General features: G+C 49.8%; 5 protein-coding genes and 1 long non-coding RNA gene across 9 annotated transcripts; 3 read left to right on the plus strand and 3 right to left on the minus strand.

Moving 5' to 3' along the window:
- Positions 1-33,011: 33,011 nt before the first annotated feature.
- LOC102693428 (syntaxin-1A-like) lies at positions 33,012-33,905 on the minus strand. Its single transcript, XM_006632971.3, has one exon. The coding sequence runs from the start codon at positions 33,903-33,905 to the stop codon at positions 33,012-33,014; it is 894 nt and encodes a 297-aa protein (XP_006633034.1).
- Positions 33,906-37,182: 3,277 nt separating this feature from the next.
- brwd3 (bromodomain and WD repeat domain containing 3) lies at positions 37,183-72,893 on the minus strand. Its single transcript, XM_015351675.2, is given in 42 exon segments — positions 37,183-44,082; positions 44,085-44,116; positions 44,118-44,496; positions 45,913-46,062; positions 46,773-46,870; positions 47,838-48,007; positions 48,956-49,108; positions 49,462-49,605; positions 50,888-50,941; positions 51,238-51,319; positions 52,520-52,645; positions 53,020-53,140; positions 53,820-53,975; positions 54,776-54,837; positions 55,124-55,235; positions 55,472-55,554; positions 56,008-56,132; positions 56,231-56,338; positions 57,177-57,293; positions 58,596-58,818; positions 59,918-59,997; positions 60,458-60,607; positions 61,122-61,215; positions 61,849-62,056; positions 62,170-62,331; positions 63,235-63,460; positions 64,424-64,552; positions 64,892-65,026; positions 65,296-65,449; positions 65,656-65,760; positions 65,856-65,896; positions 66,305-66,405; positions 67,101-67,171; positions 67,863-67,963; positions 68,880-69,101; positions 69,414-69,574; positions 69,825-69,923; positions 70,383-70,533; positions 72,204-72,263; positions 72,475-72,504; positions 72,603-72,661; positions 72,809-72,893. Coding segments are annotated over 42 exon segments (5,433 nt in total). The 5' UTR covers positions 72,843-72,893; the 3' UTR covers positions 37,183-43,717.
- On the plus strand, positions 72,282-79,195 carry LOC107077921 (uncharacterized). Of its 3 annotated transcripts, none has more exons than XR_001478898.2 (5): positions 72,282-72,650; positions 75,553-75,794; positions 76,359-76,556; positions 77,882-78,058; positions 79,019-79,195. It is a non-coding gene; the product is annotated as an uncharacterized lncRNA (long non-coding RNA). The 3 variants fall into 3 exon arrangements; XR_011190272.1 differs by lacking the exon at positions 72,282-72,650 and adding an exon at positions 73,233-73,735; XR_011190273.1 differs by lacking the exon at positions 72,282-72,650 and adding an exon at positions 73,233-73,735 and having other exon boundaries at positions 76,459-76,556.
- Positions 79,196-83,136: 3,941 nt separating this feature from the next.
- hmgn7 (high mobility group nucleosomal binding domain 7) lies at positions 83,137-88,423 on the minus strand. The gene is made up of 6 exons (XM_015351508.2): positions 88,246-88,423; positions 86,479-86,511; positions 85,795-85,824; positions 85,495-85,542; positions 84,849-84,971; positions 83,137-83,909 (listed from the first exon to the last, which is right to left on the minus strand). Exons 1-6 carry the CDS (start codon positions 88,258-88,260, stop codon positions 83,862-83,864), a joined length of 297 nt encoding a protein of 98 aa, XP_015206994.1. The 5' UTR covers positions 88,261-88,423; the 3' UTR covers positions 83,137-83,861.
- A 5,129-nt stretch (positions 88,424-93,552) lies between these two features.
- On the plus strand, positions 93,553-108,457 carry sh3bgrl (SH3 domain binding glutamate-rich protein like). 2 transcript variants are annotated; one of them, XM_015351766.2, is made up of 4 exons: positions 93,553-93,905; positions 104,219-104,404; positions 105,697-105,777; positions 107,087-108,457. In XM_015351766.2, exons 1-4 carry the CDS (start codon positions 93,861-93,863, stop codon positions 107,129-107,131), a joined length of 357 nt encoding a protein of 118 aa, XP_015207252.1. In that variant the 5' UTR covers positions 93,553-93,860; the 3' UTR covers positions 107,132-108,457. The 2 variants fall into 2 exon arrangements, with proteins under 2 accessions (XP_015207252.1, XP_069049759.1); XM_069193658.1 differs by lacking the exon at positions 93,553-93,905 and adding an exon at positions 95,487-95,566.
- A 4,744-nt stretch (positions 108,458-113,201) lies between these two features.
- Positions 113,202-116,494, plus strand: LOC102694020 (TLR adapter interacting with SLC15A4 on the lysosome). The gene is made up of 3 exons (XM_006632974.3): positions 113,202-113,669; positions 114,614-114,810; positions 115,303-116,494. The coding sequence occupies exons 2-3, from the start codon at positions 114,657-114,659 to the stop codon at positions 116,106-116,108; spliced, it is 960 nt and encodes a 319-aa protein (XP_006633037.2). The 5' UTR covers positions 113,202-113,669; positions 114,614-114,656; the 3' UTR covers positions 116,109-116,494.
- The last annotated feature ends 962 nt before the right edge of the window (positions 116,495-117,456 follow it).

Below are 117,456 nucleotides of genomic sequence, written 5' to 3' on the forward strand. Positions count from 1 at the left end.
GAAAATTAAAAACAGTATTTGAACCCCTTTTGCCAACACCAGATAACAGCCATTAAAGCAATGGCTGTGTTTTATTTAGTTTTTTTTTTACACATCTTCCTAGCATTGCAGCTATTACTCCTGACACCAGGTCACTATGCCAGAAACGACTCTGAAATTCCAAATGAGATAAAAACCTGCCAAGGCAATGGAATATTGCACTGAGGTAGACAGTGAATTAAGCACATCACCTCCTGAGCAATCTTTAACACCAGCGTTAAATCTCCCTGCTGTCACCTGCTCTGGAGCTCTTTAACTGCTGTTTCTAAGGACTTCAGCTACAGTTACCTCTTGCTGCAGATCCTCCTGGCATGAATTGCTCGCCGTGTTGGAGTCCACATAATTCATGCAATAATGCCTATTACACACTGTCTCTCATTCTTGAAGAGGACTTTGCACAGTTAGTCTAAGCACAGGGCTGTTTTCCCAGTCCAGTTACCAGACCAAAGCTGGGTTTGAAATAACGTCTGCACCATCAGGGGTATTACTGCGCTGTCATTCTGACAGTGCCAGCAGGTGCGGTGATACTGTATCGTTGTTTTAAATTTCTTACATATTTCCATACAGTCGTTAGTAATTAGGCATTTAGCCAACACTTTAATCCAAAGTGACTCACAGGGAGCAGAGGGTAATGTATCTATTATTGAACAGATCGCAGGGATGTTCAGAAACTCGCTCAGTTTGACTCGCAGGGAACCAGTGTCAGAATCCATTCCGTGTCAGCATTAGGACACCGCTGGTAACAAGCTCTTGGCCTCTACCACAGGACTGGCTGTGACTCACACGCTGTGTCCCTCAGCCCCTGCATTCCCAACCTGAACAGCAACTATATCAAACTGTTCCAGGGCTTCTGAAATGGAAACAAAATGTAGGGGAAAAAAGTGTTGAAAGACACCCTGTGTGTGTATACAGTAGCCCAGACTTAACAGCCCTACACTCTCCCCTTGCAATTAAATTATAAAATGAAGTGACTGAAACCTGATGAAGATTAATTAGCGTCAGGCTGGGCCTCGATGAAGCTGGCTGGACTTCTGAAGTAATACACAGTTCCTATTTCAAAACACGGCTTCTTCTCGTAAAATGCGATGGGAATAGAGGAAAACAGACGCGTATCCCTGCTGTTCTGATTTGGCAGTTCAAAACACCTGTGCCTCCCTATAAATTTTAATACATTAAAATATGATTCATCCCTTTTATTTTGCTGAATTTATCCATAGTTTATCCATCTGGGCAGCTCCATGTCTGATCAGACGGGCCTCCTCGTGTTAAGGCTGAGAAAGAGGAAGTGTCCAGCCCTGTGCTGTCCTGTCAGTAACACCCGGTGGGCTGAGGGCTCTGCAGCACCAGCCTGGACAGGGCCACGGTCTCTGGACACCTTGCTCAACGGGGACACTAAACAAGTTCAGCCATGTCAAAACAGAGGCTTCTCTCTCTCTCTCTGTGTCCTAATGTTTCACTCTCCCTTGTCTTTCTCTCTTGCTGTGTCCCCTCCCCAGGCATGCTGGTTTCACAGCGCTGGTCGGAGACTGAAACACGACATCACGTTCTATTCAGCTCCTTGTTCAGCGGGTGTCTTCTCAACCTGGTTTCTAGGTAAATAAATACCTAAAAAAGTACACTAAAAAAATGCAACCACCCACCCCAAAGATGCTTATGCTGATATTAGCAATCTTAGCTCAAACATTTAACTCCACAGTCCTGCATTGGGGTGTCCACACCTGCTGGTCCCTCTCCCAGCCCAGCTCGCAGTTATACAACCAAAGCCTTCATTGAGACCGACCTGACCTGCGGGTCTGGATTCAGCTCTTAAACAAGGTGGGGATCGCCTTGGAACTATTGCATTTCATAAGGGACATCAAATTCCAAAAGGTTCAGAGTCGGGGGGAAAAAAAACTTCCAGTCAAGCACCTTGTTAGTTCAGTTAATGCTCCAGGTAAGTCTCTAAGATCAGCTGGAATGAAAGCCATCAGGTGTGTGGGCCTCCATTACCAGGACTGGGAACCTCCGAAGGAGGAGACGCTGAAGAGCTCCTTCATCAATAAACATCAATAAAGAGCATCATCCTTTCGGCGTCACATCAGACTGGCCGCTGTGAAAGTCGTTACGTGATTCGAGGAGAACTAATGGTTTTTTCAGTCTCTAACCCTGATCCTGGAGGGACTCAGAAATCAATCTCTGGCTAAAGATCACATTTAACCCTACTAATTAAGCCAATAATTGGTTAAATCAAGTGACTCAGAGCTCCACTGCAATGAATGTTTGAAGAGCCTGTGGCTCCTTGGGAGCAGGGTTAAAAATCTCAGCCCTACGATATCTCCCGTTCATCAGGAACAAAGGGGATCGTAGCAATGCCACTCTCGCAATCCCAGGAATCCTTCTCCTGGAAACCGGAAAGACTCACAGTAAAGAATTCACAGACGCGCAGAACCAGCTGAGAGTTTCTCAGCTGGGTATACAGTACTCAGGCCTGCCCTCCCAGAGTCAGACAGTGATATCAGTGCGACTACAGACAGCAGGCAAAAGCGACACCAGTCCTCCGTTAACACCCCCCTATTTCCAAAAGAAAGAGGCTAACCAGGATGTGTAGCGCTTGCTCAGGGTGCTCAGGAGACATGGCCCATAAAGAAAGCAAAACTTGAATTGCTCAAACATCTCTAATAGCTGTTGAGCACAGCATTAAGCAAACACTGCAGATGGGTGATTCGTGGAGCCGGCTCTTTTTATGACGGTAATGACCTTTTAAACACACAGTAGCAGGCTGCTGGTGCTGTACTGTCGACATGGACAAGGGGATCCCTGCTCATCTCAGACTGTGTGTGACACCGCCAGCTCCGGGGTCTGGGAGAGCCGAGCCGAGCCGAGCCAAGCCAGGCTGAGCTGGTGTCTTTCTTCCTCTCTTCCAGCTCTGGTGAACCCGCACATTTCTTTTCTGGGGGGGTTGCTAGTGAGGGAGTCTCTTTTAAAAACCTTCGAGAGTGCACTGACCTCCCCATCAGCCACAGTGAGGAAAAAAGCAATAAGAATCACTTACAGAAAGAGCAAAGCGCAGCTCGGGAAAGCAGGTGCTTTTTAACAATTTTATCTCCGAGATTAAACCGCGGCAGAAAAATCACTTTTCAGACGCGGTTAGAAAATGTCAGGAGGAGCGAGCACCAAGAGGCTCTTTTACAGCATTATAGGATCATTTATTCAGCTGCAGCACCCTGGCGATTTTCTTCCAAGTCATCTTAGACCTATCAAGAGTCATTTCTTTTCAGCAGAATTCTACTTTTCATTACCCGCTGAACTAATTTCGCAAGCGGTTTCCCCCACTGTGAGTTATATACTAAACAGACTTCGTGTTGAATTAACTATAATGTATCTGCCTGCTGCGCCTGTGGCGGGGTCTGGCAGTCAGAGCAGAGGGACTGTGGCTCGGCTGTTGTTGTCTGTTTTAATGCACATTGTCTTTCTCGCGCTCTCTCGTACTCCGTGCCTGGTTGGTGTGAGAACATTTTCCCTGAATACAGGCCAACGGATTCCGGGAAAGGCTTTGTGGCGACATTTTCGCAATCATTCTGCAAAAGGATTGAAAAAAAAAGGCGAAAATAGTCTTCTTAGAAGCTTATTGTTTACGACATACCCATTGTGTCTTTTACTGTAGGTTAATCTATATCCTGCGTCATCCGCTATATGAACTGTATTGCTCTTCATATCACCGTTTTACAGCGATAATGCAGCCGCCTCATCGCTCTGCTTGCAAATGAGTCTTCCGAAATCATTTCCTTCTATTGATTGGCCACTAATTAGCTCCCTCGGTTTAACAAAAGTCCATCTCTCCAGCTGATCCCGACGCGGAGATTTGAATGGTAAACTGTAACGCGTGTTTTCACGAGAAGGGGGCTGACCTGTTGCTACGCACGGTGGTTGTTCACGGCGGTAGAGCCCCGCCTTTTTACCTGCTTCTTCGGGCAGAGCGGCAGGGGACCGGGTGATCTCTGGGATGTGCGGTCCGGTTAAGCAACACGATGGTAAATTCGGCACAAATGTTATGAGGGGGCGAACACAGTGGCCTGATTAACAAGCCGCCGGTCTTCCGCAGCATCTGGTGAACAGTATTTCGTTATTTTGGGAAAACAGTCACCGAACAGCACGATGACATTTTTTTTTACGCGTATAGTAGAATTGTAAATATTTGGGTTTGTTCCGATGCTTTCGCGCACCACAATTGACAACGCGTCCTGAGCGGCCTTCCCAGCGGTTCATAATCAAAGGGTTCGTCACAGGCTGTTGTTGTTCGTCTACCTCTGCCTACAGCTCAGAGGCATTATAAATCTCGCTCCGACGCGAGGCTGAGAGAGAGGAAGGTGATTGCAGTTCCGACCGCAACACATACCTCAAGTATTAATCAGCGGTTTTAATTAAATATAAATGAGAAAGAATCCTGCGCGCACGGGCGTGTGAATAGTGCTCAGAGAGAACGCAATTGAATTAATCTTTCTCGCTCGATCCCTCTCGCATTTTCTTGCGCCCGGTGATTGTTGGGGCCACAAAAGGCATTAATCACGACACGTGAATCGCTCAGCTCACCTTCACGAGGTTTGGCTCTATGCGAGAACACCTCATTGCTTTGTTTGTTGTTTTGGTCTCTCTTGCGCGTGATTTTTACGTAATTGGTACCCCCACCACAGGCGGACTCCTGTAATTTTCATACATCATTCATCATTATAAATATGAAGTGTGTATCGATATACATCATCGTGCGTATGTCATTGTAAATGCGCCCGACTGTTATCAGTTATCGTGTCGTTATAGAAAGGCACGTAATTAAGGTGTGTAAGTGGTGCTGCACCAGGGGTGGCAGGGGCTTCAAAAACAAGCCTCTCTTCAAAAAAACCTTCACCCTCTCTGAAGTTTCCAAAGCGCTGATACTGCCCAGATACACCAGTGCTTAAGTACTGTAGGTGCTTATTCACTCTGCAGCTCAATGGAAGAAACAGGGCTGGTAAAACTTGTAGAGCTGCAAGAGGCCACACAGAGGTGGAGAAGATTGTCCTCTACAACCAGGGGGGGCTCTATTCCTGGTCTGGTAGAGTCCCAGGCCGGTTATATTCATAGGTCACCACTTATTAAAATATTCATAACACTTGTGTAGGCAGGTGATCAAAAACGCAAGGACAGTGTCCATGAGGGGATCACTGGTCCTTGAGGGCTAATGGATATTCTGATTTTTGCTTCAGATGATTTATAAATGACTGAATTGAATAACAACTGTTTAACTGACCTGTTAAGTTGTCCCACGCCATAGAAACCACTAAAGCCTGCTTAAATTGGACTCTTTGGGTCCAGGACTGGAGATCCCTGGCCTGAGACACAGCCTCGTGTTTTTGCCTTTGTAGATCCGAAACCAGACAAAAAGCATGAACTCCAAATGAATGTAATACTCAAAACCCCAGATACCCTGAAGCACAAACTATGGCTTTCTTTTTCTCCCATTCAAGGCAGGTACCCTCGCCCTGCACTGCCTGCCAGCAGGCTGATGTTTCGGATTTCATGATACAGCCCAGACTAGGTAAAGAGTCAGATTGTGAGATCGACATTAGACACTTGGTAGGGAGGCTGAACAGGCAGGTTTAATTCCAAGGATTTGACCTCAATGCCCTCTCTAAGCCCTCATTGGCACTCATTCCTCTGTCTTCACTGAACTGCAGGTCCACCTTCTTGTTCAGTATCGGGAACGGGTCTCCATTCTGTACAGTACTAACACAGCCCTGAGGTACTGTTACTTCACTTAGTGTGACAGACCCCACAATTCGACAAGCAGGCTTCAGGGGTCTGAGCTCATAACTCGCAATGGCAATGATGGTAGGTGTAGGAGGCCTTATTACAGAGAATTGAAAAGACTGCAAAGACTCTGAAAAGAGTCCCCCCTTTCTCAGACCCTACAGTATATAGTGCTCTCTAACTACTTCCCAACCCCTGAATAATTCCATAAAACTCCATTTATTGTCCGCCCACCACTAATTAACTCCATGTGTGGATGTGGATATTAACCATCACCAAGAATCTAATTAATGACATAATTACCACCCAGGGATCGTATTTGCAGGTGCCCTTGACAGCCTCTCGTGACGGGAGAGTTGATAGTAGTCTCCTTCCAGACTCCAAAACAAATTCAGACAATCTGAACCCCCAGCTCTCCTACAGCAGCTACAGCCCCGGTGTATTTGCAGAGGAATTTCAAAGAAGAAGTGACAAAAGCTGCCATTCATCTCACATCACCTAATAAGTGATACCAGCCTGTAAAATGTTACCAGATGAGCGAGGTTACAGAGCAGATAAAAAAAAAAATACATACCAATCAGACGTAAATTACTCAGCCCCAATACGTGGAATTCTACGATCGGATGTTTTAAGAAACAGGGCAGCAATTCACTAGAGCAAAATGTGTTCAAAATCTCTTCCGTGAAAACTGTTTAGAGAATCTTTAAATATTCTTTGCTAACAGAAATTAAAAAGAAAACAGTGACATCAGAACATGCAATTAGCCTTTTTAATCAAGCCCCAGATTCTTGTTGTATCTGCAATTAAAATATTATTACATGTAATTACAGCCTGTTGCATAGAATATGCAATTATTGGGCTAGCAGAAATGGCTTTGTGGTTCTTTAGACAAACCACTGGACAACTTCGGGTTGCTGCAGTTAAAAATACCACCAAAGATCTGCCTGCCTTCATTTCAGTCACCTGGCATTTATCTACATCTGAAATCATTCTGCACAAGTGCCAGTCAAATTGTAGTTTCAATGTGTTTTGACTGACAGGCTTGCGTGCTGCCCTGTCACTCTCCGTGCTGACTCAAGTTCCCAGGCTTCTGCGCATTAGCAAATTGGCTTGAACATGGCAGAGCTCCAGCTCCCTGGGAGATTAGTCACCCACAGCAAAACTGACAACGTGGCACCCTCCCAGTCCCCTGCAGTTCGCTCCCGGCTTCTCTGCTGTTAAAGCAGGAGCCCAAAGGTGCCACGGATTACAGTTAATTGATTGCTTTGTCACTTCGTAATAAAAAAAGCTTAAGGAAAGTCATGTATTAAAAGCATGGGTGGCATACCAATTTGTCTCTTAATGCAATCTTAATGCATTCATTGTAATGAGCTAATGCAGTTTTCTAATGAAGATGTTATGCTGTGAAAAGCTACTTATGACAGTGGTATTGTACACCGTACGCATTCGGCCCAAGAAGAAGCTTGCACACACCCAAAATGGGGGGAACAAGATTGTATTTTTTTCTACTGCTTAATAGCAGATAGCAGATGCGCTTTACAGAGTAAATATCACCAAATGCCATTTGCGCTGTACCAATTGCTGACAGGCCCAGCTCAGCAATAGTACCAAAACTATATTAAAACCATAAAATACCTACTGTATATGGAGTGTTTTATGGTGTTCTTGCGACATTCATCCTCATGTCTCAGCTCAAACATGCTATCTGTGAAGAGATTTATTGTGCATTCGAGCAGTAGAAATTACTAGAAACAGGACTCTGATTTTTAGTGCTTCGGTATCTAACAGCTAACAAGGCATACTTAAACTTGTCTTTTTTCAGTCTCATCTCCCCGATTACTGCCAGGGCTTGGCTTTTTCCTATCCAATTTTGTATATAAACTTTCCATCAGGCAAGAAGAAGATAAAAAATGGACGAGCCAGAGGACAGCATGTAGACCAATCAATTGCTTGGCTAAACACACGGCTGATACAGAATTTTAAACCTCTTGGTAGGTTCCTGTCTTCGCTGGGGAAGGGAGCAGGATTCCTGTGGCACAGCAGTTTCCATTGGATCAGGATCTGAAATTAGAAGGATCTTCTATCTGGGACACAACTGCCGGATAAACAACGAGGAAGCGTCAGATAACCTTCCGTTTCGAGACATGCAGTCAGAATGACATTGGAAACTCCGCTCTGCCGTGTTAGTTCCAGTTCCAATTGGGGAGAGCTTGTAGCCCTTCAAACCTGGCATGACCTGCTCAGCTGTGGAATGGAGGGCTCTGAGAATCTGTTTACAGCAGCGTAGTGTTTGTACACAACGTGTCCCACACCGCTGTTCCTGAGCCGAGTGGACATAGCACCCAGGTCATTTAGCAACAGCAACCCAGCAAATCCCACAAGCTGACAGAGGACACACTCCCTATCACTGCAGCTTCTAGGTGTGGCTAAACACAGTCCTGCGGTTCCATCCTTCTGATGCAGTGACGATTGGCCAGACCATGTTTTATCCGAATGTGTGAGTGTTAGGAATGTATTTCCACCAGCTGAAGGAGTCATAAAACAAAACTAGAAGTCAGTGGAGAATAAGAACAGAAGAAAGATAATAAACAACAGGAGGCTATTCTGCCCATTTAATTCATCTTGTTACTAGAGATCCGAGGGTTTCATCCAGTTGTTTCTTGAAAGAAGCCAGGACATCGGCTTTAACAACATGGTTGGGCGGCTTGTTCCAGACTCCCACAGTGTTGTGGGGAAGTGTCTACTGTTCTCAGTTTTAAATGCTTTTCCCTTTAATTTCCGATCACGTCCAATCAATATACTGTACTGTTGATCCAGCAGAAGATCATTGGGTTGACTTTTGTCAGGGCCTTTGATGATTTGAGTCCTTGAATCAGGTCCCATCTCCAGAATAGATAAGTGCAGTTCTTCTAGCTGTCAGTGTAGGACTTTCTCTCAAGCCCAGGGATATGTCTGGTTGCTCTTCACGGGACTGATTCCATTTTTCTAATGTGGTGATCAAAATTCTTTGCAACATGTCTTACTGATGCAATGTACAATTCTAACAGAACATCCACAAATTACAATTCTATATTTCTAACCACATATCCTATTACTTTGCTAGAAAATATAAATGATGTGTCAACATACTAAAGTGAGCAAGCTCACAGCAGTGAGCATGAAAGATCTCTCCAAATCATAGTTTCCCATTTCACCTCTAATGGCCATGATCATGCTGATCTCTCCGTCTGCGTCCTCACAGAGGGGTTTCAGAACTCCTGTTACAGAAAGACATCCAGAACCAAAATTATCCTGAAACTAGGATCATACCTTCACCTTTCCCTGAAAATCAGACTCGTCTCCTTCTAATCCTCTCTATTCATTTGCAGGTTTTAACTTCACAGTTCTCCCAGAGTGTTGATACTCCTTCTCCCCACTCCCCACTCTCAGTTCCCCTGTCTTGTGTTCTCCCATGCTTCATTAACTGCCAGTTTTCCTCTTCCTCACACCTGAAGAAGGCTCCACAGCCGAAACATTATGACTCTTTTCTTTTCCTTTCAGCATGGAATAAACCTTTACTTGTTCCTTTGCGGCCTGCGCATACTGACACAACCACCTACTTGAACTACACCAGAATCTAGCCTCACTGGTCTACTAACGACACCAGAATCAAAACTCACTGGCCTATTAACTACTGTACCAGAATCAAGCCTGGCTGGTCTACTAACTACCAGAATTAGGTCTGACTAGTCTACTACACAAGAATCAAGCCTGACTAGGCTACTAACTTCCAGATTCGGGTCTGACTAGGCTGCTCACTACCAGAATTAAGTCAGGCTAGTCTACTAATTACCAGAATTAAGTCTGACTAGTCAAATAACTACACCAGCATAAAGCCTGATTAGTCTATTAGGTCACTGACATAAATCAGGAAGAGCAATGGTCCTTATATACTGTAGATCGTTGTGGAAAGCAATAAACAGTTGAAAATCAGAACTGCCCCAGTGCCGACAACTTCAGAAACATGTACCTCAGAAAGTCAGGAAGGATTCTGTGCATCTAATGTTTCAGACAATATTGAGCAATATCCCTGACAGCTTGGGTCGACTAGTAGTTCACCATCTAGAACAGGACCAACAGAACGCAACACGGTCTCCCCATCTGGTTCCCATCCGGAATGAGAAGCAGGGTCTCTGACAGTCCTCTCTCTAAGACGTGAATCCCACTGGGACACGTCCCCGCTGTGAATTCGTGGACGCTCGTGCCAGTGCAGACAGCAGGCTTCTACAGCTGACAGTTTTGCTTCCTCAACAGCTTGTGCTACGTGCAGTGTTTTACATGGGGGGGGAGCTCACGGACACAGAGATAAGGTTAAAGGTGAATCCTCATCGGGCGGGCAGGAAGCTGTGCCTCACTATTGTACGTCACGTCAATTGTTCACAACATGATATGTCAGCCCTCCAGATCCCACGTGGGCTGCCTATAGCCTGTGCAGGATGGAAACGTGGGGCCGTTCACCCAGGGATACTACATGTCACTTCTTGTCATCTGTCTTCCCACCTGCATTGTTCTAACACTGAGCCACTGCAGGTAGGAGGAATGAGGAGGCACAGTTATCCCCTGACTGTAACAATCACAAACCCGAACTTCCAAATGGAAAGATGCTGCATATTGTGTAGAATAAAAAAAAACACAAGGCAAGGTTAAAGAATTATACAAAGCACTGCCACTTCATCGCTGTGGCCAGGCCATCCTCCAGTTTGTAACCACAATGAGCCTTTGTGTTTTACTGCGCACTCCAGTTGATGTGTCTGCCCTAACTCTCGCATTGCAACAGCTCGGCACAGTGTTCATTCTCTTTTCGAACCCCTGGCACAAAGGTGCTCGGTTTTCCTGTCACCGTGTTTTTGAGGGCTGTGTAGCTCAGCAAGAATGTTGTGGCATCTAACTAGGTCACCAGTTTGGCTGCACACCTGCGCAGAATGAGGGCTTCCCTGTCGTCTTGCAGCTCACAGTGGAATGTTTAATAATGTTAATAATGTTTCTTATCTCCATTGGGCTGTTCTTAAGTAAAGAAAATAATAACTCCAGGAGGTCTGCTTGCTTGATGTTAAATTGCTTCCCTGCTGCGGGCACATTGTCATCATACCTAGACCCACTTCACGCTGTGTATAACACTCGACTCCTACACCAGTACATGCGCATCAAGGACAGAGGTTTGACAGTCAAAAACATTAAACACTCGATCTGAGATTTTTTTTCTTCTAGAAATTCCCAAATACTGCAGCCTTGTGTTTTGCATGTGTTCTATTCTGCAAGGGACTTAAATTTAAACTTTTGTCCTTATAAAAGAATGGGATAAGTAAGACACAAATTGAAGGAGAAGAAATTAGGTCTACAGTGTGATATACTGCAGTGGTTAGGCTGCTTGACTTGGAAATTGAAGGCAGAAGGCAGTCGGTTCAAATCCTAGGAGAAGTAATGTTATTGTCCCTGGGGTAACATGGTGTGTCACACAGATTTCTCCAGTAAAATGGCCTGGTAGTTACATGGGTAAGTTGCTTTCGACAGAACCATCAGCCACAGAAATACATGAGAAGATAAACTTACCAGCTGTGTGTTTCTGGTAGTCTTTTCTTAAATTGCCATTACTAGCTGCCGTAATGGGGAACGGATGTTGAGTTTCATCCTCAAGCTACAGAAACCCCCGGTGCCTGAAACGGCACTGGGAATGCACTTTAGCACACACTAGTGTGTCTTGCACGTTTTAAGTCAAGATTCTGTCAGAGTTTTCCACAATAAAACAGCAACCTTGAGATTGCAGAGTTGAGGATAAGGGGGTGGTTTCACAGTCTTCACATTAGGTAAGATCCTAATTACACCAACCCAGTTAGGCGCTAAATTGCTCCAATTTAATCTCCACACCTGTTTTAAACAGACGACCATTCAGTAATACAGCTCAGTGTGTTGTGACACTTGAGACCGAGTGTTAGGAACCTCTGTGCTTCTATGTTATACAGTTTTCAAACATCTCACTGTATTGTGGCTCCAGCTTTAGCCCAGGGAGGCCAGTTTGCGCAAAACACCATAAATATTGCACAGCTTCAGGGTTGTATCATGTACGTTTCCCAAACGTACTAACATGTTTTTCAGGCACCTTAACACTTGAGGGAAAGCTAATGGGAAGATCTATTTCTGGTATGTTGTTTACATTTTTGAGTCCAGTTGTCTTTAACCATTATGTTGCTGTTCTGTATAAAAGCTCAACGCAGCCAGGTCTGCCTGTGTCCAGTTTCTATGGCCAGGCAGTGGTCACTGAGCCAGTCCTCTCTGGGCAGCCAGGTCTGCCTGTGTCCAGTTTCTATGGCCAGGCTGTGGTCACTGAGCCTGTCCTCTCTGGGCAGCCAGGTCTGCCTGTGTCCAGTTTCTATGGCCAGGCTGTGGTCACTGAGCCAGTCCTCTCTGGGCAGCCAGGTCTGCCTGTGTCCAGTTTCTATGGCCAGGCTGTGGTCACTGAGCCTGCCCTCTCTGGGCAGCCAGGTCTGCCTGTGTCGCCCAGTTTCTATGGCCAGGCTGTGGTCACTGAGCCTGTCCTCTCTGGGCAGCCAGGTCTGCCTGTGTCGCCCAGTTTCTATGGCCAGGCTGTGGTCACTGAGCCTGTCCTCTCTGGGCAGCCAGGTCTGCCTGTGTCGCCCAGTTTCTATGGCCAGGCTGTGGTCACTGAGCCTGTCCTCTCTGGGCAGCCAGGTCTGCCTGTGTCGTCCAGTTTCTATGGCCAGGCTGTGAGCCATAATACCTCGAGGATCAGGGAGATAAGGGGACTGGAAGAAAAGTCACGTGTCAGCCACTTAGCAATCCAACCTACCGATCAGCCGCAGGTGAACGAGAGAAGCCTCTCGCCTCTGAATGGCTCAATGGCATTTCCTGCGAGTCTTCAACTCCTGTTTCTCCCGAGTGTCCTGGGGGTGCACTGAGGATTCCTTGTTCCATAAAACGTGTTACAGAGAATGGACACCACGTTTCGCCATCAATTTAATTGGTTATGAATACCAATTGAAAAGAAAATGAATACGCAAAAGCGAAGAGTTGCGTTTAACGCTGTTCCAAACAAAGCTCAATTGAGGGACATTGGGTGAATGCATGACCATGTTCTGTTCGATCTTAAATAACAAAACACAGATAATCTCTAGAAAGCGTACGTTTTCATTTCCTATAACCGAAAGAGCGGGGTAGGTGAAATGTAACGCACGGATTTCTACGACAGTGGAAGACAGATTTTTTTTTAAAAAAATTGTCATTTTAAACTCCAAGAACGCTGAAGTGCTCGTTGATTTTCCTCCAGTGCGGCTCAGTCAGTCGAGGTGCGCGCGATGTTCCGCTCTCAGAACTGGGAACCTTTTGTAAACAAGATGCTTCATCGCAGCGAGACTAAAATTATCTTCCGATTAATGAATTCACATGCAGCCACTTTCTGAAGTCCCACCTGTTCCACATGAATATACACCATTGTACCGCGGCTCTGAGAAATCAGTTCGCTATGACTAATCGAGGACCCAGATGGTGCCAACGTTTATAATTTACTTTCTGCTAAAAATAAAGATGTTTACTAGTTTGCAGAGCCGGGCGCGCGCGTGTGTGTGTTATGCCACAAGTATCTGCGCGTGAGGACACACGCCACTACAAAGCCGCAGCTCCCGAGCAGAGCCGGGGGGGCGCGCGACCCGGCCGCGAGGGGAGGAGAGCGCTCGTCGCCGTTTCGTTGGAACAGATCAAAAACTGAAAACTTTGCATTTCTATTTAGAGGGACAACGTGTGCACTGTAGCAGTTCCACTCTCCTGCTTTATGAAAAAAAAAATCACCAAAGGACAGGTTTTGTTTGGGTGATAGAGACTAAAAGGCAGCAACTGATCATTTTAAAAATACCTTTTTTATCTTCATTCAAACACGTTGCGCTCTAAAGTATATTAGGCACTCTAGGTGTGTGTATATATAGAGAGAGATTAACAACTGAACTTCTTAATTCCGCAGATGAACAGAAGTCTGAAACATATTCACAACATCCATTAACGACTAGTGTAAAACATGTCACTATTCACCGGCCACTTTCCCTCTCATATTCTGTCGGAGAAAGGCTCCGTTTCACCGTCATTCGGGTGGAAGCACTGCAGAATTCACCCATTCCTTCAGATTAAGGCAACACAGCACGGGGAGCGAATCCAGCAGTTTAGACCCCTCCAGTCTCAGTCGAACCTGGAGTCTTCGCTACCGATTTTTTAAGAACTTTATTTTCTTTTCACCAAAAAATACAGGGCATCACATATTAGAAAGCTTCACATTAATATACATACTTAAAACAGTATACACGATTACATTACATTTTGACACGGTACCAGTTACATAGCAACAATTTCTTTTGTTCTGGTGCAAATCACATTCTTTACTTAAACATGATAATGTTTTTCACAGCATCTTGAGATACTATCCTCTGCCCTCTATTTCCCACATGTTTTCTGCTTCCTCCCTCCCTCCTCTCCACAGAGCTCTGAGGTAGTAGTTCTCTCGGGTGATGAACAGGGCCAGGCTACCTGTTGACGGATTTTGTTGCGCTTTTGCGTTTTAAACTTGGCTCGTCTCGGAGTTTCACTCTACCTGACCCGGAGCTCTTTGCTCCCGGGTCAGGTTAGAGTTAAAAGACAGCGTGGCCTCAGAGCTGATCGTCTTAATTTGGGGGGTAACGGGCGGAACGGTGGAGTAGCGGGGCGGGTGTTTAGTGGACAGGGGCGCGGGCGAAGACACGCCATCCACGCGCCGTTCTGCTCTTCGGGGGCTCAAAGCCGAGCGGCGCGCGGGAGCGACTCCTAAGCGCATCAAGACCGCCCCCGAGGACGATAACGAGCTTGTGAGGTGAACTTCGGAGACCGGAGCTCCGGCAGCCGCTCTGCAGTCAAGTCGTCGTTTATCCCATCAGCGTCCGTGTAAAAGCTCCCAAAGAGGAGCAGAAGCACTCTCCTGTTTCTCTGCGTCAGCCTATTAACAGCAAAAATAAATAGGTCTCTGTCTTTTTAATTAAAAACCTCTTTCGACTCGGAGGCGCACAGCAGCGCTCAGTGACTGCCCTTTCTTCAGCTATCAAGGTTTTTGTCTTCCAATTACACGTTATTAATATTTCCCGCATTGACAGACCCGAGGAGCTGACGAAATGCATCCTTTCAATTTGAACAATTATGTTGTAGTCTGACGCAGGCAGTGTCATTTATACGCATGTTTTTTTTCCACATTTTCCCTTACATACGCGACGTATTAATTTAGTGGCAAACGTGGCAAAGACTTTTGCTTAAAACAGCGCAGAGTAAATGATATATGATCAGGTTTGCACAAATGATTGGCTGATTGATTTACTGCGGTGCACGCAGCGCTGGAGACCGCTGACCCGTGTTAAAACGCGCCCCTGCCGCGTCATCTGGAGCTACAGACTGTCACCTTCCAGCCCAGCTCCGAGATCAAGGTCCACACGAGCTGTCTGCCACATGTTTCTCTAATGAGGAGCAACGAGCAGCCTGCATGTTAAAAGACACACAAAACAGGGAAATCAATGATTATTGAACAATAGGTCTTAAAGAACAGGTCATCTTCAAATACATACATTATATTTCCTTCTCCATCGCGTTGTATACAGTATATACATGACCATTCTCACCGAGACAGCTGTGGATGCATTCTTAATGTGTCTTACCTTCGAGCGTATGCATAAGATCCCACCATTTCTGGAATAATAATAGGTAGGCCCCTTTTCAGGCCATAAAGGCCCATGGGGAATGGGGGGGCAAGGGCCACAATTTTTCTCACCCATCCGACACTGGAGGTGGAGGTGATGTGGTCAGCATCACGGTCCAGCCAGTCTATTACCCCCAGAAGAATTAATAATGTAATAATAATAATATTTCTTTATTAGCCCTATACAATTTCTTGCATTAGGAATTCATCTTTTCACATACCCCAGCTTTTCTCCATGGAGACACAGACAGGGAGAGAAGCTTGGGGTCAGAGCGCAGGGTCAGCCATTGTACGGCGCCCCTGGAGCAGTTGGGGTTAAGGGCCTTGCTCAGGGGCCCAATGGAGTAGGATTCCTCTGCCAGCCGTGGGATTTGAACTGGCAACCTTCCAGTCACAGGCGTGGATCCTGAGCTACAGAACCCCCAGTACTCACTTGGAAAGCAGGCTGAGTGGACCTGGGAGCTGCCTGGAAGGAATTAGAGCTATATCGCTGGCCCCTACCTGGGATTGAACCCAGGACTTTCCAGTCAGGAGCTCGATACCCTTGCCGTCTGAGCTACCATGGCTCCAATAATAATAATAATAATTATAATAATAATAACATAAGGCCTTATATACAGGATAAGATTGGCTGAAAGAAAACGGTGATGTGGGGATTCAGCACATTTCTCAATTGGTCCTTATACTGTTCAGAGAGGTCTGCAAATTTTCAGAATATTGGTCACTTGTTAAAACTGCACGTGTTCCACTCAGGCCAGTGGGGAGTGCGGATATTGGGGAAAACCAGCATCAGGTCTAAACTATCAAGAAAGCACAAAACATCTCCTGCACCACCGCCCGGCACCCTGGAGGGGGCGCTGTGCATGCAGGCTTTCACTCCAGCTCAGCTCTGCACTACCCCCATCAGATCATTATCGGATTAACGGGACCAATTATTCAACAGCTTCCCGCAGCTCTTCAGGTGCTGCTGCTTTGGAGAGACCTGGCAAACCTGCAGACACAGTGCCCCCCCCCCCCATATACACACACACACACCCCAATCAGAGGGTTCTTGACCTGCTACACTGGGACATGAACAGGAGACCAGAGTCAGACAAGTGAAGATTGCGAGGTGGGGTGAAGATGGTAAATCAGACAGGTACCGAGGTGCCAAGCCAAGGAGAGCCTTATAGGTGAGCATGAGGGTTCTGAAGTGGACACAAAACCTGATGGAAGCCAGTGCAAGGACTCCAGGACAGGAGTAACGAGAGCACCTGCACTAATTGGAGCTGATGAGAAACGGACTTTAAGTAACAATGCGTGCATGGGATACTCATCCATCTTCCCCTGGCTCCTTGTAGATTAATCCTAAACACTTATTGGGAAGGGTTACCCAAAAAAGATCGCAGATATTCCCAAGCAAGCAAGCGGTTCGTTTAATTCACGAAGCTCGTTAGGAGCCTGAGCTGGAAGAAGCAGACGGTCTCCTGGAGCTCTCAGGGCTGCAGGGAGGGAGTGTGTGTGGGCGCTGGTGTCTCTGTGCTGCCCACCTTGCAGAGGGTCTGACACAGAGCTGTCACTCCTCCAGGAGGAGAGATCCCCACACACACACAGAGCCCAGTACACTTCCCTGACCATCAGGGAGAGAGACGAGCAGGCGGGTAGGAGCGAGAGACAGGGAACGAGACAACAGAAGCTGGGGAGTGAAGGAGATGAGACGAAAGAGAGGATGAGAAAAGACAGGGAAATAGGCCCAGACACCCAGGGCACAGCAAAGGAGGCAAAAAGACCGAAAATGAAAAGGAAAGGCAAGAAAGAAACAGGAAAACAGAAATGCGATGAGGCGAGGATGAAAGTAAGAAAGAGGGGTGAAAAAATAAGAGTGAGGGAGAGAGGTGGAGAGACCCGGAGCAGGAGATAGGAAAGGAGACTCGACTGAAAACTGAAAAGAGAGAGAGAGAGCAGGAGAGAGCACACAGCTGGGCCACAGCGGGCCGTCTCCTGCCCCTCCTCACACAGGCGGCCACTGCAGGGAGATCGATCAATTTTCTCATTTCAGACAGGAGGCTTCAGAACGAGAAGCTGCTTTGGAGTAAGTGATGAGGACCCAGGGCTCCCATCACAGGGCTGGGGCTTTTAACTGAAGTTAGAGCTGAGCATCATGCGCCGCTGACACAGCCTCAGTGAGCCATCATGCAAGCGAATAGACCTCGGAGGAGGTGCATCACTCCTTTCAGACAGGCTGAAGGGCTGTGTCTGATGTGAGTCCGTAAAAATCAATGCGCTGGCAGGCACGGCAGTAACTTTTCAAGAATATCTTCCACAATTCTGGCGCCGGCCTAAACTGATCTGAATGCTTCTCTTTTCAGAACTGGCTCCTTATTCCAATTTTTCTCCCTCCATGAAATTTCGCAGGATTTCCATTTTCATGCACACTGTTGTTCAGGAGTGGTGGTTCACTGTTATTGTGCTGATTTTCTCTAAACACGGGACCTATGGAAGTAAATCAGACTGCCCCCAAAAGTTTCCTATCTTTTTGAAATGGTTTAAGATCAATACAAACCCCAAATGTCCAATATCAGCCTGTTGTCTTTCTTAATGGCATGCAGTACATGCAACGAAATGTGGCTTAAATAACAGCACTTCCTGAGAATACTTATACAGTATAGGCTTTTAACCTCCAGTTCACTGCATTGAGAAACAGCACTGAGAACGGCAGGTCAGATCATCTAGAAAAAGAATAAAAGCAAGTAGAAACACACCACAGATCACAGACACACTACTGACTTTCTTCAGGCTTGCCTGTCAACAGCCCATTGCTCATCAAGACAGAACAAATCAGGAGCTAAAGAGTCACTAATTGCTAACGCTTTCCCTCTCATGACTGAAGGCAGACAGAATAGGAAGGACACTCGGGCCGTGTTCCAGAGACTCTACACCACATCCACTGCCGGAGACGAGAAACCAGCTGAAGAAGGGCGCTGATTATGCATTCCAGGTCTGGAGGCGGGTGTCGTTTTTAGCTGCCACTCTGTCTGCGGGGGGTGGGGGGGGGATGCCTGGAGTTTCTACCTCATAACAGCCGCACCTGTGCAATCACACATTCCAGCAGATTGTGACAGGATGGGCACAGGCAAGCAGCTCGCCCTGGAGGACGGGGGTGGGGGCTCTGGGGAGGTGGGGGAGACTAAGACGGGGGGGGGGACCCCAAAGCCCAGGCTCGTGTTCAAAGAGGATCCCTCCTCCGTGCCATCCGGGATTCCCGCTCCCCGCCCCCCCCGCCAGCGTGGCGCGAACAGGCAGTGGGCTGACGGAGTCTGACGGAGCCCTGGAGGCTGCCAGCACGCCTGAGGAAGCCTGCTGCAGCTGCCTCCGTGTGGGCAAGACAGGCTGAGCCCGCTCTCGGCAGCGCGCGAGCTCACACCAGTCGCACCCAGACAGCCTCTGGGGTAATCAAAGCTGACACGGTTTCCAGACAAAAATATTCATGAGCATAAGAACAGCAGTTGCCAAATGAATACGGTGTCTGATTCTCGCCACTTTGTAACTGAGACAGCATCACGAGATCTGCAGAATCAATTCATATCTACACACAGATTGAATCATTTTATAGCATCTACCTCGCGTAGGGGTTTTGTCTTCTTCATTAGTTTGCCATGAGCAAAAAGTTTTATTCCAAATTATGCACTTTCTCCCAAAGGAGCAATGCCGACCCACCACTCCGGTGAATCCTGTCACTGTCATGGTATTATATGACACTCTGCCTCTGCCTGATCTTATTTTTCTTCTTAAAAGTTTCGTTAGGTTAGCCCCAGCATGCCAGACCAGCTTAGAGGCTGAATCTGTTCCATCGATTTTCAAAGTCAAGTTGGAAACATAAACCAGGTGACACAGGTGGAAACCACATGGAAGTGCATTTAAAACCGAGAAGAGGAGACACTTCTTTACACAAAGAGTGGCCGGAGTGTGCAGCAAGCTACCAGTCATGGTGCTGAAGCTGACACCCGGGGGTCTTCCAAGAAACAACTGGAGGGGATCCTTGGATCAATAACCTATCAAATGGGCCAAATGGCCTCTCTTTTGTAACTGTTCTTAACTTCTTAAGTCGGCAGTGAGGCACATACACTGGAGCTGAGGCGCTCAGCTTGCGTGGGAGAGCAGGGGTGACCTGGCCCAGCCTGGGCAGCAGACGGAGGGGGAGGTTGCCTGCCTCCCTGGAGGGGTGTTTGTGCATGTCTTAGGAGCCCCTCCAGGGAGCGACACGAGCAGAATGTCTGCCGGGCAAGGAACGGCGTTAATTACTCGAGCAGAGGACGCAGCTAACCTCCGCCAGAGAAATCCTAATTAACAAACTCACTTAGCCGAAGTTGGCGAAACAAATTAAGTTCTGATTTTTTTTTCCCTTCTATTTTTTAATTGCATGCTTGTCTCCGCGTGGGCGTGTTCAGTTATCTTTTTTTGTTTCTTAATTGCAGGGTTGTTGCGGACGTGTGGGGAGATGTCGATAAACAGCAGAGGTCTTCATTTTGATTTGTCTTAAACAGAACGCCCCCCCCCACCCATGCATTGACAAACCACCACCTTGCCCACACAACAGCACTTCGCAGAGGATGCTGGCAGAGCCTGAGGAAGGAATTAACCTGCAAACTCCGGGATTCTTCCCATGCATCAGACTCGCCCATCCTCAGCTCCGATTCCGAGTGCAGCTCTCCTGCTCAAGCCTATTTATCACGAAGAGGAGGCAATGATAGGAGACAGGGAAGTAATGAGAGAATAAGCGATGACACTGCCTTTTAGGTTTTTTTTCAGTCTATCTTTAGAAAGATAGGTTGTTTGGCACTTTAAAATTGCACCAGATGCGGAGCTTATTTGCATGCACTAAACCAAACATACAGAGCTGCTTTGAATAAATATTTTAAATGGTTATACAATTGCTTTCATAGGCTCTGCAACCTTTCACTTACAGATGATACTACATGCTCCGCTAGGTACAGTAACCTGCATTTCACAATTTAAGCACAAAATAAAGGCACACAATGCATTCTTGATGCTTTATTCAACCAGGCAGAACCAGGTAGATAAGACTTCAATCTAATGCAGCCTACTGTATCACAACAGATGGGATTGATGTTAACATTTACCGTAAATAATCGGGAAAACAACAGTGAGGTGATGTACACAGGATTCTGAGTGGCAGATCCCTGGTGTGTTTAACTCCGAGGTTCAGGAGGAAGTCTGTGGTATATGTTTAATTTCTCGTGCGCTTCACAAATGTATTCAGATGCATGTCGGCTCACAGAAAAGTGACTTGTGAATTCCACTAAATGGAAGTGCATTTATATCTGAGAACAGGATGCACTTCTTTGCACAAAGGGTTGTGGGAGTATGGAACAAGCTAAAAGCCTTTTTTTTTAATTTGTTGGATTTTCTTGATACCCTGGATTCTTTCAAGAACCGGCTGCATTAGATATTGACCCATCAACTGTCAAGCTTTCTAGATGGCCTCAGTGCCTTTATGGTTTGTAATCATAATTGCTCGACTCAGAAGCCTGGCACTAATAACACATTGCCACAAATTCAGGAGTGTCTGCTGGCGATGCCAGAACGGAACAAAGCTGAACAGTGCACCGATGCAAGGTTTTGCGTTCTTCGCAGACACACAGTCTGTGGCAAACCCGGGAGCGACTGGACTGGGATGAATGAGCAACGGCCCCTCTTGCATTAGCATGAGGTCTGACAATGAACAATGCAGTGATTCCGCAGAAGGCATGGAGTGATGTTTGATGAGGACGGCTCAGAGCGTGATGAGATCCTCACGGCTGTAAATCATAGGTTGAATGGAGGCTCAGTGCTGGAGGAGATCATATGTTACCTGTCTACAGTATGTCACTCATATCCCTCTCCCTCTTTTTCATCCTCCCTGTAAAAGAAGGACAACTGGCGCTATTAGCAAACAAGTGCCAAGTCCAGATATTTCTTTTTGTGTTCCGGAAAAAATATCGGGCTCCATATAATGCAAAACTAAAGGCCTTGGATATCTGCCAATGTAGATGATGGAGGTTTAAAAAAGGGTGCTGAAGAAAACAGCATTCGCCAGAGCATTGCTCTGTCTGTACAGAAGAACCAGCTTATCCAATTTTGGACTCATGCAAAAGAAATGTCAGAGGTAACGCATCTGGCTCATGGAAATATTCGGTGATATTGCAGTAAATAATAATTGAATAAGCATATAATGATAAAGATGGCATAATAGTATTTCAGTCTGACCCATCTTGCAGAGGCAAGAGCACCAGCAGCTATCTGCAGAAGAGCAGCTGCCACGGTCTTATCAGCCCTGCTACGCACACTGATAAGCCCAGAGCACCCAGTGCACGCAGAATGAGTCTGCCGGCAATGCAGATATACAGCTCCCAAAGGTCAGGGCCCCTTCCCGGGAAACAAACACCTGAAACAGAAATCCATACGTCTAACGAAATAAATAAAGGAGCAGATTTCTGAATTAAAGGAGCAGCATGAAAGGTCAAGCCGAAGTGCGTGAGAGAAGGAAGTCGTGCCATTTGGAAACAATGGTGTTCTGTCATCATCCAATTAGTAATCGCTGGGCCCATCGCTCTTGTCTCATTCGCTTAGCGTGCTGCCCTGCTGTGCAGGCACGGTCCCTCCGGGAGAGGAGGGAGAATGCGGAGTCACAGTTGGCACTGGCACTGCGTCTGCCAGGGCGAGGGCCTTGGGGTGCCTCGCTCCGAAACCAGCCTCCGCCCTTGGCGCAGGCCAGCTCTCCCTCTCCAGTGGGCGTGGAGGGGAGGGAGGTTTAAAAATGAAAACCACCGGGGACCTGCAGAGATTTCCCAAGCCTGACCAGCTCTTCTCTCCCTGCACAGGTCTCACTTGCCCTTGCGATAGCCTCACTGCACAATATGGAGACAAAGGTGATGGCAGTGTGCTGCCCCAAGCACGGCTCACGCACAAGAGCGAGCTCATACAAAGCTTTTGTTTGCAGGGCATGCAGGGAAAGACGCTGCTGTGCAACCTTAGGCATCTAGCACATCTAGCACATGAGTCACCAGCACAATGGGAAGAAGCCATTAAGAGAGTCAAATGCCAGACTAGTATTAAGCCACAGTCATTCCTGCTTTCACAACATAAACGTTTAAGGGCAGGACCTTCCAAAAATTGGGCACACTCAAAGTGTTCCTCAGGCCATAGGAAACTGAAGACAACTTACCAGTAATAATTACTATTAGTGTTGCACATTGGAAATGCTGACTGAGGACAGTTCTAATCACCCTCTGATACCATTGGCAGAATGTCTTGGCCTAGAGGAAACAGCCCCTCAGGGCTTTTCGATGAGCACAAAATCCATTGAGGCAGACTAATAAAAAGACTGGGCCGGGGAAGCAGAGATGAAGTGAGTAACACATGAGATGTCACCACCTGGAGTGTAATCACCCTGTCTCTATTCGGCAAAATTACAGCCTGTCGGGGGCGATCTATTGATCGGCGCGGCTACTTCACACATTCCGATGGACGAGCAGAAAGGAAAAACGCGCCGCCATCGCGATCGTTTCAGGTGCGGCCTGGGGGGTGGGAGTGATTGATATCCCTGTTTTCGTGGAGGCCTGGTGGAAGCTGGCCAGGACCCCCTGGCACACAGAGCTACTGATTATTCAGACACAGGATCTCCTTTCTCCTCTCCAGGAGTCCAAGCTGCTGGGCACAACCCGCACTGACGTCATCACCCCCTCCCCCAGCAACGCTGGAGACAGGTTTCCCGGAGGTCTTTCCTATGTACCGTGAAAGAAAAATCTGCAGATTCACCTCAGGGCTCATTGTAATCTGGCAGGACAGCATGGCGATGAATTGGTCAAGACTGGAGAGGCTGTCGATGGAGTACTCGGATTGGGTACTTTACCAATCCACCGGACATGAGGAGGCCCTGATCTGTAATTCTCTCGGGGAAAAAGGTTTTCGAATGAAACGGCAGGAAGTGCACCTGGCTCCTCCTGGCTCCTCTTTCTTTCCTGCTCCCAATTCCCTGGAAACAGGCCCCCGCTGCCAGGCTGGGGGGGTCTGTCAGCCGTAATCAGGGCGTATTGGTCTTTGTGGTTGTGTGGCAGCAGTTACAATCCTGCACGCACCATGACCTTTGAAAAGACTTTCTCAGACTTACAGTATTCTCCCCCAGCTGCACGATCTTGGTGCCTGTCACCTCCAACCAGTGTCAGTAATAAAACTGGTGCTGCCTGCCCAGGGAGGGTGCATGCTGAAATATGGGCAAGAACGACCTTTTCACCTGAAGGAGGACAGGCGGCTTTCTCAGATTTCAGTTTCCCAGCCAATACCGTTTGCATGGATGTCAAACCCTGGAAATTCCAGATGCCAACAGGATCTCTCCCTTCTGTTTTTATTTTATTCCGGGCCCAAACAATCTGTACAACCTCAGTTCAGTCCAGTTTATTTCTCAGACGCACAAGTGCAATGAAGTGCTTATTTGCACGTGGGCTCCCATACAGAGACGTTACAGGAATCCCCAAAAACATAAACACAGAACAGCGGCAGCAACACGTTGTTAAATAACACCCAACTTAAAAAAAGGTCAGCTAAGCAGCGTGAGAGAAAACAAACATCCGTGTGAGTCAATGGTAGGGGTGGAGCTCAGTTATCTGACGGCTTGTGGGAAGAAACTGAATCTGGAAGTTCTTGCCTTTATGCCCCTTTAACGCTTACCAGAGGGCAGGGGGGAGAAAAGTGAAATCTGATTCCATTCCTGCCATACAATTCTGCCCCATGAGCCTCTGCAGCAGGCAGGTTTGGGGAGGGTGTAACTCTCTGTTGCTGCAGTTGATTACAGAGGCTGGGCACTGGCTTGTTGAGCATCATACAAACCCCAAGCTGAGGGTCCTGAATTTTACCACTAAGCTGCCTTGCACAGTCCCTGACCCAACCCTCCCGCGCTCGTTCCCTGATGTCCAAAAGAAATCTGCAGGAAATGCTTTTCACCAGCACTGGCAGCTACGCAAGTAGGAAAAACTCAAGGCAGGCACCATGCCACCCCCGGCTGGTTAGAAAAAACCTATCAGTGCCAGTATCTCCCCTCCTCCCCTGGGTTCTGCTCACTCCCCCACAAGAGTCACAGGCAGAGAAGGACCCACGCACCATGAGGGCAGGCTGGCAGTGCAGAGAGAATTTCCTATTTCCTGGGCTGGTGCTGCCACAGGAAAGGCATGACAATGTTGCTTTTCTGTGCCGTATTTAAGCAAGATTCTCTGGGAAGTCCAGCTCCAGTTTAGTGTCATACGTACTTGAGTACAATGAAATGCTAACTTGTGTGCTTTCCCCACATGACAGATGACATAGGACGTAAAAGATGGCGCAACAATGACATCACAAATGACATCACAATTCTTGGAGACAGGTACAGGGTAGCAGCAATAATTTAACCAGCATCTAGATAGCAGCTGTGCGCAAAACTCAGCGGTGGCAGGATTTTGAGTTCAGTGTAAAACAGAGGGTGTAAGAGGGGATAGGAGGATTTAAGAGGTGGAGTTTAGGAGTCTGCTGGCTGTGAGGTAGAAGCTTTCTTTGAACCTAGAGGTCTGGGCTTTTGTACTCCTAAATCTTCTGCCAGAAGGGAGAAGTGAGAAATGTGCGTTCCCAGGGAGGTTTTGATCTTTGGCTGTATTATTCGCCGCCCTGAGGCAGCCCGTGGTGAAGACGGTCTGGGTGGAAGGGAGCTCTGCACCAGTGATGGCTTTAGTTGTCCCCACCTGTTCTGTTGTTTTTTACGTCCATGAGCTGAGCAATTGCCAGACCAAACACTAATACATCCATCGAGAATACTGTCTACAGCACAGCTGTAGACATTTGTGAGTGTTTGTGCAGATCATGGGTCATGTACTAGTCCTTTGCCAGCACAAGGCCTGACTGGGTGACGTCTCCTCAGCTTTCTGCAGCTCTTCCCTCATTTTCACTCCAAAGCAGCAGTAGCCCGAGGAATACACCTTTCTCCCACAGCGCCGCACTGAGCTGGGAGTTTCCTTGGCCTGCTTCTATATATAGACTAAAGGAAGCCTTTTCTTTTCCATTTCCATATTGATTGGATGGATGAGCTGACATTATTGACCAGGCATGGCTCTAGTTGTCTTTTGAGCTTTCCAGGTCAATGTGCATTTCAATACAATGATTGTATTGAGTCCCTATAGCAGTGGATATCAAATCCACCAGTGTCAATACCACAGATCAATCAGCGTACAGCACCAGAATAAATCTAGTCTTGTGAGGCACAGGGATCAATAACTTCCAAACCAGTCAGCAGAGCATGATAGGAAATCAACCAAACATAACCGGGCATCAGCAGCTGTCTTTGCTTTTCAGAAAGAGAACATCAGAACCTGCACCTTTCAAAAAAGTTTTAAAAAAATAATAGCTACATCTTAGAAGAGACAGAACTCACAAGTCGAGACCTGTGGAGCTTCTGAGTGTAAGCAGGCCCCAGTACAGTGAACATCTTCACAGACAGCTGACCTAGTTCATTCACACCCACTTATCTCGTCTGTAGTGACACCTGGACTGAAAACCGTTTATTCATTGAAAAAGTTGAGTTATAGGTATGAATTATCTCTCCGTCCAGTCACAACACTAGCCGAAATTGAACAGACCGGGCAGCTAAGTTTGACAAGTAAAAGGAAAAAAGAAATAGCAATACATTTACTTCTTCCGTAGTAATTGGACAAAGTTCTAATTAATTTTCATACCCATGATGCCCTCCAGCTGACAAAGCCTAATGCAGAAGTCCATTCTAAGGCAGATGCGTAGCCAGCAGACCCTTTAAGTCTTCTTACATAAGTCTTCTAATTTAGGTGAGAGGCAGAGCTTAAAAGGATTCATTGAAATAAAATAATTAACTCAATTACATAATTAAGAGCTCAAGTGGACTGAAATGTCGAAGCTCCTAGAGTTCACGCAGACCTTAGCTGAGACACTGTGCTGTTCGTGTTCTAAGGTTCTAATTATGAGACCAAAAAATCAAAGAGGAGAGGTAATTATCAGGTAAGGCTGTTAGCAGAGCACCAGACAGCTGCAGTACCCAGCTCTGAAGATGTGATGATTCACCTAATGGACAGGAAGCAGGGAGACAGGCAGCGGATCAGTGGGGTACATGTGACATGGCTGGATACAGGCACAGCCTCAGCTGCTCCCTGAGCCCTGTGCTGCGTGTAGGTCCTGCAGAAAGCCACACCAGTGCAGGGAGACTGGAAGACTGAGCTTGAAGCTTGAAGAGCAGCACTGGGGAAACAGAAGCCTGTTCTGACAGCAGATCTTTAAACTCGATTCTTCTTTCAAGAAAAGTATTCCCTGTCCTTTTTTTTTTCTCTAATGTGGACCTTCTGTTAAATGTGGGGTGTCCATCCCTGATCCCAGAGAGCCCCAATGCTGTTTGTCTTATAGTTTACAGGTTTGTATAGATTGGGAACACCTGTAAATTATTAAGGAATTAAGCATGTATTCAATTAGGCGAATGCTGGTTCTTAAGGGGCACAAAGACTTTGGGCCTACATGATATAAAAGTTACTTAGTGATCTTGAACTGAAGAAATCACACAATTAAATTGTTTCATGCCTTTGAAAAATGGTGACTTAATGGTGATCTATAAAAGCTGCTGGATCAGGGCTCTCCAGGGCAAGAATTGGACACCCATGTGCTAAATTTCCTCCTCTCTTTCCTTAGGTGGCTGATGTGAAGTTCTGAGTGTCAGACCGTCAGGTTAGGGAGAGGGGTGTCCTCTGAGAGTCCAGAAGTATCAGCCTTTTTGTTTCCGTTTCATATGAGCTCTCTGTTTCTTTGTTAATCTACTTACTTGCTTAATCAGAATTTTCTGTTTTCATCCCTTAAAGAGTTGGGGTTTTCAAGTTATCATTGCATTTTATAAAGATATTTTGAAAAATCTGTCTCTTTCCAGGATCTTAATTAAAAGCATTCAAAAGATTATTTTTTTCCAGTGAAGGGTCTGAATGAAGTGATTAAGAGCTCAGTGTGAATGCAGCATGTCCTCAGGACTTGGTTACAATACAGCTGGGGCTTCTGAAGTTCACCCCAAGCAGTGCCTGTTTTAGGCGGCTGATGGTACTGCTGTGCTGGCCCCCGAGATGACAGCCCATTCATAAACTGCACACACTGAGCTCAGCTCTGTGAAATTCTGTGCCTTCAAAGCATGACATCACAACAGAATCCCCTAGTCTTCCCACACCGCTGGCAAAAATCTCAGCCTATTGAGTGAGATGGCTGTGTCAGGCCCTGCGTCATTCAATTCCAAACTGCTGGGTACTGTTGTTTGTGTGTGCTCCTTTGTGTGCTTGGTGTTGTGCCACAGTAGTGTTATCTCTACATGGGATGTGATCGCATTAATGTCACAGGAACTACATTGAAGTTTGACATTAACATCATCGAAACCTCGTAAGATGGGAAAGACTGGCCTTAAAGTCCAAATCCGTTCAGAGCTGGGTGGATGCACAGCCTCTCAAATTTCAGCTCTCCCTCCACTGCCACCTCCTCCGCTTTCTCTATCACACTTTCCTGGAAACACAAACACTACGATTCAATAGAAAGTTCGCAAAATGAAATTTCAATTATGAGCGCGCAGCACAGTCATGGCGCATTAGGGACTGGGCATGCCGCGTAGTGGGAGAATGAATGAAAAAGAGTTCTGGCGAATTCAGTTTTAATTGGATTTTAAGGGGGCGCCTTGGAACAAGACTGAAAGGAGAGGGATCTGATGGTTTGTGCTTGGCCATCTGTTGTCCTTTGGTATAAAACCCTCACAGCGAAAAGGACACCAGGGGCCGGTGGTCCCTGTGGGGGAGAGCCAGGATACAGGTGCAGCAGGGCACTATGATGCCGTGGAGAGAGGCTGTTGAGGGGGGCATTCAGGTCCGCCTCTGTTTTGCTCTTAGGGGAGGTACCCCCTTGAGGAGCAACTAGGGCCAGGGGCAGAACAGCCAAGCCGAAACAGCAGCTCAGACTTTTGTACCCACTGTAGGCACTCCTTTACACAAAGGGTTGTGGGGGTGTGGAACGCCCATCCCAGCCATGTCCTCGAAGACAATACCCTAACTTCCTTCGAGAAACAGCTGGAAGAGATCCTCAGAGATCCAGCAAGAGCCCCAGGGGTACAGCCTGTACTACTTCCAGCAGAAGTAGCCTGTGGCTTTCCCAGCTGACTCCCTGTTAATCAGCATAATGAATCTACTTACTGTATTAATAATTGCTTACACTTCTATAGCGCTTTTCTGGACACTCCACTCAAAGTGCTGTACAGGTAATGAGGATCCCCTCCACCACCACCAGTGTAGCTTCACCTCAATGATACAAAAGCAGCCATAGTGCGCCGGTACACTCCCCACACACCAGCTCTCAGTGGGGAGGAGAACAGAGTGATGAAGCCAGTTCAGAGATGGGGATTATTAGGAGGCCATGATGGGTAAGGGCCAATGGGAAATTTGGCCAGGACGCAAAATTGGCCATAGGTTACACCCCTAATCTTTTTGAGAAACACCCTGGGATTTTTAATGACCACAGAGAGTCAGGACCACAGCTTTTACAGTCTAGTGTCCCCTTCACCATACTGGGGCATTAGGACCCACACAGGCTGCGGGGTGAGCGCCCCCTGCTGGCCCCACTAACACCTCTTCCAGCAGCCGCCTCAGCTTTCCCAGGAGTCTCCCCTCCAGGTGCTGAGCAGGCTCCCACCTGCTGAGGGACACGGCTGCAGACAAGTCATCTTTAACCGTCTGTTCAACACAATGTCAGCGCCACTGCTGCAAAAACGTCACTCCCCCGAAAATGAATTTGCTACAGTTATAACCGCTCCATTTCTTCTGAAGCTTGGTAAAGAGCCGATTCATTTTTAACTACAAAAATAATAAAAATCATCTAGAAAAGGTGCCAGGCAACAATCATCTGTGTGCGGCGGTGCCCCTCATTTCCCACTTTTCCGCAAGCGCACCACTCACGGCAGATTGAAAATTAAATCTCTTTTTGACATTTTATCCCCTCCAGCGCGTCTGAAAAATGATGTTCTCTTTTTTTTTTTTTCAAAAACTAGATTTCTTTTGGCATCACCCCACACCTACTTACATTGCTTTCAGGAGCACAGTCATTCTGTTTCATGACTAACTGAACCCAGGATGTAACAGCAGAACGCCGGGTTTTTATCATCTGTCTTATCCATCCTGGTAATCTCAGCGCCACAGCACTCGAATTACAGCGGGCGATGACACGGTGGCGCACGAGGAGTGAAACATCGCCGGGGTGGGCAGTATCAACACCTCGCACGGCGCTCTCCCGCCTGCTGGCTACAGCAGAGGAGTCACGTCTGCGTTTGGCATCCGGGCTCGGAAAACTCATTTTCTGGGCTAGCTTATTAAATTAAAACTCTCTCATCACGGGTTCAAGAGCACGACCTCCTTCCGACCCCAAACCAAGTACTGACAAGCTTTTGCGTGTTAAGGTTCAAGCCAGCCATGAGGGGGTTTGAAATATCAGCCTCAGGAGGGGGCCGGAGGGGCACCAGTCTGATGTCACTGTAGGGTCCCGACTCTGAAATCTTGCAGCTGAAACTGATGACAGACAGCAGCTCCCAGAACACATTTGGGCCCACCGTGCACAAGCTAAGATCTTGAAAGTGAGGGACAAGCAACTGATGATGACTCGGTGCCAGTCCTATTTCAAGACCATGTGGCAGGACCTGGGAAGTAGTGACTCCAATTCCAGTTTTCTTCAAACAAATACAAAAAAAAGTATTATCACCATACTACTACTCATAACAACAACAACAACAACAACAACAACATTTGCCAGGATATTCAACTTGCATTTCAATGGGCATATAAAACAAATTGCAAAAAAGGAAATGTATTTATTAGGTTGGTCACGCTGAAAGAAGTAAAAAAGAAGTAGGCAGGTCCAGGAAGGAGGCATTTTTAACACAAATACATCCCTTTAAAACAGGCCAGTTAAAAGAGAACGTGGCAGACTAGTGAGCACATAACCCTACTAGGAAACACGGGGAGCTAGTGCTGCCCCCTTCTGTAAAACTGGTGCTACTGCAGAAGATTAAAAGGCATTTTGTTCATAAATCTGTGACTGAACAAACTAGAAACACAATCACTAACCACTGATAACTATCACATTTTAAAAAAACTATGATTTAAATTACTAAATGGAATCAGTTTTGTGCCCAATAGATTGTTAGGAAGAAACTATTAACCATTTTGAAAGAGCCTCTAATTTCTCAAGAATATTGGATATGTACAGCTTATCATATAAATTATATTTTACACATGCTAGTCTGCATGGACGGAGGTGGAGAAAAAAGCCTATAACACGATCACGAAGAATTAGAAGACAGACAGGTGTGTGTTATTTCCTGGGTACTGTCACATTGTCCATAACTTACAGATTTGGTAAAATCCCAGAGTTTTACAGAAGAAATGAAATCTGTACCTGCCCCAGGCATAGCCTGAACAGCACAGGGAACACCTTAGACAAACAGACATGTGGCGTAAAGAGCAGAGAGGTGTGCACACAGGAGACAGGGCGGTTAAGACACAAACGCTCCGCTCAGCACAGCTCTGCAGGAATAAAACAAATATAAATTAAAGGCAAAACAAACAACACCCTGTTGTAGACACAGAAGACACAGAAGACGCTTGGCAATTTCCAAAACAATCTTATCCTGGAAAGATAAATATTTTCATAATGTGAAACTGAAAACCTGTTTCTAATTCTCGAACACTGTTCCAAATTCACAGACTCGTAAAACATGCAAAGCAGTAACAGAAGGTTAGACCAGAGAGGCTCCACAAGCCTCCTGCTACAGACAAACACAGTCGGCACCAGATTGCACAAGGCTGCAGTTTAAAGGCTTTCAGCAAAAATTAAGCTTATAATGCAGAATTACAGAAAGATCATGAGGAGCTTTAAGATCTTCTGTACTCCGGAGAAGGAGGCCAGTCAGCATTACCTAAAAAAAGAACCTGACTTTTACCAAAATCATTTGCTCCTGCTGTTCAATGTCATAATCATGCCTTTAGGGTACTGCATTGGCTACCGTTTTTAACAACCTCATCAGCACCATGTTTCAGTAATGTGTGCTTCCTAGCTGATTCATAATATTTATTCATTAGGCTGTTCGCCCATAGTCATATAATTCCCCCGAAATGATTCCTGATTTGAAGAATAAGGAGGAAAATTACAAGAAGGTAAAAAACATCATGTTGCCTGTATTAAGTCAGACGTTGCATATTCTGCAGGGAGCAGAAATGGGTATTTAAACACAGTGCACATTTATTCATGCAGAAACCAGGAGGGACTGGTGACTCATCATTACTAACCAGGAGGACAAACAGGAGTGCAAAAAAACAAAAAACAAAAACATGCAAAACATCTCCAGGTCAGCCTGAATGCTGAACATCACAGAGAATCAAAACGGAAATACAGAAAGAGGATCAATGCAAGAGCAGACCTGGAGGAAATCTGCATCCTGTTTTGGTTAGGGACCATACCGCTGAAGGTGGATCTTTTTCCCCGGTCCAGGCTCGTAAACATGAGGCACAGCGCTCCTCGGCACACTCAGCTGGTGACCTTTCAAAGCGGCTGCACAGTGCAACACACATGACACTCACCCTGCTGCCAGACCCCTCTCCAGACGATCCCTGACCTTGGTTAGCCCTCTGCTGCTCAGGGTGAGCTCCCCCAGCTCCTTTTCTGGGCTAGAAGAAATTGCGTAGCTCCAGTCCTGGCAGATGTGCACAGATCCCCTTGCTTAACTGCTTTAAGGAGCTCAGTCCAGAAATGGGGGCTCTAGTCACCCCAGTGTGGACACACAGCATGGAACATCTGAGAGACCCGTGTTTGATCCCCTCCGTATTCATTGTCCTGCAGCCATTCTTTGTAGCAGGTCTACAGAACGGGGGATTTGAATCTCCTTTTACCTACAGCGGGACTTCATTACAGTGAAGAGGAAGACCCTGACAGAGACAGCAGCTCCCTGCCTACTCCCAAGAAGAGGGCAGCTCCCCATAAACCTGTCCGGTCAGATTTGCCAACTGCTCGCAGTTTCCTGGGATGAGATGGAAACAACCGCCCGAAAAAACACAGACAAGGCATCCAAAACAAGCCGGCTGTGGCGAAAGACATCTCCTCCGCAGAGAAAACAACCCAGACAAGAAGTGCTGTGCATACAAGATTTTATAATAAATAAGTTCCTGATTCTTACAATGAAACTCAAGTCCGGTTGGGTACATGTGCTGTGAAGCGGCGCAACACTGCAAGACTTACGCCACGTATACACAGTCATTTTGCAATCGCAGACAAGTCACGCACACACACTTGCAACCACGCACACACACACAGACGCTGAAAGTGCAGTAAAAGGCAGGTCTGAGCTCTGCTCCTCGGCTGGTCCTGCAGGGGGGGGTCAGGGCGCGTGCCGGGCAGCGCAGGACAGGCAGGCGCAGCAGGCGCACAGCCCCAGCACAGCGGACACCAGGGCAGCCAGGCGGGACTGCCGCTTGTACTGCAGGGCCTTCTTGACCTCCTGGCCGGACTCGCAGACGTAGTCCACCGCGCGCAGGACGTTGTACTCGATGCAGTCCAGCCGCGCCTGCTGCTCGGCCACGGCCGCCTCCAGGCTGAGGAAGAGGCCGTGCAGCTCGGCGATCTGCTGCTCCAGCGCCAGCAGCTGGTGGTGCCGCTCCTGGGCCAGGGCCAGGTGCTGGCGGGCCTGCAGCACCTGGATGTCGGAGCCCACGAGCTGCGGGGCCTGGGGGCTCTCCACCAGCCTCTGCACCTCCTGCTCCGGCAGCTGCAGCCCCGCCAGTTGGGTCTGGCGCACGATCTGCTCCTTCAGCCGGCCCACGTACTCCGTCTCGCGGGCGTAGTGCCGCGCAACCACCTCCCTGTGCCGCCGGGCCAGCGTGTGGCAGTGGCACTGGTGGATGCGGCGCTCGGCGCTCATGCCCTGCCAGCCCGCCTCCTCCTCCCTCATCCTGGACAGCTGGGCCTGGATGCCCCTGGCCTGGGCGGCGAACTGGCCCTTCAGCTCCGCCAGGAGCTGCTTCTCCGCACACACCTGCTCCTTCGTCGTGCTGCACAGCACCTGGGCCTGCTTGACGGCAATGTCGTCCGACAGCGCCTGCAGCCCGTCCAGCTCTCCGCAAATCCCGGTGACGACCCTGAAGAACTCCGCGATCCCTGTGGCGGGCTCCTCCTCGAAAGCTGGATTTTTGTACCCCGGGGATTCGCAGCCCCCCTCGGCGTCCTCTTCCTCCTCCTCCCTGTAACCCCTCAGCTCCTCCAGCCTGTCCTTCATCTCCAGCCCCTCGGCACACCAGCGGTGGCCAGCATTCCCCGAGACTCACCGAGGAAATTCCGGATCACCGGCCCAGATTCCTGGCGATCAGGATGTGAGTGCGTGCGTTTCTCGGCTCCTCCCCTCCCTGTCCAAGGCCCTGGCAAATATTGACAGAGGCCACAAACACATAGGCAGCCTGCTTCATGCGTCATATGATAAAGCCCCTTTTTTTTCCACACAAGGGCTGGGAACAAGCTATAAGCCAGGAGAGGGAAGCTGCCTCTAGTACGGAAGCACAAGAAACACTCGTCCAAGCACAGGCCCACTGCAGGTTGAATGCGTCCCTCTGCCTTCTCAGGTAGATCTCTCCTGTTGCAAAGTCAGTGTAAATATCGCAATCACTTCATGTTTTACCAGCAGTACAAACAATCTCGTTAGGGCTGGGACCAAACCCGGTGCGTTTCCAATACTGACCTGTTCAACCGACAGCGTCGGTAACGCCAAGGTGCACCATGGAGCAACACCTTCACAAACTTACTGATGGAACCATGTAAACACTTTTGCATGGACAAGGGCAGTAAAAAGGGGACTGTGGTCACAGGTGTCCAAAGACAAATACTCGCAATCCATCACACACAGCAACACTAGAAAACAAAATAGCCCTGCTGTTTGCATCTGTCTGGGCACCACTTTTTGTTGCGTCACAGTGCAGGGATTTAACAACACAGCTGTTTGAACAGGTAGGCCCAAGCAGCCTGAACAGCCTCATCACATCTAGCTCTCTGAGGTATCAGCTAGCTTCTGACACCCAGCGTGGTTGAAACAGAGTATGCACTGCACTGCATCCCTTGTGGACCAAACAATCCCATTCAAATCACCAGTGCACCCGTAATCTTTAAAATTATTACAGTTTAAGACGACAAACAGATTTATCTTATCTTTTAAAGAACACTTATCAGCTTCCCCAAAGAGCAGCCTTTTCAATTCTCAGCCACAGCTAATACTGTGAGGTTATCAACAAGAGAAGTGCTGTTGCTCTTAAAAGGAGCAAGATGGAATGTGTTCTTAGTGTATTTTTTCCCCATAATAAAAGGGCAATGTTTGCCTTCCTCTAACCACAGTGCCCTCAATTAATAGCCTGCACTTGACAAGCTCTTCTTGCAGAGAAAGGCTAACACTGCCTTCAGTGCACGGGGTAGGATTGAAACCAAATGTAATGGCAAGGCAAATATTTCTCACCAGATAGAGGGCAGCTGGAACGGCCCAGGATTCCAACAGAGCGGGCGGAGAAGTTTTCTTTTCGTAACGCGAGAGTCCGTCACATGGGAACGGTCTTAACCCGCAGTGGACTGAGATTAACGAAAAATAAAAACCATTTCCCGGGCAAATTGGCGCCGCACAGCTCAGTCACTCTTAAAGGGTGCCGAGACTGACTTCTGCATGTGGGGGGTGGTGGTGGGGGTGGGTTGGGGCGGCCCTAGATGACATCACCTGTTTGTTTGCAAAGCAGTTCATGCAGGATCGTCTGAGGCCTCCCCCCCGTCACACAACTGACAGAAGCAGACAAGACGAGGGCACGCCCACCCACACAGCCCTGCAGGAAGGCAAGCTTGTCAAACCCCTGGCCCACAGAAAGGGAATTCAGTTTTGGAAGCGGAATTTAATTAGCTCAAACGTTTGGCAGAATTTTTACACCCCACCAGTTGCTGCACAATGCCGTTTGCGAGCAAACTCCAGCCCATTCAAAACCTCGCCGGTTTCCCATTCGATATTCCTGTATTGGGAATCTACCCCTCTCTTCTTTGATTGAGGACCAGAAGCCAGGGTTCTGTCACAGTTTTGAAAAACACATGCAATGGCACTCAATACTGGAGAAGAAAGAAGAACGCTGAGAGGAAAAGCAGCTAGTTTGTTTCATTAACCTCCGTCTACTTCAATCCTCTACAAGATGTCGATCTCCAGCAGGGCTGCCTTTGAAATTGCGACCGATTCTCTGAAAGATCTAAGTGCTGTTGTTGCTGTGTGTGCCAGTTTGACATCTGGGAGAAAATCCATCCTAAATATTTTGAAAAGGCAAAGATTTATTTAAGAGTGCGGTCTTGCGTAGCCATCACTAATTTAAGCGGCAACATAACCACACTAAGAAAAACATTCAAAACCATTATACGCCAAAACACATAAGCCTTAAACATTTCGTCTAACTGCAGGCCATTACCTCAGCTGACAAATGCAACTTAATGTGTATAGTTAAGCAGACGTGAGGTCTTCTGGAACAAAAGTTACAAAGAACTGAGTCCTATTTCTCTGAAAAGTTATGATAGCTAGGGCAGACCACACTCAAATTGTGTCTGAAGGAATTCATTTTTCTGTCCAGCAGTATTTAAAGTACTCTGAACCGATTGCTAGTAAATGCAAGATGAAGTTTATTACGCAGAGCTAAAACCTCCTGCCAGCCAGTTTATTCCACAGCCTCTTCCCTGGTCTTGGGACGCGGCTCTGTCGTCGTGGTGCCCTGGTCAGGGTCTGGTCAGTGTGCGGTGTTTTCCAGCACCAGTCTTCATCAAGCTGGAGTTTCTCCAGCTTGCTCAGGAACTCCCAGACCTTCTGTGGCAGCTTATTAGTGTTAGAGAAACGGGTGACCACTTAAATTAGGGAGAGCAGCACAGGTTTTACCAGGAAAAAGGGCCAAAGTGAGCAAAGGCCGGAGACCATTTTTAGGGGTCTGGATTTCACACCCAGCAGTGTAGCTTTCACTGTATTAGCAGCACAAGAGGAGTTTAAACTGCACGGTAACAATGTTCTTCTCAAAGGAGAGGAGGTCTGGGCCTCATTCAGACATTTCATAAAGGATCCTGGGAAATCTGCCTCAGCAGGCGGCTGGGAGCCTTTTCCCTTAAATCTCGGATTCTGTGCGTGATGAAGTGTTTCTTCTTTTTTTTTTTTTAATTCCCAGAAGAACTTCCTCGTCCCTTCCGCTTCGCCAAAAGAACCCCCCTCAGCGCTAAAGTGGAAACGACAAGGAAGCCGACGTGGGACTGAAAAGCCTTCCTGTGTGCGCTTATGCCCAGAAACACTCTATAATTTACATTCCTCCACGCTCACTCCTCACAACTCGCACCGGAAACCACTGGAGCTGCACAGGGGTCTCCTCCAGCACAGCTCAGTGACAGGTAGTTAAGACTTTAGTCCGGGGCTGATGGAGAAACTGGCTTCTTGATGTGCAAGTGGGTGAGGACGCTGGAGCCAGGTGTTACTACAGGAGGTCAGCCAAGGAAGACAGAGCTGCACAGCGGTGTAAAACAGATTAAAACTTTTATTCGCCTACCAGTGAAAATGGAAACCAGCTACAAAGCACATAATACACTCAATTAGAATCAGAATCTCTATCAAAAAATGAAAACTTTACAAAAATGTACAGGTTTGTTGTTTTTTTTTTTACAATAAAAAAAAAATCAAAAACTAAAAGCCACAGCTATCTCATTGCATATAAATTATTACATTTGGTCTGCCTTGTTGGCAATGTAGAAGATTCCCTGAACGTTTCTAGAGAGGGTCCTGAGCGGTGGGGCGGGGAAGATGGATTTGGCGATCGTGGGGATGGAGGGAGGGGGGGGAGGGGGGGGTTAGTTTTGTGAAGCCCTTCCAGGCAACAGTGTTGGAGAAAGCTCAACGCCAAAACAAGAATTTCATCGTTTCAGGCTGTTCAGCTGCTGAGCTATTTTTCCCCCATCTCCCCGGCTCTCAAACGCACACCATTCCACCCGCGAAGAGACTCGTTTTAGAACAAAGCCCGCAATTAAGACTTTTGTGAGCCAGAAACCCGCAAAGTTGTGGAAGGACTGCGACAAAACCGGCGCCCCTCCCCAACACAGCTGCCTAGCGGGCTGAACGCTGCCAACAGAGAGAAGGGGCCCACGTGGAGAAGAACACCAGCAGAACCAGCAGGAGGGGCCCACTCTTTCGAAATGGGCAGTTTATTGCTCTCCTACGTATGGTGTGGAATAAAAGAGATCACTGGTCAGAAGCACTATTGCTCCTTCCTGTTCATCTGCGACACAGCACCCTGGCACCATTATGGATTGAAACAAGTTCTGAACAAATGAGATTCAGAACAAATAGCATTTTCATGCGTGTCGGCAGGATATTTGCAAACTAGATTCAGAGCATACACTGCTGGGTTTGCCAGTAATATGGAGGCATTCTTAAAAAAAAAAAACTTTTGCACTCACTTTAAATCAGAACCTCTCTTGAGTTGCGCAGAAGTGTGGTGGCAACAATGAAAGCTCACTGGCTCCCCCTTCTGGACTGACTCTGACCTGCATTTCTGTTGCTGCAGGTCACATTGAAACACTGGGCTCCTCTGGAACTTCTCAGTTTCCTCCTACCAGACGGAGAGGAGGAACGAATGCTGGTCAGCCCTTCAGAAGAAATGAGGGCTCTGAGCTTTTCCGTTTCCGGCAGGACTGCGCATTAAGACGTGGAAAATCCCTCCCACGATCTGCAGAACGGATTTTCGGCCCTTTTCCTTCACGTTGGAAAAGTGGTATTCCGCGCGAAAAGGAGAACAAAAATAAGTCTTCTGGGATGCTCGGCTGGAGCCAGTGCCAGAGCTCAGGGAACATTCGGAGGAACTCTGCATGGCATAAAAGCAGGGGCTGAAGGCAAATCACCCTTCCACCGTAAAAATAGCACCTGTGCGGAGACTGAAAAGGATTCCCCCTTCACAGTCTCCTTATAATTAGCACAACTCCCGCACACAAGTGTAATCGCTACTGTCCTGACTGCTACAACAAGTGGGGGAGAAAGAGGCTGTGTGGGTTACCCTGTCCTCACTAACACACCTTCAGCACGGTCCAGGAGCTTCATCTCGAGTTCAGAATCGGCTTCTCGTCTTAGTGCAACAGCAGATTCACTTCATAGCAAACTACAACAAGCACAGGAAACTCGGGGCACAACTGAAGAACATAAGACAGCCTGTAAACGAGAGGGGACCCTTCATTCGTTCTTCCAGCACGTTGAGTTGCCAAAACGGAAGCTATCTAACCCAAAAATCATCCCCTCTTGTGATAAGTCAGTAGCTTGTTCCAGACTCTCGCCACCCTTTGCGTGAAGGCAAGGCTCAACGCACCACATGACATTTTAGTAACAAAAACCTTGCAGGCCTGAACTGTGATTTGATGTCAAAGCTGCCTGAAAATGTCTTCAGTTACAGACACATCTTAGGCCCTCCACCTTAGCCACCACTGTCACAACATGATCAAAAGGTTCATTTAAAAGCGACAACGCCCGACTTGGAACGCAGAGGCACGCAACACTATTCCTCCGAGCGGTCTCCCGGCTGATTAGTTCAACACACTGGTGGTGTGAGCCGAGCGTTTTCTCGAGAACAAATCAGGGAGAGACGTCCCCGGAGACGAGCTAAAAAAAGTTCAAGAAGGACTTGAGAATCAAGCAACGCTGTAATTCCGGTGTAAAAAAATCATTTTTTACTGCTTTCCAAACCACAACCGAATTATAAACCAGTTTTTTTTGCACGGTTTTCATAACCAAAGATCTGTCATGTTTTTGGTAATGCACAAGGGAACCCTGCAGGAAGTAAGGCTGATATAACCAGCATCAATACTGTTGGTTTACCTCTGCAGATTAAGGCATTACAAGAAACAACTGTGAGGCCACAGCTGGGCTTCTCTAAAGGAGCTACTGCTCCTCTCTGCTACATGCCAGCATTATTAAGACCACTTACACCCAGCAAAGCTCCACTATATTTCAACTTCACATGAAGGGTCAGGGTGACCTGCTAATTCACAACTCCTGCAACATCCAGCCTCTGATCAGCCAGGAGATCTTGACTTCTCTGGTCCTTTTAAGATTTTATTTTCACCAAAGAAGACCAGAGGTCCTCGACGCAAAACCACCAATCACAGCCCACACCGTGCGACGCGGACTCTTGACATGGGGAGAGGTTTAGACATGTATGGCCAATAACGAAAAAGTTGAAGGCGAAATTGAATCGCTGCTACAGCTACTCTGACAGCCAAAACCCCTGCAAAAATCCATCATGGCCTCCTACCTCAACATCTTCCCTGATTCACAGCATACTGAATAATAAGAGTTGCTATACATTTAAAAACCAATCACATTAGCCAACATAACAGTAAGGAGTATATATATAATTACGAGCACACAGGTCTTCTAAGGTCTTCTTAGGAGAAATGCATACATACTAATGCAATCAGACAAAAAGTAATGTAAACAATGTGACTGCTAAAATGTTAATACAAAAACACCGAGATTGTTCAAGCACACCCTGCTCTGCAGAGACGCGCCTCCTCCTAACAGCTGCATCATCTGGACTTCTGCTGAATCATAGCAAGATATTAGCCATCATCTCCCCATTTAAAACGCTGATTCATAAATAACTACAAATCCTTTGATAAATCTATTGCCAGCAGCCATCTGAGGGGACAACAGACTAACTCACTCAGTTATGTCATACACTTTTTGTAAAACTGTCACCCTCTAACCAGATGAAAAAAGCACAGAGCACTACTCTAATTTGCTTTAATTTTGGCCTGTTCAGCCTAATACTCCCCCTATTAAACTAGATCTTATTATGCTAGATACTAGGGAACATAAATCCACTCCGAGCACAAACTCCAGTCAAAAGCAAATCACTGAAGGCAAAAGGGCTACACATGATGCCAGTTCAAGAACACCCCTGCAAACCTCTGTATTTTACAATGTATTTTACAAGGCCCAGCCCAAAAGTTGTGATGCAAGAACAAAAGTTTAAAAAAAATACAAAAATGTACAGGGTTTTTGACTTAAAGTAAAAAACAGCACCAAAGACAAATTCAAATGTACTCGTTCACCCCCCTCGAAACCAGCAGCACTGAGGGGAAAGATACATGATGTACTACCTGTATGTAAAAAAAAAAAAAGCAGCTTACTCTTGAGAAAAATGTTTGCAACATTATAAAATTCAACCAAGCATGAGCACATGCTGGTAGTCTGCAATAAAACCTCCCATGTGTATCCGCTGCTAATAAAGCCATCAGCCCAGAGAACACCACTCCAGCAGCAGAAACGCCAGACTTCGCCGGGGGGCTGGAGGATCTCCGGGATTTCAATCCAGTGCGTCCTTCAGCTTTCTCACTTGGCCAAACGTGGTATTCGTTTCCCCAAGATCTCTCGACGACATCCAATTCAAAAGATGCTCTTCTTTCAAGGTGCAGTGCCCCTTATTCGGCTAGGAAAAAGACTCTTCCCACTGGGACAATGCAACTACTTTCGGGACCAAGAGAGGAACGTCCCGCTTCCAGCTGGTTGCGTGGCGACCGTCTCCAGGACCCGAGACAGGACCCGGGCCGACACCAGGGACGCGCAGAGCTGCGGGTGGGATCCGTTCAGCACCTGCGGAGCTCCGAGCTTCGGGTGATTTCTCACTGCCCCCTTCCACCCATGGACACATCACAGTACAATCAGTACTGGAATACCGATTCCAACCCCAGGGGCTGGAATCGCCGGGAAACGCAAGTCCGGAGGTCTTCTCTGCTGTTAGAAAGAAGATGATGGAAAAAAGAAATCCTGCTTTGGTTTTGTGCCGAGGTCCAACAGCGGGCCCACTGCATGGCGCTGTGGAGGCCGATGCCCGACGGAACCCTGCCTGCCACCTGTCCGCAGGAGCAGGCTGGGGGCGTGTGCGTGGGCAGAGGGGTAACTCTTCAGGGCACCAGAACCCCCGCCGTGCTCCAGACACGCAGCTCTGGCAGGTGAAAGCCGTGAGCCGGCGCGCAGGGGCTGCTCTGGGAAGGAGGTCTCGGCTGGAACGACAGACGCACTCGGCTGGTGATCCGCAGGGATGCAAGAGGTGTTCCCGCGGGACAGGGGGACGGAGGCGGGTTGCCTGCGACCGCGAGACGAAAGGTCCTCGACGTCTGGAGCCGCGGGCGCCGGAGAGAGACTCCTGTGTGGGCTGTGCCGGTCTCAGGAGTCCTCCTCCCAGCTTGCGAGAGCACCAGCTGGGCTGCCCTCTCCACCCCTGCTGCAGACGTCTGAAGAAACGCACTGCTCAGACCCAAGTAACTGCCATAGGACACGGCTGAAGTCGGATCAGTAATTGGTCATTTAATGCTTGTAAAAAAAACGTAAACTGCTGTCTATAAAAAAAGCCCTGACCACACATGTAAGCTCTGTAGGTTGGCACCATAGTTTTGTTGTTTTGGTTTGTTTTTTTTGAGTTCATAGTCATGGAAATGAGACAATTTGGGGAAAAAAAAAAACTGCTACCAAAAAAAAATCCATTTACTCATCGAGACAAACTGTGCAGATATTTGTCACAAAGGCACCTGCCAGAACGAGCTGCTCTTTCTCCCTCCTGAGGAACTGGCCCCCAGAAGCTAACCTCACCTGTCACACAGCTGCGCCCCCGCGCTGAGCAGGTCTCCCCGTTACTGCCATGCCCTTTCACCTCTCACCCAAGAGCTAGCTCTCGCTATGTGTTACAGCTGCCTTGTACAATTCATAATGCTGTGTAAACGTCATCATGACTAGAAAAACAATGGCAATGTCTAGAATACAATAGTGTAAAAAACGTATTCCTAGTCTGAAGTGTTGGTTTATTCTAAGCAGCGGAAGCAAAGTTTGTGCAGCTGCCTGAATTACTCACGATGCACCATGTTGCCACAGCTGAGGTTCTCATTTCTCATCTCATTTTCCAATGGGTCCAGAATTCCACTGATGACAGCCCAGCTGCAAGGCTTGAAAGTGAACTTGGTCGGGTCTCTCCTTAACTGAACTGTGCTCGAAAATTAATGTTCTGCAAAGCTTGACCAGGCAGGGAAAATGCATGCATAGCCCAGAATAAAACAATAAGCCGAACCTCTATGAGCAATGGATGTTCTGATGCCCCCGTTGAAAACTTTGCAAGGGTCTAGACCATTGGTGTTCAGATCTGGCCTCAGGGAGCCCCAGTCCAGAAGGTTTAATGAGTCTTTAAATCATCATCATGTCAAAAGGCCCGGAACAATCTCACTATGATTAAACAGGTGTTGCTCAATTAAGTAATTCAAGGATCGTCTGGAGCAAAATTCAGAATGGCCATCAGCCCTCAAGGACAAGTGTTCAACTTCATCAACGTATTACTTCTTAATGGATCTATTGTTTAAACAAGCGGTGCTCCTTTTTAAACAGCGGGCGATTTCGCGTGACCTGTGAGAATACCTGGATTGGGGCTCTCCAGCACCAGGGTTCGACCTTAAAAGCTCGAGGCTGAAACCCACAGGACAGTCCCCAACACCACCACGGTGACCCCAGACGCAGGGGGCTCCCCAGAGACTGCACTGACTCTGGCCCGGCGGCAGAGAGCACGGAGCGCCCTGGGAAGGATGCTCTGTGACCCACAACGCACCGCTTCGTGGATGACCGGCACGGCCCTGCCTGTCTGGGAGAGGAAGTACGGCGATGTCCCCCGATCCCCGGTTCGAGTACCGGAGCCGGGATGCAGAGCCGGGGGGGACAGGAGGTCCGGCGCGCTGTAAGGCGGAGGGGGGGGATAAGGCTGGCAGCTGCTGTCGCTGGGCAGCGCGGAGACGAGGAGGAGAATCACTGGCAAGGAACATGAGGGTGCCAGCGGGCGGAGCAGGAGCAGTCTCTCACGCAAGCATGCATCGGAGACCAACAGAACCGAAACTAGGAGGAAAAAAAAATCCCTGCAGTATAAAATGTAGTAAATCCTTTTCCAAACTCCTTTAAATAAAGTGTCGTTTTGTACTGGTTTCAGGTATAAAAACGTCCGGTCCGCCAGTGGTGGAGGAGAAGCCCGGCGCCGGTCAGTGGTTCCACCCCATCAGGTGGCTGACGCGCGCCTTCTCCGTCATCCGCCGCACCCTTCCCGAGCGCGACATGCCCAGGTTGAGGGGGTCCTCGGGGGGCGCCAGGGCGTCGTCCTCCGAGTCGTCGTTGTACAGCACCGTCCTGCGGCCCTGGTTCCGGGTGTTGATGCGGGACGCCTTGCCGGGCGCGGGGCGCCTGGCCCCCTGGCCCTGCGTCCTGCCCGGCCCCTCCTGCTGCTGCGGCCGCTGCACCTGCGCCCCCTCTTCCTCCTCCTCCTCCTCCTCCTCCTCTTCCTCGAGCCTGGCACGCTTCGGCCGCCCCCTCTTCGGCGGGCGCCCGACCTTCCTGCGCCGGCGTTTCCTGGGGCCGGCGGCGGCGGCGGCGGCTGTCCTGGCCTTGCCCTTGCCCTTGCGGGGCGGGCACAAGCGGGCCGCCTTGCTGTAGTCGTGATCCCCCCCGTCCACGAAATCCCGCTCCGACTCGGACCCGGAGCCGGAGCCCGAGCTGCTGCCGCCGCCACTGCCACTGCTGCTGCTGCTGCTGCTGTTGTTATTGTTTTTGTGGTTGTTGCTGCTGCTGTTCCGGGTGCCCTCGCTGTCCGAGGAAGAGGAGGACGGCGAGGAGGAAGAGGACGAGGAGGAAGAGGAGGAGCTGGAGCCCCGTCTCTCGCTATCCGACGCCTCGCCCTCCTCTGGCCCCAGGCCCAGCCTCCTCCTGGCCGCCGCGCTCAGAGAGCGCCCCCCGCCGTTGGTGAGCGGCCCGTTGGCCAAGGCGTCTGGAACAGAGGGCACAACGGAAACCAGCTGAGACATCTCTCTCGGCCCCGATCCTCGACTCCGAGCTGAGGGAACGCCTTGCTCTAATATCATGATACAGGGGTTTTAAATTATCCCAGTCTAGCCCGAGCTCAGCTTGCTATGTTAAAATTCCCAACTTCAAGGTTCTTGTTCGATTGGTTGAATTTATAATCCCTCCTCTTACCCCGGCCCCGTCGCCCCTGACCCCCCCCTCTTACCCCGGCCCCGTCGCCCCTGACCCCTCCTCTTACCCCGTCGCCCCTGACCCCTCCTCTTACCCCGGCCCCTTCACCCCTGACCCCCCCTCTTACCCCGGCCCCTTCACCCCTGACCCCCCCTCTTACCCCGGCCCCGTCGCCCCTGACCCCCCCTCTTACCCCGGCCCCGTCGCCCCTGACCCCCCCCTCTTACCCCGGCCCCTTCGCCCCTGACCCCTCCTCTTACCCCGTCGCCCCTGACCCCTCCTCTTACCCCGGCCCCGTCGCCCCTGACCCCTCCTCTTACCCCGGCCTCTTCACCCCTGACCCCCCCCCCTCTTACCCCGTCGCCCCTGACCCCCCCTCTCACCCCGGCCCCGTCGCCCCTGACCCCTCCTCTTACCCCGGCCTCTTCACCCCTGACCCCCCCCCCCTCTTACCCCGTCGCCCCTGACCCCCCCTCTTACCCCGGCCCCGTCGCCCCTGACCCCCTCCTCTTACCCCGGCCCCTTCACCCCTGACCCCTCCTCTTACCCCGTCGCCCCTGACCCCTCCTCTTACCCCGGCACCTTCATCCCTGACCCCCCCCTCTCACCCCGGCCCCTTCGCCCCTGACCCCTCCTCTTACCCCGTCGCCCCTGACCCCTCCTCTTACCCCGGCCCCTTCACCCATGACCCCCCCTCTTACCCCGGCCCCTTCACCCCTGACCCCCCCTCTTACCCCGGCCCCGTCGCCCCTGACCCCCCCTCTTACCCCGGCCCCGTCGCCCCTGACCCCCCCCTCTTACCCCGGCCCCTTCGCCCCTGACCCCTCCTCTTACCCCGTCGCCCCTGACCCCTCCTCTTACCCCGGCCTCTTCACCCCTGACCCCCCCCCCTCTTACCCCGTCGCCCCTGACCCCCCCTCTCACCCCGGCCCCGTCGCCCCTGACCCCTCCTCTTACCCCGGCCTCTTCACCCCTGACCCCCCCCCCCTCTTACCCCGTCGCCCCTGACCCCCCCTCTTACCCCGGCCCCGTCGCCCCTGACCCCCTCCTCTTACCCCGGCCCCTTCACCCCTGACCCCTCCTCTTACCCCGTCGCCCCTGACCCCTCCTCTTACCCCGGCCCCTTCACCCCTGACCCCTCCTCTTACCCCGGCCCCGTCACCCCTGACCCTGATGCCTGTGCAGCAGCAGGCGTCCCGGAGAGAGGTACCTGTCTTGGCTGGCGTGACTCGGCTCCGGGTCACCCTGTCGGCCCCGGGGGCTGTCCGCCGGCCCCCCGCGACGGAGCCCGAGGAGGAAGGCTGGCTGTCTCCCTCGTCCTCCTCCACCACGGACGCGGTGCCTTCCGTCAGCTCCGAGGCTGCGGAGAGACGGGTCACAGCCCCGTGAGCCAGCCCCTACGCCACGGGCCGCCCCGACACGGGCAGAGTCCGCCAGAAGCACGTTTGTTTATTCCCCCCCAGCTCTAGTTCCTGGGAGGCTGCTGACTGGGCAAACACTCGCCTGTCAGAAACAAAAACCGCAACCAATTCTCCCAGCTGTCTGCCAGGCTCCTGAGCACACCTGCTCCTGCTCGCCCCCGGGCTCCCCGGTTCTGGGCCGGCGAATTTCCATGAGGCTCGGCTCCCTCAAGGGGGGCTCGGGAGTCCGAGGAATTGGTTGCAAATTGCCCAGAACGAGCGCAGACGGCTTTTCCTTTCATCCCAGACAGGGCTCCCATACTGACGCACTTCAGTACGGCCCCTTGATCTGATGGGAGCGAGCCTTTGTACTTCATGAAGAGGCACTAAATGCAACGGCACAGCTCATAGGGAAGGCAAGACAGCCTCTTCTTCTACCGCTTCTGATCAGGGACCAGAGCTCAGCACTTAATTTGAGTGACCTTTCGAGCTTATCTGTGTGCATGTGCTCTCCAGCATACCGACAACACAAAGAGAACAAGTAAGGAGGAAGTGTCCCACATTCGCTGGAGAGGTTAAAAACCACATGGAAAAACTACGGTCAGCACACGCGTTACCCTGCTAGGCGTCACCCGGTAGATTACGGATATACAGCGGTCTCAAACCTCACCTTGAGATGACCTTCGAGAGCTGACCCTGGTCAGACACAATGAGGTATTCGGGGTTGATTTAGGCTGAGACTTTCCTTGCTTGTGCTTCCCTTTCGGGCTGAACGCAGAGGAGAGAGAAGGGGAGAGAGAGAACAGAGAACGGTGAATTCTGGGAAAGGGCGGTCCGCTGCACCTCCGATCCACTGTTGCCCCCTCCTGTCATCTGCACGGGAGTGTCAGCCACTACCTCTGCTGCGCTCCACACGGAAGAGGGACAGAAATGCGGCTTTAAAATGTGGCAGTATAGTCAACGGCACTCTTCCAAATAAAGACAAGAGGCAACTCCACTGTGGTGCTTTTTACTAGACCACACCACACACTACAACTGTTGAATTCCCACTGCCTTGCGATCCTGGCCCATGAATGGATACACCAGTGCTCCATGACATCACAATAATTTTACCGCTGTCTTTTGACAGCTGCACTGCCTCACACGACTAAACCTTTTAGCCGATATAATAAAAATCACCAATGTATTAACAGATCTCCAGGATGACAACCTGAAGTTCATTTGACAAGTGAATCCCTTTAGCTGGTAAAATCAAGAACAAATTCTCATGCACAACAACAACCGGGAAGACCCATTTATACAGCAGGAGAGCTTCCGGAGCAAGCAGAATGAAATCCATCGCTCAAGGAGAAAAGCAGCAGCGTTCTCCCTGGGATCTGAACTTGCGACGCTGTAAGCAATTTCTTCAAAATCCTCAAAGGCACTGGCCCTGTGGATTTCTTCAGAGAAACATGAGCCAAAAGACACAAACGGAAACAACAGGGAAGTGCATGCAAAACCGACACAGAGAAGCCCATCTTTACACAAAGGGTGGTAGGGGTGTGGAACAAGAACCCCCCCCCAGCCATGCCACATGGCCTTGTCCTTTTTGCCCGTTTGACCTCCCAATGTGCTTACGAGTCCAGAGCCTGAAAGACGACACTGCCCAGCTTCCTTTAAACAAACGGGATTGCTGGGACACTGGGGAAGGTCACCCATCTCCCCCCCTGGCCGATCGATCACAGGGATTGATTACCTGGAGGCGCGGCTGGTGGAGGGGGAGCTGCTGGTGCTGCGCAGCCGCTTGCGGTAGCTCAGCCGCTGCCGACTGCGCCGCTGGTTCTGCACCGCGGACTTGTAGTCCGAGATGATGGACAGGATCTGAGCTTCAAAGAAGGCCGACAGGCTGAGCGTCATGCTGTAGATCTGAGGCAGAGTGAAGGGGGAATGGAAACAAACAGACAAACATGGCTTTAATGACCAGAGCGGGAGAGCTCCGAACCTCCGCAGGGGCCTGCATGAGTACTCTCCTGGCGTTTGAAGGGTGGCCGCCGGTAATTTTCTGCCTCCTTCTCACTCTCTTAGCCCTCCAAAGGTACTTTAAAAAAGAGAGGCAAGAGCTTTTAGCTTTGATTCCGCAGAGAAGGCAGTGGCTAGAGCAGTGTCCATCACCAGCCCTTCAGAGCTGAGAAGAAACTAAAACACATCTCCACGGGCCTTTGATCCACGCGCAGGCCGATTTTCAGATGTAAAAACCAAGCGCCCATGACAGACCGCAGCGGAGAGAAAAAAAACTATATGAAAAGCACGGTACCAGCAACAATGAGGCTCGAGTGCATTGAAATAAAAAGTTTGCAAAAAGATTGAACTTCTTAAGAGTCAGCATACAATGGAGTCTGAACCATTACTGCAAAGCAGGTGTCCGCCCTGGTCATCCTTTTCCACCAGAAATGAGGGCTATTTGGCTACTGTAGTAAATCACAGTCCTAGTTTTCAAATCCTAATGACAGCAGCTATCAGCGAGGCTGATTAAGATAATGGAAGTGCACTGCAAACAAACTGCACTGTAATTCGTTTCGGGGGAAAAAAAAAAAGATCCTAAAGTATATAGAAACCATCAAAATAAACTTAAACCAAAGGGCGGTTTGTAGTTCGCATGACTCAGCTTTCACATCCAGGCGGCCAGCCAACAGGGCAACAATCCCGCACAAAATTAGCGTTTTGCACTGCTCAAAGAAAATGAGTGAGGATTAACATGTCGCCCTCTCCATTACTTATCCCCAGAAATGTGCCAGTATTGTTCCTTATATAAACTCCCAGCCCAGCGTCTCCTTCCCACGTATCCAGTGCAGTGGGATAGCAGGGGATGCTCACCCGGGATTTCTTGTTGGGGGTGTAAGCCTTGGAGTTGCTGAAGATCAGTCGGACATCCTTGGAAAACTCCATGGGGTTCTCGTAATTTCCAGCATGCAGGGTCTCGGAAACCGTTCCCAGATCCATCGGCGTATCGATGATATCCCGGTAATCCTACCGGAAAAGGAGGAACAACTAGACACATGCCACACAAGCTGAGTACACACTTTGTATTTTTCTTCTTCTGATGACTAAATGTTACAACACAAAAGTCTTTCCCCACTGAGACAGACATTGAAAGAAGGTATACTAACAGTATGCTGCTCCCACAATATCACTCCTGGTTAGCAGGAGGTACTGTGAAATGCAGATTAGGATAGCAACTGTTCATATTTGAAGAAGTAATCCCTATTTTAAGATCAAGAAATCCATTTGCAAGTTCGTTATAATCTACGTGTTGTATTCTAGCCTCGGCAGGGACAGACTGCAGTGCCAAAGGGGCAGACTGGCAAGAGGCGGTTCTTTACCGGATAAGCGAAGAGGTCAACGGGCTGGCGGAACGGCTCGGAGTCCTCGCACTCCAGCATGCGGGTCACTAGATCCCGGCACTGCTGGCGCCACGCCCCCACGTCCAGGGGCACGCCGCGCCGCTTTGGAGAGGGCTGGGCCCGCTGAGGCAGGAGGAAGAGAGGAAGACGGGATCAGCACTCTGGTAGGGCACGACTGCAGCTCTTGGGACAGGGGGGTGGGACGCCCGTTCGGCTTCTCTTGGGACAGGGGGGTGGGACACCCGTTCGGCAGCTCTTGGGACAGGGGGGGTGGGACACCCGTTCGGCAGCTCTTGGGACAGGGGGGGTGGGACGCCCATTCGGCAGCTCTTGGGACGCCAGGTAGGCGCCTCCCGAGACTAGGGAGGCTCTTGAGACAAGAGGGTGGGACACTTGGTCAGCAGCTCCAAAGGTGAGAGGGTGGGACTGACGGCTCCAGAGACGTAGGACGTGTAAATCCCCTCCTGGAGAGCTGCAGGGCCCACTGGTGTTCGTTTCACTGCTAAGCTGCTTGCTTAGCTGAAGTCATTATTCAGATCAGAAGCCAAAGCACCCACTTATTTGGGTAATGATCGCTTCCGAATTAAAGGTACCCTGTAAAGATGGCAGGGCTCCAATGCTTCAGAACTCTAGCCACCCATACCTACTCTTAACAGAGGGAGAGACATAGTGCCTGTTCTCATCACAAGCTCTCTAATCCTTCAGAGCACGGATATGCATGCCCAACATATTTCTTCCACTTGGTCCCCGAGTGCTACAGATTTTTCTAGTTCCTACTCTTACTCCTGCAGCTGTGAAAGATCTAACTAATCAAGAGCAAAACCAAAACTGTGACACTGAGGGACTGGATTTTAGGCACCCCTGCTTAAAGGAGACATTCAACTCTTCAATCAGTGCAGCTAGCCCAGCTTGCGAGGTGCCTTAGTCTAAACTGTTTGGGGAAATGAATATTTTACTTCAGATGCCCTTGCACCATCAGAAACTCGTGGACATTAGCTAGAGCAGGGGTCTCAGACTTCCCGATTTTCAGAAAAGTTGGTGTCTTCTGGTTTTAGGGCTGGCATGAGCAGTCAATTCAACAGTTAACCTAATTGTTCTTAAACAAACCATTTTGCAACTGGTTGCACAAAATGCTCACATTGATTAAAAAAGTACAGGTACCTTTAAAACACCTGAAAGTCAACTCTGAAGTTTCACCATTTTGCAGTTAATTAAATAATTAAACCAGAAGACTGAGCAGATGTCCAATATCCTCGTTCTCGGTTTTAACGGCGGCTAAGCTCTCAGTATCCTAAGGGAGGTTATAATCTACTTAGAAGGGTTTCAGTTTGTGCCTGTACAATTTAAAACATGGACTAACTGCATAGGTAAAAGCATGTTAATGGCCGAGTGGTGATGTACTCACCCGGCGCCCAGTGGAGGTCCCAGGGGTGTCCGAGTCCACGTCCACCTCTGCCTCCTGCAAGGACAAGACGGTCTCACACCACGGCCAGCGCTATCGCCAGGGACGGCACACGACCGGCGGTGCATGGCCCCTTTCGGAAAACAGGATTCAAATTCCAGGACCACCCCTCCACTCCCAAATAGCATCTTGCATCCCCTCTGTCGAACCAGTCTCCCCATTCAGCAGACGTTTTACCCAGAGGAGGCTTTCCCCACAAAGAAACGGCAAGAGAGCTGTATCTCGGTCACAGCAACCTGCTGTTCCGTATGCACATACATAAGGTCCTATCCTTCCTCCTCCTCCTCCCTCACCTCCTCTTCCTCCACTGCGCTGCTCATCTCCTCCGTCTTCACCTTGTTGTAGAGATCCAGGATGTCGGTGCAGCTCTGGTCCCTGTGGCAAATAAGTAGTGAGGCAGGTTTAGATCAAGACCACCCCTGGAAGGGTTAGTCAGGAGAAACATCTGCTGGACAACAGCATTTGTGGATTTAGAAGTATACGCATACGCTGGAACATAAACAATTCTCGCCCTCCCCAAAGTTGATCTAAAACATCTCCGATTTCCCGAGCTTCGTGCTCTTGCAGTTAAGGCAACCGCGGTTGTTATCCCCAGCCAGCCTGCTTGAGCTGGGGTGCCGAGCTGTGAATTACAGATAATAATAATAATAATTGCTTACACTTATATAGCGCTTTTCTGGACACTCCACTCAAAGCGCTTTACAGATAATGGGGATCCCCTTCACCACCACCACTGTGCAGCCCCACCTGGGTGATGTGACGGCAGCCATAGTGCGCCAGAACACTCACCACACACCAGCTCTCAGTGGGGAGGAGAGCAGAGTAATGAAGCCAATTCATAGAGGGGGATTATTAGGAGGCCATGATTGGTAAGGGCCAATGGGAAATTTGGCCAGGACGCCGGGGTTACACCCCTACTCTTTTCGAGAAACGCCCTGGGATTTTTAATGACCACAGAGAGTCAGGACCTCCGTTTTACGTCTCATCCGAAGGACGGATACACTTGGCACTTCCACTGGTACACTCTGATAAGGAGCCAGCGGCTGATCTGCCTACATATCGGGGTCACCACATTTCAGAAAAGATTCTGCTGCCCTGGAGTCAGTCCAGAGCAAAGCAACCACACGCATTCCAGAGCGCCGGGGAGCGTCCTGCACTGAGAGACTGAAGGAAGTAAACCCGTGCAGTCCCAAGGCAGAAGTCTACAAGGTGACCCAACACAAGTATGCAAAGTCCTCGGACATCGACAAAATCCAGGTCCCAGATGAGTCCTTCAGAATGAAGGGTGAAACACGCACTAGAAGGAACAGGAAGTACACTTCAAACCATTGTGAGTGTACGGAATAAGCTGCCAGCAATGCTGTTGAAGCCAATCCAGCCTTTCTTTTTCCCCAAAGAAGCTCGGGTACGAGACCCTTGCATCGGTTATCATCTAACTACCAAACAGGCCAGATGGGCCTCTCCTCCGTAAGTTATTCGCACAAGGTACACAATCCTTACGGATGCCGAACAGCCTGGATCCACCCCGGTTCTCCAGCCTCCCGGCTCGGGCTGGCTCCCCCATCGCAAACGTACCCGATGAAGCGCAGCAGCACATCGGTCACGATCTTGGCGGCGGCGACGATGGGGCTCTCCGGCTCGTTGAAGGTGCGGGCGTTGTGCTCGATGTAGCGCACCTCCCACATCAGGGCCGAGATCCGCCTGCGGGCACACACAAATACACACAGCTCGAACATCAGTAGTCTCCCAGCGCTCTGCAGCTCGAGCACAAGACATACTGGAGCAAAAGGGCATTTCTGCTTTCAGTCTACAGTGACGCACAACGATATCAGAGCTGCTCAGACTTTCCAATTACAACACCCTCCATTACTGCCAGCACCTTGTTGCACTGGCCATGCTAATTATGACATAATTAAGGACCTGGTCAATCAACGTCACTGCCTAGTGTCCCATCACAGCTCAGACTGGGATGGCAGCTACATTAAGCCTAAGTGACCGGAACCCAGCCGCCTGCAGGTGATACCCATTGACAGAAAACCCGTTCACAGAGAAGGGACAGCAGCAGCAGCACTAGCCTGTAGAAGTGGTTCTCCAGTCTCTTGCGGACGGTGCTGAGGTCCGTGGGGTAGGCCACCACTGTGCAGTACAGGGGGTAGTCCCGCAGGTCCACAGGAGAGCAGAAGGCCTTGGCGATGTCTGGGAAGGAAGAGGGAGAGAGATCGATCGATCAAGGAATCAGTCTGGTGGAGCGGGGAAGCAGACACACGTTGTGGTGCTCGAGAGGAGCGGCAGAGTGTGAAGAGAACTTATTAGGCATCACCCACCATCCAGCACCAGCAGGCGTATCACCCTGCAACTGGCAGCCCACTGAAGCTCAGCAGGTGTGAGCCTGGTCAGTACCTGGATGAGAGGCCTCCTGGGAAAAACTAAGGCTGCTGCTGGAAGAGGTGTGAGTGGGGCCAGCAGGGGGCGCTCACCCTGCGGTCTGTGTGGGTCCTAATGCCCCAGTATAGTGACGGGGTCACTACACTGTAAAAAGGCGCCGTCCTTCGGGTGAAACTGATGTTCTGACTCTCTGTGGTCACCAAACATCCCAGGGCATTTCTTGAAAAGAGTAGGGATGTACTCTCCCCCCCTGGCCTTTACCAGTCATGGCCTCCTAATAATCCCCATCTTCATCAGCTGCTCACCTACACTACTGGCGCCGGGGCAGTTCAGGAGCCACCTCGGAAAATTCCAGGCCGCTGCAGAAACTCCCAGAACACTGCGTGGGAACGTGACTCGTCCCCTCCAGCACCAAGAGAGTACCGAGTCTAACCTGGGTTACAGGCCCGACGGGGCCGGGCGGACAGGTAGGCACGGGGCGCGGGCATACCCAGAGTGAGCAGCTCGTCGATGCCCTGGATGACCCTCTCGCACTCCTCGTCCCGTGTGTGAGCTCCCCACTCCCCTTCCTGGGGCTTGTAGAGCAGGGACTTCAGCTCCTCCTCCGTCACCGGCACCCCGTCGCCGACCTCCTCTGGGAACGAGGCTGCCGGGGCAGGAGAGAGAGAGAGAGACGCATGATCGCTTGCTACACCTCCGGGATCACTACTGCGAGGTGGAGTCCAGAGATTCCAGATCAGATAAGATCACTTTATCTGCCCTATAACAATCTCTTGCAGTAGGGATTTGTCTTTTCGCAGACCCCAGCTTGCTCTCCATATAGGGAGAGAGAAGCCTGGGGTCAGAGCGCCTGGAGCAGTTGGGGTTAAGGGCCCAGCGGATTCCTCTGCCGGCCGCGGGATTTGAACCAGCAACCTTCCAGCCACAGGCGCAGATCCTGAGCCACAGAGCCACCACTCCGCCCCTAATGATGGTCACCCTGCAGGTTACAGAGCTCCTCGGCACACAGGACACTCGGAGGGCTGCAGAACTAGTGCCTACAGCGTCGGGCTACAGGCTAACAAGGAATCGCTCACGGCTCTGATGGCTGCTACTGCGAAATGAGAGAGGGGATGGGGCAGACCAACAGGGCACAAGATGAGCCGTTAATCCTTTCTGGATTCATTAGGTGCAGAACTGTGTTTTTTGACATGTGTTTCAAGAGATGGATAGGGAGGGAGGTTTGGGAGAAAAAGAGAAAGAAAAAGGAGTGAAGTCAAAGAGGAGAGCAAAACCAGTCGGAGAGGACGACAGCAAGGAAACAGGAAAAGAGAGACACAGGCTGAGAGTTAGACACCCCATATCCTCACAGGGCCTGTGAGGTTAATCCCCTGCCTGTGTTCAGTGTACATCATGAAGGGATATGTACTGAACAGCCCTGGAAGAGCCCTACTCATCGGGACTGACCTTGATCGGGAATGGGTTCCATATCCCAGGGGCTCATCTTCTCCCTTTCTCCATTATCCCACCTGGAATCAAGGCAGGAAGGCACGCCGTTATTCTGCAAGTGACCCTCACCACTTCAGAAACGAAAAAGAACGCCTTCACTCGGGAGCACGCAGAAAACCCTTTGCATCCCAGGCGGGCCTCGGACATAGCAGGTGAGGCGAAGGGGTCATATTTCTCACCAATCCAGATCAGAGGCACGTATCAGGGCTGAGCCCTGGTACTGCACGGGGCACGGGGGGTGGGGGGTGACGTGTAGCAGGACTCGTGCAGCGTTTCCTGCTGGGACACGGCTGCAGGAGTTCTTACCGTACAGCGTAGCACTGGAACAGGCTGTCCGGATACTCCGGCTGGAAGGGCTGCTGGCTCTCCACTGACCCGAACCACCAGGCATCATCAATAATACTGCGGAACCCCACGCCTGCCGACAGCAGCACACACACTGTTAACAACAGCTGGCTTTTCTCCGAGCTGCGAGACTTAAGCGGTGTCTTGGTGGTCTGATAACCCCCCCTCGTGTCTTGCCAATGACCTTCTGGCGCGCTCTTCCGAGCTCTCTGTGTGTCAGCATTTGGTTCTCGCGCACAACCCACCCTCGGTGAGGTGTGACGAACGGTGCCAACGGTGTGTGGGGAGGAGGGGGGCGGGGGGGCTCACCAGGCTGCCAGTTTCGCTCCTTGGCCTCGTTATAAAACTGCTGCAGGACCAGGAAGTCGATGACATCCGGCATGTCGTGATACCTGAGGACCAAACACAGAGAAAGGTCAGAGCAAAGGGCCGCTGCTCTGCGTGGGCCGGGGACCACAGGACAAATTCTAAAGTACCTTCAAGAGAAAATGGAACATAAAACGGAAAATGTTGCACTTAAACTTTTCTGTTTTCGGCATGCGCCCTAAGAAGCATTTATTCAAAAAGGTTCCTTTAAAAAAAAAAAAAAAAAGGTCACCAACAGAAAAGCAAATAATCACTCTCAAATCCACAATCTCGGCTATTAACTAAAAGGCAAACTTCAGGAAACCTTCCACAGTGCCATTAAGATACCAGCCAGGGTCTCGCTCGTACTCGGAGCTCCTAGCAAGCCGACGAGGCTCCTTTGCAGCCTCTCTCGTATTTTCACATCAACACCCAGACCCCTCCTGCCCTCCTTCTGCAGCCCGATAGCCCAGTAGATGGTGCACCCCAAGCGTGCTCACTTCAGAGAGAAGGACTCCCCGGTCATCTTCCCAGAAATGGGGTCCAGGAAGGCCAGCTTCAGGCAGCACAGCGTGGGCGGCCCAACCTCGTACTTGATCCCCACCACCTTCACGGACTCCTGGTCCTGGGAGCAAGCGGGAGGAGAAGGTGAGCAAGGCAAAGGGTCTGTCGGGAAAGCGCAGGCTGCGCACCGGCCGGCGTGCATCGCCACCCCCCACTCACCCTCAGCTCCAGCTTGTTCCAGGGCTGTTTCTGCGGGTTGATGCTGTAGGACTTGGCCTTGCGGACAGCTCTCACATAGGCCTCGTGGCCCTGGCGAAAATATATGAGCTAGGAGGGAGAGAGAAAGAGAGAGAGAGCATGCTTTCAGCGGTAAGAACCAACGCTTGTTCCAGGACACCAAAGCAAAGGCGGACAAACAAACTAAAAGATAAAACTGGTTTAAGATGGAAACGCTGCTTTACACAATGAGCTGCAGAACGGGCTCTCGGCCAGCGCGGGCTGAGGCTCAAAAGCTTGGCTCCTTCAAGAAGCTCATGAAAGACATTTCAGGTCTAACCAGTACACTGCCAAATGATCTCCTCTCGTCTACAACCTTTTGCTAAGTTCTGATGCGGTTCGTGGACCCTGCTGGTAACGATCACTTGGTTACAGGGGGGTCTGAAGGGAACGGGGACCGAAAAGGCAAGGCTGCCCAGTCGCATCCTGACTTCATGCAGTCCGTCTTTGCCAGCAGAACTAAAACACTGGAAAACGATCATATTTCATTCACGGCTCAGGACGGTTCTATCAGGCTCTATTAAGGGAGCAGAACTTCTTTCAGCCCCTTACAGGAAATACAGTGGACCAGTGCTTCCCGGTAGCCTGGGCCCAATAAGAGGATTGTGCCAAAGGTTGTCTAGTCAGTTATCCGTCATCGGAATAATTGCTCGTCCCGGGGACCCAGAGCCTTTCCCGGAAACACGGAACACAGGTCGGGACAAGGAGGGCTGGGATCCCAGGCTTGCTGCAGAGCCGTGAAGAAACGGATATTCAAGGACAGACAATTGAACCCGACACTTAGGAGGAGTCAAGAAACCGGAGCACCAGACAGAAAAAGAATAGAATGCAGGCGGCTAATGTGTCTCAGGCTAAGAAACCTGGAGCATTCCCCCCCCAGCAGCCTCACCTCATCCCCCATCTGCGGCACGAAGGGCGAGCGGCGTGGGATGGTGTCCATGATCCAGGGTGGAGGCAGCCACTCCTCTGCGGCCTCCCCTGCCACCGCCAGCGACGAGTGGGGCTTCTGTGGGGGGGGGGGGGGGAGACACACTCAACACGCGGGCCCTGCGCTCAGCACTGGGGTGCAGGTTCCCCCACGCGAGCGGTGAGCCCGCTCGGGCACGTCCGCGGGTCCGCGGGTCCCACCGCAGCACGAAATCGGCGCCCTGACGAAGCGGCCGGCCCCAGGGCTCAGGCGGCCCAACGGGTGACTCGCCTGCGCCTCTTTCAAAGCCTTTCGCCGCCGCCGACTGAGCAGGAGCTGGCGTCAGGGTGAAACGAGTGAAACGCTAAGCAAACCAACTTTAGAGGGAAGGATCTGCTGGGAATTGGGGGCAAGAAAAATGTCAGCAACTACAGACCTACAGACTGACATTCCACATGTGGTTCAAGACGAAAGGCCCATCTCTCAATCACAGAGACATAAGGTGTAAAGCAGCTTGGCACCTGTAAACCGCATAAAGAAAAAACTTTATAACTGAATAAGGTTACACCTTTCTCCTTTCACCCAGCTAGAAACCCCTAGGAAGTGTTACTGAATTCGGTGGCACAACACAGAAAGAAGACCGAAGGCGCTCTGGGAGACTGGTTCTGCCCTCCACAAGGCATCAGTGAGTACAAGTTGAGCTTACCCGAGCTCAACAGGCTGCTATACATGCAGATGAGCAACCACACACTGCTCTAGACCTGCGGGCGCACCAGCATCCTGAGTAGGGCCTTGTGCTGTTCCACATTTACCTTCGAAGGGAGGTAAGCAGAACAGCACCGGTCTGGTCAGCTAAGGATTCTGGGAATGGAGGAAGCGTCAAGGCAGTCACTGCCTTGGAGGTCAACCAGGACAGGAAAGGGGGCCAGCAGAAGGGCAGGTGCAGAAAACACCTGCTGCCGTTGCGATCCAGGAAGACGCCCCCCCTTGTGCTACACTACACACGCAGGGCGCACAAGGGCGAGGCTCGTGCGCGACGCACGTCGTGCTCGGGGGGAGCGTGCTCAGACCGTGGTGGGAACAGCTCCAGTGTTGAGCGGAACACGGCGTGGAAATAAGAGCACCGATTTATCGGCATTGGCAGCTGTGCACAGTTTCAGATGTTGACAATAGACCAACACAAATTAAAAGGAGATTATTAGATCAATAACGGGAACGCTGATCTCGGACAACTTGCTCTCAGACGGTTTGCTAACATGAAGTATTGCTCTCCGACCACGGAGCATAAAGCACGAAAAAAAAACCCTGTAATGTCCTGTAGAACCTTGCTTATTGCTCTCACTCCCAACACCAGTCTCCTCCTCCTATCCCGTCATCAACAGGTCTCTGTCAGAAGCCCACCTTCCGTTTCGTCTGTTTGAGCTGCTTTCGTTTCTCGGCCTGCCTCCTCCTCCTCCTCCTCCTCCTCTCGTCGGTGGCCCCGCCCTCCTCGGTGGCCCCCCCCGCCTCGTCCTCGGAGGAGCTGCTTCCCAGGTGCCTCACGGGCCGACGGGTGAGCCGCTTCGGGGGCTGGAGGTTGATCCCCGCATCCGCCGTCCAATCGGAGTACTCGCTGGAGGACTCGCTAAAACGAAAGGTCAAAGGTTGGCGCCGGGGAGGGGGGGGGAGGCGTTGTAGGTCGGGGATTCAAGCAAAGATGAAGAGACCTCAGCCTGAGAGGTAAGAGTAGGCCTTCCTGCCATATTAGCACTGCACTTAGACAAGACCTTAAAACTGGTGATGAGCAACTGCAGCTATAAAAGCTATACAAACACTGTTACAGTAACTAATGTAAAACCTTCCCTTATAGACTGATAAGAGATTTCTTTAGGATGGAAAGATCTGATAGAAGGATGGGTTACCTGTGAGAACAATGGCCTACAAAATCTCTGAGGTACCGCCTATGGGGAAAGGATGCTTGACTTTTCAGTGACGTAATTAAGCCCCCCACATACAGGCACTACCAGCAAAACTGCATTAATAATAATAATAATAATAATAATAATAATAATAATAATAATTGCTTACACTTATATAGCGCTTTTCTGGGATTATTAGGAGGCCATGATTGGTAAGGGCCAATTGGAAATTTGGCCAGGACACCGGGGTTACACCCCTACTCTTTTCGAGAAGCGCCCTGGGATTTTTAATGACCACAGAGAGTCAGGACCTCGGTTTTTTACGTACGCATTACAGTTTGAACCAGGGCTCTTGCTTGGAAAGAGGAGCCAGTCCTCCCCCAGCTGGAACCTGCTCAAGGTTCCAGATGGGAGGGACATAAATCTTTATTTAGAGGGAAAGAACGACGAAAAGTCACCCTTGCTAACAATGACAGGAGATACATTCACTGAAGCCCCCTGCGATCATTAACCATTAAGCAGGTGTGATCTTGGCCAGTACCTGGATGGGATGCCTCCTGGGAATGTTAAGGGTGCTGCTGGAAAAGATGTCAGTAGGGCCAGTAGGGGGTGCTCACCCTGCTCAACACAACTAGAACACAGGTGGCTAATCTGGGCTCCTTGCTTAACATTCCAGGTCTTTAAGGTTACTGATAGTTACATATTGAAGAGCCTTTTGCCAGAAGTCAATTAAGCCAATTAAGAAATTAGAGCATTGGTGGGACTAAAGGCCTTTTCGCTTTCCGAGCAACGTCCAGCTGCACCAGATGTGATGGAGAGACTCACCTGGAGCTGCTATCGGTCTGCCACTCTGCCTCTCCCTCTCCCGAGGACGGCTCGCTGGGGTCAGGCTGCTCCTCCTCCTGCTGAACACACCCACCCAGACAGAACGAGTCAAAGGCCTGCAGAAACTCCCCAAGTCAAGATCAAAAACAAGCAAAAAACAGTCTGAGATCTGCCTTTAACAATAAAAAAAAAATCCATGTACCTTCGATGGTGCGTCACAAAAAATCACCCTGACAAACAAAGACCAACGTTTTTCTGTTCCCAATACTGGTGCACTGCAGCAAGGGAACAATTTTACCCTGTTTCTGACCCAGGGGAGTCTACTAAAGGTTAACACTGTAATTGGGCAGATTAAAGGAGAGGGGACAAAAGCTATAAGTAACATCACAGGCTGTAGATCTTTGATCTATAAACCGAGCCAGAATGCCAATTTTGTGAAAGGAAATTTGAGTGCTGGGGCAGCAGCAGGAGACCCTGGACCTCCCTCGCGATGCTTTCATGACAGGGCGTCCGGTTTCTCCGTCAGCCAGACGGCCATACCTCGTCCTCAAGGTCGGACTCCTCCTCGCTCTGCGCGCCGCGTGCGCGGTCCTGCTGGGGGCGCTCTCTGGCCGAGCGGGTCTGGTAAGCATGCTGCTGCTTCCGCCTCGTCCTGCGCAGGGAGCGCGTGCCGGACTCCTGCTGCTCGCTCTGCTGGGCCAGACCGCACAAGAGACGTCAAGGGCCAACCAGGACGCAGCAGACCCCTCCCGCACACATACACACACCCAGAAACACCAACATTGATATTTCCATGACAATATCACACAAAGATTCCACTCAAAACACAAACGAGAGGAGGCCATCTGGTGCTTTTCACACATATGGTAGCTAGCAATTACTTTCCCTGAGGAAAGCCACAGCACAGGCTTTAACCATGGCTGTCGCTTGTTCCACTCTCCCACAACCCTTTGTGTAAAGAAGTAAGTCGTCCAGCCGCCACGAGAGCAGCCAAGCTGGCTGGCACTCATCTCATCACAATTTTAAAACAGCAAAGCTCACCAAGCTCACTGTGTGGTGCCTTTTCACAAGGGTTCAAAATTCTGCTCTCCCCTCGACTCCAAGCCCCCAGACGCCAGTGCAGTCTGGAGCACTTGGCACCCAACGGGGCTGCAGAGAACTCTGGGGAGGAAACGGCCAGCGGGCCCGCAGACAGAGCACTCACCCTCTGTGCGGCGTGGGCGGGTTTCTTCCTCCTCTCCGCGTTGTACAGCGCGCACTCCACCTCGCCCTTCGCCAGCCTGCACTCCTCCATCACCCTGCGACACACATTCACGCCGTTTCAGCCTCCATCATCCAGAGGGCGGGCCGGTGGAGGGTGCGGGCCAAAATGAGTTCTCCCCCCCACCACCACCCTCCCCGTTTGCTGACAACAAAACTGTTTTTGATCAAGCTGATGATCATTCACGACAGACGGCCTTCCCAAACGAGAGACGAGAGCACAGCTCGCCCTGGCCCTGCTGGGATTCGAACCCGGGCGCCCGCAGGGTCCGGGTATGCACAGCGTCGCTCCACGGGCTCCGCCACGCCCAGAGACTGCGCCCTCCAGCCTCAGCCCAGCTCTACACCGCCTAGTGGGGGGGAGGGGGTGCCATCAATTCTACCTCTTTCTCGGCGCATGAGGCGAGATACCCACAGAGGATTTCGTGAAAAGACGCAAGCTGTTGAGCAGCTATTTCCCACCCTGCCCTGCAGTGGCCTGTGCTCTGTTTTTTACTCCAGCATAACTCAAACCCCAAACCGTTAACCAGATTACTTTTCCCCTTGCTGCTGGGGGAACCCAAGATGTCGGACTGTAGACATTTCATCATTAGGGACTTTGCTGAAGATGTGCAACGCTTTCTATAACGGGAGGTAAAACTCCTCAGTACATTTCGGTCCGGGGGGCACACCTTGGTCTGTCCAGGGGGGGCCGGTCGTACCTGCCGACGCCAGGCTGGATCTCGTTGACCACGACGCGCCGGCTCCAGGCCATCAGGTCTCGCTCGGTGGCCATCTGGCTGCGCGGCGCGTTGTGGTGCATCTGCCGCACTCCCTCCACCTGCCCGCTGCGGCGCAGACCCACGTTCGGGGGGGAGCCCAGGCCCTCCGCGGCACGCACTGCGAAGAGCACACGGGGGGGGGGGGGGGGGGCCGAAGTCAGGAGACGTGATAAACGTCCACGAAGCGTGCAGACACACCCTCTGACCCGTCCGGCTCCCCCACCCCCATACCTCCGGGCTGGCTGTCCTGCTGCTCTCCGCCCTCCTCCGCCGAGTTCAGGTTCTGATCCTGCTGGCGCTGCAGCTGCCTGATCAGCCCGTCCAGGGGGCTCTCCTCCAGCTCCTCCCCCAGAGTCTGCTGGCCAATCACCTGCTCCACCACCTCCCCGTCTCCTGTAGCAACCACAGCAGCGGCGTGACATCACGGGTCAGAACCATTGCTGTGCATCGGTGTCGTACAGAACACTCTAATTTGTGCTCAGAACCTGGTATCTCACAAGGCACAACTACTGCCACAGCCTGACAATCAAGAAGGCAGGCATAACATAGCCAACAAACAGCTGATGCACATCATTAAGCACATACACTACAGTAAAAAATACAAAGCCACACACCAGGCCCTACTAGAATACTAATTCAGACTGTATCAAGATGCTAACATGTTTTCAACACACTTAATTCCTTCATAGTATCAGCCTTTTAAAGGCGCCAAAGCTTCTGATGCACTTGACTAGATCAGCTGCTCCCCGTCCTGTCCTGGGGGAGCCCTGGTCTCCCCTAGCTTTTGTTCCAGCCGCCTTATTAATTACAGGGTTATCTGGTTTCATTTGTTTTCTAATTCGAGGCATATTTTAATGGGCTTTCAGCTCCTAAAAAGCTGAATGGGATTTTTTTTTTTTTTTTTTTATCGCTATCAACCCTGCATTCGTTTGAGGTTTGGGTGGGGTAGCTGCGCTGTCACCAACTGGTCCTCCAGAGTGGGGGAAAAAAACAGCAGCCCACTACCGTCAAATCTCACATCGTCATCTCATCACAAAGTGATCACCTTTTAAGAGCTGTTGAGACAGATTAGGCCAGTAGAGAAGAGACTGTATACCGAGATACATGCTGAATTCAGGATGAAACACCTTAATGCCACTGATTTTTAAACCCGAGAACCGACTGCAGAATCCACTAAACCACAGTCTCAACAAACAGACCAGTTAAACGCCAGCAATGAAGAGGTCAAGCAGAGTGCACAAGAACAGAGGGGCTCCAGGACCAGGGCTGGGGACCACCTCAGTGTGATCCTCGTACCGTTGGCCAGGTAGCCCAGCTGTGGGATCAGCTGCTCCTCCTTGCAGCTCTCCCTCCCAGGCACTAGGCGCTGATAGCGGGGGGGGTGGGGGTTCCCGTCCACATCCACCAGGAAGGGGGGAGGCATGAGGTGGGGTGCCTGTTGCGTCTGCTCGTCCAGCACGTAATTGTTGGAGTCCCGGATCAGCGGGCGGAAATCCGTGTGGAAAAACATCTGATCAGGAATCTGTTGGGGGGGGGGGGGGGGGGGGAGAAGGAAAAGGATCAAAGCTACTGTAGCCTGCAGACACCAGAATCCTTAACAGAAATTATGGGAACGCGTTTCCATACACGTCTTCACTGAGCACTGGACTGAAAACCAGTTTTAATTGAAGTACACTCAAAGGTTAAGGGCAGGACAGTGGTGAGCACTCATGCCTCGCGGTGCCCTGGGCTCAATTCCAGACTCAGGGTGCTGTCTGTGTGGAGTTTGCATGTTGTCTCCATTTTTGTGTGGGTTTCCTCCGGGTGCTCCGGTTTCCCCTCACAGTCCAAAGCCACGCATAAAGGTTAAATGTGAAAAAAGGGCCGCATGTGCACTGCGATGGACTAGCGTCCCATCCAGAGTGTACCCTGTCCTGTGCTTGTAGACATAGGCTCCAGTTTCTCAACAACCCCAAGACTGGAAGAAGCAGTCAGAAAATCAATGGACATATACCCAGAGGTACCTAAATAAAGTAAGGCAACTTACCTTTATTTTTGACTAAATTAATAAATTGAATATTTTCTACATACACTACAGCTTTTCAGTGTTTTTTTTTTTACCCAATGTGTTAAAAGAGAACATTGTTATATTTATATCACTCCCATAATTCCTTATTTACACATCCCACTATTGCGTCTAACAAGCAAAGAACACGGACACTTGACGGCACCAATTTACTCTGAAACAAGAACTGGCACGAAAACACAGTAGCATTGGTACAAGATAAAAAGAACTTTACAGTCTTTAAAAGTCATACAGATACACGTTTACAAGATGTTATTGGAGCCACTGTGCACTGGAATATTAAAGAAGGGGTTTAAAATTCTGCATGGATACTGAACAGCGCTGCCCGGGTCTGGTCCAGACCAGCCCCAGTCCTGAGACTGCGTGAGAATCACTGCTAGTACAGAACTCCCCCTATTCTTCTTGTAGACGAGCTCTCACCTTCTCATAGGGTCTGCTGCACCCAAACCCGAAGATGAGCAGGTGTCCGTGAGAGTCCGTGCAGGCGAAGTGCTGCCCGTCTGGAGAGAACTTGCAGTCGAACACCGCGCCGTGCCCCTGACCCTCGATCTGGACAGGACAGCCACACGCCCGGAAGCAAACGGGGGGGAGTCACAAGCCAACGAGCCGAGCACGCAGGAAGAGACAGAAAGAAATCCATTAGAAGGCATTCAATAGCACCAGTAATATCACACTGATTAGCAGAGCTGCTAATGGACTGAGTGAATTAAAGCAGGGAAGAACTTCAGGTGTGAATCCAAGGGTGTGATACGCCTTCTATATTTACTCCTCAGACACTCACTCAAAAGAAGAATTCCTTGCTACTTGTTGACAAATATAGGATCAGGCTGGTTACAGCTGTGTGCCTGCAGGCAGGGAAGGCGATGGAGAGTAGAGGAGGGGACGCACCATATTGAAGTAGTTGCGGATCTTGAGGCCCTTCGTCAGGTCCCAGACGTAGATGTTGCCGTCGTGCCCGGCCGACAGCATGATCCTGGAGTCGAAGGGGTGGGGCTCCAGCACATACACCTCGTCATCGTGACCCTGTCGGTGGGGGACAGAGAGTCGGTCACCTGGCCACCCCAAAATCGCACACGCTACACCGGGGTTACAGTCTACTCCAGGGTACGGAGAACCTGGGAATTCCCACTGCACCGCAAGGGATCTCTGGGAGGCGGATCCATGTGGTGGACAACGGGGCTGGAGGGAATACAGGCGTCAATCCTGACCCCTCTCATGTCCCCTCGGGGGCAGCAGCTCCTCGCCGAGGAAGAGGGAGAGCACTCAGCAGCTGGAGAGGGAAGGTTTCTCACCGAGAGGACGTGCAGCAGCTGGCCAGTGGTGGAGCGCCACACTTTGAGCAGGTAGTTGTTGACGGCCGTGATGACCGTGCTGTCCCCTCGGTCCCAGGCCACCATGGTCACGTTCAGCTTGGTCACCTTGTCCTCCCCGGGGACCGCGCTGCTCCTGCACCGGGGTGACACGCGGGTCAGCCTGCGGCCATGCATCCGACGCACATCCAACACGACTCCCACAACACACTCGTGCGTGCGTGCGCCGCACTGCAGCGACGAGGTCCTGCGCTCACTGATCCCGTGCAACTTCACAGCGCGAGACACGCGAGGCATGGTGCCTCAGGCTGCAGACAATACAGGCACAGATATCTGCCCTACCCTGGCAGCTTGGCCGTCATGTCCAGGGTGATGCTCTTCCACTCCTGCTGCTGGTAATGCCAGACTCTGGCCGTGCCGTCCCGGCTCCCGCTGACGAACCGCAGGCTGCGAGCAAGGGGAGCAGGTCAGTGAGCAACACGTACAGAACAGGCCAGCGGCAGCGACCGGTGATCTCGAACACACAAAGACAAAGCCCTCACCTGTCGCTGTTGTTGCAAAACTGAACTGCAACGACTTTATCCTGGAATTAAAGAGAAAAGTTATGGTGACGCCGAGAAAGAGATAAGGCTGCACCGTGTACTGAAGTCATTTAGGGCCATACTCGATCACTACTTGAACAATTACTTTACAAATTCACATTTAATCATGTAAGACTCACAGAACATGACTCCAGTGCTGGCTACCGACACTGGAAACTTTCAGGTCTTACAGGTTAAAAATATCTCACTTACTTAGAGAGCTATCAGCACAGACAAAATTAAGAGTACAAATACATTTGCTTCTATGAATTGACAGCAAAGGGTACAACCTGGAATGGATCAAACCACTATGCATGATGGTTTTGGCATAGTGACTTCTGCCCCTTTCATGGGTTACACCTGTAAAAGTCAGCAGGGACAGTGCTGGGCAGCGACAGGCTCTCCCTTACCGTGTGCGACTCCAGCTCGGCCATCTTTATGGGTGGGTCCAAGCCCAGGTAGTACACCCTGATCACGTGATCGGTGCTGCCAGTGGCCAGAAACATCCCACCTGAGACGCAGACAGACACACGGGTCAGGGGTCAAGAGCTGACTGCGGTTTCAAGCGGGCACTCAACCATCAAAACAGCTAGTCGGCCAGGGGCATCGCGCATTCAAAAAAAGGGTGAAATCTTTTAAGAAACTGAGAAGTTAGATCTCAAAAAGCATTTCAGGCTTTGCACGTTCTAACGTTGCAATGGGTTTTTAAAGGCACCTAAGAGATTGCCATTATTGTTGCTATGGGACAAGAAACCGAGAAGTACAATTTTGGAATAGCACTCACTATTAAAAAAAGTGTGAAAGAACAAGGAACAAAAGCTTAGCAAACTCCAGTGTTGCAGGAACACCTGGAAGACACTGCCAGGGTGTCATGAAAAGGAGGCTACAAGAGAGCACCCCCTCTTTTTCCACTGCACAGCGAAATAGCTGTTGTCAAGGGCAATAACTCCCAGGATTCCTCCTCGCCTGCATTTTTAAACCTTTTGATCTTTTCGCCTGTCCAACAGTCCTCCCTGCCGAGATCAGAGCAACAGGCCTTTTGAGTTTAATGAAGCACTTCGGGACCCTCAGCGGTAAATGGCGGAGATGCAATTAAAACAATCGAGTCCATTAAGTTAGCATACCGGGCTCCCTGCCCGGTCGCTGGGGCAACCCGCCAGACGTGCCCTCTGCGCCGCGGACAGGGCTGGGATCTGGGATACTCACCGCAGCTGAAGGAAGAGCAGGAGATCTGCGCCCCCGGCCGCGAGCGCTCCGTGAATTTGAAGGGCCGTTCCCTGCAGGGGAAACGGAGATGGTCAGTTTCATCGCGGAGGAGGAAGCCAGCGTCCTGCAAGCGCAGCGTTTCGGAGGGGAAGCACTGCACATTCTCCAAGCAGGACGGCAAGTGAAAAAGTGGCGAGATACACGTGCATCAACTCCTTGGTCTACAGAAGGGATGCATGCCTACTAACGTATTTCTCAAGCAAAAACTCACTACATCTTCAGATCAGTTTAAAAACGAGCCTAGATGACCTGAGATAAAACCTAATATCTGAATCGCAGGTAAAGGTGTATGGTAAGTAAATATATTTATAAATGATGTAACAATTCTTACTATACTAAAAGCGCAGCAGTCTAACAATACAAATGCACTGACAAGCACTTTCTCAATATCAGAATAGAAATCCACTTGTACCTTAACACACACAGCCACATTAAACGCTTCCTATATACGACCTTCTGAATAAGATGACTATATTACCACACGATGCACGTTACAGAATTCGAGCTTCAGATTAATCAAGGCTAGCTCGGGTATTCGGGATGATTATTGGAGTGACGCAAGCCCGCCGCAGTAAGCGCAGTAAGGCGATGCCCCTGCCCCTTCTCCTCTTTTGCAGCCGCTGCACAGCTGGGCTGGAAGGCGGAGCCGCGGGAGGGGAGGGTCCTGGGCGCCAGTGTCCCCGCGGAGCCGGCCACACTCACGCGAACTTCATCGTCACGGAGTGCCACTGCCAGAAGCACACCGTGCCGTCGGCGCCGGTGGAGGTGAGGTACCGCGCCGTGCCCCTCGCGGCCGGAGAGAACTGCGGGGGGAGAGGAGACGGGGCCGTTGAGTCTCGTCACGAACCGCGCTTCCGAAAACCCGCCGGCAGCACCCCAGGCGGGGAGCCGAAACGCGCGCCCCCCCCCCCCCCCGGGCGGGTGGGTGCACTCGGCCCTTTCCGGTGGGCAGCGCAGGAGGGGCATCAGCGCGCTGCAGCTGCAGTCCTCACAGGGTCAGCGGGGGACCTGGAGACGGCCAGGGAGCAGCTCCCGCTGTCCGATCGAGGGGCGCGCCCGCAGGGCTTCAGGGGGATGTGCCAGTGTTGGAATCTACCCCAGATCACCACCCGATTCCCGAACCTCTTCCGGGTAGGTGAGGTCAGAGGAGAGAGCACCTGAGTGCACCTGCGTGGGGCGGTCTGCCGTCTTTAAACCCCCACCCCTCCTGCCGCACCCCATAATCACGAAACAAATAGTTTTACCCTTCTACGGCGCCCACAACGCCTCTCGGCGCTCCACAAAGCCAACAAGCCCACAGTCACAACTGAGAGAGAATTCCTCAATTCCCCTGAGCCTCCTTCCTTGTCCCGTTATAGATTACATGTACTTCACTTCTGCAAAGAATGGAGCACAGGAAAATCTTCCAAGACGGTTTGCTTCTAAAACAATCTCCCGACTCTGCAAGCCTGACACCGATTGTGGGGGAGTTTTGAAAACAGGGGGCAGGGCAGCAAAGGACCCCCGCCCCACTGACTGAACACGTGACGTGGAAAGTTTCTGTGACGTTTTCAGACGTACAAATGCGCCGTGTGTCCAGAAACTTTCCCCCCCAGGGGACGAGAAAAGCTGGTCTCATCTTAAAACTGTGGTCATCAAGGTAGCCGATGCCCTGTCACCGTGAAGGGCCGCTGGCAGCCTGTGCACCGGCCCCAGCGCGGGGGTTACGCTGGCACGCACCTGTATGGAGGTGATGGAGGCGGCGTGGCCCTGCAGCACGGTGACGGGCGCGCAGGTCCGCAGGCACCACACCCGGATCACCTTGTCGCAGCTGGCCGAGGCGATCATGGTGTTCTCGTAGTTGACGGCCATGTCCGAGATCTCGGCCGAGTGGCCCCGCAGGGTGGAGAGGAGCCGCCCGTTGTCCGTCGCCCAGACCTTCACCAGGCAGTCGTCCGAGCCCTGCGGGCACAGCACACGCACGCCGCTGAGCCAGACCCCCGCAGCGCGCCCAAGCTGCTCGCTCGCCACCCGCGGGCGTGACCTCCAATTCACACAGCTCAGGACAGGGGAAGCACGCCCGCCTCTTCTCAAAATAAAAACCGCCGCAGAAAGAGCCTGTCGCTCACAAGTAAAGGCTTCGGATGCAGAGTGTGCACAGCTGTCACGCACGCGGCCACTTAACGAAACTAATATTCGTATCAAACACAATCACCCCCCCCCCCCCGCCTCATCAAAGCACACGGCCAGTCAGCCCGAGCCCCCCGGTCGTACCGTGAAGATGCGGCGCCCGGTACGGTCAAAGGCCACGCAGTACACCGACGACAGGTGCCCCAGGATGCGGCGGTGCATCTTCATGTGCTGATAGGTGGAGAAGGGGAGGGTGTGGCTGAACCGGGCGGAGCCGGTGGTCCGCCGGGCGCCCATGATGGTGACTGGCGAGAGAGAGAGAGAGAGACGAGCAGACCGCTTGAGTAGGAGGCATGGCGAGGACACCGAGACCGATTATAGTCAGGAACTATAGTCGGGCCCTCAGCTCACAATGCGGCTTTTTACCGTCATCCGCAAGCCCCAAAGTCGTGACCTGAGAGTTTCAACGAAGGAGCAAAGGGACAAGTTAAGTGCCGGGAAACACTCGGAGCGGTGCCAGTCAGCCGGGAAGGCGAAGGCGAAGGCAGGGCTCACCGATGCTGGGCGGTCTCCCATAAATCAGGGGGGGTTCTGGGGGTCTCCCCCGGTGCAGAGCAGCAAAGGCTGAACCACTCCATACTGTGTGACTGCACCCTAAAAGGAAAGGGACAGACGGGATTACTGCCAGCAGGCCCCACGACACTACTTAACCACCAGCAGAGAAACCTGTCGCACTCCAAGGCTGAGCAAGGCCCGCATTTAACAACGCTACCCATGTTCTCCCCGAAAAGCATTCAAAATCCTCAAAGGCACCGGCGGATTTTATTTGTACCAAACAGGGAAACGCAGAACCAGTGGGCACAAGTGGAAATGCATTGGAAACGGAGAACTGGAGGCACTTCTCTACGCAAAGGGTGGTGGGAGAGTGGAACGCGTGAACCAGACATGCTGTTGAAGCCGACACCAGGGCTTGAGTCAGGGGAGAACTGGACAAGACCCTGGGATTGATTAACCAGTAAAGACCGAACAGCCTCCCCTCGATTGTAACTGCTGTGTTCCTAAAAGGAGTTTTTCCCTGGCTTTCGGCAGGGCAGCCCACGAGTGGAAATGTACCTTTGGCAGTGCGCAGAAGGGACTGTCTGCCGACCCCCAGCAGGGTGTGCACCCCCGGGACGCTGGGGGGTACCTCCTTGTCCAGGAGTGGCCCAAACCGCTGGCAGATGCGCAGCAGGTAGTCCGTGGGGATGTGCCGATTGAGCTTCACCTGCGCGGGGAAACAGGAGGGACAGGACACGGGCGCGAGTGAGCGGGGAGGCCGAGGAGGCGACCTGTCCTGTCCGCGCGCTTCTGAAAGACAAGCCCCCCCCCGACGGCTCACGAAACCCCACACGGAGCCACTTGCAATAAAAAAAAAAGTCAAATGAAATGACCTCAGTAACAAACTCACTATTCTTCATGAAGGCACATAATAATAATTAATAATAATTGCTTACACTTATATAGCGCTTTTCTGGACACTCCACTCAAAGCGCTTTTACAGGTAATGGGGATCCCCTCCACCACCACCAATTGCACATGCAAGGAGCAATTAAAAAGACAAAGCAACAAACAATAAACTACACCCCTGAGGTCTGAACAGAGCCAGGTAGTTTAATGGTAAACATGTCGAGCAGCTCCAGGGGACTCACACCTCAAAAACAAAAACACAAGAATGCAAAAATACCCCCTCAAAAAAAAAAACAACCTGAAGCAAGTTAGACCACAGGGGTAAAGTCTCATTCACAAGGGCCGTTTTCACAAAGCCTGACAGGACTGGTCCTGAATCCCTGCATCTGGAGCTAATTCAGGTAATCTAGCCCAACAGGTACAGGAGCCCCCCAAAGCAGAAACGGAAACAGGCAACGTTTCTCAGACTGAGCTACAACGTTACACTTTTCCACTGGTGTAGCTCATCAGGCTCAACTCCTACACATCCAGACACCTCATCTATATAACCCAGCAACAAGTAATCACCTGCACTACACCGAGACAACCCACTGAAAGGATGCATAAGACACAGGCTGACTATAGGCGATGCAGATTACGACAATACACAAGATTATTGAAATTTGGTTACGACTTCAGTCTGTTTCGTAAACACTAACTTTTCACAAACACGAACGCATTCGGGATGAGGGCGGGAGACTCATCGCATCGGCGCAGCATACAAATGCCAGGGAAACGCGTTTCTAAATGTCGGATCTGTAGAATTTAACCGGCCACGAACTTTATACCAGGGCTGAGGCTGAGGCAGTAGCTATAGTGTGTGGTCCGAATCGATCGCACGGGGTTTTAGAAGGAGCAGGTCAGAGTACTTGAAGCTACAGGCTCTGTCCCCCCCAGCACCAAATTGGTCAAATTACGTGTTTACATGCACGCAACAGGGCGGGCTGGCTGCCTTTTGTGTCTGACCGGTTGTGCCATGCACTCGCACACGACAGTCACAGGCGAGCCTCCCTCGCCGCCTCCTAGCGTCCGCTGACCAGCTGCACGCGCACCCGCTGCGCGACTCCGGCGTCTCGCCGCCGCCGGCCAATCAGGGCGAGGCTCCGATCCCCCCGCACCGGCTCGCCACAGTGGTAACTGGCTTCCGATTGGCTGGCGGCGGAGGCCGACGTCACTCTCTGCCCTCCCCCGTCGGAGCTACGTGCCCTGGGATAACCCCCTCCCCCTCCTGAGCCAACACAATAAGGCGTTCATTTCAATACAAAATATCCGCTTCTACACACGGAATTTCTCCAAACCCCGAAAGCTCACAGGTGCTTAAAACCTGCCCCCCAGCACCTCGCCTGAAATTATATTTCGGTTTAAAAAAAAAAAGATCAAAGTTAACTCCACAAACACACAACCGTGAGCACAACTTTCTCGTTCAAAAAAAAATAAATAAAAACTCACCCAGTCTTCAAAGTTTCTTTTATATTGCTTCCCGTCCCAGCTCCATCGTCTGGGAATGAGCTAAAAGACGAGGGGGGGGGGGAACGAGTTTTTGTTTTAAAAGCAGGACCGACGCTCGACTCCGAACAGCCCGCAGATCTGTTTCCCGTCTCCAAAAAAAAACCCCCCTCCCCCGCCAACAGGACTGAAAATGATATAATATTAAGTAAGAAAAGCGATATCGCGGAAACGAGACGTGAGAGGGGAGTCGAGAGAGAGCGGCGCTGCCTACCTCGAACTCTTCCAGTTCCTCCACCAGGACCTGGAGGAGAAACACACAGGACTTTCTCAGCACCGCAGACCCGAGAGAAAAGGCAGAGAGATGTGTCGGCGGATCGCGGTTCTGCACGCCGGCCTTACCTGGGCCGATTTCTTGCACGGTCCGGACTGCAGAAACCTGGCGATGAGGTAATACAGTTCTGAAGAGGAGGAGGAGGAGGAGAAGAGGGGGGGAGAGTATTAAAAAGCCATTTACTCGCGCAAACCCCTCGCACGGCGGACGGCAGCATCTCCGCTTTCGGGCGAATAAAGAAACAATTTGAAAAGAAACGCTCGGCGACACCCACCGGCTTCGATTTGGGAGCATTGGACTTCTGCCATCTCTCGACCCGGACGCCGGCGCTGCGCCTCCGGTTGTTGTATTTGTTTGTATTGGGAGGAAAAAAAAAATTTGCCCCCGTAGAAAGCGTTCCCCCGGCGTTCGGCCTTTTTTCCTTTCTCAGGCTTTTCGGAGCATCAAGCCTTGGTGCGGATGGGCGCGCCCCCTGCCGGCCGCCGTGCGCACTCGCTGGGGGCTGCGTCATGCTGGTGAAGCGGCTGACGCTGCGAGGAAGCCATCTTGGTGAAGGATAACAACGAAGGCATCATGACCACCCCCCCTGCTTCCTATCTCTCTCCTGTCCAGTAGGGAATGCCTCGCTAAAGCTACTAAGATTTAAAAACAATCTTGGTGAATTGGAAAATAAAAAAAACAACCACGGCTTCAGGGCTCGTGGTGTATCCACACTGATGTGAAATAGTCTAGCCGGAAGCCTCAGTCCGTCCTCTACACGTGAAGTTCATATAGAAACAAGTGTAAATACTGTAGTGGGCAAATTCAACAGGAGTTGGGCGTCTAAAAGTTCGCCGCCGGGTCAAAGTAGCGTCTAGGCAGTATGTAGTTAACGAGGTGGATTTCTAAAAGCAGGAATTCAGAGTAGACAACGCACATTCATAAGCTGACACGAGTCCTGGGGGGTCGGCCTTTGCACAATATCGGTGTCTTTTGCGACGTGGGCTTGTGAGATTTGAACCAGCTCTGTACCACAAGCAGAAAACTAAGCTGTGGATTTCGACTCTTCCCCATCTAATAAAAGACTGTTTCATATCACGGATCCCGTTTCACTAGACTGAGGGGGATCGAGTCAGTGATTCTGGACTGTGAACCGATTTTTTTTTAAAGTAACTTCCTAGATCAGCGTCCTTCCTTGACAGACCAGCTAAACCTACCCCAGGTAGGTTTCAGAGGCGCATCACGCAGCACAGCGGAGGGAGACGGATGCGTCTGGGATAGTTTCAGATAGGGGGCGCCCGCGGGCCGCGAATTCGCCATTGTTTCGCTCGGAGGAGACGAGCGTTTGTGTTGCAAAACATTTCACCTTCCTCGAGCTGCCGCTTCGCTGCGTATGCCGTGTGTTTCATCGAGCTCAGCCCACAAAGGAGAAAAATAGAAAAATTAAATGAACAAGCACGCAGGGCAGCTACGCCTGGAAACACAAGTCGTTTTCGGAGCGGTACACCGGAGCGGGCAGTCCGACAGTCAGCCATCTGCCTGAGCCGGATAATTCCCCATGCACGTATTCTGACACCTAATATTATTATACGGCAGCCATGATAGTGCTGCCCGGATTATGTTATTGACGAAACGCAATGCAGAAGCAACTGGAAGGATGTGTTTCAAGCCCCTCTGCCTAACCCTCGCCTCACATTCCTAAATAGGTCATTTAGAAAGCGACCTACTTTAACAATTAGTACCGGTAAAAAAAAAGCAACATCAAACAACAGTCTTTTTTAAAAAAAAAACATAATTCTCCCAGTGATAGCACAGCGTTTTGCTTCCCATCCAATGGCTACCTGTCCCCATCGCGAAATCGTGTCATGTCTGCAAATGTTACGCAACGATCTACAGAACAGGACGCACAGGTTCCCTGCTTGGAACAGCTTGACAGCCCAGGCGCCATAATGCAGATTCAGTCCTGGTGCCCACACATCGAGGGGAAAGGAACCCTCGTCCTCTACAATATATATATATAGAGCTTATTATATTAATAAAGTATAATAATGTAATAGCCAGGATGCAGGTTTCTTCACTTTTATATGTCAGGTAAGTAGTAAGCAAGTGGTGTAAGTAATAGTGGTATCTACCCTGTTTGTCCATGTAATGGGTTGAAGGTCACTCACACAGGTGAAGGCTGAAGGCTTAGCTGGTGTGTGATTGACTCCAGAGGAAATTGTTTCTTAGGAAATTGTTTCCAGCAGCCATATCACTCTGCAACTCACACCTGGTAACCCACTGAAGCTCAGCAGGTGTGAGCCTGGCCAGTACCTGGATGGGAGACCTCCTGGGAAAAACTAAGATTGCTGCTGGAAAAGGTATTAGTGGGGCCAGCAGGTGGTGCTTACCCTGCGGTCCATGTGGGTCCTAATGCCCCAGTATAGTGACGGGGACCGTCCTTCAGATGAGACATAAAACCGAGGTCCTGACTCTGTGGTCAATAAAAATCCCAGGGCGTCTCTCAAAAAGAGTAGGGGTGTCACCCCGGCGACCTGGCCAAAATTCCCATTGGCCTTTACCAATCATGGCCTCCTAATAATCCCCATCTCTGAACTGGCTTCATCACTCTGCTCTCCTCCACACTGAGAGCTGGTGTACTGTGAGCGCAGTATGGGCTGCCATTGTGTCATCCAGGTGGGGCTGCACACTGGTGGTGGTGGAGGGGATCCCCATAACCTGTAAAGCGCTTTGAGTGGAGTGTCCAGAAAAGCACTATATAAGTTTAAGCAATTATTATAATTAATGTTTCGTGACGCTGTGTTGTTGGGATTTCTCATGCTGCCTAGTGTTGGGATGGCCACCTGTGTGTCTTTCCTGTCCATACTGTCTTTTCTATTGGCTTTCCCATGCAAGTCTCTTTCTTTGTCCCATACCACCGTGTGTGAATCATTAAGTCATGGAGCTTTAGATACACTGTCTTTATATTGTCCTTTGGTTTTTAGGCTCTTTTTCTGTCCCTCTTTAAGGAATCCTACCCAATACCCTTTTCTCCTCTAGGCAGGGTGAAAGGTCAGAGGGGAGTCCTGGGTCACGCAGGCAGGGTCAGGAGGGTGGGACGTGCTGTTAGGGCTCAGGTGTTCGGGACACTTTCCACACCTGACGTCAGCCAGCTCCTGGAAAGGAGAGCTGGTGCCTCCATCTGTGCACGGGCACATCCGTGAGGGATGACGTGGAATGGATCGGGATGTGGTTTCAGGCTGGTATCCCCCACTAATCCCATATATGCAAACACTAATGAGGTGAGTTCTCTCTTATCTGCAAAGCACTTTGGTTTGTTTTAAGATAAAAAGAGCTATATACATGAAAGGCACTATTAATATAGCAGTGCCTGGAGACAAAGCACTGTAGCATGTGCAGTATGTGTGTTCAGTCCCTGGCTGCAAATCACATTAATCTTCGCTAATCAAGCCGATAATTAGCTCACTTATGTAACGCAGAGCTCAGCTGAAGTGATGACCAGGAAGACCTTGCAGGTCTGTGAGGTGGGAGATCTCCCTTGTAAGATATCGGTTCTGCCTCTTCTCTGCGGTCCAGGTAGCCCTTTGAACACGGGTTCAGCAGAGCTGGGATCTCAGGGATCTCAAATCAGGGTCCCGGAGAGCTGCAGGATCTTATCATTCCCGTTACACCTCAATTAGATAAGTGAGACTTTAAATCAGCAGATTCGCACAACAGGTGCTACCTCTACCTTTTTTTAACATATAGCATTACTCCTGGGACATATGTGCAGTTTTTTTATTGATGGGATAAACTAACCAAGATCAGTTCCACTGATGAAGGATCATGTGTTTGAAACCTGAAAGGTGTGAATTCCCTGCACAGCGGTCCTGTGGTCTGCAAGCAGAGCTGCCGGCTAGCTCAAGCCAGCGCAGACCTAGAGTTGTCAATCTCCTGTAACTCCAGTACTGCCCCAACAAGCCAGCGTTCTGCACAGCCGCCCGAGCAGGCCCGGCCTTTAGGCACAGGTGCTGGGACAGCGCTGACAATCTTGCCTCTTGCAGGTGCGTGAATCGTGCTTATCAGGCTGTGATACACCAGCGTCACGGGCTACTTCAGCTGGGGGAGGAGGACGGTTCATGCAACAGCCTGTTCCTGCCCGAGCATCTATCCGCCTGACACAACATCGGGGTTTTAATCATCAGTCCCCAAAACAAAGAATCCCCTGGTGACCATTCTCTCCAAAAGAATTCTTTGGCAGCCCGCCCACTTTCTTTAAAAAAGAAATGGTCCTTTAGTCAATTTAAAGTAGAAGGCAGACTGCTATTTTTAGCCTTGCATTTGAATGAAAGAAAGGGGAGAAAAAGCCAGTGGTAGACCAGTGAGCAGCTCCAAGAGGAGTGATGTAATTGTTTTGACAGCCGGGGCGGCTCTGAGTGAAAATATGTAGTCTCTTACTGTACAGTCCACGGGCATCTGGTCAACAGACAGACTGGCACAGACTGGTAGTTTAATAGGAGGTGCTCCTGAGCCTCTAAGATATGAGTCATTCTCCCTGTCTCTTCACTGTGTGAGCCCAAATCCTGCTTCTGTAAAACCAAACCAGCTGGAGCACCACATCTGGAGTGCCCTGAGATTATGGAGCGCGTATGGCTGTTATCTCTGTCCCGTGTCACACCTGACAGACGAACGGTGGGATTACTACCTTCTGTCTGAGAATCTTCACCCTTCCCGCTGAATTGTATTCTCCGCAGTTTCACACTGCGGAAATAGGAAACCCTCCATACCAAACAAGATGAAGAGTTCCTTAAAAACAGGAAAGCAGACCAGACTCCGTTTTAGGAGTAATCTTAGGAGGACAGTCTGAGTATCAGATGCAGTAAATGCATACAAAACGTGGAAACACGTAAGAAAACGAGAAAAGGGTATTTTAAGGGTTATTGCTGGCAAATACAAGACTTCCTAATGAGGAATTCATTGCTGAAGCCTGCTTTTAGGTATACGGCAGCTACTTTAGTGAATTTCACATGCAAGGGACTGATACATATTCATGCTTTAAATTATGTTAATAGAGCAACTAATCCAATGTGTGTGGAAGTGCATTTAACACCAAGACCAGAGGACACTTCATTGTCCAGAGGGCTATGGGGGTGTGGAACAGCTGTGTTGTTGAAGACAGTTCCCTGGATTCTTTCTGACTATCAAATGGGCTAGTTGGGCTGAAAGGCCTCCTCTCATTTGTAACTGCAAATGTAACTCATTTCTAATTTGTCTCTTATAGAGCCAGCATTTTACATGTCTGAGTCACAGGTCCTGCACATGTGCCATGCAAATATCTGCGGGTCAGATTTGCATGCATCTTCAGTTCACAGGTCTCTTTTGCACTCAGATGGACTCTCACAAAAGGACACAGCATGACGAAAAGAATGGAAAAGTGACCCAGCACACACACACAGAGAGTGGAGGTGTGTCTTTACAAACGAAGCGGCACTCTGTGCAAATGCAAAAAAGGCCTGGGACAAGGAATAACACATTTCAGGTGCTGAGCAGCTAAATATCAAAGTGGGTAAGAGAACTGATCAAATAACCCTTGGAAATTAATTACTCCATGGTGGTGTGTTAGTATTATTTGCAGTGTATATATAAAAGTGTTCATTTAATCTCCATTCCATGTCACATGTCTCTGGGCTCTCAAGATTAGAGGACCAAACAGATGAAGGCTAAAACAGAGATACCTTCATGCTGTATGTTCCTGTTGCAGTTCTTATAACTCCTCATGTACAGACCCAGTCTGTATGGTGCTGTATCTATATGTACAGTACAGTCATCGTATACAGAACTAGGCAGTATGGTGCTGTAACAGTATGTAAAACTCATTATATACAGATCCAGGCAGTGTGGTGCTGTATCTATATGTACAGTACAGTCATCGTATACAGAACTAGGCAGTATGGTGCTGTAACAGTATGTAAAACTCATTATATACAGATCTAGGCAGTGTGGTGCTGTATCTATATGTACAGTACAGTCATCGTATACAGATCCAGGCAGTATGGTGATGTAACAGTCTGTACAACTCATTATATACAGATCCAGATTGTATGGTGCTTTAACAATCTGTACAACTCATCATGCGCACATCCAGACTGGATGGTGCTGTAGTAGTATGGCCAACTCATCACACGCAGAAACAGACTTTGCAGTCCCGATAATTGGGTCACGTTCATTCTGCTCTAGTTGCCTGATGGTGCTGTGTGGCCCAGGGGCCGATGGGATTCCTGGCAGTGGTGATCGGGTCCTTGCTGTGTCTATGGCACTGGTGTCGCCCTCAGCCTCCCTCCCCCCAGGGGTCTGCTCTGTGAGCACGCATTGTTAAAGACCGCTGTCTACACCAGTACTTTATTCACAGCACACAGACCTCCAACCACCAGAACAAAGCTCCTCTTTAAAAAAAAATAAAAACAAAGACATTTCTTTGGCTTATTTTTGTCATGTTTTTTTTTCTTGTTGGATCACTCGGCCTAAGAGACTGCAGGCAGACTGAGTGGGAGTGAAGAAGCACACTGTAGCGATCTTCCTCAGCAGCCAAAAGCAACAAAAACTCTCAAGTGAAGCTTCCGAAAGATAGCGGAGCAATTCCATTCTGTAATGTATGTACAAATTAGATTCTTTCTCTCCTTTTTTTTCCCAAATAAAAACAGATGGCCCATGAACGTTCTTGTTTGTAGACATTATGCTTTTTTGTCTCTAGTGTTCTAATTCCAAGCAGGAATTTAAAGCAAAATGGAAGCACAGGACTAGTGTATTAAATCACAGAGAATTAAGAAATGAAGCCCTAATTATCCAAACTCTTTCACTTAACTGTGCCTGAAAACCACCCGTCTTTTTTTGGAAGAACATCATTGTACTGCCTAATTCTCAGGAAAAAAACGATTGCATCAGGTTTATTTCCTTAATGACACAGGACAGTCTGTCCAGCTGGAGGTCATTACTGCAGAAAAAAATAAGCAAATGAATAAACAGGCCCAGTGGTCTATAATCTCTGGCTTTCACCCTTACCTGGCATTTAAAGTCAGCAGCAGAACATCTGACAGAACAGTGTTTTTGATCCAGTGCAGAAATTGTTCCCTTTTGATGTCTAAATGCAGTCTAACTAAAATTCCATATTCGTTCTTAACTATAAAAGGGGAGGGTTCTAGAGAGCTGGTGTTATAATCACCTGAATCAGCTCGTTATTGGCTTCACTGGATTGGTTTAACAGCTTGTTCCAGCTCTTCAGTGCTGCTGCTTGGAAGACACCTGGGAAACCTGCAGACACCCCAACCTCCCCTGCACCAGATTTGGGCACCCCCTGCTTTATGATGAAGAACTGCAGTTTTGCACGGAAGCAAAAGCAAATTGAAGCTGGGTGTGCAAATGATCGACACCCCCCATGCTGTGTGATCACGCCAGCACTGTTTATGTTCGGACAGAGATCCTACCGGTTGTCACCAGGCCAAGAGCTTGTCACAGTCACATACACGTGAAATCCATCAAGTGTCTGCACTGCATAGCTCTTGATCGCTTACAACCTAATTCTCCAGACGTGCAGTTTGTAAGGGACAGGTGGGTCTGGGCTGAAAAACCCTGCTACCTTTATAGTTATGTGTGCGCCAATGTCTTTTCTCAATAAATTTAAAACTTGGAAAACAGCAGTGATTTGCTCCTCTCCTGCCTAGCCTTATGCACATTATGTAAGGAACCAATCACTAATCAATAACGAATGATTGCACGAACATGTGAATTAAACCGTACAAACCCCCGCTCGTGCCTGGAAAACGTGGAAGCAGACACACATCGTCCTACCTAGTACATACTGTATGGGCCTCGGCAGCAATGGTGACATCAAGAGCCTAAAACGAGTCAAGGTTTTTTGGTTCCAGCTGAAGGACAGTCCCTGCTGGCCAGGTTGATAGAACAGGCCTTTGATCTTGGCTTTCTGGGAGCTTCAAACGCAAGCTGACTTTAAGAACGGTACGAATTCAATTCCGCCACACACAACAGCTAATAGAAACTGGCAGACCCATAGTACCGTTAGTTAAGGGGCAAAACCAAAACCGTTTCCTGCCCAGCTTCCCAGTTCTTCCCTGGGTTTCGGACCTGGAGTGCTGTCTGCGTGGAGTTTGTATGTTCTCTTCACATTCGTGAGGGTTTCCTCCAGAGTTTCCTCCCACAGTCCAAAGATGTGCTGGTAGGTTAATTAACCTCTGGGAAAACCGGCCCTGGTGTGAGTGTGTGTGTCTGTGTGCACTGTGATGGACTGGTGACCCATCTAGAGTTGTACCCTGCCTGGTGCTTACTGGGATAGGCTCTGGCTCCCCTGTGACCCTCAACTGGAAGAAATGGGATGGATGGAGGTAACCAACAGCTACGGTACTCCAGCCTCTCTGCTGTGCAACAGAGACGGGAGTGGAGCCGTTTCCCAGTCTGTGTCACCACGACCGCAGGCCCGTGTGGGTGAGGGTGGGGACGCGGGGACTATCCTTCATTCAGCCATCCTACAGAGCAGTCGGAAATTCCTCACGGCTCATCGCTACGCAACTCGTGTGCGAGATTCACAGCGGACGTCCCGTTGACACAACGGATCCACCTGTAGCACGTCTCCAATAAGGTGTTGCTGCACCTGCTCCAAAATAGAGGGTCAATCTCAGTCTGTGGGAATTTGTTACGATTATAAGGGACTCTCTCTGATGCACCCGAATGTGAGGGAGGAGGTGCAGGCTTCCACAGATGGCCTACAGCACCCACGAGGGGGCCCACAAACGACCAGGTGCACAGTTCAGAGCCTGCCGAGAGCCGAGCCGGAGATGCCCAGCGGGGAAGACGATGACTGCACGTAAGAAGCTGTATTCTCTCTTTCTGGGGGCCACCTGCTGCAGAGAAACAGCTCTGTTGACTGTTCCTCGCGGGCCCGTGCTTACAGGGACACCCCCAGCAACAGTCTGCATCCTACCAGCAGCAGGGGAGGATCCCTCATTTCCGCACTACCGCTGTTCTGCCATTGGGATCTCGTTCCCGGGCTTCGATGGGCCTGGACCTCTAGAGTTGCAGCACGCAGGGAGGGGAGCGAGAGAAGCAGGAGAAGGCAGCCCGTGCCGTGGAGAGCAAGAGAGCTCACTGGCGGCTGAGTAGGAGGCAGACTGGGGCAACCGCGACGGTAAATTAAACACAACAAGGGGTGAAGATGCTGCTGGCCGTTTGCGCACAAGGGCCCAGGTTCGAGCACTCTCTGGAAACAAACTGCCAGTGACGGGATATATGGCGTCTGGAGACCCAGGCCAGACAGCCCGACTACCGGCTCACGCAGGGGGCGACGTACAGCTTCCAGACAATGTAGGGAAGTAATTAAAAAGGCAAATGGTTAGTTAGGATATACAGTTAATAGCACAGAATTTAAAGGATGTGTAAGAATTGTGCAATGCACTAATTAAGCATCATTTTGAGCATTGTCTGCAATTTTGGTCACCATGGTGTAGAAAAGATATTGATGTTATGGCACCCATCCAGAGAAGAGCGACCAGATGCTCTGTGGGACTTAAGGGCAAGTCCTCCACTAACCGGCTGAAAGAACTGAATCTCAAACTACGTGGGGACCTCGTGCAAGTACTCCACATCCTCAAAGTCAACCCAGTGGACTTCAAAGACGACACAAACAGGAATGATGTGGAAGTGCGTTTCAAACACAGAGAAGAGAAAACACTTCCTTTATGCAAAGAGTGGTGGGAGTGTTGAACAGGATTCCCCGCCGTGGACCTGAATCCGATACCTTGGCTTCTTTCAGGCAAGAGGCGGACGAGATCCAATTAGTTACCAAGGCCACAAACAGGCCAGATGGATCAAACGGCCTCTCATCAGTCACGTTTCTTGATGAAGCACCAGCCCAGACGCACGCACAGGCGCAAACGTCAAAAACTGTTCAACAGGGACCCGGAGAGACCCCGAAAACAGGAGGCGTGCAAGCAGACTCCCTTGGGATCCCCCCCAAGAAATCTGTTGGAAGAAAGTTGTTGGATCAATTGGGCACCAGTCATCAGGCAAGGAACCTTGGCTTCTGAAGAAGCCTTCTTCAGCTGAAGAAGGCTCCACGAAGAAGACACCTGAAGAAAGCTCCACGGCCGAAACGTTGTATTCTCTTTCTTCTTTTTTTCAGCATGGAATAAACCTATTACTTGTTCCTTTGCAGCCTACACATGCTGACGCAGCTCCCCACCTGAACTATCAGGCAAGGAAGCTTAGTAAGGGTCTCCTCTTACCACTAGCTTGAAGAGACCCATTGCCTTCATCGTTTTGCTCACTTTTAGTTGTCTGGAAGGTCATAAGATATCATGTTCACGATAGGCCAACGGGTCTACTTTTATGGAAACGACGTCCCTAATCAGACCAACCTCGTTCTACGCCGTAGCCATCAAGGGTGAACACACCTTTGGGAATATACACAACCAGCCAAAAACAGAACTATACAGGATCCAATGGGCCACAACTTTCTGCATCCAAATACAGTCTAAGTAACATGCATCCATGTTAAAGTCTCCATATCTTAAAAACAATGCAAACAAGCCACTCTGTACCGATTTTACGTAAAAAATAACCAGATCCGCACCATAATGAGGAAAATTCCAAGGATTATTTTTATTAAGAGACATCCAGAACTCACTGCTTAAAAGTGGGATAACACAGACACCTGCATATTTCAATAGATGTTCAATTTCTTTTTTAAAAAACTTTTATACCATGATTTAAAAAAAAATCCTGCATAATATTATGTCGCCTCCTACAAGTTATTTTCTTAATCTCGTTTTATCAAAATAATTTTCAACATGGTTTTTTAAAAAAAGTCAGCCCACTGTCATAAATCAGCCTGGAATGTTTTCAGTTGTACTTATTCCTCTTTCTTACAAACATCCACTTAAAAAGGAGAGAACACAAAAAAAAACAAAAAAAAAACAAAGAAACTCACTGCACATATAGAGGATATAACTGGCCAATGTGGTCAGGCCGTGTGAAAAGGGAAGTAAGAATAATTCACTCACATTTTGTCCCTACGAGCAGGTACTCCCTCCCTACACCGAACAAGCTATTAATCACAAAACATCGTTAAAAAAAATCCTGTACTGTTTTTCTTTTTGTCATGTTTACAGACACGATATGACTGCGCAGAACTGCAAGATCTTCCATAATTAGCCATTTGTGCTAAAAACCTGTACCGATATTTTATAAAATTGTTGATAAAAATATTCCTCTGTTAACAATACGTCATGGAGGTTTTCTGGGGGTACCACACAACAGATCTGGGGGGGGGGGGGGCGGGGAGGGGGAGGAGGGCAGTGTTGCTATTCGGACTTGGCTTCTTTCTCCTCGGAATCTTCGGGAGTCTGCACCTGTGGAACGGGAAGAACAGGGAGAACGAGGGTCAGGACAGCGAGGAAGCAGAGGGCCTCCTGAACCGGCTTCATTCCAGCTCCGCCCTCACCCCCTTTCCTGCGCAGAGGGGCTAGAGAGACACACGGCTTCCAGGTCTCCAGAGCTCCCTGGAGCTTCTGGGACTCTTGAACTGGGAGCAGAGCGCTGGCCTAAAGGCGCTCCTCGCACACCACCGTGACCGCAGGTCTTCACCTACAGCAGAAGCCCTTTCGGAGAACATGCTCATAATGGCGTGCTAATGGTGGCCACCGCTGGGAGATTCACCCAGGCCACGCGAACTGCCTGTCGCAAGGACAGTTTGAACCCGAAACCCACTCTCCGCCCCCAGAGTGTCAGAACATCAAGATTCAAGAATATCCCCCCTCTTGTCCGTAACCTTCCAGTCTATTGACTGGTGTCCAGCTCCAGTGTCCTGGCCAAACTTCCCCCTGGCCCTTACCAATCACGGCCTCCTAATAACCCCCATCTCTGAACTGGCCTCATCACTCTGCTCTCCTCCCGGCTGAAAGCTGGTGTGTGGGGAGTGTACTGGTGCTGCTCACAGGTGGGGCTGCACACTGGTGGCGATGGAGGAGAGTCCCCATTACCTGTAAAGCGCTTTGAGTGGAGTGTCCAGACCGCTATAAGAGTGCCCAGAGTGTTATAAGAGTGTAAGGATTATTATTTAGCTCATTTGGTTGCCAGTAGCTAACTGATCGAAGCGGATTCTCACCTAGCTGCTGCTTGCAAGAAGCCAGGATATCGGCTTCACCAGCACGGCTGCGCAGCCTGCTCCACACTCCCACCACCCTTTGCGTAATACATCTACCCCCAAAGCTCCCTCGCCCTCCTGGGAGGGTCAGGAGACGTTCAGGCACGACACAGAGAGACCTCTCCCCCGCCCCGCCCCTCCATACCTCGTTGGGTTTGGCGTCTCCGTTTTCGGAGTGATTCTCCTCGTTCGCCTCTCCCTCCGCCTTCCCTCCCTTCTTTCCCTTGGGCTTCTTGTCCTCCTTCTTGTCGTTCACTGCCTTCTCTTTCTGTGAAGCGAAGAGACCCCGTGAGGACAGACGCTATGGGGGGGTGGGGTGGGGTTGGGACTCTTCCACAATCCCACCACCCAGAGTCTTCAGAGCCCGTTCTCCACTGGGGAACTGTGGTTCCTGGCCTGCAAGACCTCCTCCTTCCAGAGGCTAACGGCCGAGCTAAACAGGACATACTCCTGGAGGCACAACAGCATGCCGGACCAGGGTTCCCAATCACAGTATTGGGGGACACACCTGCACACCTGCTGTGACTGCAGCTGAACTCTCCACCTAGATCCTTAACTGAATCGACAGGTAGCTTGGCTGGGCCTTTGCAAGTGTATTTTCTTATTATTTTTTTTTGCTCGGAGGAGAGACGGACATCTTAACCTCCTACACGTTTAGGACCAGGAAGCAGGTCTGCGTTCGTCAGGGATTCGGTTAAACGAGCACTCGGGAGGAGCCCACCCGGCACTCGGACTGAGGGGGCCCCTACTACACACGCCTCCTCTGCAGACACACAGACACGGCACGTTACCTTGGCTGGCTTCTTGGGTTTTGGTTCAGGTTTGGGAGGTGCTGGTTTCTGCAACAGGAAAAGCAGAATGAGCGCACGAAGGTCACCCTCCCCTTTGGGTACTTCTACCGTTCCCGTAACGCAGCAGAACAAACCTACTGCAAAAACGCCATCGTTCTGAACCGAGGGGCAGAAGGCAGTCGTCGTCTGCTGCTGCTGCTGCTACATCCCCGGCCCTTTCAGAGCGCCGCCCTGGTGGCGGGCCGAGCCAGCAGCGATTCCCGAAAGACAGGTGGAAGGAAGGAAGGGTACGACACTTACCGCCGATAACCTCGCGGATCTCCTCTGGGGCTGCAAAGAAGAAACAAGGGGTCGTCAGTCGGGATCGGCCGCATGCGCTTTTGCAATTCAAATTCCAAGCAGCGCAGCCAGAGGAACCGAACGGGAGCCAGTTGACTTTCCCCGGGAATTTTAATGCACTAAAAGAAGCAGCAGTTCCAGCAGGGAGCTGCGTCGGCACGCGCAGGCTGCAAAGGAACAGGTGAAGGTTTATTCCACCCCGAAGAAGGCTCCACAGCAGAAATGCTGCGTTTCTTTCCCGCTCTTTCCAGCATGCGATAAACCTTGACCTGATCCCGCAAGAAGAACGAGCCCGTCAGGTGGAGAAACACCGACTGTCTGTTGAAACCCGGGAACTGATCCGACATTTATCTCAGTCGGATTTCCGCACAAGGCTCTTCCTTGAGACAGGTCTCAAAGGTCCGGCTCTGTGCTGTTCTCCTGCAGGCTCACGGGCTCTGCAGTAGCACAGCGTCCCTCTCCGTTCCACACTGCACAGGCCCGGAAACCAGACCCACTGAATGAACCTGTACTGCCCCCAGGGGGGATGCGTCTTGCAGGTCAAGAGCTCGTACCGGAACGCCCATGACAATATAACAACACCGCGCCGCTCACTCGGAGCGCGATCGAGCAGCACACGGTCAAGAAGTGTGAAATCGAGCGTACCTCCTCCTTCGCCTCCCCTTCGGATCCTTGTTGCTGGAAAAATGAGAGAGAGAGAGAGAGAGAGGGGGGTTAACTGAGAGAGAGGCACCGGCTGGTAGCTCAGAAAGAGCAGCCGGGACCAGCCGAAGGCCCGACAGGACCAAACCTGTGGTACCAGCTCGGGTAGTTAGGTGGGGGGGTGGCAAGCCCAGGGCCACACCCAGGAAGATCCCAGGGTAGCATGGAAACAGTGCACGGGCCTGAAACTGCGATCAGACTCTTCCCCACACTCAGCTTCATGAAGGAGGGTGCTGTCCCCCACCCTGCAGTCAGAAGCTTCAGAAGAATGAGTCGCTGTGGCCGTACCGCTCACAGAAGAAGACCAGAATGGGTGTATCATTACAAAACCACCTTGTGAGCTCGGTACACTATATCCTGAAGTCGGGGGTTAAATGCTTGTTAAACTGTTGCATTTCCACTTTTTTTTTTAGAAAACCACCGCAGTTGACTTCAACGGGTGAACTTCGGCTCTCCGTCGCTGGCTGCAACTTTTTTTTCCCCAAGCCAGGAAAGAAGACGATCACGATCACAATCAAAATACAAAAATGAAACGCCTCTTTATAAGGATCCCGCCAATAACTGCGCTCGCGTTTTGCAACGAACACAAAACACGCCCCCCTCCTCCCCGTCACCCATCCGTCACCCACCGGAGCGTTTCAGCGCCTCTCTGCGAGCTATCGATCAGAAGCAGCAGAGGGGGAAATTATGGGATGAGGTTAACCACCCCCTCCCCCATAAAGCCCGTCTACACCGATGCAAACGCTTGCCGTATCTATTAAAGACCCTGGCGCTCTCCCGAACTGCTCAGATGCGCACCAATTCGACTAGGGGAGGGGGGAGGGGTCCGGACTCGCTGCCGGAGACGCGCAGCGCAGCAGGCACGCGAGGCCGCCAATGGCGCGCGCGCGCGCGCGAGACGGAACAAAGGCAAGGCGATCGCCGCGCGCAGACGACGGTGGCGCCCGGAGCGCGGCTGCCACCCCTGCCCTGCCCCCACCGCGCGCGCACCTCCCTCCCCTCCTCCACCTCCGAGCGTCCGCCGTCAAAAGCGCCGGGGGGAGGGGGGCGGGGGGTTGCGTGGAGACGGAGGGGAGGGGAGGACGGGAAAAAAAAAATCACCGCTGCGCCATCTGGTGGCGGCGAGGCGCAACAGCAGCCATCTGGCGCCGCGAACAAAGAAAAAAAACAATAAAATTCAATCTTTAGGAGCCATTGAAAGGCGTTCGTGGTTGACGGGTATAAAACCAGAGCCCCCGACGGGTTTTCCCCCGACCCCTCCGGTGCCCGCGGACGGGGCGACGCGACTAAGAAAAGGCGGTTTTGCGCGTCTTCTCCCTCAGCCCTCCCGGGCGCCCGTCCGAGCCGGAGCCGCAGATAGCATGGCTGCTTGTGCTTTAAAACAGCATGGAGACCAGCTCACTCCGGGCGCTCCAAGACGAGCAGCCCGCCGCGCCAGGCGAGCGGGCTGCGAGCGTTACAACCGCACGCACACACGCACACAGAAAAACAACTACCATTTAAAAAAAAAAAAACAAAAAAAAAGCTGCAATCGGACCGAATTCCCTTGCCCCTGTTTTTTTTTTTGTACAAATCCCCGCCTCCCACCAACGGCGAATTTTGCAATTAAATCAAACGTACTCGGAAAAGCTCCATAATAACACGGTTCTGATTTCAGCAGAGATATATATATAAAAAAAGGAGTCTATCCGCATTTTCTAAACTACATACCTTTCTCTTGGGCATGGTTGTGTCCTGAATGGCTTCTTAAAAATTAAAACTAAGAACCTCTGTTTTTACTCAAGAGTTCGCAGCATGTAAACGACAAATGTCCCCCTTTTTACTAAATACTGTAGTAAACACACGGCAACATTAAGACCCAACGGTTGAATGGGGGGGAGGGGCGTGGCTCGGCCGTGATTGATGGGGCGGCGGCCAATCAGGAGGCGGCGCCGCGAGCCGCAGCAGAGCAGGAATTCCAGGGCCGGGAATTTTTTTTACGCGCGAAATGCTCAATTGAAAGAGGGGTGGGAGTTGTTAGCAATGATATAAGAGTTCGAGTTATCACGTTTATTTTTTTTTGGTTTTATTAAAAAAAAATAAAAAAAAATAACCGTTTGGCTTCTGGTTTTTTTTTTAAGTAAGGGTTTAGGAAGGGTGGCGGTGGGAGAAGGCTTCTTAATTCGTGTTGTTTTGTTTTTTTATCCCTTTGTTGTGAAAGGCGGACAGTACACAGTCACTTGATCATATTACCATATTCATTTTTTTAAAACAAAACGAGAAATTATATCAATTCAGCCAGGGGGTTCTAGGGTTGTCTTAGATCAACATGGCGCCCTAGCCTGCTTGACACATTTTTTCTGTTTGGCGACTTAACCAAATTCCGCTGTAGAGGAAACCTTACCAGCGGCTTTTTGAGACGGCGCTTGTGATTGGCTCCCGGCTGGCCTTACCTACTGCTAGGTAATGTGATCTGCGTCGTGATTGGATGCGGTGTTCAACGTCTCCCCCGAGCGGCCGTGCCGCGTCACTACAGTACAGTGTGCTTAAGGAGATTATCCTGTTTGGTTTCGAAAATGGTAGTTCAACTTTTGTTTTAAAAAAATACACTCTAAACAGACTTTTTTTCCCTTCATAAACCCAGAAAAGGCGAAATGACCGAATCGCTTTCTACCGCGGAATTCTTTTATTTTAAATCTAGCAATATTTCATTTACCCGCGGGTTTTATTCAATGGCTAGACAGCGGTCAGTCAACAGGGCCCCGTGTTGTTTTTATCAGAGAAAAAGAAAAAAAAATCTCGTGCAAAAAAACAACAGGGAACATAAAAAGCTCATAATAGTCATAACTTCCTTACTGCAAAGAACAGCGCATGTGATACTTTTGAGGAACCTACACCAGCAACAGTTTCCTGCAGAACCTCCGTCAGGCTTAATCCCTTCGTGTTAGAAAGGAACGGGAGTTAAGTTTTCTTTTGGAAAAACGTTTCGTTCTAAGAAACCCCGTGGCTGGTGATAATGGCGATGGATCTCTGTCATAGTCAATCCTGAAAAGGCGTCGCCACATACAGTTGTGAAGGGGAGGGTAGAAAACCTGCATGCCTTCCCATCACAACAATGCCCTGCAAAGCTCTGTTAGCGTGCATGAGAACGGGAAAGCTCGGAGGAAAAATAAAAACCGCTGTATGTATGCAAACGTCAACCCTCCCAAATCTCGTATCTTGGCGTTTTCCATGATGTTTGGGGCGCATGATTTTGTGTGGCACTACTTAAGAGCATTTTCACGTCTCGTCTCAAAAGCCATTTCGCAGAAACTGCACGTATCTCCTCGAATGTCGATTTCCTATACGGCCCGCAGGGGGCGCCAGAGTACTTCCATTACAGCACCACTGCGTGGACAAGATCCAGCACCAGTCGACACCGCTGATCCTGAGATATTTCTGGTTAAAAACTGGTTTAATCTTTCACTGCCTGTCTTATCTCTTAACAAGCAATGGCAACTGAAACAACCTAAAACTAAACAAAGGCACGTCTTTTGTTATCTGGTCCCTGTGATTCTAGTCTTGTCTGTTTCTGAGTTAACTGAATCCAACGCTGACCTCATAATTTAATCAATTTGAACTTTTCCATTGCCTTTGGCTCCAGATTAGTTTATGTAACATTTAACAGCTGAAGAACTGAAAAAGAAAATCAATGACAGGCTGCAGCCACACTGTGGCGCACAGCGCTGTAGTCATTTTGGGGTTAATGAAAATAAATGACGATTTAAATTTAAACAACTGACGTGTAACACGGGAGACTTGAACAGGTTTCAATTCAACTTTATTGTCATTAAACTTACACAGGTGCCTAGTATAATGAAAAGTGTTTCTCATTAGTCACTCAGGTGCATTATATAAATAGGACAGAATATAAGACAATAGACCGTAACACAATAGCAAAAACAGTAACATGTAATAACATAACATAAATAACATCTAATCAAGTAATCAAAACTGTGTAAAATGAGTGACAGGTACAGTTATATCAATAATAAAAATGTTGGACGATGGCAGGGGTGTACATCCCTGCTCCCAGAAAGTTGGGTGTCGGAAATGTTCCGGGTCTCTTTAAAGCAGCAGCACCTGAAGAGCAGGAGAACCTGTGAAACTGGTCTAGCTGAGTCCACAACCAGCTGCTGGTGGTCATTCTGGAACCTGCAGACACGGCGCCCCCTGCAGGACCAGAATGGAGTCTGAATGGTCACAATAGCCCCAAACCCCCGCACAGCCCTTGCACATGAGGTTGATCATATTATATAGTATACACTGTATGTACTGTATGGATTATAAAAATGCCTGCACAAAAACTGAGAAAACTACACGTCTCCGCCTAGCTGTGTTTATACACATTGTGCAACAAAATGGTGCACGTGGTTGGGTATGATATCCGACTGAGTCAGCCTGCACTAATAAGCTGACACATTGAGTCTGTTCTAGTAATTCACGTGCAAACAGGAGCAATGTTTGCAGAGGAATCCTACTCCGCTGGGCCCCTGAGCAAGGCCCTTAACCCCAGCTGCTCCAGGGGCGCCGTATAAATAGCTGACCCTGCGCTCTGACCCCCAGCTTCTCTCCCTGTCTGTGTGTCTCATGGAGAGCAAGCTGGGGTCTGCAGAAAAGACAAATTCCCGATGCAATAAATTGTATATGGCCAATAAAGTGATCTTTAACAAACAGAGAGGCGTGAGTGTGGAGCAGTGTCAGAGTGCAGGCAGCAGACGAACAAGTAGGTGGCAGCAGTAGCTCGTCCCGTAGCCTCCAGACATTTTTAAAGCAAGGACAAGTATTTACAATTAAACAAGGCCGTGACGTGTAAAAAAGCAGGCAGAGGTGAATTCCACGCCAAAAAGTGAGAATAATTGATGAAGAGAACTGGGAACCATCTAGTCCCCCAGAACTGGAGGGCACCCGACTGACTCTACACTGAAAAGGAGTAAAAACAACAACGTTTTATCTGTTAAGTCTCTTCAGGTGTGAGGTGTGTTTCATTCACTTCCACTTTTCAGCGTTGAACTAACCTCTGCTTGTTCTTTTTCAAATCAGTCTTCTTGTTAATCTGAAATCCTTGTCCTTCCCCGAACTGTCTGGAGGCTTGCAGGCAGTTGGACCTTCAATGAATAACAAACTGGCAAAGTGCTATAGTAGCTGTATTATAGTCAGAAAAACACTGAAAAGTAAAAAAGAATCCTAATCCCAACCAACCATAGCAAAGCCAACTAAAGCATACCAAACCATACTGAAGCATATTAAACCAAACCAAACCAAACCATATTGAACCACACCGAACCGTACTGAACCACATCGAACTACAATGAACCATACTGAACCATATTGAACCATACTGAACCACACCGAACCATACTGAACTACAATTAACCATACTGAACCACACTGAACCACACTGAACTACAATGAACCATACTGAACCATATTGAACCATACTGAACCACACAGAACCATACAAGGCAAATAGGCCAAACAGCCTCCTCTCTCTGTAACCTTTCTTCTGTTCTCATCCTTTCCAAGCTCATCTGCTGGTAAATACCACACTTAATTCTCCACTGTCTCCATATCGTTCTTTTAAACTGTTCATAGAAGCTAATTCAAAAAGGGGCTTCAAATTCTCCCGGTGATAAAAGCACCTCTATTGGCCTAATAATCGTGCCCTGTGTTGCAATTCTGAGTTTTTGTAATGCTGATCTGTGTGATCCTTAAGCTTAGCCGAACCTTTAACCGGATAAATAATTTTAGTAATTAAACCCTTTAAATTATTTTCTGTTCCTGTTAAACTGTGGATTATAAATGAACTATGGATTGTCACAGCTAACTTGAACATCTCGGAGAGTTCCCAGAAAACCGAGAAGAAGTAAAAAGTTAGTACAGTTAGTAAATAATTTGTTAACTTCAAGGTTCAATTCATTCAGCAGGGGCTCGGGGGCACAGGTCCAAACAGACAGTGAGTTCAGGGGTCAGGGGTCAGAGGGGTTGGTAAAGGTTGTAGTGATGGGAGCTGGGCTGTCCGATGTCGATCCAGAACGCTCTCCGGGTCTCAGGAAGACAGCAGCGCCCGGAGAGCTGGGAAAGGCTTTGAATGGGGTCCAGTTCAGCCAGTTAAGAGATGAGTTAGAATTTCAGGAGCTCAGACGCAGTGAAAAACCAGAGACCTTCAGGACCAGGACTGGATACTGCGTATGCAATAAGAATGGTTTATAGAAAGACTGTCTTTCCCAGCCCACTGCAGGATCTTCCTAAAATCGGGACCTCAATTGCTTCATTCACAATTAACACCACCCACAGAAAGATAACCTATCAGGTGTCCTACAAAGGAACCAACAGATAAAATGCCTTTACATACACGTTTCTACTTAAAAATTGCATTTTCAGTCTTGAAATCTGACCCGTTTGTTTGGTTTTACTTCATCCGGTGTTTTTCTCTTTGTGATGATCACAAAGGGGACGAAAACAAATGAGCGTCACAGCTGGAGAAAAAAAATCAAAGCAGCAGAAACTCAGTGACAAAAATCACCCACGGAAAAAAATGAATAAAAACCAGTCACGTGCTCAGATCAAGGCACAAGAGCCGACATTGGTATCTGAAGATGCTCTGCAATTGTAGCTGTATTAGCAAATATATCTGCTATAATCTTTCTCTCTCCTGTGAAAACTCTGGAGCTGAGAAATGGATCGCCCGACTAGGACTGGACTTCGGCATCCAAATGCACATTGCAGAAGCGCTCGATTTGCAATGTTTATTTCTTGTATTTGCAAACGGCAGAAGGCGGGTCGAAAAGACGTGTTGCAACGTTTTTCAGCGCTGCAAGGTGCCACGCTCCGAGAAGTGGGGTGACACACTCGAGACAGCGGAGGGGGGGGGCGAAACTCTCGCAATCACCCCAACCGAGCGCAGAACCTAGACCAGACCCGGGCCAAACTCTCGCGTTGTCAAGAATGTTCCTCCTTAGCCACTCTCCTGCGAGTTAACGAGCAAATATGCGCGCAATCATGTGCCTTCCTGCGCGAGAAGGGTGTTTCTCTCTTTTCGCCAAACCCACGAAAGAGAGAACCGGAGGGAGGGAGGAGAACAGCCAATTGAAGCCGAGCAATCGCACGTCGAGAGCATAACTGCTTTGCATCAGCCCAGCACTAACTGTAACTCTCAGCGGGTCTTGCTTCGAAGGAATTAGTCTGCAGAACAAGAACACAAAAAAATAAAATAAAATATCTGTGCAGCATTTGCTTGTGACTTGCCCGCTCGGCCTGGAAAGCAAGCGTTCGCCGGAGAGACGTCTCTGAAAGTAGAAGGAAACATGGTGATTAAAGTTTACATAGCATCATCGTCTGGGTCCACCTCGGTAAGGAAACTTTCTATATTTGGGCAGCTCTCGCAGCTGCAGGGAGCACAGCGGTTTGATGCGGCGCCTGCTGCTGTCAGAGCTGAGAAGCCGCTTTTTCACCGATTGCAGCGCAAAAGCATTCTTTGCACATGGGCATTTCATTCACGGCGACGAGTACAATACAAGTTTAATGCCATTTAAAAAAAAATAGCAATTACCGTTAGTAACTTTGCGGAACCTTGTACATTGCTGTGCCTGAACGCCTGAAAATTGAGCGTTGAAGTTGGGGATCGCTCGCTGCGTCGGCCTGCCGTCTTCCTCATGCGAAGGCTCGCTGGCTGTTGGCACGGCACAGCGCGGGTCGGCGCCGGCACGTTTCCCAGGCGTTTAGCCCGATTACGCGAGACCGTCACTGTGTGAAGGATGCGCTCGCATTCCGCCACGATGTGCTGTCTCCCAGCGAGTCGCTTATAGCCGGTGGGTAAGTGGCACAGCGGCGTCTGCCTGTAGTTCCGAGTTTGAGACCAGTCGGGTAACTCCGAAGCCTGAAATTACTGCCTGAACCCGCAGACACTGTGTAAAGAGCTAAAAGAAAACAGGAAAACTGCAAACGAAAAGAGATGGGTCATTTGCCCCACCTGGCTTGTTTGCTCCTTGGTAGCTCATTGATCTGAGGGTCACATCCCACTGGGTTCGTGAAAGAAACTTCTGGAATGTGGCCAGTTAGTTTTTTTTTTTAATGTTTCATAGGTGGCTTTTAAATATTCAGTTTAGAAAGGCCAGGGATAATTTAACAGTGATCAGTTAAACAGGAGGTCAGTTCCATTAAGTTTAGAGATTGTGTGGAATGAAAGTCAGGGACCAGTGTGTACTTCATGCAACATGTCTTGCGTCGTTGTTCCATGGCTTAAAGAAATGTTCCTTATCTTCAGACAGCAGTGATGTAGGGTGACCTGTACGAATACGTGACCTGGGTTTCTGAAGGCCCTGTAGACTGTGGGGCTGTCTCTTCACAGCTCGTGTTGTTTCCGGGTCTGGCCGCTAACCGCAGGCTCTCGGTTTGTCAGATCTGAACCTGGTTCTGGGATTTCTGCTAAAAGCTGAGCTCCCAGTCCAGCCTAGGGGCCACCTCTTAACACCCTGCAGTCACCCCACCTCAGAAGCTCTCTCTCTGTTCCTGCCAGGAAAAGTATAGTTAGGGCACGTGTCTAATGTTAAACTGAAGATGCAAAGCAGGGAAATACACACACACACACAGCATCAGAGGACAGCAGCGCCTCCTCACCACCTTGTTTTTCCTCACAGACGGTAGGCTCGCCATAAATGCACGATCCCCAGTGGCGTTATTCTGGGTCGTTAATTTACACCATCCGTTTTCTGGAAGGTTCCCTCGTTTGTGCACCGGGGAAACGTCTCCCGAACATCACTCCCACACCGCCCCCTGAAGACATGGCACACTGACAATGGGAGCGCTCTGTCCCAGGCTGGAGTCCAGGTTCCAAAGATCATTGCTGTACCTCTTGGCTTGGCTTGGCTGACATAAGCCAGCTGTATAAGGAACTAAAGCAGCTGGGGTTGCATTAAGGAAGTAAAATCCTAACAAAATGAGAAACGGTCCGGTCTAGAGCCGCCGTGTTTTCAAAGCAGAAAGACGACGCGCACCAACAAAAAAAGAGAAGGTGAGCTGTGCAAGGGTGTTTTTTTTTTTTTTCCAGGGCAGCACCTCTTAAACAGAGTGCATTTCAAACTTGTTTGCTCAGTGGGTCGGGCTGAGCTCTCTCTGCTTGGCTTCACAAGAGGCCTGCAAGTCGCCAGCACGCAGAGGCACGGCGACCAGGTGCATTTGTCAGCCGGTCAAGCCGTGCCGCCTGGCCAGTGTGAGCCTGACATCTCGGATCTGATACTGTCCGGCGTCCGTATAGAGCTCCCAGTGCCTTCCTTCTCCTCTGCACAGGAGCTCCTGCGTTTGGATTGTGTCTTCGGCGTTCTGAAAAGTCTGCCTTCCAGCCTTTCTCATATGGGAGGGAAGGAGGGTCTGTCGCATGTAGCCATACAATTACGCTTATAAACGTATGATGCCATTTTTCTACCTATAAATTATATTCAGTCCAGTATATATACACGGTCAAGTGCTTGTCTAATGATTGATCCAGCGCAGGTTTTGGGGGCATGCAGGGAAATTCTGGCAGAGCTCTTACCAGGCCAAGGTCACAAACTCATGGCTGCTGTTCTTTCTATCGCTGGCTGGCAGCCGGGGTCTGTATCTCACCCCAGACGTCCAGCTCGAGCCTCAGGGGGGTGAAGTAAGTAGGGTCTGTGAGCCTGTGGGACCCTGTCTGAGCCCAGCCAGATGTGGCGGCTGCTGCAGCTGATATCTGAGTCGATAAGGTCTGAGCGTTCTGCTCGGAGCTGGATGTGGAGGTCACAGAGGTCATGCGACACTGCCGGGGGGTCTGTACTGCTCAGGCCCTTTGGTTTGTTTATACAGTCATGCATTGTCGCTATTCATCCCTGACACTTAGTGTGAAAAGGGCAATTTTCCAGTCACCTTGGAGGTGATGAACCGGCCTGGGAGATGCCACAGCTACATACCTGGGGAAAAGGGCTAAATGCATCAGGTTTTCTGGAAGTTTGTGGCTCGGAAACATCTGTCTTGAATCCAGTCTCCAGTATGACTGTTATCAAAGGTGGAAGACAAGACTTTTCTCATTTTGAGTTATTTTTAAATCTGTGACAGCTGCTCTGTTTGGGTAAGGTAAAAGGTGACATCAGCCAAACAAAATGGTTCATGTATTTCAATTTTGCATTGAAAATGTGCTGTATACCTTTGTTTATTATTCAATAATTATTGTCAGGCCATTAACCAGCTATCCTTAATGCATGCTGCAGAGCTGAAACCTAATTCATGCTCCTCTCTGTACTTGCTCCAGTGTTTCAATTAGGCTGTCTGCTACAAGGTTATGGAGATCAATGGCATTGATTCACGAGAATTACAGCCCAGTCAGTCTCCTGCAGAACTACTGCTAATGAACAAGAGCTATGAGTTACATGGGGAATAAACAACTGCTGTGGCTTTTCAGAGACGGCACAGATCTCACCATTGTGATGTACGACAGCACTGAAACATGCAAATGTGTGCATTTCAGTGCGATAGGCAATAGGCAAAGGGATACTGTTGAAGCACAAAGTGGTAGTTTGGTTAAATCAAACTGCACAGTTGGGGTTAAAGATCAGAAATCAGGGCCATCCTGGCAAAAGCTACACAGACCCCCCCCCCCCCCCCCCCACACACACACACACCTGCTTCCTCGATGAGATCTCAAGAGTCTCCTTCGGGGGATTATAAATAAAAAAGAAAATGAGAAATTAGCAAACTGCTCTTGGGTCTGTGTCATGACAGCCAGAGGCTGGGGTTGAGGAGGGTGTCTGCGCTGGGGGAGTTAGCTGAGGACAGTAATCTGAGCCTTCTGCTCACAGTTGCAGCGAAGAGTTCATCAGTCCAGCCCGGGAGAGGCAATTAACGGTGAGGCCAGGGACCTGAGTGAGGGGAGAGCGAGACGCTGCGATAGCGGATTCTTGATCGAGGCTGTGTGGGCTGAGGTCGACAGCTGGGAACAGTCCTGTGTGTCCTCCTCACCCGCTGTTAGCAGAAGGCATGTGCGCTTCACAACCCCAGTATTTCCACTCAAGAGCTCAGTCATAAGAATAGAGCAGCCCTGTAGAATTCATAGATGTAGTTCCTTGATCCGAAGGAAGCAGGTAGCACACCTTGATGTGTAGCTCTGACAGTACCAAGTTCTTGTTTAGGAACAAGTGAAGGTCTATTCCCTGCTGAAAAGAGAAGAGAAGAAACACAACTGTTTGGCTGTGGAGCCTTCTTCGGGTATGAAGAAGAAGAAGAAGGTTCCACAGCCGAAACGTTGTTCCTTTTCTTCTCTTTTCAGCAAATAATAAACCGTTAACTTGTTCCTTTGCAGCCTGCGCATGCTGACGCAGCTACCAACGCGAACAAGTTCTTGTTTAGCTGACTAGAAAGAGGGTGTGACATTCCTAGACAGCTGGCCCTCAGAATGAGAGTTCTGTGCTGGTGTTTAAAAATGCTGCTATTCCGTGCGTGCCCTTCCACATTCTGTGTTTAAACACGCGCTGTGTCCCTGTGCTGAAATTGACATCTCGGGTAACAGAAGGGGTTGGCCGGGGCTGTGCTTGGATTGTAAACGGGCCCTGAACACGATTCCATGGCAGAGCAGAGTAGGCACTGCGCCTGCTGTGTTCTTCAGATGGCCGCCTGTGAATAAACTTCCTGCAGGGCTGCACGGAAGCCCATAGTCAAGCAGTTTCTGCTGAAGGGGGGACTGTTGGGCATGGCCGGGCCTGTGGCTGTGTGTGCCATTGGAGCGCAGCAGCTGCTGGCTGTAATCGGGCACAGTCCGTGCTCTGCTGTGGGTTTCCTGGAGATCCGCAGCGACGGGCTCCGTCTCAGTTCTTCAGCATCTGCCCGGCATCAGCCCCGCTGGGGCAGCTGTCTCCCCAGGCCTGTGATCTGTGGCACGGGTCGAGCCGTGACTGTAGTCGCCTGGTTCCTGTGGCCCGTTATGACAAGCCCTTCGCCCGGACTTTCCCTCCATTTGCCGCGATCCTGTCGGCGATCTCGGGTCTTCCTTTCCCCTTACGTCTGGTCCAGATGGAACAGCGCTCACGGTTCCGCGCGACCAGCTCAGCCGCGGCTCTTCCCCAAGAGCTCAGAGCTTTGGGGAGCGTGGAGACAAGCTCCCCAGCCGCGTTGCAGAAGCTGACTTCCTGAAACCCCTTCACAAACGCCTGGACGGTCCTGGGATCAGTTAATTACTGCCAACACAATGGACTAGACTGCTTGGATGGCCTCCTTTACTTTGCAGCCTTCATGTGCCCTTTAATGGCTTTGCATCAATTACATTTTATACTCTGCAAAAGACCTAATTTGGTGATGCTGCGAGGGACGTGGGAGGGCGCCTTCAGCTCAGACGGGGATTAAGCTGCAGTGGGACAGACGGTGCAACCCCTGCCCTGCTCTGCGAGTGGGCGGTCCTGAGCCGCGCAGTCCCTGTGATCTTAATTTAATGGATACTGCAGCTTTTTGAGTCTGGATCATCCAAGCATGTCTCGGTCATATGTTCAATCCCCCACTGTCTGGAAAGAGCAACCTTTAATTATCTTTAATTAATGTGCAGCTCGTCCTCGTTAGCAAGGAGGAGGTTTGCACAGTGTTGATTTTTCCTAGCTGTTCATGGCCACTAGGGGGCCCTTCTCTCACAAAGCCCCCTGGTAAGAGTTCAGTGCTGAAAACGCTGAAGGAATAGTCACTTGAAACATTTTACTCTTTTAACATAACAATAGTAGCAATAGCAATTTAATTATCTGCATTTAACTGTAAACACGGCTGTGGGCGGAGAGGTTTAAGTCTTTAATTAAAAGAAATGATGAAGAAAATTCTATTTTTAATTTAAAACTTGGATTTTGCAAATGAGAGGAGGCTTCTACTCCCACACTCTTTTCTGTTAAGAGGTGCCTGCTGTTCTCAGTTTTAAATACACTTCCAATAGTAGTTTTCACTCGTCGGCTGGGTTGGCTTTGTTAGTTCCTTTGTGGATCGTGAATACTTGGATCAGGTCTCCTCGCGGTCTCCCCTGTTCTGCACTAAAAAAGATTTAATTCTTTCAGCCTGTCGGTGCATTCCTTTAATCCCAGGAATGTATCGGGTTGCTCTTCCCCGGTGTTTTGTTGTTCAAGAGCAGCAGTATTGTGGGGGGGAGCTGGTTTTCGGGAGACTGCACTGAGATCCAGATCAGTCCTGGTCTTTTTTTGCATATAGGAAGGATCCGGCTGCTCCTCCTGCACTTGGTGCAGACCTGTGCCAGGGAAATTGCTGCAGGGGAACGTAGTGTTTCCTGCACTCCGGCAGGCAGTGCTGCAGACACCCTGAGCTTTCCGCTGTGCTGCATCGCGGCCATTCCTGCAGCCAGCGCTGAAAGCGCCGTTTCCATGGGCAAACCTTCACTGCCTTTCCCTTCGCTGTGAAAGGCATTACGTCATCTCCCGGCAGCAGCAGGGTGGGAGGAGGGATGGGGGGAAGAGCCCGAGTTCAAATGTGCTGCTGCTGCTCTGCTTCTCTGCGGGAGTGAATAAAGAGTCAAAAACGAAAAGCCCTTTCAGATTGCAGAGCAGATTCCCCCCCAGTGGATTAAACCCCCTTTCCCTGCCAAAAAACGCAATTCCAGCCAGATTTAAAAAATAAATAAATAATTGAAGGCGAGAGGGAGCGGTGGTGTGCGAACTAATCTTCGCAGTGTGTTGGGATAGCAGGCCGCTGGGCGCTGGCTGTGTGGACACTGGGCTCTGGCTGTTTCTGTGGCCTGTGGTCTGTTGGACAATGGAGCCAGCATATGGCCATGGTGGTGCTGGGGGGGAGGGGGGAGGTTGGCGTCGCTCCCCTGCAAATTAATTTATCTTGGCATCTGTACAATGAGGGCTCTGTGACTGGCTGCTCCGAGCAGGAACTGGATATTTGTCCTTTGGAGATTTGGAGAGAGAGCTGGAGAGCTGCCCCAGTGAACCCTAGGATATTTGTGCAAATTTAACACCACTCAGGAGCCTTTCTTAGGAGGCACAGCTTGTTCTAAAGAGACTTGGCGCGTCAAAATAATCACCTCCCCTCCCGCAAACCAGGGCATTTGTGCAAACAGCTCCGTGCTGGGTGTTAAAATGCAACAGATGCCTTGTGCATGAGCGTCTCCGTTAGTCTCTGTTGTGTTTGTGTCTTTTATTTCATGCTTGGTGTTTTGTTTTTGAGAAGACGGCTCATTTCAGTGTTTTGCTGACACTGGATGCCGCCAGTGCCGCACGTTTAAAATGTTGTTTTCGCTTTCAAAACAAAATGCTCTCCAGTATCAGGTGAGAAATAACTGTCATTTCTGGCCAGGCGGTCTATAATTAAGCTTCTGATGCAAAGTTGTTCTATAGAATAATTGCGCTCAACTGCACTGTATCTCCAATGCATTTGATTGACTGTTTAAATGCACAGGTCTTGTCACTGATGGAGGAGGCAAAGGAGTAGGGGGGTAGACCACCTACAGTCTCCTCTACAGCAGCTGTCTGCAACTTGCATAGCAGTTACGCAAGTATTCAGACTATAGATACTAGTATGTATTTATTGTCTCACAGAGGTGGCACTGCATTATTATAGATACAGCATTGTCTTGTGTGCCTCAAAGTTGCTCTTATTTACTTTATTGTACTTTTAACTGTTTTCCATATAGAGACGGGGGAAATGAACTATATCTCTAGAGAAATGATCCAAGTATCTAAAATTCTAAGGGGTACAGAAATTAATCAAGAAGAATGATCTAATCCTGGTCCCAGATTTCTTTTGCACCAGCAAAACGGAATCTAGCCACACCCCTGGCTGTAAGAATAGTTACAGCAGTTCATTAGTGAACACAGCTGAGCGTGATAGAGGAGAATCTCAGTCTTGTAAAATAGATTGCTTAGCAGCAGCTGGACCTGCGAACAAAACGTGGTAGGCTTGGGAATCATCTTTGAGAAGGTGCCTGTGAGGGAAGGGGATGTTTTGAGGGGTAGGGAGAGAAACCCCTCTGGTTCAGTGCCTGTGGAGGCAATGACTACACAGTTGTTGGAACTGAACTCCATTTCCCATGAGTCTGTGTTCAGCGAGGGGGAGGGGGCGGAACTCTCTTGAGCCTGCATCGCCATGGGGCCACTGTGTGACACAGGGGTGGTCTCTGCTGGAATCCTGCTTCTAGCGGAGATGCAGGCACCTGGTTCCCAGTGCACTGCCATATTTGGTCGTGTCCTGACCGCCCTGCGCCTTGTCTGTGATCACAGTGCTTCCGTTTCTCCTTATAAGGCCGCGCTTCTCCTGATTCTGCCATCGGCACTGGGACAAACATCCGCACGTCTGGGGGGGTGAAAAAAAAGGCTTCCCACATCTTAATGAATTGATTGGGATTAAAAGTTTCCAGCTTTTATTAGGGGGGTGCACTGTTCTGTCGCGAAGCTTGTAGCTCGTCCTCCTGGCCCCGAGGAGAGGAGCACGTCCATCTCTGAGCCCCTTCTTGGTCTTTATCTTGTTCTCCTTGATTTTGCTCCTGTCTGAAGTTCATGTTTGGTGGAGGAAGTGTTTTTTTGAGTGCCGGAGTATTTTTTGTTTTTAAAGCAGAACAAACGAAAGTAAAAAGCTGGGCTCAAAACAGTTGTGAAAGGGTCGTTTCTGTACAAGCCAACAGAAGTATGTGGAGTATTTGATAATAGCGTGTCCTGTTTACTTAGTCCCTCTTCGGTTTATAACTGGAGTTCAGCAACCCTGCTATCCCTTCCAAAAGTCTGCCCCTCACTCCCTCTCTCTCCAAAAGAAATATAAAGCTCAGTGATTTGGAGAAATCCCCTTCAGAATATTCCACGAAAACAGAGCTCACTGGCCAGCAGGAAGGGGAGACAAGTGCCTAGTGGAATTCTCCTCAGTGGAATTCTTCTTCTGCTTAGCATCTGGTCTCTCCAAGGCCCTGTTTCAGCAGGAGAGTGAGCTGCAGGGGGCTCTCTTGCCCCAAGCCCTTGTGAGAGATACAGAAATGACCTGCAGCACCTTTTGGCCTTGAGGCCAGATTGGTTAAGTGTTGAAGGCGGGAGACTGTCCATGTGATGCCCGATGCTGGGCAGCAGGGGGCGTGTGCGTAGGTGAGAGAGAGAGGGAGTTAATAATGAAAATGTGGGAAGCTTCAATTCTGAAGCAGTATGTGTTTTTTAAACGGGTTTGATGTCTCTGTAAGCGACGTGAGGGTGAGGCCGACTGCACATCAGCAGTTTTGGATAGAATCGACATGCCTAGACTCACGATAGTGGTCAGACAGTACAGTCCTCCACAGGGAGACTCCCACAGCTGACAGGCGCGGTCCTGTACAAGCCTGCTCCTCCAGCTGCATCTCTGCCCTCGGCTGAGGGAGTTCTGCCTGCTGTGTGGGAATTGGCAGGTTTTTTTGTGAAGATTGCTAGGTTTCCCGAGAGATCGAGCACACCACAACTGTTTTGTTGTCTTGTTTGCCTAAGAAAAACATGCTAAATGAAAATGCAGAGTTTTTGGTTTCTGCGTTGGGTTAGCTGGAAGAGCTCGACGTCTGTGAAAACCAGGGATCAAAGCGAGCGGAGGTGTCCCGTTGGGGCTCGTCCATGTGTTTGCCGCGTGCGGCCCTGATGGAGTGGGAGATGCAGCTGATGGCCTGGTGTTGGCACAGCTCAAGTCCTCCGAGTCTCTGAGCCCTCAGCCCACGGCCAGCAGCTCCCAGCGTTCGGCGGCTCAACACACTCATTTCCTGTGCCTCTCCCTCGCTCGCGTTGCCATAATTAGGAGGGAGCGTGTAATGAACCTTGTTTTCCTGCCGGCTCAGGGCGCCTACACACTCCTTAATTAGCCACTAACATGCGTAATGGAGCTGAGCGATTGAGTCTCCGTGCTCGTCATGTAGTCGCGAGCAGCTGTCACTACCGCTTCAACTCCTTGTCCCCTCTGGACAGCGGGGAGACAGCTCCGGCTGAGACTGCGGCCCGGCTGGGGAGCTGCGCAATCCCACGGTGCCTTGCCTCTCCGACTGGGGCAGGGGGTGTGGGAGAGCGGAGGTCGTGCGGCCCAGATCCGTATAGGTGCTGGATATCAGCAACGGAGACGGCCAAGACTCTGCTCCAAAGCGACCCTTAACGAAAGGCCCGAGCAGACGTCCCGAGCGGGGCTCCCAGGAGGCATGTCCCATGGGCGTGTTGGGGGACTGCGCCTGCAGGGCTCGGTCTCCCCCCCAGCAGGTGCCCGAGTCCCTGCCGTTATCTGGAGAGAACGGGCGCCTCCAGATTTGGCGAGCATATGGCAAAACATCGACTGACTATTGCGGATTCCGCAAGATCTTGTTCAGGACTTTACCGCCATGACAACTCGTTGCCTGGAATTTGGTTCCGCAAGCTCGGACAATTAAAGACGTATAACACAAAGACGCCACATAAGACCATAACAGAATGCATCCACCCAGCACAGAAAAGGAAGAAAGCGACAGCATTCTTCCTCACCTCGGTGGTCCTATGCCCTTCATCCTCTCTGCTCGGGTTCGTGGGAACGCTACAGAGCTGTTCCAGCGATTCTGCAAGTCGAAACTGCCCTTGTGTCTCTGGGGTCCAGTTGCCTCCTGGCAGACTGAGGCCTTCCCTGGTGTCCTTTGTCTGAGCGCGCTTACCGCAGTCTGCCTCCTGTCTCTGACCGGGCGTCGCGCTCCCTGCCCCTCCCCTCTGCTCCTCAGATTAAGAAGCAGCAGCAGGATGTGATGGGGTTCCTGGCAGCCAATAAGATCGAGTTTGAGGAGTGCGACATCGCCGCCAACGAGGACAACAGGAAGTGGATGAGGGAGAATGTTCCGGAGAGCTTCCGACCCGCCACTGGGAACCCCCTGCCCCCCCAGATCTTCAACGAGGAGCGATACTGTGGGGTGAGCTGCAGGTGTCGGGGAAGGGAGGAGGACTCCCAGTGCGTAGCAACCTGTGCCATTCCAGGTTTTTCCAGCAGCCAGGGCCTAATATGTCAACCCGCAGCAGGTGCTGGATAATGTGTATAGGTCAAATTGCTGTATACGTTTATATTTTGTGTATGCAGTGTATGGGGAAAAAAAGGCATTTTTAGTAAAACCTGAGAGGGGTGATGCGGTCAAGGATTCTAATTCTGTTCTGAATACTGTTGAATCACTCTAAACACCCAGTAACACAGCCAGAAACCAGGATTTTCAACACTGTGCGCACAGAGCTCACTGCAAGATTGATAATTGGCAAATCCCTCCATTAGAAAGGTACAGGCCAGGCCTGTTGACAACCTGTTGTCGAAGAAAACTCAGTCTTCACTCAGGTTGGGAGATTGTCAACAGAGATCTTTAATACAATCAGCTGAAGGGGAGCACATCACAGAGAAAGGGTTTCCCCTAGCACTCAAGACATGCTCACTGGACTGAAGTTATACTTTCCTTTTTATACATTAAAAGTAGGCAAGACTTTAACATATCAAAGGACCATACAGGGAAAGGGGCAGTGTCAGAAGTCAAACAACCAGGACAGGAAGATGCCATTTGGCATCCTGCAATCTGTTTCATTTCTCTCTGGTTGAATGGGTGTGAGGAATCACAGGCTTTAGTTTGCACCTAAGACCACTGCGAACAGGAAACCTTTCCCGCGCATAGTCACTGTCCTGACCTTTTGACTCGGTCTTCCACACTGTTTTAAAACTAGTGCGATCTGGACAGATTTCCATGCAGTTTACTGCAGATGTAGCAGGTGGAGCAATAGCTGTAAGATCCTTCGCTGTAACGTTTCCCATCAGCTGCATTTTATCAGGCTACCTCTCCGAAGCTCCCCTCAGGAACGAAATGGATGCAAGTTCTCCATGGGAGAAAAATGTTCCAATAGCCATGCGGGACCAATGCAACAAGAGAATGAGCATTGAGAACATCCTGGTTCTTTCCCAACTGGAATCATCTTGTAAGTGTTGTTTTGGGGAAAAGAAATACAAGAATCCCTCCATTCCTGCTGCTGGAGGAATGTGAATCGAGTTTTGGACTTTTGGCAGATTGTGGATTAATACCTCTACTGATTAACTAGCAAAACGTAACCAGTGGGACATATTCAGCACCTGGTGTTGGTTGTCGCATATGCAAATAGCAGAAATCTCACATGGACTTTTTACTCCTCATTCAAACAAGCTCTAAAGGAGTTTCCTGGCCTGTGGTTTTTGCAGAATTACCAAGCCTTCTTTGACGCCAGGGAAGATAACGCGGTCTACGCCTTCCTAGGTCTGACTGCTCCCCCGGGGTCGAAGGTGAGTGACACAACACTGGGGTGCTTCACGGCTGGGGAAACGGGGGAGGAGAACAATTCACTGACAGCGGTACTCTGCTCCAGGTGCCTCGATGGGATGTGTAGGTTTTGGACCTAGTGTTGGAAGTGATTCCTAGCGTGTTGCGGAATTGATTATGGCCGCAGAGATGGAATGGGGGCTCATCTGGGAGTGTCTTCCCAGAACTGAACTGCGGCTCAGCCTGCTTGTAAATCCCGTTGAAAGCATGGTTATTGTGTGACCTAATCCTTGGAAAGGCGAACTAGGGGCTGATAGTCCTCTTGTGGAAGAGGAGAGAGACCGTTCGAGTGCAGGGAGGCAGTGATTAGCCCGCTGGCTGTTGTAGTGAGTTGGTGGCCTGGTTTGCAGTAGGCGAGAAGGTGCGAGTCATTTTTTTTTCCTCCGGGGAGATAAGACGTCTTTTCCAGATAATCGCCTGACTCACACCAGCGATACAATTTCCAGCTCCAGAGAGTTCTGAGCAGAACAGAGCTGCCCTTGTGGCTCAGATAAGGTACAAGGAAGCAAACAGCCAAACGCCCAAGTGCACAGGTCCACCTGGCCTGCTGCGCACACACGTTCAAACACACACACGCTCCCCTCGCCCTCTGGCCATTCTCTCTTGCAAATCAGCATGCAAATCTCTGAAGTGCCAGTTTGTACAGCTAGAGAAAACGCAAATGTAGCCAAATTTAGACACAGATACTATGTACCTTGGCAACAAAAATTAAAAAAAAAACTACAGCTGTACGGAGTTACTGTATGTGCTTCAAGCTCAGCACATCTGGAACAATAAGGCACTGCAAGTATTGATACTTAAGTATGTAATTGAAGGTGTTACACTAAATAAATTGAGAGTTTGTCTTCCATTTGTAAGTCATATGCTGCTCCTACATGCTTTATGATTCGAGCCTACAGACAGACACAGCACCCTTTTCTTGAAGAGTGTGCGTTTGTCTGTGGCGGTCCGGGTCTGGAAACTACAGAATACCCTCCTCTCTCCCGAACCTGCGTATTTCTTTGTCTTTCTCTTCGTCGGACCAGGGCTGTGTGCGTCTTTTCTAAAGGTCAGGAGATTAATTGAAACAACCTACAGCTGTGCATTTTGATCAGATGGGGGGGGGGGGGGAGACAACTATCAGATGAAAAAAAATGTCAGTAAAAACAAATACCAAATGACTCAGGAAGTACTGTAAGCCAATAATTAATCTACAAAATCCTTCTCTTTGTTTCACATCCAGACGTGAATTACTTCTTACTGCGACAAGCTGACCACTTCCTCTGTTCACAGGAAGCCGTGGCCCTGGCCAGGCAGCAGCAGGAACAGCAGCAGTAGCAGACAAGCACCTTCCTCGGCAATCGGCGCCCTCTCCTGTCAATGTGTAGTACTGCAGCCACAGCAGCGACGTCAGGGAGAACCCGTGCTGAGATGACCCTATTTAGCAGTGTTTCCATCCATCATAACCTGCTTCTTTTTATATATATATAACTTTTCCCCTGTTTTCTATTTAAAAAAAAGAAAAGGCAAGCCAAAATATATTTTTGTTAGAGGGAGAGGGGGAACAAAATATATATTTTTCGTTATTGTTAATTTTGTATCCAGCGTCTTATAATAATAAAAGGTAGGTACAAACATGCCCCCATAGATTGCACGACTTTATTGCACTAATAATCTTCTGTTCATTTAAACAGAGGCTATCCACAATACCTAAAACAACAGAATTCCCTGAGACGTGATGTGGTTTTGGATTCTAAGGGTTTGTGGTCTCTGCTTTACCCGATGGTGGATAATTTAAGGCTCTGTAGGTCTGTTTAACCACTGAACTCCACAGGTCCCATATGATTAGAAAAAAAATGTCTCTGCCGTGTCTCTGGAGGCGGTGTGACTCTTTCTCTTGGTTCTGTCCCTACGAATTTGAAAGTCGGGGCCTTTCAAAAAATTAGCACATGCTTCATACACAGGGTTCAGTTCTGGTGCCTTCAGAGACCCCAGAACAGGCTTTTTCAGGGCTGTCCATCTGACCCACTGCCCTGCAGGGTCCTGGATGCAGTTCTCTTGCACAAGAGTCAGATTAAATTTGGTGGGGAGTCCAGTCTCAAAGACGACGCACAATGCTATTTGGGGGCCTCCCATTTGAATTTCCTGGGGCCCGGGTTCAGGCTCAAGTCAAATTGAAGATTTTTACAATCCCACCCCGCCTGCTCAGTCCCCCACATGTGAAATCCAAACTCCTCGCCGGATTTGCTGGGCTTTGCCGCGATCACGGGACAGCTGGCACCGACAGCTGGATTCAGAGCTCGGTGACTGGCACCGAAAGGTGAGGGCTTGCTTTGATCTGGGCCCGGTGAGTGAATCCACCTGCTGATGAATATGTCAACCACAGGAAGACTTGGAATTTCTAGCTGCAGTCTGGGAGTCCTATCATTTCAAAAGCTGACAGAATCAAAAGCCTTAAGCTGTAGGACACCTTGGGTTTTGTCTCCAGTTTGCGGCAGCAGATTGGTGTGCTGCCATGAAGCGGTCTGTAGTCAGTTTCCGCCTGTTCATTTCCAGTGACAGTGATGTCTTGCTGATTATTTGTGTCTCATCTGTACATTGTGTCTGGGCTCTGGGCTGCTGTCCTTTGCTTTGTTCATGATAAAGCTTCCATGTTGAGTGCCATGTTGTGTTCTGATTGTACTTTGTGTTCCCTTTCAATCCGACAACGGGAGATGGGGGGCGGTGTTTGTGTTTGATGTTTAAGCACACGAAACGACAAACTGTGGGATGTTGCAGTCTTCCCAAAACAACATGAACTGCAGTCCCTCATCCTTGAATATGGCACTCTGCTGACTACCATTGGATACAGGTAGTTATCACAAGGATGAAGTTAAACAATGCATTGGTAGTTGACTAAATGTTATTTAAGCGAAATTTCACTGTAAATACAGATGTAGAGAGGGGATGGATGATGTCCATGATGGGGATGATCATTATTGGTGACATTAGCCATTATTCAAGACAGACAGCAAAGACTGCCATAAACAGATTTCAGTATAAATGCAATATAAAAACACATAAGTGCAGCAAGATAGGAATGGGATGAGATTTTGAGCACTTGGTACTTGGTTTAGCAGTGCAGTGGAGGCAGCTATAGCTACAGCTACAGAAAATGCAACAGCACCAATACATAGGCTTAGCCAGAGGCGCAGGTCTGGGGCAGATCAAGGTGTTTCAGGAAAAGAATGTTCTCTGCACGGTCCCCTCACCTGTGTTGTGTTTTCCCAGCCCCTGGCTGACGCAGAGCTGTTCTGGAATGCTTCAGGCTACGTGGCTGGGATTAACCAAATTCCATGCATTTTTCCCGCCCAATACTAGCCACTGAGCAGATTTTTTTTGCGAGAACTTCAGTATGATCCCTACCGCATTCCTTAAACCCAGAGCAGATGGGCAACACAGGAAGTGTCGGGACACGCAGACCGATCAGCACAATCATGTGCTGATGCACAGCTGCTGCTTTGTAATTTATTAAGAAATAGAAGAGGAAATTGTTGTGCCTTGGAGCCCTGCAGTTCTGAGAGCTAGTCATATTTGTTTTTGCTCTTTCTTAATATGCCAAGTCAGATTCTCTGTGGTGGAATTTGAGGGCAGTGAGAGGCTGTCAAGAATGTGTATTATTAGCAAGACGCATTCTGCTCCACACAGAGACTCCTGTGATAAATCTGCAGGCCGGCAGTCCTGTTTGGAGACATACAGAGACTGGTCTGAGCGCCCTGATAACCTCCTGCCCAGCAGTGCGTAACACAGCATGACTTCACTGCCTCAGATGTTGTACAGGTGGAAGTAGCTCACACACAGTGCTGTGTCACAGGGTCACAAGACAAAAGAGAAGGGTGAAAAAGCCCCAGAAGTTTCCAACATTCAAATATTGTTTAAATAGTTACATAACCTTGTGAACCAGGGTACACTTGTCTGGTATTTCAGTCTAATTTTCACTGGCAGCCAGTGCAATATAGAGAGGACAGGAGTTACTTTATGAGATGATACATAAAACTTGAGGCACGTGAACTGCAGAATTAGGGACGCAGTGAAGCTTATTTAGTACTCTAGACGATATTCCAGTAAGACATTACAACAATAGAATCTTGATCCAATAAAGGCATGTATCCATGTTTCAGGCAGAGCAAGTGTCTTATCCAAGCAACATGATGCCCGTGTGTTATTTCCTAACATTAGCTTCCAATGTCAACACAAGCTGACTTCAACTGTTTCTACTGCTGCGATAGCAGAGGTCGTCGTGCAACTGTTCGCACTGTGCCAGGGGAGAGGGGTTTGCATGGTAGAGCAGTGTGGCAGGGGAGAAACATGGGCTGCTGAATAGGGATGAACACTGAGAGCTGCCTGCACCGAGGGGCTGCCCGGCCCCAGCCAGTTAACTTGGTTGTGTTCGTTTCCAACTAACAGGAAATTGAATGAAGTTTATAACAAAAGTTCCGGAGGGATGACAATAGCCAAGTTTCCACAGCCTCAGCTGTCCGTCATTTGTAATACATCTTGTAATCAGTTGTGACTAAAACACTCCAAAAACCTTTGGGTACGCTTAGTTCTTGGGTGTTGTTATTCCTAGCGTCTGAATGCAGAGTGCTGTTGTCCAGAGAGGCTGTGCGCTGTCCTGTGTGTGTTGTGCTCACCCCGGGCCTGAGCAGGGAATGAGTGGGAGGGAACAGAGGAGAGACCTTCTGAAGAGTCTTCCACCCTCCCCGGTGCTCCTCTGAAGGCAATCTCAAGTCGTCTGGCCACGAAGCTCCAGCACAAGTCCTCAGGGGTTTCAAAGTGCAAGGTCACCCCTGCTCTGCTCTACTCAGGCTGAAGGCTGGACCGGGCATTTCTGGCAGCTAACAAGTGTTTTGACAGTCAGAACACATCCGACTGAAGGAAATTCCCAGAGGAGCATGGGAAATTCTTATGTCCAAAAGGCAGCTGGATGCACAAGACGGAGCACAAAAAGGAGCAAAGCGATCTAGAACCTTGTGGCTTGGCTCTTTAGAGTACGGTGAGATGCAGAAACAGTGGAAACTTTGCAAAACTGCCCTTGAATACAACAGCACAAACTATGGACCAAAGGACACGTTAAAAGGCAAGTGAAACTGCCTGACATTGGGTGATGTAAATAAATCCAAGGGCCAAGTTCCGGGTTTAGTAAAGCAGGAGTCGTTTTACCACACTGACATCCAGGTTCGGCTGAAAAGCAGTTACGGGCAACATCATCTAATTTCCCCATGTGCCAACATCTGGCACTGCCTGCCAGACACCTGTCCACTTTGTTCGTGTTTTACAAGTGACCTACATTAACGGTGCGAGCATTGCTAATTGGCTTCTGGGAAAGGTGTCTCTGGTGGGTGGGAGGTGTTGGTGTTGATGTGTGCTCTGTGATGGACTGTGTACCTCCTATGTACCCATGGCTTGCTGGGATAGGCCCAACTCTGAGCAGGATAAAGCAGTTCGAAAAGGGATGACTTGATAAATTGAGCTGCTGTTTAATTACAGCTAAAGAAGAGTCACATAAAGTGTCACATAATGGTGAGAGCATTGTGGGGTTTTTCCAGAGTCACCTAGACAGGTGTTGTGAATGTCATGCTCGTTAGGTGAGCGTTCTGCCTGTGAAGGACTGAAGCTGACCCTGGTGTAGGTACTCGCTGGTTAAGTACGGTAAGTCATATTCTTCCTCTATGACGAAAGGAAAGAAATGATCATTTTACAAATACATCACGCAACAGGATTATTACGATGGTGTAAAATATAAATATTCAGGGTAAGGGTCAAAGAAGCACAGTGAAATGAGAGGAAACTAGAAAACCCACCCAAACGTGGGGAGAACATTCAGGCTCCACACAGAAGGAGTTCACCTCCATCCAGAATCAAGAATACCCCTATATCCACGCCAAGTCCCATTATCAGTTACGAAACATAATTCCCCACTATAAAAGCGCTGTTAATGAGTTTCCTCTGCTACTATCAATCAAGCAAAAAAAACTCTTACTCTTGGGACTAACTTCCAAACCTGCCAGTATAAGCTGGCAGTATAAACAATATTGCGATCTTATCGACCAGAAAAACTAGAGGATTATTCAGTAATTGTGCAGAAAAGTGCATCTCAAATAAGCACTCGGGCGCAGTTGTATTTTTCTTTGCAACCTCCTTGTCTCAGAAGATCGATTGTACCACAGTTTATTCCTTATTCCACTTTTGCTCACACTGTGAAGCATCAGTACTTTTGAAGCAGCGATAATGCATTTCTAATGCAAGTGTAGATTCGTGTGATCAGACCATTGGCCTTATGAAATTCTGTCCATGCTGCCCTGAGAGTTAAAAAGGAAAACAGGGAATTAAGAGGAATTAAGAAGCCTCAGAGGGGGTGTACACATGTACTTTAATTGTCAAACGCAGTATTGCACATCAGGGGATTACCAGACACACTGCACGAGCACAGCTTCGTGATTGCAAAACCCAAATCCATTACTGCAAAACAAATTGGTCCATAATCTCCCCTAATTCGCAACGGGTCCGTTCTTGCATCTTAATCATCAGAGGAGAGCCGAAGGAGAGGGCAAGGAAGACCGAGGTGAAGGAGGAGAAGAGCAGGAGGTGGAGGAAGGTGGAAAATGACAGCAGCACTTTACAACAAAGCTCTATCACCACCTGGGGCAAAACACGAGGTCTACAGTACTAGTCCCTCCAGCATTTGAAAATCACGGGCTTCTGTGTCTGAGTTTCACTATGATGGGGCTCAGAACAGGGTGGTGTATCAGCAGGAAAAACTCAGAAAAAACCCATAAACTGAGTTTACACTCATGACACACGCAGACACTGCCTCGCGCTTATTGGCAGCATGAAATCCTGAATCCATCAGGCTGTAAATGCTTTCTTAGCTCTGAGCAGATTACGCTACTTTGATGATCAAGAATATTTACATATGCCAGCAAAGAAATCATATACTCTAGGTATGTCAATGTCTCTTGTTCTTCAATGCTTGGAAAACCCAAAGGTGACTTTGACTGAATACCCTGTACTAGTTTATCCGATTTAACAATCCTCCGGCGTCCTGGTCAAATTTCCCATTGGCCCTAACCAATCATGGCCTCCTAATAATCCCCCTCTATGAATTGGCTTCATCACTCTGCTCTCCTCCCCACTGATAGCTGATGTGTGGGGAGCGTTCTGGCGCACTATGGCTGCCGTCGCATCATCCAGGTGGGACTGCACACTGGTGGTGGTGGAGGGGAGACCCCATTACCTGTAAAGCGCTTTGAGTGGAGTGTCCAGAAAAGTGTAAGCAATTATTAATTATTATTATTATTCCGTGAAAGGGCACCAGGTGTACATTAGTGGGTGTGTGCTGTATGTAGTCTGTCTTGTCCTACATAAGCTTAGTCTAGTCATAATGTCAGAGGTCATCGAACTGACATTTGCCGCCATGATCGTGTGACAGTCCAGCCTCCACCAACTCACAGACCTCACATCGCCGTCATGGAGCGAGGACAGTCAGCTTCCTCAAGCACACGTAGGGAGACCACAGAACAGAAAAGAAATCTCATTGGTGTTGCTGCTCAAAAAAAAAAAAAAGAAGCATTTTCCACCCACAGGGCTGCTGCTCTCTGTGTTGCACTATGATTAGGAGCATTTTCTGCAAGTTCCTCTTTCAGCGTCAGTTTGCAGAAGTTAAGGAAAGAGCTGCCCGAGCACCCTGCCTCCGCAGTCACTCTTGATCAGCGCACGGCTGGAGGCGACAGCACCCTGCGAGCAGACCGGCCACGCGCCCCTACACACAGCAGGCCGACGGAGGTCCTCCACGCCGCGGGAGGCCCACTGACGCCACAGCCCGCCTTCCCTGTGGGTACGTATCTGCTGGGGAACTCACAGCCGTGTAGAGACGGCTCCTTGATCACCGACCTCTGTCAGAATGGAAAGCTGTAGACGGAGCACCCTGTCAATGTCACCACGGTGCATGTGCAGTCCACCATGATTTTGAGTTTTCTTTTTTCCCACAGGCGGCACGATGTTTTAGTCCTCGATTTTACTGTGCTTTGCTAATCCTGCGCTTTTATTCAAACATCCTGGTGCCCCTGGAGCAGCGCGCGCTTGTTTTGCTGTCCCGAAGCAGTAGCTTTGTCCGGTAGCTTGGAGTGGTGAAGGCAAGTCAACAGAACAAATAGCTGCTGGGTGGATGATCCACCGTAAGACTCGCAGGCGGGGAGGAGTCAGTGAAAATGATGCCCGCCTGAGCCCGCTTCCTCCAGTGTCTCTCTGCCGGCTGGCAGCCTGCTTTGTTCCGCCTGGTTTTCGCTTCTGTCCCCTTTCCCGTTGTCGCAGGGCTACAGACGCCCTCGTAGTGAAAGGACAGTGGGTGGGCTGTTCCACCCCCCCCGTGTTCGGACCTTCACTATCGCTGCTCATGCTCTAATCTCAGACGGCTTGGGGGTATATGTGTGTGCGTGTCCGCAAGGAATCAGCCCACCTAAGCGACCCACCCCCGTGACAAAAAAGGTCGAGGCTGGTGTCATGAAACCACTTCCTGCGTTAGTTTGGATCCAGGGATATGTGCACCAGCTAATGTTTTTCACTATCAAGGCAGGTCCACACAGTTGCCCACGTGTTCTGGAGCATACTGCTGCAGCAGGGGACAAAGTTTCCTAACATGCAGGAGGGAACTGTTTGCCTGTCTTTGAAGTGTCATCTAGTCTACTGCTCATGCGGTCTACAAGTGAATTCCGATTTCTGGTTTCTATTGCAGTGGTGGTGTTTTCTGTAATTGTTGCCCATTCTTTGATTTTTTTAAAGCACCTTCAACCCCAGAAGTACCGTCCTGTCCCCTGGCACAGCCATGCTAGCAGAAGGGTTTCTCAGGGCTATTGAATACAGGGAGGACCTCAGTGCCACTGCCGCAGCTTGTCCCCGCAGGCCCAGGCCCAGGCCCAGCAAGAAATCCCATCAGGACTCCTGGGAAGACCTGCATGGAGACTTTGTGATTCTGGGAGGTAGGCACTGGGAACTGCGCAGTTTGGGCTGGGGGGGGGGGTGATGTCCTCAGTTGCAGATGTATTCTTTAGCTGAACTGAGCCTCCAAAAGTGTGAGCAGTCCAGACACAGGTAATATGCATGGTACACAATACTTAGCACAACATGGAGCAGCCTCAAACACAAACGTCAGTCTAACTCTGACACTCATAGACAAGGCTCTCATTTACACCACAGGTGCAGGAACGTTGCTGGTACATTGGTCAGTACCGGTGTGTTTGAAATAGTACAGGGGCGTATATTAAAAGGCATTTGATTGTTCTCATTAGTGTTAGCAAGGGCTGTCAAGCAAATCAAAGCCGAATTTAAAAGAGCTGGATCTTAGCTTGAGAGCCGGTGAATCAGTGGACAAGCTGTGTGAGAAAACTCCCAACAGCAGAAGGAAAGACGACGAACCGAGAGCTGGCTCGGCGCCTCGTGCAGGAAATCACGTCGCACTCTTTTCCCTGCAGCGGTGCGGGAGGACACACCCAGCCCGGAGCAGGACCCGTGCCAGAGTCCGAAGAAGACGCCGCCCCTGGGCGTACCCTGGACCGGCGGTGCCAGCTCCGCCCTGGGCAGCGCGGCCGACGGGGGCCCCTGGGGCCTGGAGCTGTACCGCTCCTGGGGGTGCACCAGCATATGCAAAGACTACCCGGACCTGCAGATCGGAGGGGACCACGTGGGGGACCGGGGCTCACCGCTCTCCGGGCCCATCGGCCTGGGGCCGAACTGCGAGGCCCGCCTGGGCCCGCTGCTGCAGTCGGGAGACCTGGAGCCCCTGGAGGCCTTGGAGCCCCTGCCCCTGCGGTCTGGGCCTCAGCTCCCGGACTGGGGGGCGCAGGAGCGCGCCAGTGGGCACGGGGACACGTTGGCGGACGAGGGCTATTTGGCCATGGACAGCAGCATCGGCCTGAACCGGGAGCCCCTCTCCAACTCCATGCTCAACATCTACCTGGAGACCAAATTGCTGGAGGTGTACAAGCAGTACCTGCAGGACAGACTGGCCAAGTGCGCCTCCCCGAGCCGGGCCCTGCCCTCCAGCTTCGTGCAGTACAACGTCCAGCAGCTCAGCCTGCAGCTGTCGCAGGAGCAAGGACTGGACGCTCACCGAGCGCGCAGCATCGTCATCAACTACCTGAGCACCCGGAGCAGCAGCAGCGGCCAAATCAGCTCCCCCGTCCTGCGCATCTCCAACATGGAGCCGAGGAAGTTCCCAGAACCGGCCAAGAAGAAGCCCCCCCCTCTTGTAACTGGTGTGCTCCACACCGCCCTCTAGAGACAGCCACTGGACCTGCACCCTGACGCCATTTCACATTCTGTTTGTAGCTACTGTTACACAATTCATTCAGGAAGAAGCTCCTGACAGATCCCTTGAACAAATGGTTTGTAGCACAAGACTGAATGGTTTTCATCCCACAATGATCTGTTTTGATCCACCGTAAGACCCCCAAAATCTCCCTTTTGGTTATTGAATTATATTTATATATACTGTGCTGGACAACAGGTTATCTGTGTCCTTGGAAGTGCAGTTTATATTTTTCCTCTTAGGATAATACATCAAGCCTGAACTGTAAGCAGCTTGATTCTGCTTTTCTTGCCCTGATTTCTGTACAGAATTGTTTAAAAATAAATTAGTGAACTACACCACGGTTGTGGTTCTGACACTTTCTCTCTATTTTTAATTGCTGCACAAATACAGAGCTGACACACCCCACCGCTTCCTCTGGGGAGATCTGAGACATGCCAGAGTAAAACCTCTGTATCACTTTATTATAGTGCACAAGGGTGCTCGTTTTGTCTTACAAAAAGGGATTTAAACTCAGGGTTTAATAAGCAATCTGACTTTCCCTGTATCTAAAGAATTAGCGACTGCGAAGCAGGGCGCCAGAGGAAAAAGGCCATAGATATGGAGGAAATAGATATTTTAATATTTTTGCTCAGAATACAAACCTTAAGATTCAGTACACAATCTTATAAGATTTTTTTATTTCTCTTCGGAGAGCATGCATAATGATTGAGAAATTGCAGCTGTTCGAGGTAAATGCTTTTGCCCAGTGACTGACATAGTTAAAACGGCCTTGTCCTGAAGTACTCAACTTAGGTGTAACCATTACAGAAAGAGAGCTAACTTCACCGTTTCAAGAAATAAACACAATCAGCTTGTTACTGACATCATTCTACATGCTTCTTACTGTTATGTACAATAATGCAGGGTGACATTAACATACTCTAAGAGAATATCACTAATATACTTTAAAAAATCAAACAATTGCTTTTTGCCATGATGAAACAACAACAGCAGTTCCCCTTTTTGTGAAATGGAATGATTTTCATCATATATCACTGCTGTCATACACAGTGACTGCATCTCTTTCATCAGCAGTGCTCTGTGACTCAGTGGCCACCCCTGTATATTTATATATCTGCATGCTTCATAGATTCCAGCTAGTCAAAATGCTCTAAAACATCCACTTTCCGGTTCTTGCAGTAATAAAGCCACATGCTGTCATGTTTTGAAAGTAACAACATGGCCACTGTGTTTTAAAACAAACTTACACTTACACCAGCAATGTTCAAACAGGTGAAAATGGTAATAAAAATAACAATTATGTAAAAGATTTTTA

The sequence above is a fragment of the Lepisosteus oculatus genome, chromosome 8 (assembly GCF_040954835.1).
Source record: "Lepisosteus oculatus isolate fLepOcu1 chromosome 8, fLepOcu1.hap2, whole genome shotgun sequence".
NCBI classification, from domain to species: Eukaryota; Metazoa; Chordata; class Actinopteri; order Semionotiformes; family Lepisosteidae; genus Lepisosteus; species Lepisosteus oculatus.

Excerpts from the sequence above, each read along its gene's own strand:
- LOC102694020 (XM_006632974.3), top strand. The coding sequence starts at position 114,657 with ATGCTAGCAGAAGGGTTTCTCAGGGCTATTGAATACAGGGAGGACCTC. Across the intron at positions 114,811-115,302 it reads AGACTTTGTGATTCTGGGAG|CGGTGCGGGAGGACACACCC; the intron begins GTAGGCACTGGG and ends TTTTCCCTGCAG.
- LOC102693428 (XM_006632971.3), bottom strand. The coding sequence starts at position 33,905 with ATGAAGGACAGGCTGGAGGAGCTGAGGGGTTACAGGGAGGAGGAGGAA.
- sh3bgrl (XM_015351766.2), top strand. The coding sequence starts at position 93,861 with ATGGTGATTAAAGTTTACATAGCATCATCGTCTGGGTCCACCTCG. Across the intron at positions 93,906-104,218 it reads CATCGTCTGGGTCCACCTCG|ATTAAGAAGCAGCAGCAGGA; the intron begins GTAAGGAAACTT and ends TCTGCTCCTCAG. Across the intron at positions 105,778-107,086 it reads CTGCTCCCCCGGGGTCGAAG|GAAGCCGTGGCCCTGGCCAG; the intron begins GTGAGTGACACA and ends CTCTGTTCACAG.
- hmgn7 (XM_015351508.2), bottom strand. Across the intron at positions 85,543-85,794 it reads GATCCGCGAGGTTATCGGCG|AAACCAGCACCTCCCAAACC; the intron begins GTAAGTGTCGTA and ends TTCCTGTTGCAG. Across the intron at positions 83,910-84,848 it reads GAGACGCCAAACCCAACGAG|GTGCAGACTCCCGAAGATTC; the intron begins GTATGGAGGGGC and ends CCCGTTCCACAG.